The 138,460-nt window shown below is 41.6% G+C and overlaps 1 protein-coding gene across 1 annotated transcript; it reads left to right on the top strand.

Moving 5' to 3' along the window:
• The first annotated feature begins 66,855 nt into the window (after positions 1 to 66,855).
• Positions 66,856 to 136,905, top strand: SERPINB5 (serpin family B member 5). Its single transcript, XM_030207459.1, has 7 exons — positions 66,856 to 67,115; positions 108,644 to 108,821; positions 116,893 to 117,030; positions 120,063 to 120,180; positions 122,458 to 122,600; positions 132,878 to 133,045; positions 135,914 to 136,905. The coding sequence occupies exons 2-7, from the start codon at positions 108,654 to 108,656 to the stop codon at positions 136,304 to 136,306; spliced, it is 1,128 nt and encodes a 375-aa protein (XP_030063319.1). The 5' UTR covers positions 66,856 to 67,115; positions 108,644 to 108,653; the 3' UTR covers positions 136,307 to 136,905.
• Positions 136,906 to 138,460: the final 1,555 nt, after the last annotated feature.

The raw sequence follows: 138,460 nt of genomic DNA, 5'->3' as shown, positions 1-138,460 counted from the left end.
CAGCTCAAATCATACATCAGCTACCTTCAGACTTCACTTTCTCAGTTTTTTAAACAGAATTCCAGCACAACTAAACAGAGCACATAACTACAGGTCTGTTCAGTCTCATATCTTACCTCCCAACTGCCCAACAAGCCGTTTCCCAGACAACCAATTGCTCAGCTGAGTGATGTCTGAGAGTGATGTCACTGAATAGAACCCTTATTCAGCCCAGTTGAGATTATTTAACCCCTTGGGTTACATTCGGCCTAACCAAGTTAAAAAAAATGTATGAAATAACTTTTTTAAATCATTCCATCCACTTCATATCCCCCCACACTTCAATATATTCAAACATCTTTCATTTCACCAGGTAATTGTTCTTTCCCTGAGAGTTTTTATATTCTGGTATACCAAAGCAAATGTTTAAATTTTCTTATAATTTTTTTTTTTCTGCCCATGTGTTTGATGGCAGAAATAATGAGATTTCTCTTTCTGTCAATCAAGCTTCTTCCTCTTCTTATAATCGTAGTTTATTCCTTGAGCCCGTTTTTCTCCCAGTCTCTTTGAAATTCCAAATTTCTTCAACATTGCCTTTTCCGTCTTCTTTTCCCTCTTTTCACCCCCTGAGAATTCATATGAAGAGAAAAGAATCGGGTGTCTTCCATGGAACATTTCTATAAAAATAACTGCACCCAAGTAAATAAACAATAACAGCCTTTGAAAAACTCTGAGCACACGTGAGCATTTGTTTTTATTTCCACCTCTCCTATTACACCAGATGGGCTTGAACGGACTTCCCACTGGAACACTCCACGTTTCAAGTACTGAGCGTTGACTATTAATGATTCTCCTTTGTTTTAAAGATATTTCTTCTATTGCTTCTTTAATCACATAATTTCCCAGTGATTTACCCTGTTTCTTCCTTTTCCTTCTCTTCTCTTTAACAGTTAATGGAAACCTTAATTTTGTCAGAGTCTCCATCTGTTGTATTTCTTCCACTGTAGCTGGTTCCGTGGTAGTTTCTTCCACCTCTATCCCAGCCTCTGGAATCTCTAACTTCACTCTATCCCCCACTGCTGCAGCTGTTCCTGAACTGCCTTCCACATTCCCTTCTGAGTTTTCAGCCCCCTTTTCATCAGCTGTTTCTTCGTCTTCCTCCTCATCGCTGCTAAATTCACCTTCACTGCTCTCGCTGCTTGGCTCCTTCTCTTCTTCTTTCTCCTTTGCTTCTTTTTCTTGTATCCTGTTTTCTTCCTTTCGCCCTTCTATTACTTGCTCTTCCTCTTTTATTATTCTTACTTCCCTTCCTTCCATCTTTTTTTCCGAACTTATTAGTTGTTCATTCAAGTTAACTAATTGCTGTTGCCCCTCTTCCACCACTTGTTCTTGTTCTCCGCACCGTTCTTTGTTTTCCTCTACAGTTTGTACTGGGTAACAAACATAATAACACTTTCCAGAGTTCAGGCTTTTATCTCTCTCTTTTTCCGGGCTCCAGCTTCTTTGAGCAAGCTTTGCCGGACTCAAGGATCTCTCCATATTCTCAAAACTTAGGTCTTCTTGCATTTCCAGTTCAGCGCTACAATATCTGCTAATATGCCCAAGCTGTCCACAACGATAGCAAACAGGGATTCTCTTTCTCTGCTGAGCTCCCCAATAGGATCCCCTCTGATTATTTCCATCCTCTTCATGAAATCTTTCCCTTTTCCTGAACTGAATCACGGATGGTTCTCCGTATTTTTTGTTCTCCCATGTTCTCCTATTTTCTTCCCAACTTTCATTCCATCTATTCTTAGCTCTCCAAGATTTCTTTTGTTGGATTATTGGTGCTTTCTCTTCTGGTCTTTCCACTATATTTCTTAATTCCTCAATTTGTCTTAGTAGTTCTTCCATGTTCTTCTCCTGTCGCCTGATGTGTGGTCCCAACAAGGAAACAAAAATTCCCCTTCCCCCACACAGCAGTGGCTCCCCTTGCAATCAAAATATTGTGATAGTTCTCTCACCCGGGATGAACAATTACCTTTACACAAATTACTTCAGAAATAGCAAATATTTTTCACCATATATGCACACATATATTTCAGCTTTCCCAGTTTCACTTTATTTTTAAAGTGAAGGCCCTATCCTGCCGACTACGCCATTTTGTAACCCCGCCCCTCTCCTGAGCGAACTCCCAAAATCTAAATAACTTTCTAAAATTCTTTTCTTAAACAGTCAAGGCCGAGCCCCATAAATGTCTGACTCAGGAGAAAGGGAAGGATACAAAAAAAACTCAATAAAAATTTAATACATAAATTTTTATTTAAGACAATCAACAATCCCTACAATTAAACCCCTATGCATACCCCATACATCCTGATATAAAATATTAAATTACAGAACCTTACGATGTAATACAAACTTAATAATTATGTTTTTTTTTCCTCAGATTTCTTTTTACTGGACGGATAACCCACCAGCAACAGAAACTTTACTCCAGCATCAGATACGTACTTTCTTGGTTTAAAATTTAGTAATAAAACCTCTTCTTGTTAAAATAGAACAGAGTGCTTCTCTTTTCCAAAGAATTCAATTCTTTGTGCCCAATTTTTATTTTTCAGGTTCCAGTATGCGGAACTACAGACGTCCCTTTCTCGCTGGATCTCAGGTAAGTATTGTTAGTTTTTATTATATTTATTTATCTGGCCACTTAGCTCAGTCTTTTTGCCTTTGGACAAAAATTCCCTTTCTTGCGTGGGGGCCCAGTGTCTCTGCAGCGATAGATGCACTTCAACGCGCTCTCCTCTTCCTTCAGCTGCTGCGCAGGGGCTCCGTCCCCTAGTAGATGAGCTGACCTCAGATGGAACAGGAATCCGCACCTACTATTCTAATCTTTAAAAATCAATAAAAGAAACCCTAAACCCTAACTAGTACAGAATATTATGTCACATCTCTTAGAATGGCTATCTCACTTCCCTAACTAGCTTACCCTTTAAAATGAACATATAATTATTGAACCCTATTCTAAACCCTCCCAGTTCTTCATTAATTAAACTTAAAAAAATTGTGTGTAGCTCTCAGTTTCCTAACATCACTGAGAACCGAATTCTCAATAACCTGTGTAGGTTAACCCTATTATTAATAAGGTTCCAAGCTTTCCTTCCTAGCCAGCTCAGAGTTCCTGCTTGTTATATCCCATAATAAACAATTTAGGAACACTACTGTCAGCAGTTTCTTTTAAACTACTAAAAAAAAATGTTCCTCTATGAATCAGGCAACCCCTGGCTTACAAATACTACCGTTTTTTAAATGATCAAGCTTTTAGAATAACTCAGTCACAGCTGATCAGCAGCAGGCACTCTCTCCTAGCAAAGCCACAACATGCGGAAGGCTTTTAAGACAACTAATAAACACAGATTACATTACTCACACACACTTTCAACCTTCAATCACCTAAAATCCATTTTAACATGGATTTTAAGTCACCACTGTTCTCAGACACTCCTTTACACGTCTGGACAGTGTCCAACTCACCTCCCAACTGCCCAGCAAGCCGTTTCCCAGACAACCAATTGCTCAGCTGAGAGATGTCTGAGAGTGATGTCACTGAATAGAACCCTTATTCAGCCCAGTTGAGATTATTTAACCCCTTGGGTTACATTAGTCCCGGCTGTGGTGTGAGGGTATCAAAGTTGCATCGGGTAGCAGACTCCAAAGGGGGGGGGGGGACTATTTCTATGATGGTGGCACCAGCAGGAGCTCGTTAGCACAGCTCCCATTGTGGGAACTGGGGTGCAGCATAGGGCATTTGTTTCTACTGTTCCCGTGCAGGCCTGCCAACCGCTGTGCCACTGAATGCCACTGGGCAGCCTGAAACCAGGTAGCATAGGGTTCCCCTAGCCCATTCTGGCAGGTCTGGTGTTTCTTTGGTGCATGTGTCTGCAGGCGCTATCTTTTCCACCTTGAGGCACCGGTACTGGCACTCCATGAAGAGTCCAGTTTAACTGCATTGCTGGCAGTTTTGAGTGCCCCCATTTTTGCTCCAGATTTGGTACCTTTGCGGAGTACATCCTTTCTGATGTAAAGGCCTGAGGAACTCAGACCCCTTCCTGTCAGAAGACTCCAGTGGGAGTCCTCTGGTCTCCCGCAGCTTCCCATGCCAAGCGGTCGTAGCACTGGGGTTGGAGGTCAGGGACCGTGAGGCTGGTCTGTGGCTTCCCCAAGCTTAATGACTGCAGTCTGGCAGGTAATAATTATATTTCTATCTTGATTTACCTGTGCTTGGTACCCTCATTGAGATGGTTTATGTTTTTTGTGTACCCTCTTGCAGTTGGGCACTAAGAATATTTCTGTATTGATTTATCTCTCCTTGGCACCCTCCTCAAGGTGGTTTATGGTGTGTGTGCAACATAAAAGGAAGGGAGAAAGGGATCAGGATTAGGGAAGGTCCTCCTCTAGATTTTTCACTCTTACCCTTTCTCAGAGCATGGCTGTACAGATGATGTTTAGTTTAAGAGTCAGGCTTAGTGCTGTTTGTTCTGTCCCCCGACAGCCTTACACTAGTTTATAGCGTGGCCCTAAAATGTGTTTAATGCCTTTACAGTTGTTCTCACTTCTAAGGATTTTTACTGCTGCAGTCACTCACTGCAAAGATATATGAGCAATTCATTGTGTGTAATGTAGTCTCACATGTAATGCAGTGACTCCTGCTTGTTTGTATAAAGTCTGTTACTAGTTGTCTATTCTCCTGCTAGACCTCCTCCTTTTCTCAGCCAAGCTTGGCTCCTTTGTTTACTTACTGTTATTTCCTGGTCATTCCTACTGTCTCTGTCCTGAGAGGTTAGCAGGGTATGACCTTTCCCTCCATTCGAGGACTACCCTCTGGGACCACCCTTGCTGCCTGATGGCAGGTTCTGTCCCTATTGGTCCCTTTTCCTCCCCCTCCCTGGGCTTGTGTGGGCCCTTACTTGACCTCCTCTTCTTCATCAGACATTCTCCATCTTGCTTCAGACAGCACATGTCCTGCTACTTCCCCTTCAATGAACTCACTTTTTACCTCGTTCATTCTTTGTCATAAGATATTGCAGAAACCCAACATCCCATCTCTGGACTGCTTTCATCTATTTAATCACCTTCTCACCTCTGCAACAAGCTTCCTTTCTTCAGATTTCTACCTCCATGTCCCTTGGAGATCTCAGAACTAGAAAGCCTCTTGCCTTGGGGCATGAACTTCTGAACATCTATCTACAGTTATTCAATAAAAATAGGCTTCAGGTGTGTGCTGGTGTGCTGATGTTAAACTTCTTGGATATTAAAGCTTTAAAAGGCCTTGACTCCATGTTTCTGGGAGAAATGTTACATTTTGAGTTAATTTCTGAGGCTAGTGCATTCCTCCCAGATTTCTCTTGGTCTCCATGGTAATCCTACACCCTCTGTGCTGACATGGTGGCATTTTGTCCAGGTGCAGTGTTTACATCAAAATAGTTTTTTTTTTCCTGGAAGGTGGCTGGCTTTCAATCTGAAGGTCACAGGTTCAAGACTGGTTTGTCCATCATATTAGAAGCTGTGGACTCAGCTCTGTTTCCAATGGGGTATATTTTATTTCATTCTCTCTTTACTGCTTGCTTTGCCAAGCAGTTCATTGCATGACTGGAACAGTTATCACTACACTACTGTACTGAAGGTTAGCTCTCCTCTCTCATTTTGCACACTGATATTAGCCAAGCTATCGCATCCTAGCTCCAGCCACCATGGTATCCGCAGCGTCACCAGTAGCTCTAATCGCTTCTAGTGCATTTTTGTAATTTTTCATTGTATAGGACAGCTAGCGTTTATTATGGAGCTACTTCAGGGTAGAGGTAGCTTAATAGTTTAAGCAACCTGTTGGGAGTAAGCACAGAAATCTAGAGGTTGCTGGGTCACTTCCCACTGCAGTTTGTTATCTGTAGTGCACAATGGTGCAAACAGTCATATTCTGCTACACAATATAGCGCTGGTTTTCAGTCACACTTGTTGGCTCCAATGTGTAGCCAGTTCTAGTGCACAGCAGCACCAGCCAATTCTTGACCCTCTCTGCAAGAAGTTAACTCTGGCTTAGGCATCGGACAGCTGATGTGGCTTCCAAGTTACAGGGCCGGCGAGAGGGGGGCAAAATTCCCCGGGCCCGTGCCTCCAAGGGAGGCCCGGCATTGGGGTCCCTCTCCTGCTCCTGATGGGACCCGAGTGATCGTGTCCCAACAGGAGCAGGAGAGAGAAAACTCTGGCGCCACATCCGGGCCCCCCTTGGAGGCTGGGGAGGACCTGGAGGAGCATCTCCAGAGTTGCTCTTCTGTTTAGCTGAGTGGCAGAGGGAGTTCTCCTCTCTTGCAGAGTTTTTGTTGGAGTCTCCTTGTGGTTCAAAAGCCAAAAGGCAGGTGGTTTGAGACACCTTACAGGCCCTGGTGCACTTAGGCGCAGAGTTGCCTATATCACAGGAAGAAATGGGTCTGGAAAGATACTCCCAAGAAGTATGGTTCCATTTAGTTCACTTATAGCCTGCAATTTCCCATGAATATAGTTCATAGCTGATTTCAGCAAGATTCTAGAACACAATAGTCTAGGAAGTTACAAAATGTAAATACAAAATAATACTTAAACCGTAAAGCAGTATCACATAATAATAATAGTGGTAAAACATAAAAGTAACTATAATTAGATTATTCCTTTGTCACTTAAATCTGAAACAATAGCGTTTTCAGACCTTTCTTAAACATGGTATAGCTAGTAATATTTCTAAGATTATCTGGTAAGAATTTCCAAAATTTTACAGCTTGAAAATCAAACAATTAAAAGAGTGATCATATATAATGGAACTTGTCCAAATGTAATTTTCCATAGCAAACAGCCCAACTTAACAAATCTCCTTGCCTCAACTGTCACCCAATGAGTCCTAATAAGGTAAGGAGTAATTCTATCTGTTTTATGAAGAGAGAGACTATTAGGCATAAAACCACATTTTAAACTGTTTGAATTTTTCTTAATAGATATTTTGGTAAACCTAAGTAGATTATGTTACAATAGTTGAGTTTGCTAGGAATCATTGCCTGCACCATTAATTGAAACAAATCTACTGATATATATTTATGAGTTACTCTTAATTTTCTCATCGTGTAAAAAGCACTCCTTACTATGGAATTTATTTGATGCCCCATGGATAATTTATTATCCAGTATAACACCCAAACTTTTAATGGATTTATCAAGCGCAAAACAATTCCCATCAATCAACAGATTTGATCTTAGTTCTTTACTCTGTTGTGCCCCTACTAATAAGAATTTAGCTTTTTCTTTATTCAATTTCAGATGGTGAGATAGCATCCAATTGGTAATAGTAAGAAAGAAATGAGATAGTATCAATTAGGGTCTGGAAGGTGGTGGTAATGGGGAAGGGAAATGGGACTTGATATACTGCCTTTCTGAGATTTTTGCAACTATATTCAAAGTGGTTTACATATATTCAGATGCTTATTTTGTATCAGGAACAATGGAGGGTTAAGTGACTTGCCCAGAATCACAAGGAGCTGAAGTGGGAATTGAACTCAGTTCCACAGGATCAAAGTCCACTGCACTAACCACTAAGCTACTCCTCCATGCCTAGTAGGATGCTTTATTGTTGAGATACTGCTTTTATGCAAGTTGTGAATGATTTCTGGGGGTCACCACTTGTATGAATTTCTTGGCAGACTAATGAAGTGGTTTGCCATTGTCTTCCCCCATCCCTCCTGGTTAAAGCTAGGTACTAATTTATTGACTGAAAGTGAGTGGATATCTGAGTTGGCCAGTGGCAGGCTACTGAGAGGAATCCCAGTGCGAGATCTGAACTTAGGTCATGGACTTACTAGACAAGTGACCTACCAATTGCACCAAAGGCTGCTCAAAATAAAGATGTTAGAGATGGATGACTGTTTATTCTCTTTTTGATTATTACTGGGTAAATATAACTGGAAAGCAACAAAGATTTTGAATCAAATGTTATAGCCCCTACTGTCCTGAAAACGAGATGTATGGCTTTTCTAAGCACATATAAATAAAGAATATGCAGCTGTGGTTTGAACATTTGGTGAGTAATTTTATAAAGCATTTGTCCTCAAATTTCATATAGGTCGCTCAAAGTTAGGTGAGCAAATTTGGGTGCAGATTGCAGATTTGCGCAGAAAGGGGTCCTTTTACTAAGCCGCATAGGCGCCTATGTGCACCCAATGAGCGTCAATTCAGAGTTACCTCCTGGCTACCGTATGGCCCAGGCAGTAATTTTGATTTTTATGCACGTCCGCTACGTGTGCTGGAAAATAATTTTTATTTTCCGGTGTGGGGCGGAAACTGGGTGGTAATCACCATTCTACGCGTGTAGACTATTACCGCCCAGTTAACATGTGAGATCCTACCACTGTCAATGGGTGGCGATAAGGTCTCAGGCCCAAAATGGACATGCACCAATTTTTTATTTTGCTGCACGTCCATTTTTGGCCAAAAAAAGGCTTTTTTTGCAAGTGAGCTGAAAAATGGACCTGCACGCGTCCAATACATGCGTCTACATCAGCACAGGCCATTTTTCAGCATACCTTAGTAAAAGGACCCCAAAGTAATTGGCCAAATTTGTGATAATCAATAATTGGCCTAAACAAGCACTAATCGCCACTGATTACTGGTTACACGTGTACCTGCTCTGCATCTCTATTCTATAACCTGTGCCTAATTCATCTCACACACAACTCCAAAGAGTGGGTCAGGGGTGTTCCCAGGATTTAGGTGCAGAGTAATAGAATACTTCCATTTCTGCACCTAACTGACAGTTGTTTGGCGCGAGCATTTTCACCAACCTTAGTTGCCCTTTTACTAAGCTGTGTAAGCGCCTACGTGTGCCCAATGCATGCCAATTTGGAATTACTGCCCGGCTACCACGTGGCTCTTGCATTAATTTCATTTTTGGTGCGTGTCCACTCCGTGCATCAAGTGGCATTTGGCGTGCATAGGTCATTACAACCTGGTTAACACGTGAGACCTTACCGCTAAGTCAATGGCTGGTGGTAAGGTCTCAGACCCAAAATGGATGTGTGCCAATTTTTATTTTGCCGCACCTCCATTTTCGGCAAAAATATAAAAAGACCTTTTTTACAGGCACGCTGAAAAATGCATCTGTGCGTGCCCAAACCCACGCCTACACTACTGCAGGCCATTTTTCAGTGCACCTTAGTAAAAGGACTCCTTAAGAACTACAATGACTTAAGCTAGTATTCTATGACGATAGTTCCATGTGGAAATGGTTTTATAGAATTCGCTCTTAGCAACCATCATCCCGACATTTAACTTTGGGCATCCTATACAGAATTCCCCCTTTCTGTGTATAGAGCATGCTTTACATGGCAGTTAATTTATATAGGTTTACAGGTGTGTACTAGTATATGTACTGACAAGAGTATGCGTCCGTTTATGTGGAGCATGCACAGCGTTCCTGGAAGTGCAGCTGGAACAGAGTTGGTTAGATACATGTACACCTTTTAAAATACATGCTCAGATTGCTAATTTTCATTAACATATAAATCTTTTTAATCTTCTTCCTGTTTGACTTAAGCAGTAATTATAAATATATATAAAGGGTAAGAGATGCACTCATATTTCATGAAGCATCAGAGGGAACCACTATCCGACATAAATTTATATTTCGCCCATAGGCTGTATCAAGGAGGGAAAGACTGAATAATAAATCTCAACTACCATAATATTATAAAAATTATCAACAAAGGACATACAATAAAAGATGGTTTTAAATTGTATCCCAAACACACAGCAGCAGTGATGAGCCAGTAGCTGTTTATTGAAATCTTTTAACAATTCAGAAACAACCTTATTATGAGTGGGGATTTCAAGTCCAAAACACTTTTATATTAGTCCATCAGCCCTACCTGTTTCAGCACAAAGTACCTGCTTCAGGGACAGAATTTTAACGTGTAAATTGGACAGACATTCCACCTAAGCAGCTGCCTATAGCATTTACGTGGTTGCACTCGTAGAGGCCCCCAGCCTCTAACATGGAACTCAAATCAAGTCCCCGAGGGGTAATGAAACTATAATCAAGTTCATAAACTCTTGCCCTTTATATATGTTTACAACTACTGCCTAGGTCAAACTGGAAGAAGATTAAAAAGATTCACATGTTTATAAAAATTAGAAAACTGAAAAACTAAAAGATATTTTGGACTGATGATGACTTGAGTGCATTTAGTTTGATGTATGCACAGCATATCTTAAGGTCCGATATACATAGTAGATTTGATTAGAGCATTGATATTTGGTTGATATTACTGATTACTCCTCTATTGGAATCAATCTGTGCTAACTGATAGCCTGCATAAAATATGCTCCCTCTTATAAGCTTATCCTCTACATTTCAAAAAAATCTATAAAATTCCTACGACCATGGAGGTTGCAAAGAAATTGGACATAAAACCAGTGGGGTAGCCACAGGTGGGCCTGGGAGGGCTGGGACCCACCCATTTAGAGCTCAGGCCCACCCAACAGTAGCACACGTGTAGCGGTAGCTGGTGGGGATCCCAAGCTTGGCCAGCTGAAGACTTCCCCCTGATGGTAACAAAAGTGCTACTCTCCACGATACTGGCACCTAAGCATGCTCAGTTTTCAGCGCATGCCTGCTGCAGACTGCCAGGGTGGAAAGAAGCGTTTTCCTGTCAGTTGAGATATTATTTTGGTGGTGGTTGGGGAGGGGGGAGAACACTTGGTGCCCACCCACTTCTTGCCTAGGCCCACCCAAAATCTATTGTCTGGCTACGCCCCTGCATAAAACAGTTAAAGAAATGAAATCTAATTAGTCCCTTTTTATTTAACATTCTTGTACTTTATACCTGCAGGAGTGGTACGATCAGTGGGTTAACAAGGGCACAGAGAAAGCTGAGTTCATAAAGAAAACCTTTGCTCACAGTTTGAAGTACTCCCGATATGATAAGGAGGAGAAAGGGCTGATCGGTGGACCTGGATTTGTGTCCAGTGACTCCTATGCCATGGCAGCTGCCATAGATAATACTACAATCACATCATACATTGAATGCGCAGTGACAGTGGAAACCACCGGAAAGTTTACTCGAGGGATGATGGTGTTAGACATGACTGATAAGCTGAAGAAGAAAAACAAAGCCTTTGTCATAAACGGGTGTGACCTGGAGAAATTTAAAATGCTCATGGAAGCATCTGTGAAATAACTCACTGTCCTCTAGATTTTATTCAAAGAGGTGGAGGGGTATATTTCTATCATTAAATGCAGTTTAATAGAAATGCATCTAATCTCTCTATTTTGGCATTATTTGTGGAAAATTCTATGTGCATGTGCTGAAAGCTTTAATTACTCATTTCCATCAACATGTACTTGTTCGGAGGAAAGTCATTTCATACAGTCATACAACCAACAAAATTACATTCCTTAGAACACCGGTCAGCACATATTTTTCTTTTAGCAGTGTTTAAACTTATTTTGATGTAAAAAGTAAAGAACAAATGAAATGTTAAGATAGAATTTTTGCATTTATAGATAGAATACAATTTTGTCTATTGAGTTTCTGGGTGGTGGATGGTTGTTCCATAGTGCATTTTGTAAGGGACTAGAGCATGAAGAGCAATGTTTTCTCCAAGATTCTATAAAGGTTACCAAATGAATGAGTTAACAAGGTATCAACAATCAGTTATTGAATGCCTGCATGGTATTCTATTCTGCACAACCCAGGGGCTTGGATATAGGAGGGGCATGAGCAGGTCAGGGGTGTTCCCAAAATTTAAGGAAAAGTGTTATAGAATGCCAGGGTTCTGCGCCCAACTTCGGCACCAGGATTTACGCCAGGTTTCAGCAGGCATAAATCCTGATGCCAAGCACTGTTTTAGAAAGAATGCTCAGGCATTTGAGGGCTGTTTACTGAATCTGCCCCTTTTTCTGTTCAAGTAGGCTCATATAAATTTGTCTGGGGTACACATTTGCAGGGCTGCTGAGAGGGGGAGACAAGATTCCCCAGGGCTTGGCCTCCAATGGGGGCCCACCCAGCACTGGCATGACTGAGATTGGTCTCCTACTCCTGTGTGCCACAGGGCTGAGTTATCACATTAACTCTGCTCTGCCAGCCACAGGTCCTTCTTCCTGCCTTATCCCGCCTCCTGTGTGAAATACTTCCTGTTTCCGCAAACATGGGAGGGGACACAGCAGGAAGAAAGACCTGTTCAGCAGAGCAGAGTTAACATGGTGACAGCACACAAGAAAAGGAGACAAGAAAGTAAGCAGGCCTGCTTGGGGGGAGGGGGTGTTTGCCCTGGGTACGGCTTTGTTTCTCGGCAGTCCTGCACATTTGTGCAGGCTAAGGCTAATATTATAACAGTTAGGTTGGGAGCCAAATAGGTAACTGTATTGTGGCTAGAAAGACACAGTGGCCCTTATGTGTGTTTATAAAATAGTTTCACAAAACCTGTCAGAGTTTTATATATATATATATATATATATACACACACACCTCTAAGTGCAGCCAAGGATAGAACAATCTCCTCCAGCCACAGGCTCCTGGTACAGTCAAGAAATAGATGTTCACCCGCAACTTCAATCTTAAAGACTTTTATTCCATGCAGGTTTCTAGTAGACCTGATACACAGTTCCAACAGCAGCATTCACCTTCAATCTTAAGCACATATAAGCCACCTGAAAGTGTGTGGCAAATAGTCCCCTTTAAGCAGTAGGCTATCAGCACATATCAGGATTCAATACAGGCTCACAGTCAGCTCCAGTCTGGGCTCTTTATCCAGTGCACCAAAAGCAGTAGTTCAATTCCAAATAGAAGCAGTTCATTCAATTCATCATCTTATTTTCTTTTCCATGTTTTATTTTGTTTGATTTCTATCATCACAGTTAAATCACAAAGCAGCAGTTTCTACCTTCTACTCTCTTTACCTTCAGGAGAGTTCAATACTTTAGGGACTCCTCATACCCAAGGGATTTCACCCTGCATCAGCTTCACTGGTAAATTCAATACTTTAGGGACCTCCCTTACCCAAGGATTTTCAGCCTGCAAATTCTTTTGGGACTTCCTCACACCCAAGGGATTTCAGCCTGCTTCAGTACTTTAGGGACCTCTCTTACCCAAGGGTTTTCAGCCTGCAACTGCTTCTCTCCTCTCTGGGACTCCTTCCCACCTGCCTAATCAATCTCTGGCTTCTGCTCTCACAACCAATTGTTCTCCTTCCATTAGCTTCCCCCACACCCATACCAGCTGAGTTAAGCATTAGACTAATGATGAGCTCCTGCACACTGGGTTTCCTAACTCTCTTTCCCCCTAGTGGCTGCCAATCTACACATCCTGCCAGCTTACACCCATCTCTTCCCCTATTGCAGCTAGGAGTCCAGTCCGGGTTCTTCATCTCACCCCCTGGCTCCTTGCCTGCAATGCCTTCTGGGACTTGTATTTCAAACTGACACTACTACTACTACTATTTAGCATTTCTATAGCGTTACAAGGCGCACGCAGCGCTGCACAAACATAGAAGAAAGACAGTCCCTGCTCCAAGAGCTTACAATCTAATAGAAAAAAAAAAATAAAGTAAGCAAATCAAATCAATTAATGTGAACGGGAAGGAACAGAGGAGGGTAGGTGGAGGCGAGTGGTTACAAGTGGTTACGAGTCAAAAGCAATGTTAAAGAGGTGGGCTTTCAGTCTAGATTTAAAGGTGGCCAAGGATGGGGCAAGACATAGGGGCTCAGGAAGTTTATTCCAGGCGTAGGGTGCAGCGAGACAGAAGGCGTGAAGTCTGGAGTTGGCAGTAGTGGAGAAGGGAACAGATAAGAAGGATTTATCCATGGAGCGGAGTGCACGGGAAGGGGTGTAGGGAAGGACGAGTATGGAGAGATACTGGGGAGCAGCAGAGTGAGTACATTTATAGGTTAGTAGAAGAAGTTTGAACAGGATGCGAAAACGGATAGGGAGCCAGTGAAGGGACTTGAGGAGAGGGGTAGTATGAGTAAAGCGACCCTGGCGGAAGACGAGACGGGCAGCAGAGTTTTGAACCAACTGAAGAGGGGAGAGGTGACTAAGTGGGAGGCCAGCAAGAAGCAGATTGCAGTAGTTTAAACAAGAGGTGACAAGGGTGTGGATGAGGGTTTTGGTAGAGTGCTCGGAAAGAAAGGGGCGGATTTTACGGATGTTGTAAAGAAAGAAACGACAGATCTTGGCAATCTGCTGGATATGAGCAGAGAAGAAGAGTCAAAGATGACCCCAAGGTTTCCAGCTGAGGAGACAGGGAGAATGAGAGAGCCATCAACAGAATAGAAAACGGGGGGAGCGGGGAGGTGGGTTTGGGGGGGAAAATGAGAAGCTCGGTTTTGGTCATATTTAATTTCAGGTGGCGTTGAGACATCCAGACAGCAATGTCAGACAAGCACGCTGAAACTTTGGTTTGGATGCAAACACTGCCTTAACCCAACTATCCTGGATGTGACTATTATATATATATAATATGATTAACACTGTGCCTGATTCTTTCTATCACTGATGTTTGTTGAAATGTTTTGTTCTAAATTTTGTTTGTAACGTTGATAATGTTACCTTTTATAAACAAAAACATTTCAATAAAGAAATCTTTAAAAAAAAAACCCCAGGATTTACACAGAAAAAAATCCTTTACTCCTATATAAAGTAGGTGCTCAGAAAAATAGGAGTCGATATTCAAAGTTATTTACCCGGGCAGAAGCTCTTGGCCAGTTAACTCACCTATGCGAGGCTAGCTTGGGCTATTCTGCGACAGTTAACCGGATAGTGCTACTGAATATGTCCTCTAATTGCCTTAGCCAAAACCGGCTATGTTGTGGGTGGTCTGGGGCAGAGTTGGCACTTATGTGGTTAAGTGCCGATTTTCAGCACTTAATCACATAAGGTAACCAGACAAATCGGACCACATCTAACACAGTCCTGTCTTTTTCCAGTTTCACTTATCTGGTTAAGGGCCAAATCTGTCCACACATACCCAGATATTCATTGCCAGTGCCCAGATATGGTCCGGTATTGAATATCCAGACAAAGCTGGTGGTGGCTAAAAAATCACTCACTGCAGCCAGCTGAATATTTACCCCATATGGCCTACTTTTACATAATATGGAAACACCCATTTTATAAAAACACGATGCCTGTGTGTCTTTATAAAATAGGCACTGAAAGCTTTCCATAATAGTGCACAGATTTTCTCACACAAACTTACACCTGCTCCAAAGAAGGTGTAAATGAGTGTGTGAACTCATATCAGTCATTTTGATTTCTTTTTTTCTGTATGTAAAGTCTGTTACATGCAGAAAAGACGTTTTAGAAAATTGCGCAGCTGCACATGCACCGAAAGAATACACTTCCTTTTGTGGTGTGCACACATGTGTTTCCAGGCATAGTTTCGGGGAAGCAGAGGCAGAGTTGTGATGGATATGCACATTTTATAAAATATGTGGGAATCTAAATACAAGCACAGAAGTACAATTTTCCATGGATATAGTACAGCCAATGCACAATAGTGGAGGAGACCAAAGAAAGGGTCCTTACAACAATGGTATCAAAAAAATATTTTATTGAAATCTTCACAAAAGACCCAACATGATGTGTTTCGGCCAGAATGGCCTGCCTCAAGGGTCTAAATCATGAATTGTGTAGTGATAATGCCTTGCCCAGCACACATAGGAAAAGCCCGACAAAGCAGTGTCTATAGCAATATAGCTGCTCCGCCAACATTTCAGCATAAGAAGAAAAAATTCCACTCTTTGATGGCTTGTTCCGTTAAAGAGCAAATTTTTTTCTTCTTGTGCTGCAGTGTTGGTAGAGCAGCTATATTGCTATAGACACTGCTATTGAGACAGACAAAGGGAAGCAACTGCTTGCCCTGGGATTGGTAGCATGGAGCGTTGCAATGATTTCGGTTTCTGCCAGGTACTTGTGACCTGGTTTGGCAACTGTTGGAAACAGGATACTGAGCTAGATGGACCACTGGTCTGACCCAGTATGGCTACTTTTATGTTCTTATGTTATTTAACTGGCCAGACACAGCCACTGACCAGTTAAATAGCATTTCAACGCCTAACTGCTAATGTTCAGTAAGAGATAACCAGTTATCTCCACTGAATATTGCCGGTTAGCACCTTACACATAACTAGCTATATCAGACAGGTTATCTGGTTAGGCGCCGATATTCAGCACTTTCCCAGATAAGTTTAGAGGTCAAATAGGATCTCATAAATAGCTGTCCTATCTTTAACCGCTAAAAAGTTAGTTAGTGCTGAATATCAGCATAGATGGTTAACCTTTTAGCAGTTAAAAAAATTCCGGACATTCAATGTCAGCCGCCAGAAATGGTCTAGCATTGAATATCCAGGTTTAACATCAGTGGTGGACAGCAAAAGTGTTGCCTGCTGCCGGATGAATATTGAGCCCTTTAAAATTATCGAGATTATCTTCGTCCATCTCATGTTTATCACTGTTTCACCATACCCCCTTATCCCTTGGATTTCTATATCCCAAATGTATCACTTGCTATTGTACATTAAATCAATCTCCAAATGCTCCAATGTTTCTCAAGAATTCCTAGGTCATTTTTGACCTGTTGTTCTCTTCCTCTGATACAGATGTTTTCAAGGGTTAGGAGTTAAAAGCAGCATCAAAAAAGTGGTCTTTTAGCTTAGATTTGAAGACGGCCAGAGATGGAGCTTGACGTACCGGCTCAGGAAGTCTATTCCAGGCATATGGTGCAGCAAGATAAAAGGAACGGAGTCTGGAGTTAGCAGTGGAGGAGAAGGGTGCAGATAAGGGAGATTTACCCAGTGAACGGAGTTCCTGGGGAGGAATGTAGGGAGAGATGAGAGTGGAGAGTAGAGAGTTACACGGGGACAGAAATCTTACCCATCCCTCCTGTCCCTGCTGGAATCTTACCCGTCCCCACTGGAATCTTACCCATCCCCATCCATCCCCGCAAAAATGTAACCCATCCCAACCCGTCCCCACCCATCCCCGCAAGAATGTAACCCATCCTCACCCGTCCCTGCAAGAATTTAACCCATCCCCACCCATCACTGTAAGAATTTAATGGTACATAAAAGAAAATTCCAGTCAGCTCCCTCAGTCTCTCTCTGGATTTGAGCCACAGCACTGTAGGCATGGAAGGAATGGAAGCTGAAACTTGGAACACTCTGGTGTGCACATGTAAGATTTGTCTCTGATTTACTGGCACTGTGTGCTGAGAGGTCACCACATGCACGCGCCAGTAGGTCAGGTGACATCTGATGCTCATGCCTGTGTCAGAGCTGAGGTCTGCTCATCAGCCCGGGAGCAAAGAGGATTAATTGTAACATAGTAAGTGACAGCAAATAAAGACCTGAATGGTCCATCCAGCCTGCCCAATAGTCACACTCATTATCAATTCATGATTAAATCAATGAGTGTGATATTATATACTTGATTATGGTCTTTCTTTTGTGTTTCTGGAACATAGACCATAGAAGTCGATCTGGCCCTATCCTTATGTTCCAACTGCTGGAGTTGTCATTGAAGCCCACTCCAGTCTATGCGTCTTCTAATTTGTGGGACACAGATCGTAAAAATCTGTCCAGAACTGTCCTTATGTTCCAGCCACTGAAGTTGCTGTCTAAGCCCTTTCCAGCCCATCCTAAACCAGACTTCCATATATTGGACACAGATCATACAAGTCTGTCTGGTATTGGCCCTAGTTAATCACAGCTAGAGTTGCCATCTAAGCATTACTTCACACATCCACACACCCACACACATGCAGCCATTTAAGGTTAGGTTTTTTATAACTTCCATTTTCTAATTAGAGATCCTCTGTGTTCATCCCACACCTTTTTGAATTCCATCATCATTTGTGTCTCTACACCTCCTTAATGGAAAATTTTCCACATTTGTGCTGTTAAAGCAAGGAGGAAGAGGAGGAGGAGACAGCACTCAAAGAACTTGGTACTCGGTAGATGAGAGGCTGGTGCAGGTGTAGCTTATACTTCCATGGGAACCCCGCAGAACTGCTTCCATCCCCGCGGGAACCCCGCAGAACTGCTTCCGTCCCCGCGGGAACCCTACAGAACTGCTTCCATCCCTGAGGAAATCCAGCGGGGTCCGCTGGATTCCCGCAAACCCCGTTCCCGTGCAGCTCTCTAGTGGAGAGGTACTGAGGAGCTGCAGAATGAATGCACTTATAGGTCAATAAGAGGAGTTTGAACTGTATGCGGAAACGGATAGGAAGCCAGTGAAGTGACTTCCTCACTAGTTACTCCAATCTCTAGGTCATTTATAAATATGTTAAAAAGCAGCGGTCCCAGCACAGACCCCTGGGAACCCCACTAACTATCCCTTCTCCATTGAGAATACTGACCATTTAACCTTATTCTCTGTTTTCTTTTAACCAGTTTTTAATCCACAGTAGAACACTACCTCCTATCCCATTACTCTTCAATTTCCTCTGGAGTCTTTCATGAGTTAATTTGTCAAATGCCTTCTGAAAATCCAGATACACAATCCAACCAGCTCATCTTTATCCACATGTTTGTTCACCCCTTCAAAGAAATGTAGTAGATTGGTGAGGCAAGATTTCCCTTCACTAAATCCATGTTGACTTTGAGGGGCATTTTCGAAAAAAACGTCTAAGTTGGGATTTTGACGTCTTTGTAAGATGGGGGGATTTGGTAAGGAACACAAATGCGCATCCAGCTTCTCCCCCCTTACCATACAGCCCCACAGCACAGAGTTGTGTAAATAATAGGTAGGTTGTCTATCACTAGTGATCTGCCAAGTAGAAACTTGAAGATAACCATAGGTAGCGCACAGACGATGTTTGCTCTCTGATTACCAGACATCCTTACCCACAACCAAACCACATTGGTGAGGGCCAGGAAGGAGCTACAAACAGCTGGGTCATCTTTTCACAATGAAGGTATGAGCAATGGTATATAGTGCTGAGGAAAAAAAGGAAAACAACGGTAAAAGCGTTAGATGGATGTTTACTTCATCACAATTGCAAAATAAAACATCACGTACAGAAGGGCACAGGCTAGGGTAATTATATAAGGCACCAGGCTGTAGCCACCTGCGGGTAATTTTGAATAGGAACTGTAACCGGAACCCCTCTCCCTCACCGTGACTTAAGGGCTCAAGGCCGTGGTAGGCACACACCTGTGACCACCTTGAAAATAGTTTGCAGGATAGAATTTAGAAATGTTGTTTCATAACTATCGAGGATTGTAGGACTGTGTTGAATAATGTGGAAAAGACATTCAGTGCATATATGCTTCCCCACCTCCCTACCCAGAACCTTGAGAATGGGTGGGCACTTCATAAAAGGGGACTGGGGTTCACCATATAAAGAAGGATGGAACCTAGTGGGGAGACACATGAGGTGGAAAGCGGGAGAAAAACTACCAGTTGTGGATATCCGTGAACCTGGTGATAATAGAGGTAAGATTTGAATGCAGAGAACATACAAATGGGGAACCCTTGACCATGAGGGATGCACACATCCATTCTCAGGGCCTCTTCCTCTCCCCCCACCCCACAGGCAGCCACAACTGAGTGTGTCCAATAGAGAACAAGACATCTGTACAATGAATTGGGTAGAACCAATCATGGCTCTCAGAGTCCAGTGTATTACAGTCCACTGCTGTCTCTTGCAATCCTCTTGACCAGCTGTCCTGCAAGATGCAAGAAGTGTTTGTTTAGCACCTACATAGCAGAAAGGGAAGAGGTGGCTGAGAGGTATGTGCTTACCTTTTTGGCATTTTGTTGCATACGTCCAACCAAAACACACACGTACTCTTATTCTAAACATTTATGTGCATAATTGGTGGGTAAGTGTTAGCACCCACTTTAGAAAATTGCTCTCATAGAGTGGAAAGCACAACAACAAAAGGGAAAGCAGCAAATTTCCCTTGCCAATCAGATTGCAAAAGTGTAGCCATGCAGCCTGAACTCCCTAAAGGGATGGGCTTGAAATTCGCATGACTGGAGTCCACCAGGCATAGCGACTTCTTTCTATCCCCTCACATGGGGAACAATCTACCTCTTTTCCTTTGTGTTGACCTCTCTCTCAAAAGTTTCAAATCAAACCTGAAGACGTGGCTCTTAAAGCAGACTTTTGGAGAGGCAACTTGACTAGAAGTGCCAGCCAGAGATGACAGAATTTTATTGCTATATTGTCTCTTTCTACCATTGATTATTTTGCTTTGTGCTGTTCTCTTTGGAGTGAATGTGAGTCTTTCCCATCAGCAATTGGAGTTCCTTTCCCATTTCCTACTGCACTGTTTTTGTGTTTTAACCTGTATACACATATTCCTTAATCTACACTTCCCCAGGTGTAAAGGACTAAAATATACACTAATACATGCAACCAGCTTTTCCTATATGAGCACGCAGTTGTGGAATGCATTGCCACTTAACTTAAAAACAATCTACGAACTAACTAACTTTCGTAAATCTCTGAAGACTTATCTCTTCAACAAGGCATACCACAATGATCAATAGTTTAATTAAAATACATCACCACTTTACCTATATTCTGAATGTTTACTCTCTATATCTGCTTGCTTAATTCTATTTTGTCATCCATGTTCTCTATGTAAGACCGATTGTATCTTTTACTCTGGAATGGCGAATGCCATAACAGAACATTGTAAGCCACATTGAGCCTGCAAATAGGTGGGAAAATGTGGGATACAAATGCAATAAATAAATAAATATACGGCTCTGCTCTGCCCTGTCAGCTAGGGTGGTCTAGTAAGTTCTAATAAAGATAAATATTTGCTCTCTGACTAAGAATAAAAAAACATAAGAGTAGCCATACTGGGTCAGACCAATGGTCCATCTAGCTCAGTATCTTGTTTCCCAAACAGTGCCCAAGCCTGGTGATTCCACCCTCGGAGAATAAAATAAGTCTTGTCATCCCTTTGCTCTATCTTCTGACCTCACCAAGCATAAACTGAACTATGCAGAGTCCTCTGCTGTATAATTAAATCAACCCCAGCTTATATCATCTATTGTCAGGGGTTAGACTGACTGCTTAAGTTGCTGATGCATCAGAAGATTTATTCTTATGTGTCACCATAAAAGTGCTCAAGGAATGGATCAAAGCAAAAATACCCATGCAAAATAAATTAAACAATGAACTATACATTAGAATGTTCAACATAAATAAAATGAATTAATTTTCAAAAATGTACACTGAGTTCAATTACCATACGCACTCACTCATTTATCACCAGACACCTTGTGTGAAGTAGAACATAACCCTGCAAAGTCAGCCAGCAAGAATTCAAAATCCTCATATGAAATGGCAAATATTTCAGTGAACCCTATCAATCACCACCTATTGGGGAAATGGAATAAACCAGACTATACAGGATCTACATGCTAGCACAATACCTGACCTCAGAAAGTAAACCCTCACTAAATTCAGAGTATGCGACCACAGATTAGACATAGACTTGTGCAGACAAAGACTGCTGTATTTTCTCACATCCATAGGTACAAGCAACCCTGAACACGTTGCGTGATTCAGAGTGCATTGTCTCCCCTCTTCTGGAGATGAACACTTCTATTCCTGTCTTGTGGATATGCAGACTCTGTAACTCAAAGCCTGCCAAATGTGCCCTGCCTCACCTTCCCCTCCTTCCCAGCATCTCCTCTTTCTTGCTCCCTCTAACACCTTCTGCCAACATTTCTCTTTCTCTCTTCCACATATCCAGAATCAAGCTTCTGCTTTTCTCATTCCTCCCCAGTATCTCTTCCTCATCCCTTCCCTTCCCAGAATTTGTATCCCCCTTCTTGTTCACCCTTCCTAGTATCTCCATCTCTGTCTCCCTCTCCTTCAGCCAGCACTGCCCTCTTTTTTGTTGGAATGTAATTGTATTTTACATGCATTGCCTGTCACCTATTATTTCTCTGTGATTACTCTGTGACCTCTGATGTGAATTACTTAGAGAGGTCACACAGCTATGTAACTTCCTGTGGGGGTTTAGATGCAGCAGATGCAGCACATGCAGCACATGGAGCACATGGAGCTCATGATCTCTCCTAACCTGAGAGGATCTATGGTGGTGTGAGCATCCATTACCATCTAAGCATATGGAAGGAGCTGATAAGACAAATGTATAGTAATATGTAAATATAAGCCTGTCTGATTATAATCTAACTACAAACTGTGAGTAAACAGATGTTTTGTTACTTCAACTTTAAAGTGACTCAGCAGTGAATTATTCAGGGGTGAATGAGAGAGAGATGAAGAAAGAAATTAACATTTCTAAAGCTGAAGCTGTGTGTACTAAAATCTGCTAATTATTTACTACAAATAATCCAACAAAAGGGTTATGGGCCCAGGGGCCAGGAATTGAAAAAGAAGAGAAATATTACCAGGCAGAAAAAAAGGCCACATTTTTCTCTTAAGTTTTAAAGGAAAGATTCAGTCTGTCTCTCTCTCCCCCCACACAGCAGACAGAAGGCTAAGAAAATGGCTGAGGGAAGAAATTCACCATTGTTCTATTCTCTCAAGGTGCCTAAATTAACTGAGTTTAATTATCAGCAGTGGGAATTAAGATTCATATGTCTCCTTCGAGCAAAAGGATTAAATATATGCTTAGACCAAGACAGAACAGCTGAAAATATGGCTGAATGGGACAATGCAAACTATTATGTGAAGTGCATGCTTTTGGAAGCTCTCTCAGAAAAACAAGCCATATTAGTGGAGGGAAAAGATACACCAAAGGACATTTTATATAAACTGAGAACTATGTATGCAACTACATATGCAAAGCAGCAACCAATTTGGTTGGCAGAGTTGAATGAAACCAAATTAAGGGATAAAAGTAAATGTAATGATCACATTATGCATCTTATGTCTTCATTTCAAAAGTTAGAACTTTCTGGAATTCCCATGTGTGATGCATTGAAAAGAGCATTTCTTTTTACCTCACTATCAAAGAAGTTTGATGTTTTTAGGTCTGTAAATGAGGCCATTGAAGGGCAATCTTTTGAACAGGCAACATCAAAACTAAGGCAGGAATGCATAATAAATGATTCTGAGGAGATGTGTTCTCAAAGTCAGTCAGAGAGAAATGAAACAAATTTCTTGGCAAAGAACAGAGGAAGGCGGAGCTATGGGAAAACTCCACCCAAGGGCAAGCTGATTTGCTACTCATGTGGAAAGGAGGGACATGTATCTAAATGGTGTAAGGAAACACAAAACACTCCCTCTAGCTCACCTAAGCCAATGGAACTAAAGAATTTTCAAACCAGGAAATGTATGAAGGACAAAGATAAACACAAGGGTTTTCTAATGGCAGAAAAATCTTTGACTATGGTAAATAATAATTCAAATGAAAGTACTTGGATTTTGGATTCAGGGAGCACATGCCATTTAACAAATTGTAAGGATTTCTTTCAGGAAATGTGTCCAGAGGAAGGTATTCTTAAAACTGCAAACGCAGGGACTGCTCAGATCCAAGCAAAAGGAATTGGATTCTTAAAATGCAAAGTGTCTAATGAAGTTAAAGAAATTCCTGTAAGTGATGTCTTGTATATTCCCCAAGCAGTTTGCAATATGCTTAGTGTATCTACATTAGATAAGAAGGGATTTGCGATTCATTTTGAAAACAGTAAGTGCACAATCTCTAAAAATGATGAAGTGTATGCTGAAGCTTTTATGCATAATGATGTTTATAAGCTGAACATTTCAGGTGAAGCCTCACATATGGCGCAAGTAAGGAAGAATGATGGTAAATGTAGTCTGGAAATCTGGCACCGCCGCCTGGGACATCGTGATTCTAAGGTGATCCAGGATCTTTACAGTAAGCAACTTGCCACAGGCATTCAGATAAGTGCAGATGCTGGTAAAATGGAGAAATGCATAGACTGTGTTACTCAAAAAGGTGTGAGACCCTCATTTCCTGCATACACAGGAAATAGGAGTAATAAAGTGCTGGACTTAATACACAGTGACTTATGTGGACCGTTTAATATCCCATCATTGGGAAATAACAGATTTGTGCTAATATTCTTGGATGATTTCTCTAGATATTGTGTGGCCTATTTGCTGAAAGAGAAAAGTCAAGTCACAGACATGCTGAAGAAATACGTAGCCATGGTGAGCAATAAATTTGAAAGAAAACCAAAGGTTCTTCAGACCGACAATGGTGGTGAGTTCATTTCACAAAGCATGCACACATTTCTAGAAAAAGAAGGCATTCAACATATCACAACAGTAGCTTATACACCAGAGCAAAATTCTGTTGCAGAGAGAAAATTTAGGTCACTTGTGGAAATGACCAGATGTATGCTGTCAGATAGCAATCTCCCTAAAAGACTATGGGGGGAAGCCATTCTCACAGCAGTGTACCTACAAAACAGAATGCCAACTAAAGGCGCTGAGCGCACACCACATGAGACATGGCATGGTAGGAAGCCAAACCTGTCACACATAAGAACATTTGGAAGTACAGCATATGCTCATATACCAAAGCAAAGAAGGCATAAGCTGGATTCCACAACAGAAAGGGGCATTTTAGTTGGCTATGCTCCAGGACACAAAGGATATAGAATTTTGAATCTGAAAACTGGCATTGTTGGCATAAGACATGTTACATATTTTGATGAAAACAAAAGGGTTGATAAAGGCTGGATTATCCCAGATGAGCCTTATCATCCAGAATATGAAACTAGAACCATAATAGACATGCCAGTGTATATAAATGCCATACCAAGGCAGATGTCTGAAAGCAACTCATCTGTATCTAACGAGGAACAGGCAGAGGAAACAGACACAGAAAGGATCATTGAAGAAGACAGTACAGTTGGAGAAGGGGAATCAATTGGAGAAGGACTCTCAGATTTAGAGGATGCGGAAAGGTCAGACCAACCTGTTGTCAGACGCTCATCCAGGGAAAACAAAGGTGTTCCACCCCCAAGACTGTCTTACTTAACAAAGTCAGCAGAAGCTCAAGAGCCCTTAACATGGGATGAGATTGAGAAAATGCCAGCAGAAGAAGCTGCTGAATGGCATAAAGCTGCACAAGAAGAAATTGATGCATTGGATAAAAATAATACTTGGATTCTTACAAAATTACCTCCTGGCAAGAAAGCTATAGGATGCAAATGGGTATTCAAGTTAAAAAGGAATGCACAAGGAAAAGTGGAAAGGTATAAAGCCAGATTAGTCGCAAAGGGATATCTTCAAAAATATGGAGAAGATTTTGATGAAGTGTTTGCACCTGTAGTGAAACACACGACAATAAGAACACTTCTGAGCATTGCAGTCTCAAAAGGCATGCAAGTCAACCACATTGATGTGAAAACAGCGTTTCTTCATGAAGATATAACTGAAGACTTGTACATGGAACAACCAACAGGTTTCATAAATACAAAACAAAGACAGCTAGTGTGTAAATTAAACAAAGGTCTTTATGGATTAAAGCAAAGTGCAAAATGTTGGAATGAAAAATTGCATGAAATATTGACAAATTTAGGATTTAAGCAAGGTGAAGCAGATAAATGCTTGTACACTAGGTGCACAAATGGACAATATGCATACATTTTAGCTTTTGTTGATGATCTGCTCATTGCAAGCGAAAGTGAGCAAGAGTACAAGGACATTGTAAAGTGTTTAAACCAGAATGTTGAGATAAAAGAACTTGGTAATGTGTCATACTATCTTGGTATAGAAATTGAGAAACAAAATGATGGTTCTTATCTTCTAAGCCAGAAGCAGAAAATAAATGAGCTTATTGAAAGTTTAGGTATGCAAGATGCCCAAGTTGTAAGCACTCCCATGATCACTGATTTTCTGAAGGATGAAACAGTAAGAGAACCTTTACCAGATAACATCCAATATAGATCAGCCATAGGTAAGCTTTTATATCTAGCTACCACATACAGGGCTGATATAGCAAATGCAGTAGGAATTTTGAGCAGAAGGGTCAGCTCACCTACCAAATCAGATTGGACTGCAGTTAAAAGGATGGTAAGGTATTTAAAGGGTACCATTGATTGTAAATTAAAGATTTCAGCCAATAGTAATCCAAAACTAATATGTTACTGTGATTCAGATTGGGCAGGGGATCATTCTGATTATAAATCCACAAGTGGATATGTGTTTATGTATGGAAATGTACAAATTTCATGGGCCAGTCATAAACAAAGTATTGTGAGTCTGTCTTCTACAGAAGCTGAATATGTGGCCGTATCGGAAGCGTGCAGAGAACTGATGTGGATTGAAAAACTTATGCTGGATTTTGGAATAGCTGAAAAGAGACCAATCCAGATAATGGAAGATAATCAGAGCTGCATCCGACTGTCACAGAATGACAAGGTTCAGTCACGCACCAAGCACATCGCAACGAAATACCACAACGTGCGAGAGTTGGCAAAAGAAGGGGTCATCAGTCTACACTATTGTCACACCAGTGAGATGACAGCTGACATCATGACCAAACCGTTACCCAGAGAACATTTTGTGAATCTGCGTATAAAGCTTGGACTTTGTATGAATAAATAATTGCATGACAGTTATGCATGAGAAGGGGTTTGTTGGAATGTAATTGTATTTTACATGCATTGCCTGTCACCTATTATTTCTCTGTGATTACTCTGTGACCTCTGATGTGAATTACTTAGAGAGGTCACACAGCTATGTAACTTCCTGTGGGGGTTTAGATGCAGCAGATGCAGCACATGCAGCACATGGAGCACATGGAGCTCATGATCTCTCCTAACCTGAGAGGATCTATGGTGGTGTGAGCATCCATTACCATCTAAGCATATGGAAGGAGCTGATAAGACAAATGTATAGTAATATGTAAATATAAGCCTGTCTGATTATAATCTAACTACAAACTGTGAGTAAACAGATGTTTTGTTACTTCAACTTTAAAGTGACTCAGCAGTGAATTATTCAGGGGTGAATGAGAGAGAGATGAAGAAAGAAATTAACATTTCTAAAGCTGAAGCTGTGTGTACTAAAATCTGCTAATTATTTACTACAAATAATCCAACATTTATCACCCCCAGCATCAATATTCCCTCTGATATAGCCCTGCAGAGCATTTCTATCTATGGTTCTGCTTCTACACATAGCTATCATCAATATCCTCCTGCCAGCCACCATCAATGTCCTCTTCCTTTCCCTCTCCCATCTAGATCAACATCCCCATCTCTTGTCTTCCCTAATACTACCCCCTTCCCCAGGCCATCACTAATATCCTCCTCAAAAGAAGTTGCATACCAAACAGATTTTCTGAATGTGACTTTCTTAACTGAATTGTGCTCAGTTCACACCTGATCAAGATGTTGCAAAAAGTATGACCAAAAATATTCACTGCATTGGGCAACCAATATCTGAAAAAGGCTGCCAGGCACCAGCAAGAGGGTCTCTTTCACTTTTACAGGAAGACATATTCGACTTCCTGTAAGCCTCTGGGATCAAGTTGCAGAATTCAATACAAAATTTCAATAAAACACACCAGTAAAATCCATAGCTCCCTTATCTTACTAAAGACGTAACATGGCTGAGCCATGAGGTCCTGGTTAGCTTCCAGTGATGGCCTGCTCTCCTGCTGTCTAACTCTTAGGTACTCAATTTTCCTTAAAGGAAAAATAACTTCACTGAAACATCATTTTAAAAATACTCTGACTGTGGTATTTCAATATTGAGCCAATCATTTTTATAAAAGTGGTTTTATTAACTGTAATGCACATTTCATTTCAAGTTCCATGAAATAGTAGGCTTTATTCAATAAAGGGTTTGTCCACAGACACACACACAAAAATGTGATGTGTAAATAATACACCATGGGGGTACATCTATAAAGAGAGTGCCAACATTTAGGCACCATGCCAAAAGATGACCAGAATACTGGTATAGTGGAGCCCCATTTACCCACGGTTATTGGGGTCCAAAGGGTTAGAATTGCATGTGAAAGACGCTGCGTGTAAAAGAAACTCAAGCGGGAGACAGAAAGATATTTAATGTTTAAATCTTCTTTATTAAGCATGAAATACGCAATGAACATTGAAACAGTAATCAACTCAAAAGGCAATGCAGTAACTCTTGTCAGCTGCTCAAGTCACAATAGCATACACACAATTACAAAAATAATCCCCTCCCAATACCAACCTTCCCCTTACTCACCCACCCCTTCCTATACAATGCAGATCAATTATCATAAAGGAGCTCTTGGAGGCTGGGGCCTATTGGTTAATGATTCTACTAAGAGGGTTCGGACCAAAGCTCCAGAGGCAATCCACTCCTTAAAAATGGAGATAGGAAGAAGAAAGCACTAGCTCTTGTAGACTCCCAATAAGATCTTGATAGATGAGGGAGAACCAGTTGAGGATCATTAAGTGGGCCTTTTAGAAATGCATGCTAGTGTTTTTAGTGTGTGCTAAAAATAAGTATGAGCTAAATGCTAGAGTCGCCCATATGTTCCTATGGCATCTCTAGCATTTAGCGTGCACAAATCATTAGCGCATGCTAAAAACTTTAGCTTGACTTTGTAAAAAACCCCATAAAAGAATGTAATACCTGTGATGGAACATAAGTGATAGTATGATTAGAAAGGTAGTCCGGAACTCCTTCATGGAGTACTCTAAAGGTTAGAAGTAGAACTGTAAACTGGAGGAGTAGCCCAGTGGTTAGTGCAGCAGACTTTGATCCTAGGGAACTGGGTTCAATTCCCACTGCAGATCCTTGTGACTGTGGGCAAAGTCACTTAACCCTCCATTGCCCCTGGTACAAAATAAGTATATATGTAAACTGCTTTGAATGTAGTTGCAAAATACCACAGAAAGGCAGTATAGTAAGTTCCATTTCCCTTTCCCTATTTGAGATTCTACATGGAATGTTGCTACTATTGGAGATTCTAGATGGAATGTTGCTACTATTGAGATTCTGTTCCTACTATTTGAGATTCTACATGGAATGTTGCTATTCCACTAGCAACATTCCATGTAGAAGCCTGCCCTTGCAGATCAGCAATGCGGCCGCGCAGGCTTCTGTTTCTGTGAGTCTGACGTCCTGCACGTACGTGCAGGACGTCAGACTCACAGAAACAGAAGCCTGCATGGCCGCATTGCTGATCTGCAAGGGCAGGCTTCTACATAGACTGTTGCTGGTGGAGGAGTAGCCTAGTGGTTAGTGCAGTGGACTTTGATCCTGGGGAACTGAGTTCAATTCCCACTGCAGCTCCTCTTGACTCTTGGCAAGTCACCTAACCCTCCATTGCCCCAGGTACAAAATAAGTACCTGTATATATGTAAACTGCTTTGAATGTAGTTGCAAAATACCACAGAAAGGCAGTATAGCAAGTCCCATTTCCCTTACCCTAAAGGAGACTGGGATCCAGTATAAATTTTGGAAAAGAAGGGTAACATGATCACAACGTTTTGCATTACAGAAAAAGTGCACTGCAGTATTTTGGAGTGATTGTAATCTCTTGATGACTGATTGAAGTAACCCTGCATATACTACATTGCAATAATCACATGAGGTGACAAAGGCGTGATAGAGTGTGTAACATATCAGAAGTGAGGAAAGGCCGAACAGCATGAAGTTGGCATACTGTATAAAAGCCCAAACACAGGACTGAAGAAATCTATTCAGAAAATGTCAATCATGAATCGATAACCCCCAGATAATGAAAAGAGTCCACAGGTGGCTGGAGAACATTAAAAAGAATCAGAATAGCAGAAGGTGGAAATATGTGATATGAAATCCAGCAGGTAACACAATTTTCTGTGTTAAGAACCAGATGGTTATCTTTAAGCCACCCAGACACAGCCTACAGACAGGTTTGAAGAGGCTGAAGATTGTGAGCTACAGGATCAGTATGATTTACTAACAGAAAATCATCCACATAAATATAAACAGAAACGTTAGAATGAATAAGGGTGAATGTATTGCAGTAGCTTTCCAGTGATTGTGGTAGTAGAAGCAGAAACAGAATCAGAATTCAAGAAAACACACGATACTCACAAAGGACCTCCATTTGAGAGGAAATAATTCTATAACCAGAGACCAAGTAGATTCTGTAGCACTGCAGCAGGAAAGGATACTGAGCAGATCAGCTGGGCTAGTGATCCTTACCTGCCATCATGTTTTATATTTCTGTGTTACAATATTTTATTTTCTCTTGCTGGTTTAGTTGTAATATTCTCCTCACTGAGCCTGCAGGTGGCGCCATGTTTACAGTTTAGCATCATGGAATCTGCTCTGTATTCTGATATACTGTATCGTTCTTGCTTTAAAAGCTGTGTGCTACTTTCTTTGATTCTGAAAATTAGAAAAGTCGCTAAGCATTGCAAACTATAGTTTTCAAATTACTTTACTGAAAAGAAACTGCATACCAAACAGACTTTCTGAATGTGACTTTCTTAACAGAAGTGGGCTCAGTTCACACCTGATCAAGATGTTGCAAAAGGTATGACCTGAAATATTCACTGCATTGGACAAATAAAATATTTGCAACCTATATCTGAAGCTGCCAAGCACCAGCAAGAGGGTCTTTTTTACTTTTAATATGAGGCCATACTCGGCTTCCTGTAATGGGGTCAAGTTGCAGAATTCAATACAAAGGTTCAATGAAACACACCAGTCAAATCCATAGCTCCCTTGTCTTACTAGAGACTTAACAAGTCATGGGGTCCTGGTCAGCTTCCAGCCATGGCCTGCTCTCCTGATGTCTAAATCTTAGGTTCTCAAATTTCCTTAAAGGAAAAATAGCCTCACTGACTCATCATTTTAAAAATACTCTGTCTGTGGTATTTTAATAGTGACACAATTATGTTTTTATTTATTATTTATGAATTTTCAAATTATAATTCACAAGCCAGGAACGCAGATGTATACAAAATAAAAAAAATATAAGAAATAAGTCAATAATATAATACTTAAACATCTTTCTTAGACCACAAATTAAGAGGGCGTTTGGTAAAGTAGGGAGATACAAAAGAGGAAAAGAAAAAGAGAAAATAACATTTATAGCTATAGCATGAACCTCCCCTCATTTCTTCAAAATATCTCAACTAGGTTGTGTGGAACCTTGCATGATGTTTTACAAGTCTATGAAGGCTCATAGCTGCTCCTGATCAAAATATTTGATATTTAATAATACATTTGCAGGGATAAGCCAAAAGGAACGATGTACCCAGTTATAATGCTCCTTTCCTGAAAACCAAAAAAGCCTGAAGACTGTCTGTCTTGTCCGGTGGCGTTCCTAGGGGGGCTGACACCCGGGGCGGATCGCCGATGTGCCCCCCCGGGTGCAGCACGACCCCCCCTGGCGAAAGAACCCCCCCCCGGGTGCACACCACGGGGGGGGGGGGGGGGGGTGCTGTGCACCTGTCCGCTTCGTTCGTTTCCATGCTCCCTCTGCCCCGGAACAGGAAGTAACCTGTTCCAGGGCAGAGGGAGCACAGAATGAACGTAGTGGACAGGCGCGAGGCACCCCCCCAGCGGCGTGCATCCAGGGCGGACCGCACCCACCGCCCCCCCCCCTTGGTACGCCACTGGTCTTGTCACATCAGGATATATCCATATTCTTTCACCAAAGTTTCAGAGAATTACAAAAATAAAGTTTCAACACTAAATTTAAATCTTGCTCAAAGACAAATGAAACAAAAAGGGTACGTCACTCAGAATCCTCAGACAGAGAGGCCTCCAAGACTGCTGAAACATCCAAAGGTGCAGAATCTATATGATCAGATGGCTTTTTGGAAAAAATGTCGTAAACTTTATTTAAAGGGGGGAAAGCATCATGGGGAAACCCCCAAACATCCACCAAATATTTTTTGAAAGCCTCTATAGGAGAGTTCTTGAGAGATCTTGAAAAATTAAGAATACGCAAGTTCAACCTTTTGTTAAAGTTCTCAATAGCTTCAATTTTCTTATGTAGAACCATTTTATCTTTCACAACAGCTGTTGTAACCTTTTAAAGTCCCAGAACTTCCTCTTTAATAGTTGAAACTTGAATAGAAATTTTTTTCTTAGTAGAAACTTAAACTGTGGTCAAATTGTACATTTTACTCAAAAGAGCAGCAATGTCCCCCGCAGACTTCTCCACAGTTCTACTCAGCCTCTGGAGAACATCCCATATGCTCTCCAGACACCACCATGGGAGCTCATGCAGAGTCCGATGACATCAACCTGCTCTGAAGCAATTTACAATCCCTACTTCTGCTCTTGGCAGTTTCACCCCTTCCTGGAGTCGTTTCTCACATTACTTCCGCTTGAGGGGCTCACGAGCTTGCCCGTTCAGAGGTGGATTGTGGCAGAGGATTGAGAACCGGAGGGGAGAGTGAAACATCCGATCCTAGGGCAGAGAGCTCTCCCACTCCGTGCACAAGCGAGTTCACCACTCTGAAACTAACGGGGGTCTGAACGGCATAACGGCCCATTGTTTACTGCACCAGTGAGGAGGTCCTCATGGCAGGAGGTGCCATCCTGATGACCCCTTCCTCTTGGTATGAGGCATTTCTCTGAGGAAACCAAATAAACTTGTACTCACAATTTGGCGCTTAGCATGCAAAGTTGCCCACACAACTGAATATTAACTGCTCCTAGTTGGTATTCTACAAAATGAGCTTGCAAAATCCAAAGTTCAGAACTGCAAGGTAGAGTGGACTTGGGAGGGGCATGGGCAGGTCAGGGGCATGACTAGTACTTATGCGCACAGATTATAGAATACTATCAGTTATGTGCCTAACTGACAGCAGTTAGGCGCAAGCCTTCACACCAACCATTGAGCTAGTGTAAGTGTTTGCACCTAAAGTTAGGCATGTAACTGTGGACTTACAGTAGTATTCTATATTGGCTGTTAAGCATGTAATTTCCAATACAGAACATACAAACAGAAGAATAGCCATACTGGGTCAGATCATTGGTCTATCTAGCCCAGTATCTTGCTTCCAACAGTGGCCAATCCAGGTCACAAGTATCAGGCAGAAACCCAATTAGTAGCAAAATTCCATGCTACCAATCCCAGGGCAAGCAGTGGCTTCCCCAAGTCCATATAGAATTCACGTGTAGTGTGCATCATCCCAGCACCTATGGGAGTGGAATAAATATATTGTGCCATTCATGGAAGAGATTGTTTATTAACAACTGGACAAACTGAAAGTGGACAAAGCCGTTGGGCTGGATGAGATTTTGAAGAAGCTCAAAAAGGTACTAGTGGGCTCTGTTAAAGATTTGTATAATAGATCCTTGAAGACAGGGGAGGTTCCACAGGATTGGAGATGAGCAGATATGGTCCCTCTGCACAAAAATGGTGAAAGAGAAGCAGCAAACTACAGGCTCACTTCACTGGTAGCAAAAATAATACAGGCACTGCTGAAGAAAAGGATAGTAAAATTTCTGGAATCCAAAGGCTCACAAGATCTGAGGCAACATGGGTTTACCAATGGAAAATTATGTCAAACAAATCTGATTGGTGTATTTGAATGGATGACCAGAGAACTGGATCAAGGGCATGTGCTAGATGTAGTCTATTTGGATTTCAACAAAGCTTTTGACACAGTTCCTCGTAGGAAGCTCATAAACAAATTGAACAGGCTGAAATTAGGACCCAAAGTGGTGAACTGGATTAGAAACTGGTTGACTGACAGACAACAGACGGTGGTGGTGTATGGAATTCACTTGGAAAAAGAAAAGTAATTAGTGGAGTGCCTCAAGGATTGGTATTGGGAGAGGGGGGAGCTTGGCATCGCATCAGGATGGATGTGAAAGCCTGATGCTCTCTATTCCTGCATACTTTAAATCTCCCTAGATGTGCCTATTTCTGATATATTTTCTACACAAATTGCAGTAACTTGCAAGCAGAACTGAATTGAAGAGGAATTTGGGCCTGTAGGAGGAGGAAACAAACCTAAACAGGATCCACCTTTAAAATAAACTTGCCTCAAACTGAGATGACCAATCTTTCTCTCCAGCATACGCAGATGATACATTCTGTATCTCACTAACCCTGAAGACACTATACCTGTACTGCTAAACCTTGTAGAGATGTTTGGGAAGTTCTCAAGGTATAAAATAAATTGGACAAAATCTAACTTTTGCCTTTGAATGTACACTGTACCAAAGCCCTTTTGGACACATATCCTTTACAGTGGAGATCAAATAATCTTAAATATCTGGGAATTACACTCCTTCAGGATATACACTCTAGTGTCAAGTCTCATGAAACTCGAGTTCTGAATGGTTCAAGATCTGTGTGATAAATGGTCCCAACTTTTTATATCCTGGTGGGGGAATAATCAATTTAATCAAGATGATGATTGCTCCTGTACTGATGTACAACAGGAGCATTCTCTCTATCCTATTTAACCCTGATTTCTACAAATTGATCAATAATTTTCTATGGCATGGGAAGACTCTATGCATTGCATTGGTGAAGCTGAAGAAACATAAGTACATAAGTATTGCCATACTGGGAAAGACCAAAGGTCCATCAAGCCCAGCACCCTGTTTCCAACAGTGGCCAATCTAGGTCACAAATACCTGGCAAGATCCCAAAAAAGTACAAAACATTCTATACTGCTAATCCCAGAACTAGTGGATTTTCCCCAAGTCCATTTAATAATGGTCTATGGACTTCTCCTTTAGGAAGCCATCCAAACCTTTTTAAAACTCCGCTAAGCTAACCGCCTTTATCACATTCTCTGGCAACGAATTCCAGAGTTTAATTACACGTTGAGTGAAGAAAGATTTTCTCTGATTCATTTTAAATTTACTACATTGTAGCTTTATCGCATGCCCCCTAGTCCTAGTATTTCTGGAAAGCGTAAACAGATGCTTCACATCTACCCAAGGACATGGGTGGTATAAGCTTTCCTCAATTTCTAGATGATCATTATGCATACATTCTGAGACAAGGAATGTGCTGGTTGGTGCCAAAAGTGCCAAATATGTCACCAGCTTGGTTGTATCTGGAGCAGGATGTGGTTATGCCCTTGGAGTTGAGGTTTCAGGTGGGTATCTACCTACCTATATATCTTAGAGTGTGAAGGGGTGGAGCAGATGGAAGTGGAAGGGGAAGGAGTGAGGAGGCTCAAGAGCAAAAGGAGACAGAACAGAGCCTTGCCTTTATTACTTCCCCAGAGAGAGAGAAGAGAAAGGTTAGTGCCCCCTGAAAAATGGAGGGGAGAAAAAGACTACACTACCCAGCAGCCCCGGGGCAAGCCTTGGTACAGAGATTATCTTCCCCAGCAGGCCCCAGGTGAGAGCTCGGACAAGGCAAGGGCGGGGCCCCTGGAGGATAATCAAGTGCACAAGGAACAGCTGAAAAGGGGGTGGGACAGAGCCTATGGAGTGGCAGGTGACCGGAGAGAGAGAGATAGAGGAGAGCCTGGGTGAACCCATGGACCTTTCTGCCTGGGCTCATTCTGTAGGAAGAAAACTGAAAACCAAGGTGAACTCATGGTGTGACATCTGGACTGGACGGGGGAAGAGAAAGGGTCATGCGGGAGGAGGGTCAGTGCATTGATAGAGTGACCCAGAAAGGGTGGGATCCTTTCCTGTTCCCAGCAAGAGTTCAGTCGGTGTTTGAACTGTGTGTAATGGAGTGCTAGTGTGTTAAAGTGAGAAGGGAGGGGTATGTTCCTCCCCCGAAGTGACCTGCTCCCAGACGAAAGGAAACTGGGTGCGTTGAACTGAGTGCTAAGGCACGAAGAAGTATTTATTTGAACTGTTTTCAAAAGCCAGGAGGAAGCAAGTTGCAGAGGTTGTTTTTTTTTGTTGTGGACTGCAGCCTACCGCTCACCTCCCTCGAAAAGGGAAGGGAGGTGGTGAGCAGGGAGCCGAGCTGTTGGGACTGTTTAAGGTGGCTCCCCTTGGCTCTAAACACCGCAGGGATTGAGTTGATTCTTTTTACCCCTGTTGAGCTTGTGCCCTGAGAAGAAACAGGAGAAGACTGTTTTAAAGGGCTGCTGAATTTCTTTTGAACTTGCTGGACTGTGAATCCCTGAAATAAAAGGAACTTGTTGATTTTTACTTTTTTGAGTGGATTTCTTTAAGCATGCCCTGAGGACTCCTGTGGACTACAAGGTTGGGACAGGAATCTTGTGAGCGTCCCAGCCGGTCCCAGGCAGGGCAAGATCCTCCGGACCCCGAGAGGCCGGTGGGATCTTTCACAAGAGACAATCTTATACTTCATTGTACATTGAGGGTTCTGACTCTTTTCGATAATAAACTGCCAATACCATCTAAGAACTCTTTAAATTGGTCATTATGGAGTAACCCCAGCTTTGTGATGGATGGAGTTAGTATTTTGTGGGACTCTTGGATACACACAGGGATTGTGACTCTTGGAGACGTTGCACAAGCAAGAAAATTATGTACTTTTGCGGAGTTCCAGGAAACGTTTGGTCTGCCCTTTTTGCACTGTTTCAAGTGGCTCCAATTGTGCCATGCAAACCTACATTGGAGATTTACAAGAGCAACCTAATCTATCTACTCTGTGCTCTACTTTGAGGCAGGTAGGGCACGAAGCCTCTGGATGGTATAAAACCTTGAAACTTCTACAAGAAGAACAATGTTTGCATGGCCTGTGTTCTATATGGAGTAAAGAGGCTCATGCAGACCTGTCAGTACACCTCTCGCAAACCTTCTGAAACTTTCGTGTGCTGCATGGCCTCTGCTTCTTTGAGACAGTCTCTATACTTTGTGGCACATGGAATTCTGTGGATACTGATTAAGCTCCACAAGGTGGATATGTCATCCTCAAACAGGTGATGGAATTCTGCACTAGAGGTGGACTTGCTATATCACCTGTTTTCTACTGCTCTGTTGTGTATCCTTTTTGGCAGCAGATTTGGAACAAAATCCAGATGGCGTTGGACACTCAGATCCTTCTCTCATATGCTAGTGTCCTATTTGGAAATTGTGATGAACATATACTGATTGATGTACAAGATCACCTGCTGACAGTTTGACTGGAGTAGCTATATAGATGGTACTGTGGGATTAGAAGAAAGGTGAACAACTGAACAACCACTTTTGGTGGGAATCATTTTGCCTGGTCTACAGGTATAAAACAAATATGACAGAACAATTGGGAAAATTGGACACATTTTTCACCATTTGGGCTCCACTGAAAAGATATATTAGAAATGTTTGAACTGTTTGGTACCATTATGGATCATTATTCTCTTCTATCTAATTCTATGCTTAACTCTCAGCCTCTTTTTTTTTTTTCAAGAATCTTGTTAGAGGGAAAGGGATGGGTGGAATAGAGTTTTGGTAGTTCTTGTTGTTAATTGACCTTGCCACTGTTGACTTTATATGTATATTTTCGTACATATTTCCACCATTTATGATGTATTGTAAGCCACATTGAGCCTGCAAAGAGGTGGGAAAATGTGGGATACAAATGCAATAAATAAATAAATAAATAAAATATCTGGAAATATTGTTTGCCGGAGATATCTATTATTTTAAAACTATAATAAAGATAGAACATGAAAAAAGGATCAGTATTGGGACCGATTCTATTCAATATATATGTGAGTTTTGTTGCTGAAGGGTTAGAAGGAAAACTTTGGTTTTTTTTTCTCAGATGGTATGAAGGTTTGCAACAGAGTGTTCACTCTGGAAGGAGTGGACAACATGAGAAGTGATCTAAAAAAATATAGAGGAATGGTCTAATGTTTGGCAGTTAAAATTTAATGCAAAGAAGTGCAGAGTGATGCATATGTGGTGTAGAAACCAAAGAGAGCTAAATTTGCTAGGAGGTGAGAGGCTAATGAGCACATATGAAGAGAAGGACCTTGGGGTGATAGTGTCAGAGGATATTCAGGATGGGAATAACTAGTGAGATAATTACATTTGCTGATGACACAAAGTTATTCAAAGGTGTTAAATCACAAGAGGGTTGTGAAAAATTACAAGAGGACCTTACAAGACTGGGAGACGGCATTCAAATGGTAGATGACGTTTAATTTGAGCAAGTGCAAAGTGATGTATGTTGGAAAGAGGAACCCGAACTATAGCTACATGATGCAAGGTTCCATGTTAGGAGTCACCAACCAGGAAAAGGATCTAGGTGTCATCGTTGATGATACGTTGAAACCCTCTGTTCAGTGTGCAATGGCGGCTAAAAAAGCAAATAGAATGTTAGGTATTACTAGGAAAGGAATGGAAAACAAAAGTCAGGATGTTAAAATGCCTTTGTATCAATCCATGGTGCGACCACACCTTGAATACTGTGTGCAATTCTGGTCACCGCATCTCAAAAAAGATATAGTGCAATAAGAAAAGGTACAGAGAAGGTGATGGAAATGGTAAAGGGGATGTGATGGAAATGGTAAAGGGGATGGGATGACTTCCCCATGAGGAAAGGTCAAAGCGGCTAGGGTTCTTCAGCTTGGAGAAAAAACGGCGAAAGGGAGATATGATACAGGTCCATAAAATAATGAATGGAATGGAACAGGTAGACGTGAATTGCTTTTTTACTCTTTCAAAAAATACTAGGACTAGGGGGCACACAATGAAGCTACAAAGTAGTAAATTTAAAACAAACTGGAGAAAATATGTCTTCACTGAACGTGTAATTAAACTCTGGAATTCATTGCCAGAGAATGTGGTAATAGCAATTAGCTTAGCAGGGTTTAAAAAAGGTTTGGATAACTTTCTAAAAAAAAGTTCATAAGCCATTATTAAGATGGCATTGGGGAAAAACCACTGTTTATGTTTAGGATAGGCAGCATAAAATGTACTGTACTGTTCTGGGATCTTGCCAGGTACTTGTAACCTGGATTGGCCACTGTTGGAAACAGGATACTGGACTTGATGGACCTTCAGTCTGTCCCAGTATGGCAATGCTTACGCTTATGTTATGTTCTTAGGACAAGGTGGTGGCCATAGCCAGGATACAAAACTATATATAGAGAGGTAAATCTAGTAGTAGAAAGGAAGTATTAATGTCCCTGTACAAGTCATTGGTGAGGCTCCATTTGGAGTACTGTTTTCAGATTTGGAGACTGTTTCTCACTAAGGACATCAAAAGTCTTGAGGTGGTTCAGAGGAAGGCGACAAAAATAATATGGGGCTTGTGCCAAAAGACATATGAGAAGAGACTTGAAGACCTGAATATGTTTATCCTAGTGGAAAAAAGAATAGGGGGATATGATACAGATGTTTAAATACTTAAAAAGAATTAACATGCAAACTAACTTTGTCAGAGACAGGGAAGCAGTAGAAGTAGAGATCATGAGTTGAGGTTGCAGGGTGATAGACTTAGGAGCAACACCGGGAAATATGTTTTCACAATAAGGATGGTGGATGCCTGGAATGCCCCACCCTAAGGAGGTGGTGAAGATAAAAACAGTGACAGAATTGAAGAATGCATGAGATAAATTCAGAGGATCCCTATATAGAAAAAATTTGAAATCCAATTTAAGCAAAACTTAAATGACCTCATAGCCGGAGTGAGCTTTGATGGCAACTCCAGATGTTTGCAAGTGGGACCAATACTGGATACACTTTGTCAGCATGCACCTCTCCGTGCTGTCTGCTCTCGATCCGACACTTCTCCGTGCTGTCCGCTCTCCACTCATCACCTCTCCGTGCTGTCCGCCTTCACCCACACAATTGGGGCTAATCCATCTCCTGAGAGGAACTGCTTCTGCTCACTTGCAAAAAGTAATTATTCACAGTACTATATTTATTCTGCAGAGTACTTTATTCCACAGCGGTACCAGCGGGAAAACAGTATGCCCAATGTACTACAGCTGCTGGTCTCTGTGCACCTTGCTTCACTTCTCCAACACTCAACAATCAACAACAGTTCAGAACAGTTCAGTCTTAGAACTCGCTAACAACTTGGGATAAACTTGTGGATCAGTCTATTCCTCCTCTCCTTTCTTCTACTGCCTAGGAGTTGGAGGCATTTTCACCACCCTCGCTTGTCAGCCACCAGCACTCTGACAACCTCCCACAAAATGTTCAGATTGACCTTCTTCAGGTACTTAATCCCGCTAGTTCCATGAAGTCAGATCACCACTAGGCATTGTCTCTTAGCGGCCCCAAACCTCTGGCTTCTCTCTCTGCAGTCTCACCCCTTTCCACCTTCCTTTGTCTAGAGCAAAAGAACTCCATCTGGTCCTCCCCACTCTCCTTCATGACATTTTCACTTTCCTCCCCTAGTTCAATCTCCTCCCACTCCATGGAGTCTTCCCCCGCCCTCTCTCCCAGGTGCTGCTCCTCCCCCTGATTATCCTCCAACTCCCAATAACCCCCTGACTCTACTACCTGCTGGGAGTTGCGGTACTGTTTCTCTTGTTCCCTCCTCCCTTGCAAGTGTTGCTGGGCTCTGTAGTTCTCTTCCCTTTTCATCAGTCTCCTACTCCCTTTTCCCCTCTGAGGGTTTTTCTCCTTTCCTCGCTTACTGTCACTATCAGCTCTTCTCTGCCTTCCTTCTACCTCCTCCTTACAACTTCTACGGTCTGGACCCCATGAATGGCAAAGTCAGATCAAGATCATGGCTAGTATGGGCTTTGATGGCAACTCCAATAATTGGAAAGTAGAACCAAGGAGAGCAGACTTCTATGATCTGTGCACCAAAATTGGCAGGGAGAAATATATGATACACGCATACTTAATCTCTCACATTCAAAGCATATGCTATGATTATATGTGCTGTATATCTCTGTGGGGGGTGTGTGTGGGGGGGGGAGGGGAAGGTGTAGAATCATAAAGTTGATATTAGTGAATAAATGATGTTAGTTGGTGGTGGAGGGAAGACATTCTTATGGTTGAAAGTAACAGTATCATGGTATTGTGTTTCAAGGTTGCATCATATAACTGCTCATATGAGGTTGCCAACAGCCCTGTTTATGATGCCAGTGTTTAAGCATGAAGAAGTGGAACCTGAACTAAGTGCCAGATACAACTCTAGACATGTTGGAGAGACTGGATAGACTATGTGTGTATTTGTGTGCTGACATTTACTATGCTACTAACTTTAGACAACTTGTAGAGAATTATCCCCCATGTGTGTTAAATAGAATATGCAAATTTGGTACTGTGAGATCTCATGCATAGTAAAGAACTGTAGTTTGAGAATATGTTCACATTTTTAAAGCAATAAGTTAAAGAATCAGAGATGATCCCATTGTGCCTTTTGTTTTAATTTTTTTTCTGTAAAATATTTTTCATTTACAAAACTAGCATGAAATTAAATCTTTGGACAAATATAAGTATGATTCCAAATTGTGCAGACAACATGACGGAGAGATCTTTTGTATTTCTTTCACATTACTTTTGACTAAAACACAAATTTGTCTCTGTTGTGTTTAAACAAGTTATGAAAAGCATTGAGCGTGAACAGGGTGTGGTTCTTTTCTTCCTAAGGGAAAACATAAAATTGCTGAATATGTTCTCTTGCTTGAAGAACTGTCAAATATCTCTTATGGCTGTCTAGGCTATTTCATAAACATGGTACTCCACCCATTTTTTTAAAATCAAGATTCACCTGACCTGGAAAATAATATGCTTCACCATTTTGTTAGATTAGTTCAGTTACATTTGTTCCATTGTCCAGACCATCATTGTTCTAGAGCGTTCTATGTTTAGGTGTAGCTGGTGGGTCTCAAAACAAGTTGTGCAACAGGCTGGGGTCTCTCTCCATCTCCTTGCTATTTCATTTTCTATTTCCCTGCCTTCTGCCCTTTACCTTCTACTTCTCCCCTTTTTTCCCTCTCTTTCCTGCTCTTAATTTTGTATTGAATGGCAGATATCAGCTATTTTTCTGCCTAGGCTACAGTACAGGCTCTATGTTGACTCAAGTCTGCAGAGGGATTAACTCTTCTCAGCTGAAAATAGTCTCTGGTCGCTGCGTCTAATTGGACTCCCTTTCCTCAGTACTGTGGTTTAATTCTGCTTTCACAACAAACATGTTAGCATAGAATAAGTGAGCTAATTTTATTTTGTAAGTTTGGTTATTGTTGCGTTTGTGAGTTCTTGTGCCCAGATGGAGCACCTGGACGAAGACTCACACCTGCGCTCTGTAGGGCAGCCGAGCAACCCCGAGGCTTCACCTGTAAAGACCACCGTTCCACAAGGGTTGAGCCCTCAGGTGCAGGCAGCCGACAGGACTTCAGGATACGAACAGGGGTCAGATGGCAGCCGACAGCAGGCAGAGAGAAATCTGGGTTCAAGTAGCGAGCCACGGCAGTGGAGAGTAGCCCAGGATCAGGCAGTAGTCAGGTCAGGCAGCAAGCAGAGAGTTGTCCGGGCTCAGGCAATGTCAAGTCAGGCGGCAAGCAGAGAGTAGTCTGGATACAAGCAGAGGTCAGGTCAGGCAGCAAGCAGACAGCAACTGGAGAATAGATGCAGCGCAATCAATCACCTACCGAAGTAGAAGCCGAAGCGCTGAGAGAAAGAGTAGATGCTCCTAAATAGCCCCCACCATCGGAAGCAAAAGGAATCAGCTGGTGAGGGAGACTTTGGATTGGCTAGTAGCTGGAGGGGGCTGGATCCAGGATGTGAGAGTCCAATCCTAGGCAGCAGGAGATGGAGCAAAACTTCCCGCGCTCCAGGGTCCCGCACCCGGAAGGGAAGGAGTCAACGGAGCGCCAGCACTGCCAAGATGGTCTTAATTGTCTTGTCTGTCTGTATTTTTTAGATTGTAAGCTCTATCGAGCAGGGACTGTCTCTCTGTGTTAGGTGTTCAGCGCTGCGTATGTCTGGTAATGCTATACAAATAATAATAATAATAATGGTCGGCGCTCCAACTGTAGGAACAGCGGTAACCAGGACGCCACTCGGAGCGTGACCAGCGTTCCCAGGTGGAGAGGAGGCGCGCGGCTGCCGGATGGTCGGCCCAGCCACAAAGGTCGAAGCCTGACGCTCCCCTCCATGGAACTGGAGACGAGGAGCGGAGCAGGCGAGGAGCGCAACACGGAGCGGGGCAGGTGAAGAACGTGACAGTTATAATGTGGCTGCTATTAGACAAAGGATCTTCTCAACCATGGGAACCTCTTTTTGTTCCTTCCCTATTAGCTGTGCAACTCAGCGCTCATCAGTATTACTCTTGCAAAGGGAAATAAAGATACAGAGAGACCTTGGGCTGCTTTTCAAACAGCTAGTCCTTTCTCTTTAAGAGGCACTGGTGTTTTGCTAAATGTGATTATCTTGGCATGCCTTAATATTAGCTATCATAGGATCAGCTTGACTTCCAACTAACTGGTTGGGTCTATTTTCCAGAGTTTTCTTAAATGAATTGAGTGGAGGAGTAGCCTAATAATTAGAGCAGTAAACTGAAAACCAGTGAAATCTGGTCCAAGTCCCACCGCAGCTCCTTTCGACCTCGAGTAAATAAGTTAACCTATTGCTTCAAGTACAAACTTAGACTATGAGCTCTCAGGGGACAAAGAAATACCTCCTGTACCTGAATATAACTCACCTTGAACTGCTACTGAAAAAGGTGTGAGCTAAATCTAAAGCCTTTCTGAAAATAGGGCTAACACTGATAATTCCCTAGAAATTCCTGTTTCATAAATGGAAAACAGAAAATATACAGAATACCTTTCAAGGTAATTTTAAGTAGAGAGGTGTGGTAGCCGTGTTAGTCCACTCTTAAAGGTTATCAATAGAAATCAAACAAAATAAAACATGGAAAAGAAAATAAGATGATACCTTTTTTATTGGACATAACTTAATACATTTCTTGATTAGCTTTCGAAGGTTGCCCTTCTTCCAATCTGATGAAGAAGGGCAACCTTCGAAAGCTAATCAAGAAATGTATTATGTTATGTCCAATAAAAAAGGTACCAAGGTAATTTTAGAAGGCTTGAACATGTAAATGTCCTATATGGGCAAGGAGGTTTTTTTTTTGTGGAAAGTTGCTATTTATTGGGAGTGTGCAGGTCAACAATTTCCATGTTGTTTAGTTTCCTATGCAGCTTATTTTCGAAGGAGATCGCCAGCCATCTTCCGAAACAAATCGGGAGATGGCCAGCCATCTCCTGAAGCTGGCAAAATCAGTATAATGGAAAGCTGATTTTGGCTGGATCCAACTGCTTTCCGTCGCAGAGCCAGTCAAAGTTAAAGGGGGCATTTCGGAAGGGTATGGAAGGTGGGGTGGGGGCGTGGTTATGAGATGGGTGGCTTCGGCTGATAATGGAAAAAAGATGGCTGGCTCTGACGAGCATTTTGCCAGCTTGGTCGATTTATTTTTATGAGCAAGCCTCAAAAAAGTGTCCCAATTGACCAGATGACCACCGGAGGGAATCAGGGATCACCTCCCCTTCCTCCCCCAGTGGTCACCAACCCCCTCCCACCCAAAAAAAATTTAAAAAACAATTTTTTGCCAGCCTCTATGCCAGCCTGAAATGTGATACTTTATCATGCAACAAGAGTGGAGGATTTTCAACACAAAGCCTGACTTGGCTGTTTTGCCAAATGGTTGCTTCAGGGGCTAAAATAACTAATACGAATATAATTAAAAAAAACACAATGTTACAAACAACATAAATAGATAAAAGAAAGTGTAGCAACATTACAAAAAAATCTAAACATATATATAATGAAATAATTTCTAAAGTGTAGCAGCAAAATCTTTACCAGCTAAAAAACCCAAATATCAACATAATATCAAATTAGAACATGCATTAGAGAATCTATAAGAACTTTAATAATATCCTGTCAGCTGGTCCCTCTTCCACAAATGGGCGGAGGCTGATACCGCTTAGCTTTTCCAGATTCACTGTTGGCCAGGAGGCTTCAACCACCGTCTTGTCCTCACTCAGTTCTCTCGGGCTCCAGCCCTCTTCTCCAATGATCATTACCCTCTGCTCTCCTCACAAAAGGTTTCACTCACAAACGCATAGCCACTCCAATGCTTCTTATAAGTTAAGAATTTGTTTGGTTTAATCTTTGATCACACAATTCATAACCTTTATTGTTCTCCTTTTCCTTTAACATAGTCCAGCATACCTCTCTAGGAGGCCCTAATGTGTGTCCAGTTTCTTCTGACACTACTTTAACTTCTCAGCAGTTTGTCAGTTTCATTAGCTCTGTAACATCAGTGCATGTCATTTATTTATTTATTTATTGCATTTGTATCCCACATTTTCCCACCTCTTTGCAGGCTCAATGTGGCTCTTACAATACATCATGGATAGTGGAAATATAATAGAAAAATAGGCATTTAGTGTTACAGAAAATTTTTGGCAACATGATAATGATAAGACATGATAATAGTATGACAAGCAGATATTATAAGACATTTCTAACTACGTGTGGTGATTTATGTATATTCACATTGGTTGATCTTTGTGGTAAGATGGGTCTTCAGTAGTTTGCAGAAGTTTGTTAGTTCGTAGGTCATTTTTAAGTTGCGATGCTTTAATTCTTCAGCACTTTGCTAGCTTCGTTAACTTTGTAACATCCATGCATTTCATCACACTATCCCTGGTACGTTCAACAAAACAGTTCCATTTCATTTCTTTCCCATATCCCCATTCCTTTAAACACACTTTTCCGCCCTCAGAGGCAATTCACCCGGCCAACCTGTTCCACAGGCTCTTTCCCCAGTGCATAAACCTTCTTTCCCCGGTCTTCAACAATTTTGGTATCACAGCAGATAGAAATCCTTTTACTTTACCCCCTTGAGTCCGGGCCAGAGCTGATATCTCCATACACTCCTCCCCCAGCTCCTCAACTGCCTCCCTTTTATCATACTCCATAGCTTCCTCCCCTCAAGGTTCCCCCAGCTATTCCTCATCACTCTGATCAGAGACCATTTCCCAATCATCTTCCCCGCGCTCCAACTCCTGTGAGTCTTGCCTAGAGAATGATGGATCCTGGGGATGGTAGTTCCTTTCCCTATTCAATATCCTAACTGGTCTCTTGGCCACTAGGGGGCAAATTCCCCGTGTACTAGGAACCCGAGAGTAAAACTTTCTCTTCTTTAAGAATACTTCTTCCTCGAGCCCCTGTCTCCACCCTCTCTCAGTTTGACTTCTCCCCAACCTCTTACAATACATAATAACAATCTATAAAAATGTACTTGGGCAACAGGAAAAATACATACCCAGATCAGTGTATAAATAGGCATGCACCAGATCTGGCTCAATTCTGATAGGTGAGCCAACATAAAGATAAAGATGGGACATTGCTTTGAGGACTATAAATTCTGTGTTTTGCTACAGCCTAAATTTACATGGAGAGGTGAACCACTTGTGTATTTAAGAGAAGTTTTAGAACATAAAAAGATAATACAAGATCAATGGCCCCAGTATTTTAAATAGTACGAGTAATGTTTAAAATGTGTTAAAGCACATGTTCTATCAGATTGGAAAAATGCAATGGAGAAAAAGGTTGATGAAGTTAAAGGTGAAATGGAAAAGAAATTGGCTGAGGTTAAAATAAAACTGATTATTTTGAAAAAAATAATAATTTGTTGTATTTGGTTCTTTCTCCTACTGCCCTGCCTCCTGATTATCATGCAGAGGAAGGTATAGTAGATCTTTCTTTGTCATGTAGAAGGGGGATCAGTGGCAGAAATCCTGATGTATTTCCAAAATTGAAAACATCTGATTCAGGGACAACACAGAGACAAAAATAATTTGCTTTCCCAGAAACGGGACAAACCAGAAGGGTGACAAGGGAAAACAAGATGCAACATTTAATACAGTGGGATGAGCCTAAATCTATAGAGGATGGAGCAGAGTTAGAAAGGATGTTTAATGATTTATCTTTTAATGAGTTGCTAGAAATATATAGAACAACCAAAGATACTCATGACACAGAAATATAAGGTGTGCTTAAATATTTGATGACATATAGGCTGATTGTAAAAGTATTGACACTTATGAGAGTTTAGAAAAAGAGTATAAAAATGGTCTTACCCTGAGTTATGTGCATTGCATTGAAATAAGTCCAAGCTTAGGCACACTAGTGCTGGTAAGCAAGTCTCAGAGTCTGAGACAGAGAGGGTTGTAGCTTATCCATTATGATTGCTGCCTGGAGAACAAGTTAATGAGAGTCCTCGTACCTTGGAATGTCTCTGAGATTAGAGCCATAGCCAAAGATTTTCCTGATATTGAGGAAGATCCAGTAAAGTGGATCAAAGAACTGTGTAGTATATTTTAGGGTTGTAATCCCACTTACACTGATGCAAATCATCTCTTGAGAGCTCTTCTTCCTTATACCAAATTGAGTAAACTATGGTACACAGAGGATCTAAATATTGATTACACTGAGGATGACAGCCTAGATGAATTTAAGACTAAATATAATGATGTAGTAACTAAAGTTACAGAAATATATGTATAAAAAAGGCTGACTAGAGTAGAATTAATGCATGCCAACAGAAACCTGGAGAAGAAGATCCCTCTAAATATTGGGACCAACTGGTAAATGAATTAAAGAAATATTCTAGAATTGACAATGCTTTAGAGAATGTTGTTCCAGGTGTCAGCTCAGCATTTGTTAATGGGCTTCTGCCTCCTGTACAGTTATTGATAAAAACCATTCATGTTCGATGGAGTACAGAAACACGTCAGACTCTTGTTGAAGTAGCTAAACATTGTCATTGTAAATTACTTGATCAGGAAGCAAAGAAGGGCTCCAAGCTAGCAAAGAAACAAGAACAACTGTTGAACCTGTAATTGTAGTCTTTCCAGAGTTCAAATAACTAAGGAAGGGAAAGAAGCAAGAAACAAAGGTAGAGGACAAGGGCCTGGAAACAACAATGGCTTACCAAGAGGCCCATGTTTTGTATGTGGCCAAATGAAACATTGGAAAGCTTTTTGTCCAGAAAAACCTCCACAAGGACCCCTTGTTTCTGGAGCTGAACAATCCTTACATATCCATGATTTGGATATTTGCATCTGTAGCTGATTGTTTGTGCTCTAAAGTCTCAATGTGAGCATGAAATTCAGTAAGATTGGTCCTCAAAGCAGTGGCGTAGCTACGTGGGGCCTGGGGGGCCTGGGTCCCCATAGATTTGGGCCTGGACCCCCCTGACAACGACCCACCCGACCCCCCTCCCGCCGTCAACCCGCCATTGCCGTCGCCTGCCTTTGCTGGTGGGGGACCCCAACCCCAGCCAGCCAAGGTCCTCTTCTTCTCGCAAAAGGCTTCCTTCTGTTTCTGATGCAGGATATCAGACTCACAGAATGAAGCCTTGCAGATCAGCTAATCTGCAAGGCTTCATTCTGTGAGTCTGATATCCTGCATCAGAAACAGAAGGAAGCCTTTTGCGAGAAGAAGAGGACCTCGGCTGGCGGGGGTTGGGATCCCCCGCCAGCAAATGTAGGTGACGGCGGGTTGGTGGTGGGAGGGGGGGTCGAGAGGGTCGGCAGCGGGGGGGGGGGGGGGGTCGGTGGCAGAGGGAGGGCAAAGTTGGCAATGGGGGGGGGGGGGGGGGGGGGTCGGCGGTGCTGGGGGGGCTAAAATGTGCCTCCTCACCTTGGGCTCTGGACCCCCCCTCCCACCGAAGTCTGGCTACACCCCTGCCTCAAAGAGGAAACATCCTCCTTCAGATCTATAATACCTTCTTTGGTATCAGACATGAGGTCATGAAGTGTTCTAATTTCTTTGAGTATGGTGTGCGATGAAGCATCATCACTCTTACCTCTGCTTTGCTTCGACAGAGAGTTCAGGTCAGTTCTAGGATGTTTATTTCCCTTATCCGTCGCCATTGTAAGTAGCAACAACTATAAGAGAGGATTCTGAAATTGATAAAACAGTGCAATTTTGATTTTTTTGTGCGATCGCTGGAGCTGCCCTCCTGTGCTGCCGTCTTGCTGATGCTCATTAGCGCCCCCCCCTTTAAATGCCTATATAACCTTGTACGCTCATTTAGTCAGACAAGAAGGTCATGAGAGGAAAACTGGCATGATTGTTGGTAGTCAGTCTCATAAACCTTCTTGCTAGCAAATTGTTTCTCTGAATAAAGGAAAATTAAATGACCACTCTGCTTTGAAATATTAATTAAGCAGCCTGATTCCACACTTATCAAAAGTGATTGTTTTGTATTGAAAAGGCAAAATCTCATTCTTTCTTGAGGGCCTTAGGGTATGGAAAGGCAGCAACTTACAATAACTAACATAGACTATTGTAACTCAGTTTTGGCAAATTGCTAAAAGACATGAAAACCATGAGCAACCACCTAAATTTTCAAAAAAAACCCTAAAGACACCTTTTCAGAAAGGCATATCCCATATAACCAACACAACCACCGAACTATGTAACAAGTCATACAGAACTTCAACAACTACAACTTTTACAAAATATTATAAAAAGACATAAAAAGAGCAAAGAAGTAGGACCATGTAACTCCATTATTCCTAGAACAACACTGGCCGTTGCTTATTGGGAAGGCGTGGAGGTCCTCGAAAGATGCCACCGACTTTCACAGTCCCAGATGCATAATAGTGCACTGAGGCCTGCCTCATTGCCTTCAAGTCACCAGCACCTGTCACAAAGGTGCTCCTGAGATGCTCATAGAGGCTGTTCCTGAGACACTCACCCTGAGATGCCACCTGAATCTGTTCCTGAGATGCTGCCTGAGCCTGAGACAGTAACAGACCTGAGATGCTGCCTGACTCTGTTCCTGAGATGCTACCTGCATCTGTTCCTGAGATGCTCAGAGACCTTAGACGCTGCCTGAGTCTGTTCCTGAGATGCTGCCAGTCTATTCCTGAGACACTGTCTGAGTCTGTTCCTGAGACGCTCACAGACCTGAGGTGCTGCCTGAGTCTGTTCCTAAGGCACTTGCAGACCTGGTTCCTGAGACACTTCCTGAGTCTGATCCTGAGATGCTGATCGGTTTTATTCCTGAGATGCTTACTAAGAGCATTCCTGTTCCTGAGAAGTTCCTGTATCTGAGATTGTTCCTGTGCCTTAGAGCCAGATGCACAAAGGTCCCGTTAAGGATCCATCTGCATTTCCAAATAGGTAAAAATTTACTGATTTAGTAACACAGATGGATTCACTAAGAAAATCGCAAGCAGATGAGCTGCTCGTTGCTTTTGCGACCCAGCTCATTTGCATGTGATATGGGGGAAGCAAGTCGGTGAGCTGAGCATGCGCAGAAGAGTTAATCGCTATGCGTGGCTGCTCTGCGCATGCTACAGACGGCTCTCATATATGCAGACAAGCTGCGTCTACTGATTTACCCTTTTTTTTTTGCAGACACAAAAGCGCTTTTTTTGGGGGGATGGGCATACCTGTATTGCAGCTCCCTGCCTCCGGCTGCTGGGAAAAAGTTAGAAAAACCTCGCTCTGCTGCTCTCCGCTCTTCTGTGAGGAATCAGCAGCATCAGGGCTTGGCTCCACCCCAAGCTGTTCCTTCTATTGGCTGGCTGACATCCTAGAACGCCCATCTCCCTGAAGATGGACTCTCATTGGCTAGCTGCTGTCCCAACTTCGCCTCCCTGTAGCACTTCCCTGATGACATCACTTTAGAGCTGTGAACTGATTGGATTCGAACTTCCTGGTGTCTGCCTTCAGTAATGAGTGGGCGGGACATCCCAGGTTGATGCTGTCCAATTGGTTTAGCCCCTCTCTGTGGAGGGGACACCAGGAAGTTTGGATCCAATCAGTTCACAGCTCTAAAGTGATGTCATCAGGGAAGCCTGCAGGGAGGAGGCGTTGGGACAGCAGCCAGCCAATGAGAGTCCATCTTCAGGTAGATGGGCGTTCTAGGATGTCTGCCGGCCAATAAAAAGAAGCTGCAGGAACAGCTGAGGGTGGAACCAAGCCCGTGTCCCACAGATGCTATTTCTTTGATGGACCCTTAACTTCCTTGCATTTTTGGTGTCACCATTACTTTTATGCTTTACATTTTAGTACTCCCCCCCCCCCCCCCAATTTCTTGCCAGTAAATGTAATTTGAAAAAGAAACATATGTGGCATGGCTTTCATACATGCAAAGAAGCTGCGTGTAAGCTGTTATACTATTTTTTTTGTGCTTCATCTTCCCTGCCTTGTTTCTCTCCTTCTCCTACTTGCAATTATGAAGAACCAGTAGATCCACACCTCACGTTAAAATTTCCATGGTAAATGTAGGGACTGCTTTTGTGCATGGGGTTGGAAACGGTAGTGCATCGCATCGCATTCACATTATAATAAAAATTAGCTCATTTGCAGTCCGTTTTTGTTAACTGCTACCGTGACAGGAAAATGGCTCAGAGAAACCTTTTGTGCATGTCCCAGTTTACTACTTGTGCGCTAAACTGGCTAGAACCAGTTTAAAAACCACGTTGCTGGCTCATTACGTTTAGTGCATCTGGCCCTTAGTGTGCTCCTGTGACTCTTTTGCTGCTGTTCCTGTAGGACTTCTTCCGTTAGGCTCCCTGTCCAGGCGGCAACTCGTCAGCCAAGCTTATTTTCCCACTGTGTTCCAGTCAAAATAGCAGCCGCACCAGGCAGTTTCATCTATTAATCCCTAAGATTTAAGAACTTCTGAGGCTTGAATTGGACAAACTGATTCATGCTTTAAGCACACTTAGGTCTTCTTAAGCACCTAGACATTTATTGCTAAATTAGGCCCTGAGTCACTAAGTGAAATGGGAGAAATAGTACCTTGTCTGAAAGCAGATCAGACACAATTATGCTATGGGTTTTAAAAATGTCTTTATCCACTCTCTATACATGTAGACATTGAAAAATTCTTTCTGTCACTGCTCATTCCATTCAGTTGCATTCCATTTTTTATTTCATTATGAATATTGAGCCTCTGAAGCTGGTTTGCTTGGTAACCTAGAAATCTTTGGGAGTACATTCAGTGATTTTCCATTTCATTTCTTACAGCAAAGTGAAAAATTAGTCCAAAAGCATGTTGGAGCAAAGCACCAATTGCTAAGATAAGGGAGTGTCAGGTGTGTCTAAACATCTCCGAGCAAGAAAAGTCGGCAGACGCTGAACAGAAGCAAACAAATGCTGAGAACACGAGTCCATTTTTTTTAAAGGACTAGATGTAAGTAGTGTGACAATGACTAGTGGATCCATGAGAGTTAGCATTTTGACTCATGTCTTGTGTTTCTTCATTTGAATCCTGAATGCAAAATGCCTGAAGTCAGAAAACCATCTGAGTCTTAACACTGTAGTGTTGATAAAAATATACAGATAGGACTAGATTCTAAAAATGGCGTCAAAAAAATCAGCCCTGAAAAAGTGCTGTTCTATAAGCCATGCTTAGAGTTTGGCACAGTTTATAGAATAGCATGTATGCCTGGGAATTGCACCTAAATTTAGGCATGGCCATTTGTACCAACTAAAATGTGGTGCAAATGTATGTGCCTAAATTAGGTGCATATCTCCATTATTCTATAACAATGAGCATTAATTTTAGGAATGCCCCCATTATGCCCATGACCTTCTCATTCCTGCACCCCCTTTTTCAGATCTCACATACATTATAAGCGCAGATTCTGTGCCTAAATTTACATGTGCAAATGCTAATTAAATCTAATTAGTGCCAATAATTGCTTCTTAAAAAGCCAATAGCTCATTATTCGATTAAATTGTGCAGGCAAATTGGGCAGGTGCCCAAATTTGTGTGCACAATTTTTAGTAACTTTTATAGAATTAGGGGGATAATGGGCCAAGTTCAGTAAATGGCGCTCAAAGTTAGGAACCATTAAAATGAGCAGAGCACCCTTAACAGAACATGAGCTTAGTCCAACTTTGGGCACGAGCACTTCCACCTGCTAAAAGTTGGTGTAAATGATTGCACCCAACTGGTGGTTAGGTGTGCAAATGCTGGTATTCCATAACATTGCACCTAATTTCTGGGAACGCCCCTAACCTGCCTATGCCTCTCCCATGGCCATGCCCTCTTTGGAGTTGCGCACTATGGGGCCCTTTTACTTATTCCCTTGGTAGAAATTATTTTATTCTCTACCGCACACAGTGTTTCTGGCAGTAATGAGCAGTTGGCGCACTCTGAATGGTTATCACATGTGTAGCGTGTGAGCCCTTACCGCTAGATCAATGGGTGGCATTAAGGGCTCATGCCGCAAATAGGCGCGCACTAGTTTTAATTTTAGTGCACGCCCATTTTCCAGCCCATTAAAAATGCCCTTTTTCCCAGAGGTGGTAAAAAATGGCCTGGCGCATGTCGTAAACACGTGCCCACACTCATAGGAGCCAACTTTTCAGAATGATTGGGGGTGCTAAGCCCAGTGGAAATAACCCTTCCCTGGCCACATACAAGGAATTTTCTGAATATTGGGGGTGCTCAAGCACCCACAGCACCCACAGAGTCGGCTCCTATGCCCACACTACCGCGGCTTAGTAAAAGGATCCCTATGAAATTTAGACGTGCATGTTATAAAATAGGGCATAGAGGGGGTCTATGCATAATTCCAAATGAGTGCCAATTAACACCAATTATTGATTGTTAACATCTCATTAACTAATTAGTTTACATGCAGAGCTGTAGTTTATGCGTAGTGCTTAAACTGTGTCCCCTGTTTTTTAAAAAATCTTACATGTATTGGTCAGCCATTATCCCCCCATTATCCATACGCCAGTATTTACGCAATTTTTTCCTTGATGTAAATGGATGCGTGTAGTTCTAGGTGCTGCGATGTCAACTAAGTGTATTCTACACATTGTGCCTAAATCAAGGCACCGCTTACAGAATACGCTTAGGCGGAAATTTGTTCCATATGGATTTTTCAGGTGCCATATATAGAATCTGACCCTATATGGCCTTTCTTATTCATCTGTCTGTTAGGCATTCCAATTTTGACTCTAGGGATTTTTTATTGCTTCATTTCCCTAATCCCAAAGAATTAAATATGAGTTATCATGTTAGCACTTTCACATATCAGGCTGCTAGTCATTGGAACAGTCTTCCCTGCAAAAATTAGGGGTCAGGCTAATTATGCCAAATTTAGGAAGCTGTTAATTTTTTTATTTATTTAGAAACTATTTTTTTCTTAGTAATTGTTGTGCATTATTCCTGGCAGCTCGTTTCTTTAATTTGTTTGTCTTAACATGGTATGATCTCAGTGGTGTAATTTATTCCTGAGAATGCCCAGTCTCTTTACTATGGAAGCCACACTGAACTCATGAGGCATGTGTGGGGTATACGTGTCCTGTAATGTAATGTAATCCATGCCCAAATTTGTGCACCTGACTTTAGGCAACCTATATAGAACTGGGGGGAAAGGGGCTGTATTTTAAAATTTGGATATCTGTATCAAGTTATCTCTGCTACTTCTGTAGTCCAATTTGGACAGATTAGTTATAGGAGAGCAACTGAATATTCCGCTGTCAGCCCTGGCACCTGACACCAGATCCTCCTCTGGATATTGATGGTCGATATTCAAAGTGGTTTAACCGGCCGACTAGCTCCTACCTGGTTAAGGGGTCCTTTTACTAAGCTGAGGTAATGTTTTTAGCTGACAGTAAAAATCAGCTGGTGTTAAATGCTGAGACGCTCATAGGAAGATAATGGGTGTCTCAGCATTTATCACCAGCTGATTTCTGCCATGAGCTAAAAATGCTACCGTGGCTTAGTAAAAGAATCCTTAAGTTGTTTGTTCGAGGCTAACCGATCATTTTCAGTGGCACTCAACCGGTTATTTTGGGGGCAAAGTCAGCACTTGGCTGGTTAAGTGCTGATGTTCAGCACTTAACTGGCCAAGATCAATGCATAAATAGGGTTGCATAAAAGTCAGTCTTTGTTTGTAAGGGATGTATAATGTGACATCATCTGCAAATATGAAGGATAAATGAATAGATGTATTACAGTTAGAGGTTGTGTTATGTATTGTTGTTCCAGGATGATTAGTGTATATTTTACTCAGGGGTCCTTTTACTAAGGTGCGCTGAAAAATGGCGTGCGCTAGTGTAGGCACGTGTTCTGGATACGCACAGTTCCATTTTTCAGAGTGCCTATAAAAAAGACCTTTTTTTTTGGGGGGGGGGGGGGTTGAAAATGGACGTGTAGCAAAATGAAAATTGGCACACATCCTTTTTGGGCCCCAGATCTTACCACCACCCATGGTGGTAAGGTCTCATGTGTTAACCGGGTGGTAATTGTCAGCGCACGCACATTGTCGATTACTGCCTGGTTAGCGCTGCGCAACAGAAAATAAAAGATATTGTCTGGCACGCGTAGTGAATGTGCATAAAAAAAATGGAATTACTGCCCAGGCCATGAAGTAGCCTGGCAGGCCATGCAGTAGCCTGGCAGTAGCTCTGAATTGGCACACATTGGGCGCACATAGGCTCTTATGCGGCTTAGTAAAAGGGCCCCTCATAGAATTTTCTGTAGGTCTTTTCTGAACTGGAGATAGATTGTGATGATTCTTATGACTATGGGAATTAAGTTCCACCATTTTGAGCCCAGGTAGCTAAATCCTGCCATGTAGGTGGACTTGTATAGCACATTTTTGCAGTTGGGCAGGTGAAGTAGTAGGTAACCTCTGGTTCCTGGGTTTGCATTTCTTGGTGATAGTTTGATCATGTAGTCTGGTGACATGCCAAACAGTATTTTGAAGATGATTGTGCTGGTTTTAAAAAATAGTCTGGCCTTGATCAGGAACCAATGTAGCACTATGAGTAGTGGGGTTGCTCTATCATATTTCAACTTTTTGGATATGAATCTTGCTGCTGTGTTTTGGATGGTCTGCAATAATCATAGTAGGTTTTCCTTGCAGCCTAAATATGCTGCATTACAGTAGTCTAGTTGGGACAATATCAGCATCTGTACTATAAGACGGAATGACTGTCTGGGAAATAGTCTCTGATTCTTCTCAGTTTCTATAGTGTATTTTTCTTTTTCCAAAATGAGAATTTTTAAGGGAGTAATTTGATGCTTTAATGATGGCAGCCATCTTTGGAATGACATTTTTATCACAATTTTTAAACGTGTTTAAGTTATCTTTTTAGGGGTCTTTTTGAATTTATGTTCCTCTGCCAAGCTTATTTCTTTTATTTTTAGAACAAGAAGCAGTTTTCTTTAAGTTTAACAGTTTTGTTTGGCTGATCCAAACAACAGTTTGCAATATTTTAAACCCTGGTTTTTTTTTACATTACATTGATTTTTATAGGTAAAAGGTTTTTTGTTTTTTTTAAAGGATCCTTAAAGTATTTTTGTATTGTGCTAGGAGCAGGTCATGTAACCCAGCAGCTTTTAAAAGGAGTTGCTCTTCACATACATTCATTGATGTTGGAGCAGAGACCTCTTGGTGATATGTGGACCTGATATGTGCACTGCTTTTATCATTTGCTGCCTGATTGGACTTCCTAACTTCTACTGAGTGGTGTTTTAGGGTCCTCTTTACTAAGGCGCGTTAGAATTTTTAACACGCCTACAATTACTGCGCACGCTAACCGTGTAGGCACCTATAGGGATATTGTAGGCGCGTACATGGTTAACGCACATTTAAAAAGTTAATGCTCCTATAACGTGGCTTAGTAAACAGGGCCCTTAGTTTTAAGTTTATTCATAGCTCAGATATGTTCTTTTTTTTCTTTTTTCATTATTACAGTAATAACTTGGGTGAAATGAATGTCTAACACCACAAGTGTATCACATGTTTGTTTGCTTATCAATCTGCTACTTTTTGGCCTGCTTTGTAATCTATTTTAAGCTGCTTGCCCATCCTAGATTCCATCTTGTGTAATCTTGATCTTTGTTGTAACCTGCTGTGGTATTAGCGGGCTGTAAATGAGCTACCTGTAACTGTAGGTAATGTGCCTTGCCTATACATATCTGGATGTTTTTAAAGTGTAGTACTTTTATGTTCTTACTATATGTGATTTTGTAGTTTTATGTATTTATGAGTTCTCATTTGGGTACCATACATTTGATATGAGTATAGTTTTTCTGTTCACTCAAATGATTTGCATTTTGTGATTTAGTATGTTATGTATGATTTATATTTTATGATTAATATTTATTATGCTAATACATATTTGATTTGAGTACGCATTTATGTTTATTCATGTGTGTCACATTTTCTCATCTATCTTGTGTCATTTATGGTTTAGATTTTATGATTATTATTTATTATACTAACCAATATTTATTTGTTTTGCCCCTGAAGCAGCCCCTGGTGGGTGAAATATAAATTAGATCCCATATATATCTGAATATCCCAACTAATCGCCTTTGCACTATCCAGATAATGCCAAGGTGGAGAATGGGGGGAGCCAGGGCAGTCCTGGAAGTTATCCAGACAGTGGCAATGTTCAGCCCACTATCCAGATAACTTAATCTTCAAACTGAACAGATGCATTAGTATTTCACCTTACCTCACAAAACTACACTGGTTACCAACAACTGAGAGAACTAAGTTTAAAATTGCCTGCCTACTCTTTCAGATTCTTCATGGTACTACCTCTGCACTCCCAATTCATATCTCAGCTATTTGCATAGCGCACTAAGAGCAATCGATCCTAGCCACACCGTTTCACAATGGAATCCGATATCAGAAGATTTTTAACTCGCTCTTCTCAGTAGCAGGAATTGCATTATGGAACTCACTCCCTCTGGCTGTCAGAGTAGAATATAAATACCTTAGCTTCCGGAAGAAGCTAAAAACCTACTTCTTCCCATAGACTTACATAATACTCACCGATCCCCTAACGGACAATAGCAATACCAAATTTAACACAGACTATAACCATACCGTATAACATCTTATAGCATTATATTTAACCAACAAGAAAGTATTCACCCAGGCGGTCTATTACTAAAGATTAGCTCGAGTAATCTGCAGCGGGGCCCATAGGAATAAAATGGGACCTGCTGCAGCTAACTTGAGCTAACCTTTTGTAAAAGAACCTCCCCACCATCAATGTCTTATTTATAAAACTGTAACTGTTATGCTAATGTTGTAAACCGCAACAAACCCTAAACAGGAGATATTAGCAGTGTATAAGACCTAAATTGAATTGAATTATCTGGATAACTTAGGCAAGCAAAAAAGCTGTCTTAATTTGTCTGGATAAGTTATTTGGATAGGGGACTGCAGGCCTTTTTTTTTTGGCCGAATTGGACGTGCAGCAAAATAAAAATTGGCGCGTGTCCATTTTGGGTCGGAGACCTTACCGCCAGCCATTGACTTAGAGGTAAGGTCTCACGTCAACCAGGTGCTAATCGTCTACGCACGTAGAATGATGATTACCTTTTCTGGCGCGCATAGTGGACACACGTCAAAAATGAAATTACCATAAGGGCTACGTGGTAGCTGGGCAGTAACTCCAAATTGATGTGAATTGGGCATGCATAGGCGCCTACGTGGCTTAGTAAAAGGTCTCCTGAATTGCGGTATTTGTCACATATTTTGGAAACACGTGTATTTTAATTAAAGAGATTTATAAGCATACGAAAGCAAGTTCACAGTCTAAATTTGTATAGAGCCTCTAGATTAGAAATGGATGTTTGAATCTGTGTACACCGCTTTTATAAAATGTGTATTTGGCTCCACACACAGCAAGATCAACCATTTTAGAAAAAGGAAACCACTTAAAAACAGTGATATCACTAGAAACTTTATGTGTGAAAATAACACTACTTACATGTATAAAGAGGGCTTTTTCCATTTATACATATAAGGGAGGAAGTTATCAAAGTGGGCTACTGTTAAGATGCATTATTTGGGAGTAGATATTCTGTCAGGCATTGACACTAAATATCCGGGTTTATGCAAGTGGCTATCTCTTATGTGGTTAAGTGCAATATTCAGCTCTTAACCAACTACGTAACACTGTATAAAGGTAGGACTTGGTTTTATGTGGTCCGATTTAGCCGATAAACTTAGGTGATTAAGTGCTGAATATCGGCACTTAACTGCATAAGTACCATTCCACCCCCCCTCGGACCACCCACAAAATAACTGGCTTTCAGTTTAGTGGTCAGTGCTGATATTCAGAGTCACTAACCACTGGATTCTAGATAAAGTGAAGTGAACAGCGCATGTTTAAGTTTAATTGAAACATGATATACCGCCTTTACTTTACAGGTCAAAGTGGTGTTAAATGTATAGTAATTCAAAGAGCCAGAAAGGAAATCCATAGAAGACAGAAAAGAACTCAAATCACAAAGAACACATTCATCCAACCCCCCCCCCCCAAAAAAAAAAACATAGAACATGTTCATTTATTTAAAAAAATAATTAACGCATGCTACTTGAGTAACGAGCCAATCAGTGATGATATTTGACTGATAACCAATTATCATCACTAATTGGCAACAATTGGAATTTACATGCGCTTCTTTTTAGGTACATTCTAAAGCGTGTAGTTGAAAAGGGGGCACGACCATGGGAGGAGTGTGGGCATGTCAGAGGTGTTGCTTAAATTAATGAGCACTGTTATAGAATTTGGGGGAATGCGCCTACATTTAGGCACAGGTATTTACACCAGCTTTTCAGTGGCATGAATGGCCGTGCGGCCGTGCCTAAATGTAGGCATATTCCCCTGCACTCTGCGCTGTTCTATACACCGTGCCTAATTTTAGGTGCATTATATAGAATAGCGCTAAGATCTTTTTTTAAACCCCATTTACAGAATCTGGTCCGAACTGGTTAAGTTCACTGAATATCAGCTGACAGCTCTGCATAGGTAATTTAAGCTGCCAGGAGTCTCTCCTGATTCTTCAAATTGCTTTGAGTATTGACGCCTTTATTTTTAACCCCGATTATTAGTAACTAGTTCTCACTGCATAAAATGGAACCTATGCTAAAATAGCAGGAGTTAATGGTAAAGCAACAGGTCCACATTGATTACTACACCCCTAAGTGAAAAATTGCATATACATGAGTAGCCAATTTAGAAGCTAAGCTCTGGTTGTCAAACCTTTCTCATTTTGAAGTGGTTTTGCACACCTGAGGGCTAAGCATAATTCCTTCAGCTGCTTCTCCTGAGCCCAGACCCAGACACAGGGGAACAAAGGTCTCTGTATAGACAGGGAGAGGATGTGTTCACATTGAGCTCCTACAATCCAGGTTAAATAATACACTATTATTCGCTTATTTAGTACCCAAATTTATATACTTTTGCTCTGTCTACATCAGGGAACCTGTCCTGAGTGCTATTTTTATTTAGAGTTTCCTTCCTTCACTTAGTTAATTTCATTTGCTTTGTTTGGACAAATGCAACTTTTTGCCTCTTTGCACTTTTCAAGCAAGCACCCTTTCTCTTTGCTTTTGAAATGAGCTGGATCTACAACTAGAAAAGCATCCAGAGATCTGCATCAATGGGAACAAAGGGCATCAGGATCAGAAACTACAAACTGAAACCATCACTACAACTTGTTCATATCTATAACGTATATTATCTCTAAATTTCTGATATCCTGCTGAAGCTTCTTCAGCATTAAAACTTCTAAACAATTTCACAGGAGTGAAATACAACCATTTGATGTAAGTCTCTAGTGACAGATGTGCCTGTTAAATATTAGATACTGGAATTTAAAAAACAAATTACCTTGTTTCAAGTTTTAAAAGTACAAAATATAGGTAGAGTTAGCTGACTTCATATCTCATTCTAAATAAAAAGTCTTTATTGGAGGATCCAAGATGGCGCCTAGTGAAGCGTGTATGTGCTGAGCTCCCGAGAAACCCGAAGAGCTCAAACACAAAGGAGTTTTCCCCGTCTGTCAGATGGAGAAATGAAAAGGGAAAACCAGGGCACTTACACCCTCAACCCCGGCAAAGACCCCTCCTATGCGCCAGGCTACTTTGGAGGACGTCGGGATGCGAGCGTTTGGGGAACAGAGGCATGCTGCGATGGGTTCCATGCCATCTGATGCAGACCATAGCATGGAGGGTGCGTCGCTGAGCCCCCCTTCGTGCACAGCTCCCCCGCGACCCTGAAGAATATCGGCGTTGAAGGAGTCACAGACAATGGAAGCGAATGAAGGGCCGAAGTTGCCTGAGGGAGGAGGTCCTCAAGTCGCCTTGACCCTGAATGAATCGATAGAGGAGGAGATACAGGGAATGCTGTCCTCCCCTTTTCTTCTGAGCCAGTCCTCCAGTGGGAACGGTGGTTTGTCGAGACCAGCTGTGGTGACAATGGAGTCACTGTGGGATGCTATACAAGGTTTGAACTCTACTTTCATTTGTATTTCAAACTTATTTAAAGGAGAAGTTAAAAGTTTGAAGCAGATAACTCAAACTCTGTCTGAACATATTCAAGATCAAGTGGATCAAATATCAGTATTGAAGAGAGAAGTCACTCAACTCCAGAATGTCACAACGACGCTCATAAAAGAGAAGGAAATTCAAGTTCATAAACTTGAATTCCTGGAAAATCAAGGTTGTAGGAATAATATAAGATTTATAAATTTTCCTAAATCTCCATTAATATCTCCTCTGAATATGTTGAGAAAATACTTTGGTAGAAATTTTAGGCATACCTAATGAAGCTTTTCCACCTATACTAAAGGAGTGGAGGAGTGGCCTAGTGGTTAGGGTGGTGGACTTTGGTCCTGAGGAACTGAGTTTAATTCCCACTTCAGGCCCAGGCAGCTCCTTGTGACTCTGGGCAAGTCACTTAACCCTCCATTGCCGCATTGAGCCTGCCATGAGTGGGAAAGCACAGGGTACAAATGTAACAAAACCCCCCCCCAATATATAACAGGTTCTTCAGGACCCTCAAATGGGCAAATTCAACTTGTTCCTGAATTAAATTTGACTGAGTTTTTGGAGAGTTCATTAGAGGTGGTGACTGAAAGAACCACACTTCTAGTGGTGTTTGCTTTGGAACCGGACAGAAATAATATTTTCCATGCATATTTTTGTCATATTAACGCACTCTTTTTGGGAAATAAAATTCAAGTTTTTCCTGACTTGGCTAGCGACACACAAAAAAGAAGAGAATTTCTGGTGCTTAAACAAAGAGTCCTTAATTTAGGAGCTTTGTATAAATTTAAATTTCCTTGTAGATGTTTAGGGTCTGTAGAAACTAGTAACTATATATTTTTTGGTCCCCCCCAAATTGTTGCAATTTATTATTTCTAAAGAAAGTGTTAGGGAACCTTTGTTTACTCCCACAGTTTAACGCTATAGGTCGTTTGCAAGTACTTGTGTTCCTCCTTGCTTTAAAGATATTATTCTTTTTCTTATTTAATTATTTTGCCTAGTATCTGGATTCAATTTATGTTGTGGACAAATATTTTTAATAAGGAAATTGTTAAATTTATATTGCCACTGTTTGTACGAACGGAAATTTCTTTGACATTTATATGAGAATGTAAATGTGAAAAATTAATAAATATATATAAAATAAAAAGTCTTTATTGAAGCACCAACAGAGCTCCTCTTCCTAGGAAGCTGACACTTCAAAGGGACTCAGACTCTCAGCAAGCATTGTCTGCATAATTAACACACCATTGATAACTGCTGTCAAAGACAAAATGTCTTTTGCTATTCTCTGAACCTCTATATGTCTGCATACAGTAAACTCTTAACCAAGAAAAGCAATATTTCTGACTTAAATAAAACTGTTTAAGTGAATTTAGAAAAAGAGCTAAATAATGAAGCAACATTTTAAACCAAATAAAGATATCTAAGAATAATTATCAAGTTTTGTGGAGATCTAAAAACAGTACTGCCTTAGCATTGCTCTTAGCTGCATTCCAGGGAGTGCTTAAAGTCAATTACTCCCCTTTGTCTTTCAATTACCTGAACTGCTCAGCTCCCCTCCTCTTCCCCACTCTGTTGCCTAAAGTAATTCCAAGACTGGAACTTGAATTATCTGAATTTGTAACCATGAGAGCTACTATGGCTCATCACCCACCCTTAACCCTCCTTTCACAGCTGTACAACTGGCTATGGAAGAATGGCAGCTTGAAAGAGGAACCCAAGGAGTGCTTAAGGTCAACTACTCTCCTCTGTCATACAAATACCTGTCCTGCTCAGGTCTGTTCTTGTAACCATAATTCAAACAGCAAAGAAAGGAAATTGACAATTCTATAACATGAAAACTACACTGTGGCCTCTCGCACGCTCTAAACTTTCCCCTACTGCTGCATGACTGACTATGGAAGAATGGCAGCTTCAAAAAGGAACCCTACCTAATAATAACAGCAAGTCATAGCATCATTTTGGAGTCTGTCACAATGGCACATCCACACCTCCCCACCTTATGAGCTCCTGAGACACCATGACTTCTCCTCACTCTTGGTGGCTTCTACCCTCAGGGAGGACTCTGTTCTGAAGTCTTTAACAGCACATATTTAGGACTGACAAAGAGCACTAACCCTGACTGACTTAAATGAGCTCCAAAAGCTATCATCATGAAGTAGCTCACATGGATTTGCTTAGCCCTTTTGAACACGTCAGGCGGCAACCTACCAGATAACTTAGTGCTTAATCCTATCCCCGTAATTTACAATCCATCTAGAAAACACTGTACTAAGAAACACCCTAACTGTAATGTCAGATACCTGCTAGACAATGCCAATATATACCACAGAACACTACTATGGTTTCAGACCAGAACCAAATGGCTAATATTGGTGGCCTAAAAAAACTCACTACCTTTTGAAATTACCCCAACAAGTCTCCCCTTTGGAACACAAGTCTCAAATCACTCCTATCCCCACTATTTATATCAATGCCAGGTCTGTGGGAAACAAGGCTCTCTTACTCAGGGATCTGCTAGAATCTTCAGAGCTGGGCTTTCTGTTTATCTCAGAAACATAGCTCACAGAAGCTGATATTGCCTCACATCTATCCACCTGGTTATGATATTCTTCACTCTCCAAGACAGGGTAAAAAAGGCAGCGGACTTGTTCTTATATTTAAGAGTTTTTTCCACGTGTCTTTAGTTAGTTCTGGGGTTTACCCTAAACAAGAATATATGTTGTGCAAATTTTGCAATGATTCAAAACAGGCAAATCAAATTGCCCTACTCCTCATTTACCTTCCTCCGGGAACTTGGTCCAAGGCAGAACCTTGACTTCACAAGATTACTTCCTCTGCCATGTCCCAAGTTTCTAAGATTATCTTCCTGGGAGACTTAAACCTACACTTGGAAAATGATGCAGACGCCAATGTCAACAACTTCAAGTCATTTTTGAAGGACTAGCTACATTCTCCGAGGGCGCTACTCATGAAAAAGGCCATAGGTGAGACTTCATGACTTCCTATTCTAATAGCTTGATCAGTTCATTCAAATGGAAGCCAGTGCCATGGTCTGATCACTTCTAACTGGATTTCATCATTGATATGACATGTCAAGCTCAAGCAGGCACAAAATCAACGAGGTCACTTTCTGCCCTGAGCTAACAGATTCCCTCACTACCTCATCTCCTATACATGGTTCAATCAAATCCCACTGGGATACCAAGATGAAAGCCATACTAGACAAAATTGTTCCATTTACCACTAAAAAGGTCAAGACATAAGAAGATTTCACCATGGTTTACAGAGGAACTATCCATAAAAAAAAAGGGTAATGTTGACACCTTGACAAACAACAGAGAAAAAACAAAGATACTACTGATAAATCAAAATGGAAGTCAGCCTTCCGACGTTACAAAAAGAAGGTAGCTGATTCAAAATGTCAGTACTATAGCAGCCTAATAGGTCAAGATGACCTTGACAACAAAAAACTTTTCTCCTTAGTTAAAAAACTAAATTCCATTAATGATGAGAAACATTCACAGAAAACATGTCCCACTGCCCAAGACCTAGCTGATCATTTTGCCAATAAGATCCTCCAAATTAGTTCTGAACTACCTAAATCTATTCCAACAGAGGAAAATAGTCCAACCCATAGTTCAGCCTCTATCGCCGGAGATCCTACAATCCAAAGACTCACAACTGACCAAAACTGGGAATCTTTTCAACCACTACAAGTTGAGGATGTAAGATCACTGCTGTTGACATGCTCTCAAACCAACTGCTCCCTGGATCAATGCCCAAAATGCCTAATCAAATCCATCCCTATAGAAGCAGTAAACTGGTTACTCGATGATCTCTATGAACTGTTGACAACTGGCTCTCTTCTTCCTGATATGGGCAAAATTGTTCTCACTCTGCTGTTGAAGGGATCTAGGCTAGATGTAACATCGCCTGCAAACTACCGTCCAGTGGCAAGCATACCTGTTTTTACTAAACTATTAGAAACCTACATCAGTAAACAACTCTCTTCATATCTGGAAAAATTTTCTATATTACACTGGTCAAAATTTGGCTTCAAATCATCACATAGTATGGAAATATTGCTGCTAGTTCTAACTACATATGTCAAACAACACCTATGCAAAGGTGACCAAGTAATTCTTCTCAAATTCAATATATCGGCGGTGTTCGATGCAGTTGATTCCACATTGCTATTCAAATGCCTGGACCAGATAGGAATAACAAGCACTGTGATCAAATGGTTCAGTGAATTCCTTTCAAATCAAACTATTCTGTCAAGCAAAACAACCAGCTTTACAACTGCTGGTCTCCTAACTGTGGAGTCCCGCAAGGATCTCCTCTCTCACCTATCCTGTTCAATCTCTTTATGCCATCCCTTGCCTCAATACACCTGGGTCTTAATGAACTACTAATATCCTATGTGGATGACATCCTGCTTCTCTTACCAGTGACAGCATCAAACAAAGATACAACTCATTCTGAAGTGAATGGCATGACTGCTGTTAGCACCCAGGCTCTGACTAATAAATTGAAATTGAATGCAAAAAAAACAAGGTCCTGTGGTTCCGAAATCAGGGCGTTGAGGTCCCATCATCAATATCTTTGTCCAATGGTCAAAGCTTTACAGTTGAGTCTGAAACCAGAGTACTAGGGGTCTTGCTTGATTCTTCACTCACCTTCTCTTCCCATATTAACCAAAAATGGAAGAAAACACTATTAAAAATGAGACAGCTATGTCTAGTTAGATCATTCTTCGACCAAAAAGCCTTTGCACTTCTAGTCCAAATGTTAATACTACCTTACTTGGATTACTGTAATGTTCTATTTCTTGGTATTGTCAATATCAGAAAAAAACTGCAGATCATACAGAATACAGCTGCAAGACTAATGCACAGATTAAATAGATATACTAGTGTTTCAACTCATCTTAACAAACTGCACTGGCTTCCCATAGCAGAAAGACTCAGGTTCAAAGCTGTGTCTTTAGTTTCTCAAATCTTACAGGGTTTCACCTCTGAACTGCTGACAAAGACCATTTTGCTACGTTTGGTCCAGTTAACAGACTGAAAGAACAACTGATGCTAGTGTCACCATTTGAAAAGACAATTTGACATCAGAAGATTTTCAGCTGTCTAATCCCCGTACTTGGAGTTAAAATATGGAACTCTCTACCTATTGCCACCAGAACAGAAAACAGCTACCTTAGCTTCAGGAAGAGACTAAAAACCTCTCTCTTCCCAAAGACTGTTTCATAACAATCTATTGACTTCTACCTCTTAGTATCATCCATTATCCTTTCCCATAATGTTTTTGGACTCATGCATTACACCAATGGTCTCTAATTGTTCTCATACTTCACACTACCATTATCGGCTTTTGTCTCACCTAGAATATAAAGTGCAATGAACTCTGGAAAGGGGATACTAGCGGTAGACAAGAATTTGATTTGAAGGACAGCCCAAACCATGCCCAGAACATACTCCCTTAAAATGTTTGCACACTGCTGCTTTTCTTAAAATCACTATACACATATGCTGCTTTACACATGTAAATGACCTGTAACACTTCTAAAAGCGCAGTCTCAGCCTCTAGAGTTTGTCTTATAAATTTCAGCTGGATACTCCCATTCATTTCCTCTGACTATCTCTCCACCTCTCCTTCCAGCCCTTTCTACTTACTCTCCCTTTCATTTGAAACAGCGGGGAAATTCTGCTGCTTCCTGTATGAACTTGTTACTGTTCCAGAAAGCTGCATTCACGGCAGCTTTGGTCTGAATCACATTTCTTTTGTCTAGGAGCTGCCAAGAAGCTTGAAATATTTTTTTTTGACGTGAGAGATGAGTGTAAGAATGAATAAGCGCTTCCAAAATGGGAGTGGTAATCCTGGGTAGGTGAGCAAGCAGGTTCTTTCTGCACCTCAGGGTACTGCTGTAAAGACATACTTCTTTTTGCTCTGCTGTTTGAGTCTCTTTTCCTGCATCTCTTCATTTTCCCAGCACCAAATCAAGGTAAGTGTGGAATACCATCCCTTACCTTTCCTTTTATCACCTGACAGTGCACAGAACATTATGGCATTTTGAAAGCATTGTGGGTGAGCTTTATTAGAGACAAAGAAACTCAGGAAACACAAGGCATAACTTTGTTCAAATCTGAAATCAGTAACTTTTAGAGTGGAGCATTTGTAAGCCAACTACTATACTCAAGGCACCTCTGTATCAAATAAATGATTATTAATAGGCTGAAGAAAATATTTTACTATATTAGAAATTTGTCAACACCCAAGGACAATTTTATAGTGCTTAAATGCCCTCAATGGAAAGGACTATGTTATTTGCATACAGCAACATCTGGAACACACTTATTCTATGAAACAAGGACTTTGCATGGTTCTGTGTACACAGTAGCTGTTCTATGATGCGTGTACAATTTATTTACTGTTCATCTTTGCCAGTCTGCATCTAACATGTTGTTCCTAGAACTGTGTATATGCAAGGAAAGTTTCTTGTTCTGAGAAACATAAAGAAAACCATTAGTATATGTACTTTTAACATATAAATATTGCATATATGTATATAGGGCTAGATTCTATAAATCATGCCTCGATTTCCTTATGGAAATCAAAGCATAGTCTATAAAATACATTTTAATTAAGACATATATTGTAGAATATGCTGAGTGCTGCTCCATGTGACTAAATTTATTCAGGGTTAATTATGCCAATTAAAACCTGGTTTAAATTCTGACGCCTAAATTAGGTGTGGAGCTGTTGTATTCTATAACGATGCACATAGGGGTCCTTTTACTAATCTGTGGGAAAAAGGGCCCTGAAGTAGCAGGTAGCAAGTACTACAGTGGGTAAAAAGCACCCTACAAAAATGGTCATGCGGCAATAAAACTCTTACCGCATGGCCATGTGGTAGGGAGCACTTACCGCCACCCATTAAGGTGGCAGTAAGGGCTCCTGCGGTAACTGGGCAGCACACTGCAATGGCCGATTACTGATGGGTTAGTGCTGCAGTTGAAAAAAATGTTTCTGGTGCATGGGAAATTTCACATGCTCGAGTTGGAACTACCGCCGGCGGACAGGTTGGGCCGGCGGTTGTTCCAATTTAGCATGCGGTAAGGCCGCATTGGGCTAGCCGATGCTTTGTAAAAGAGTCCCATAGATTTTAGAAATGCTCATGACCAGCCCATTCCACTCCCATAACCACGCCTACTTTTCAACTATGCGACTTAGAATTTACACACACCACGTTACAGAATACACATTAATTAGAATTTGTGCTTACTATTTGCTAATACACTTAGCAAGGAGTAAGCATAAATTCTAATTAATGCCAATTAGTGCTGATAATTGCTTATTAACATTCAGTTATCAGCCCTGATTAACTAGTTAACTAATTAAGTTATGCGCATTGTTATGGACTATGTTTCGATTTCCATGCAGAAATCAAGGCATGATATGTAGAATCCCAGGGTTAGCAGTTTATTTTACAATTGCCCACACAGATGAAATATACATACAATGATTTCACTCCACAGACTTTGCTGAATTTTCAAAGCGGAAATATATGAATGCCTTCACTTTGAAAATGATCACAGAAAATGCTGGCACACACTCACATCTGCAAACTTGTGTGGATATTTTCTGCGAGTTAAAATATATGCATATTTTTATCAAAATGTAAAAGTATGTGTTGTATTTCCAAACCCTGTCCACACCCTGCCCACACCCTGCCCACAGAAATCCATCTTCTTACAGCAGGTAAATATGCTTTCAGAGCAGCACTGCTTGTGTACTTTCATTGGAAAGTTCTAAAAAATCCCATTTCTATGGGCAAAACACATGCATTTTATTTGTCATTGTTAGCTTTGTGGCTTAGATCTTTTGTAAACAACACTGAATCCTGAAAAGGGGAGTTTAGCGGTTAACAAGAATAGATTTGATATTCATATTACCAGTGGAAATGCCTTTTAAAATTGACCTCATAAGGAGTAATTATATAACTGAGTGCATGTGTAAAAAGTATGCATATAGTTTTCCTGTCTGAGCTTTGGAGAATTTTGAGGATGAAAATATTTGTGTATTTCCACTTTGAAAATTATCCTTGGGAATATAAGTGCTTATATTTAGGGGAATAATTATTAATGTTGGAATGTAATTGTATTTTACATGCATTGCCTGTCACCTATTATTTCTCTGTGATTACTCTGTGACCTCTGATGTGAATTACTTAGAGAGGTCACACAGCTATGCAACTTCCTGTGGGGGTTAGATGCAGCAGATGCAGCAGATGCAGCACATGGAGCACATGGAGCTCATGATCTCTCCTAACCTGAGAGGATCTATGGTGGTGTGAGCATCCATTACCATCTAAGCACATGGAAGGAGCTGATAATACAAATGTATAGTAATATGTATATATAAGCCTGTCTGATTATAATCTAACTACAAACTGTGAGTAAACAGATGTTTTGTTACTTCAACTTTAAAGTGACTCAGCAGTGAATTATTCAGGGGTGTATGAGAGAGAGATGAAGAAAGAAATTAACATTTCTAAAGCTGAAGCTGTGTGTACTAAAATCTGCTAATTATTTACTACAAATAATCCAACAAAAGGGTTATGGGCCCAGGGTTCAGGAATTGAAAAAGAAGAGAAATATTACCAGGCAGAAAAAAAGGCCACATTTTTTCTCTTAAGTTTTAAAGGAAAGATTCAGTCTGTCTCTCTCTCCCCCCACACAGCAGACAGAAGGCTAAGAAAATGGCTGAGGGAAGAAATTCACCATTTTTCTATTCTCTCAAGGTGCCTAAATTAACTGAGTTTAATTATCAGCAGTGGGAATTAAGATTCATATGTCTCCTTCGAGCAAAAAGATTAGATATATGCTTAGACCAAGACAGAACAGCTGAAAATATGGCTGAATGGGACAATGCAAACTATTATGTGAAGTGCATGCTTTTGGAAGCTCTCTCAGAGAAACAAGCCATATTAGTGGAGGGAAAAGATACACCAAAGGACATTTTATATAAACTGAGAACTATGTATGCAACTACATATGCAAAGCAGCAACCAATTTGGCTGGCAGAGTTGAATGAAACCAAATTGAGGGATAAAAGTAAATATAATGATCACATTATGCATCTTATGTCTTCATTTCAAAAGCTAGAACTTTCTGGAATTACCATGTGTGATGCATTGAAAAGAGCATTTCTTTTTACCTCACTATCAAAGAAGTTTGATGTTTTTAGGTCTGTAAATGAGGCCATTGAAGGGCAATCTTTTGAACAGGCAACATCAAAACTAAGGCAGGAATGCATAATAAATGATTCTGAGGAGATGTGTTCTCAAAGTCAGTCAGAGAGAAATGAAACAAATTTCTTGGCAAAGAACAGAGGAAGGCGGAGCTATGGGAAAACTCCACCCAAGGGCAAGCTGATTTGCTACTCATGTGGAAAGGAGGGACATGTATCTAAATGGTGTAAGGAAACACAAAACACTCCCTCTAGCTCACCTAAGCCAATGGAACTAAAGAATTTTCAAACCAGGAAATGTATGAAGGACAAAGATAAACACAAGGGCTTTCTAATGGCAGAAAAATCTTTGACTATGGTAAATAATAATTCAAATGAAAGTTCTTGGATTTTGGATTCAGGGAGCACATGCCATTTAACCAATTGTAAAGATTTCTTTCAGGAAATGTGTCCAGAGGAAGGTATTCTTAAAACTGCAAACGCAGGGACTGCTAAGATCCAAGCAAAAGGTATTGGATTCTTAAAATGCAAAGTGTCTAATGAAGTTAAAGAAATTCCTGTAAGTGATGTCTTGTATATTCCCCAAGCAGTTTGCAATATGCTTAGTGTATCTACATTAGATAAGAAGGGATTTGTGATTCATTTTGAAAACAGTAAGTGCACAATCTCTAAAAATGATGAAGTGTATGCTGAAGCTTTTATGCATAATGATGTTTATAAACTGAGCATTTCAGGTGAAGCCTCACATATGGCGCAAGTAAGGAAGAATGATGGTAAATGTAGTCCGGAAATCTGGCACCGCCGCCTGGGACATCGTGATTTTAAGGTGATCCAGGATCTTTACAGTAAGCAACTGGCCACCGGCATTCAGATAAGTGCAGATGCTGGTAAAATGGAGAAATGCATAGACTGTGTTACTCAAAAAGGTGTGAGACCCTCATTTCCTCCATACACAGGAAATAGGAGTAATAAAGTGCTGGACTTAATACACAGTGACTTATGTGGACCGTTTAATATCCCATCATTGGGAAATAACAGATTTGTGCTAATATTCTTGGATGATTTCTCTAGATATTGTGTGGCCTATTTGCTGAAAGAGAAAAGTCAAGTCACAGACATGCTGAAGAAATACGTAGCCATGGTGAGCAATAAATTTGAAAGAAAACCAAAGGTTCTTCAGACCGACAATGGTGGTGAGTTCACTTCGCAAAGCATGCGCACATTTCTAGAACAAGAAGGCATTCAACATATCACAACAGTAGCTTATACACCAGAGCAAAATTCTGTTGCAGAGAGAAAATTTAGGTCACTTGTGGAAATGACCAGATGTATGCTGTCAGATAGCAATCTCCCTAAAAGACTATGGGGGGAAGCCATTCTCACAGCAGTGTACCTACAAAACAGAATGCCAACTAAAGGCGCTGAGCGCACACCACATGAGACATGGCATGGTAGGAAGCCAAACCTTTCACACATAAGAACATTTGGAAGTACAGCATATGCTCATGTACCAAAGCAAAGAAGGCATAAGCTGGATTCCACAACAGAAAGGGGCATTTTAGTTGGCTATGCTCCAGGACACAAAGGATATAGAATTTTGAATCTGAAAACTGGCATTGTTGGCATAAGACATGTTACATATTTTGATGAAAACAAGAGGGTTGATAAAGGCTGGATTATCCCAGATGAGCCTTATCATCCAGAATATGAAACTAGAACCATAATAGACATGCCAGTGTATATAAATGCCATACCAAGGCAGATGTCTGAAAGCAACTCATCTGTATCTAATGAGGAACAGACAGAGGAAGCAGACACAGAAAGGATCATTGAAGAAGACAGTACAGTTGGAGAAGGGGAATCAATTGGAGAAGGACTCTCAGATTTAGAGGATGCAGAAAGGTCAGACCAACCTGTTGTCAGACGCTCATCCAGGAAAAACAAAGGTGTTCCACCCCCAAGACTGTCTTACCTAACAAAGTCAGCAGAAGCTCAAGAGCCCTTAACATGGGATGAGATTGAGAAAATGCCAGCAGAAGAAGCTGCTGAATGGCATAAAGCTGCACAAGAAGAAATCGATGCATTGGATAAAAATAATACTTGGATTCTTACAAAATTACCTCCTGGCAAGAAAGCTATAGGATGCAAATGGGTATTCAAGTTAAAAAGGAATGCACAAGGAAAAGTGGAAAGGTATAAAGCCAGATTAGTGGCAAAGGGATATCTTCAAAAATATGGAGAAGATTTTGATGAAGTGTTTGCACCTGTAGTGAAACACACGACAATAAGAACACTTCTGAGCATTGCAGTCTCAAAAGGCATGCAAGTCAACCACATTGATGTGAAAACAGCATTTCTTCACGGAGATATAACTGAAGACTTGTACATGGAACAGCCAACAGGTTTCATAAATACAAAACAAAGACAGCTAGTGTGTAAATTAAACAAAGGTCTTTATGGATTAAAGCAAAGTGCAAAATGTTGGAATGAAAAATTGCATGAAATATTGACAAATTTAGGATTTAAGCAAGGTGAAGCAGATAAATGCTTGTACACTAGGTGCACAAATGGACAATATGCATACATTTTAGCTTTTGTTGATGATCTGCTCATTGCAAGCAAAAGTGAGCAAGAGTACAAGGACATTGTAAAGTGTTTAAACCAGAATGTTGAGATAAAAGAACTTGGTAATGTGTCATACTATCTTGGTATAGAAATTGAGAAACAAAATGATGGTTCTTATCTTCTAAGCCAGAAGCAGAAAATAAATGAGCTTATTGAAAGTTTAGGTATGCAAGATGCCCAAGTTGTAAGCACTCCCATGATCACTGATTTTCTGAAGGATGAAACAGTAAGAGAACCTTTACCAGATAACATCCAATATAGATCAGCCATAGGTAAGCTTTTATATCTGGCTACCACATACAGGGCTGATATAGCAAATGCAGTAGGAATTTTGAGCAGAAGGGTCAGCTCACCTACCAAATCAGATTGGACTGCAGTTAAAAGGATGGTAAGGTATTTAAAGGGTACCATTGATTGTAAATTAAAGATTTCAGCCAATAGTAATCCAAAACTAATATGTTACTGTGATTCAGATTGGGCAGGGGATCATTCTGATTATAAATCCACAAGTGGATATGTGTTTATGTATGGAAATGTACAAATTTCATGGGCCAGTCATAAACAAAGTATTGTGAGTTTGTCTTCTACAGAAGCTGAATATGTGGCTGTATCGGAAGCGTGCAGAGAACTGATGTGGATTGAAAAACTTTTGCTGGATTTCGGAATAGCTGAAAAGAGACCAATCCAGATAATGGAAGATAATCAGAGCTGCATCCGACTGTCACAGAATGACAAGGTTCAGTCACGCACCAAGCACATCGCAACGAAATACCACAACGTGCGAGAGTTGGCAAAAGAAGGGGTCATCAGTCTACACTATTGTCACACCAGTGAGATGACAGCTGACATCATGACCAAACCGTTACCCAGAGAACATTTTGTGAATCTGCGTATAAAGCTTGGACTTTGTATGAATAAATAATTGCATGACAGTTATGCATGAGAAGGGGTTTGTTGGAATGTAATTGTATTTTACATGCATTGCCTGTCACCTATTATTTCTCTGTGATTACTCTGTGACCTCTGATGTGAATTACTTAGAGAGGTCACACAGCTATGCAACTTCCTGTGGGGGTTAGATGCAGCAGATGCAGCAGATGCAGCACATGGAGCACATGGAGCTCATGATCTCTCCTAACCTGAGAGGATCTATGGTGGTGTGAGCATCCATTACCATCTAAGCACATGGAAGGAGCTGATAATACAAATGTATAGTAATATGTATATATAAGCCTGTCTGATTATAATCTAACTACAAACTGTGAGTAAACAGATGTTTTGTTACTTCAACTTTAAAGTGACTCAGCAGTGAATTATTCAGGGGTGTATGAGAGAGAGATGAAGAAAGAAATTAACATTTCTAAAGCTGAAGCTGTGTGTACTAAAATCTGCTAATTATTTACTACAAATAATCCAACAATTAAGGCATGGGCTTTTATCATGCCTTAATTTTCCATGTGAACGGTAAGCTGCACTATCTTAGTAAAGCAGGTTAGTCACTCTCATGGTACAAGAATAATGCTGCTATGATCAGTTTCATCAGCAGCGTTATTTTTCTGGCCCAGGAGCATTGGGCCAATGCCCCCCTCAACTCTGATTCTCCCCAAATCCCCCCCCCCCCAGACATCTAAGCCCACTCAATGGCCCCCTTTTCCACTAAATCTCCTGCACATTCCCAGAGGCTCATTGGGCCTACCTGGCAAATTTAGGGGGAGGGGGGAGGGTACAGTGGGCTGCAGGGTCCAAAATTGCACAAGTGACCCCTAACAGTTGTCTTGTCTACTGTCACGTCTGTGGCCGTGACCCCTCTGAGACTCACCTTATTTCCGGCGGTCAGCTTCTGAGCTGGCTCCTGTCTGTTCTTCCTGAGTTAGTTCTGTCTCTGTCTCTGTGTGCTTGCTGCATTGGATTGTCTGTGTGCTGTTTCCCGTTCCAGACTTCAGCCCAGTCCAGTCCGGATCTTCCGGCCTGCCAGACATGCTTGGCTTGTTTAAGCCTGCATAGCATCCCTAGCTGCCTGGTGATTGCTGCACCTGAATCTCAGCTGCTGCTGGGCTTATTAGCCATTTGGAAACTCTCTGCTTTGCCTTTGCATTGCCTAAGGCCCTGGTATGTTGGGGTGCTTGTGCACTTCTGCCTAGTCCAGTTTATAGTCTATAATTCTTGCCTGATTCTAGTTTATTCTTTGTGTAGCTTGTTGTTCTGTATTGCTTGTTTCCCAGTCTTGTTTCTTGTTTGTATGTCTTTGTCTAGTCCTTGGTTGCCTGTATTTCTTATTCAGTGGCTGCCTGGCAGCTTTCAGTTCTGTCTCTTATCTATCAGTGTTTGTTCCCTGTTTCAGTGGCTGCTTGCAGCTTTCAGGTCTGTCCTTTGTCTGTCTGAGAGTCCTAGTGTAGTATTCTGCCTAGCCTCCCTGTGTGTTCTAGTCCCTGTGTGTATCCTGCTGGTGTCCAGTTCTGGCCCTGTCCGGCAAGTCCTACCGGCCACCTGCACCCAGGGGCTCAACTCCTGGGGAAGGGTGGCTAAGTGCAGGTGAAGTCTAGCTGTTCCTGTCTGAGTTCTGTCTTGTTCCTGGTGTTGGGTGGTTTTGCCAGCCACTGCCGCTCCTTGGCAGTGGCCCAAGGGCTCACGAACCTAGTTCCTGCTTTTGAAAACGTGACATCTACTGATAGAGGTTAAGCTGCTTTTAAGGGCATTTTGCCTTCATAAGGCAGCTTCATTCTAGCAGTAGTACTGTGATACTACAATTAGTGGATGCCATTGCCATTTTGAACCCTGCGCCAGAATAGGCATGAGCAATTGAGATCATTCCTACATCCCCTGTGATTTGCCTGGTGGGCTTGGGTGGCCTATGGGGGAAAGGACTGGGGAGATTTGGGGGGGGGGGGGGGGGGGGGGGGGAAGGGGCTATTGGAGGAGCCATTCATGGAGAAATCAGAGTTGGGGGGCTTGTAGCAAGGGGGGAGGAAATACTTCACCCAACCCCTCTGTGGCCCAATGCTCTCAGGATAGAAAAAATAACTTTCCAGGAATAACATGACTTTGAGTGTTCACCAAAAGCAGCATTATTCGATTTACACAGTATTGTGCTCTTTTGCATGGATTCGTAGTGTGTGCATCTCATTGCTATGAATCCCATAGTACCTAATATGAATGTGAGTTATGGTAATGTAACATACCTTATTGCCCTTTAACACAAACTAAGTGGCAAATAATGCAAATTAGGGCTGTAAAACATATCTTAAGAATTACCCCCTTAACTTGCTGTTTCATGGGCACAACATTTTGGGGTTAATTTATAGGCATGTGTTTAGATTTTCAAAGCATGCCTAGAAATGCAAATTCCTCCCTAACCCTATCATTAAGAACACCGCTGCTAAGTCTAGACAAAGTTATGTGTATAGGCATAACCTTAAGCACATTTTTCACGGAGAGAGTGGTAGATACTTGGAATGCCCTCCCATGGGAGGTGGTGGAGATGAAAATGGTAGCAGAATTCAAGCACGCATGGGATAAACATAAAGGAATCCTGTTCAGAAGGAATGGATCCTCAGAAGCTTAGCCGAGATTGGGAGGCGGGGCTAGTGCTGGGCAAGACTTCTACGGTCTGTGCAGTGGCGTTCCTAGGGGGGCTGACTCCCGGGGTGGATCGCCGATGCGCCTCCCCCGGGTGCAGCGCCCCCGGGTGCAACGCGACACCCCCCCCGGCGAGGCTGCTTCAACTCTCGGCGGCCATTTTGAAACGCCGAGAGCCGGACTCACCAGGACAGGAGGATGCAGGGCAGCTAGCAGCTCCGGGCAGGAAAGAGGGGGCTCTTTCCTGCCACAAAGAGGTATCTCTAGACCACCAGGGATTGGGATAGCAGAGTAAGGGGAGGAGAGGGGGAGGAGAGATGACAGGGGGCAGGTGAGGGCGTGGAAGGGGCGGGACAGGGGACGAGAAAGGGGCAGCTCCCCACAGCGAAACGACACCCCCGGTGCATCTTTACCTGCTGGGGGGGGGGGGGCTGGCGGCGCGCATCTGTCCACAACGCTCGTTCCTTGCTCCCTCTGCCCCCTTACAGGAAATAACCCGTTCCGGGGCCAGAGGGAGCAGAGAACGAGAGTTGCTGACAGATGCGCGGCACCCCCCCAGCGGCGTGCACCCGGGGTGGATCGCTCCCACCGCCCCCCCTTAGTACGCCACGGGTCTGTGCCCTGAAAATGGCAGATACAAATCAAGGTAAGGTATACAAAAGAAGTAGCACATATGAGTTTATCTTGTTGGGCAGACTAGATGGACCATGCAGGTCTTTTTCTGCCGTCATCTACTATGTTACTATCAAGCAGAACTTTTGTAAAACCATTTCCTCATATAAAGCAAAGCTTTACCCATAGAAAAGTTTTTCGAATGTACCCTTATAGGAGTAAATTTTAGAAATCTTGGGTGCCATTTGCACCTGTAAAAAGCAGATTTACGTAGGTATAAGTAGCAATTTAAGGGGTCCTTTTACAAAGGTGCACTGAAAAGTGGCTTGCGGTAGTGTAGGTGCGGGTTTTGGGCGCACGCAGAATAATTTTTCAGCGCGCCTGTAAAAAAGGCCTCTTTTTTTCCCCCGAAAATGGATGTGCGGCAAAATCAAAATTGCCGTGCGTCCATTTTGGGTCCCTGACCTTACCGCCAGCCATAGACCTAACGGTAAAGACTTTGGGCGGTAAGGACCTGCACGCATCAGATGTAATGACGCGTGTCCGCAATGTGTGTACGAAAATAAAAATTATTTTTCAGACGCACGTAACAGACATACGCCAAAAATGAAATTACTGCAAGAGTCATGCGGTAGTTGGGCAGTATGTCCATTTTGGCGCACATTGGGCGCATTGAGGTGCCTAAGTGGCTCAGTAAAAGGGGCCCTAAATGAGGTATGTTTTTGATGTGGTTTGGGCTGTCCTTCAAAGTATATGTTAAAGTGGAGCTTGAGGATGTATTCACCTTTCTGATGTTTGAAACCACCTCTCTCTGCAAAAAAAATTGGTTTTTGATGTGGTTTGGGCTGTCCTTCAAAGTATATGTTAAAGTGGAGCTTGAGGATGTATTCACCTTTCTGATGTTTGAAACCACCTCTCTCTGCAAAAAAAATTGGATTTCAGAGGATGACTCCCTCAGGGTTGGATTTCATTTTGGTTCCCACATGCATGAGCAGATGGTAGGGGCAAGGATCCTACCATGGAGCTTGGAGAGCTAAGGGGGGTGGGGGCTAGAAATTGAAATTCAGGGGTGGAGATATTGGGCCAGACTGCTATGGTGGTTCCTCTTTAAAATGGCACCAATGGATGGCCTTAAAGTAAGTGGGAGAAGGTTTCTTTTGGGCTGTGTATTTGGTGCTCTTAAGATCTGGCACCCTAGTTGCCTATGCTTAAATCCAGGCCTGGGCTACTTAATCGGCTCCCTGTAGATGAACAGTTTTACAAAATGAGCCATTTATATAGGTAACACTACTTATATTTATAAATCCCCTAGTGATGGTGCTCTTCTCTTGAATGTGTTCACCTATACGATAATTGTGCTTGGTGCCAAATATATGATTAAGGTTTATTACTTTTATTCTGCCCTTGCCAAGGCGGAGTAAAAAAGAAAACATACATAATCATAAAAATATTATATTAGTCACAATAGACCACCAGGGGTACGCAACCCAGTCCTAAGAAAACATCTAGCCAGTCAGGTTTTCAGTTTATCCACAATGAATACGTATGAGATAAATTTGGAAGCACTATCTCCAGTGTATGCAAATCTATCTGATGCATATTCATTGTGGTTATCCTGAAAATCTGACTGGATAGGTGTATCCCGAGGACTAGGTTGAGAATTCTTGCAATAGACACATAAAACATACAACAGCATGACTAAATATGACAGAGGGTGTAAATGTATGTGTGTACTGCATGTAGATTACAACTCCATTGCTACTCTATGTAGAACAAAACCCCTACCTTCAGGAATGCCTGTAAGCAGATTATGGGGGTCTGTTACTAAAGGTTAGCTTGAGTTATCTGCAACAGGTCCCATTTTATTCCTATGGGCCCTGCTGCAGATAACTCGAGCTAATCTTTAGTAACCCCCCCCCCCCCTTTATATGCTATTCTAAAGATATAAGTAATTTATAAAAGGCTCCATGTTTGCTCAGTTTTCAATTTAATTTAATATAGGCTTTTATAGCCCCCAGTTTTTGACCTAACAGCTGTACAGAATGGGTTATATGATTTTAGTGTTAAAATTCTAAAACCAAAAACCAAATATACAATCCTAAATTGTCACCAGGTATCAACCCTGATTCAAGAGCACATCTAGGTCTGGAAAGCCTATTTGCCTTTGTAAAATATGCATTGTAAAATTATTTTTAGGCACTTTGTTATAAAATTACCCTGTCATATTTTATTTGATCTAACAGGTGCAAGCATGACTGTTAATTATTTCAGGATAAATATTTTGGGCCTGTTCTGATAAGTCCCCCCTCCCGTAGAAATAGATAGAAGAAAAGCCTTAATGAATCACGTCCTTTGTAATGAATGGGTATTGTACAGACTGTGTTGAACTGATTTTAGATTTTAAATCTCATAGAAATGTTATTCTGCAGGGTTTTAGATATTAGATTGCATTTTTCACTTCCATTCTTCTTTAGCATGGCAAGAATCTTTTTGATTATTCACAGGGTGTGTTCACTTACAACAATGACAGAGCACTGTCTTACGTTCTCTGACCTAAACCTATGATATTATTAATTGAATGACTAATCCTTACAAGCATAAGGTAAACGGGCTTGGGTTGTGTTACGGCTAGGGCTAGTGCTACGGCTTTTGTAAGCTGGTTTACTTTAGCACTATACAGCTATGATAAAGCGTGTTCATCTTTCTACTCTTAGAGGTCTTCTTACTAAGGTGTGCTAACAGATTTAGTGCATGCTAACAATTCATGCACACTACAGGCTAGATTCTATATATGGTAGCTAAAAAATCAGTGCAGAAAAAAATAATGCTAAGCACTATTGCCTAACTTTAGGTGCATCCATTTGTATCGACTGAAATATGGTGCAAATCCTTGTGCTTAAATTAGGCGTGTACCTACCTTATTCTATAATTATGTGTGTAAATTCTTGGAATACCCTTAATCCACCCGTGAACCTCCCATTTCTGCTCCCCTTTCGGACTCAAGTGTAAAATTTAGGCGCGGATCCAATGGTTAAATTTATGTGAATAACTGCTAATTAAATCCAATTAGTGCTAATTATTGCTTGTTAGGATGATTATCAGTGCTAATTGGCTCGTTATTCAATTAAGTTGCATGCTCAAATTTGCGCACAAAACTTAAAGCGCCATATATCGAACCTGGGGCTAAATGCTAAGAATCCCATTTTATACTTATAGGCTTCTTAGCATTTAGTGTATGCTAAAAATTAGTGCATACTAAATCCTTTAGCATACCTTAGTAAAAGAACCCCTTAAATCATTATTTCATTTTCTGTCTTCTATTTATTTATTTATTGCATTTATACCCCGCTCTTTCCCGCTCGATGGCAGGTTCAGTGCGGCTTACAATATATGGGTACAAAGTATCACAGAGGTAACATAATGTATGGGTAAAAATATCATAGAGATAACACAATTGTATTAGAGAAGGACAAGAGGAAGAGATGTGTGGGGAAGGATTGAGGTATGGTTAATGTTAATGTTGTGGATTAGGTTCGTAAATTAAGTTGGGTTGTTTGGTTAGGCTTGTTTGAAGAGGTATGTTTTCAGCAGCTTTCGGAAGGGTAGATGTTTGTTGGTTGTTCTGATGTATCTTGGTATGGCGTTCCAGAGTTGGCTGCCTATAACAGAGAAGTTGGATGAGTAATAGGTTTTGTATTTGAGACCTTTGCAATTGGGAAGGTGAAGATTGAGATATGTTCGAGAAGATTTGGACCCGTTTCTGGCTGGGAGGTCGATCAGATTGGTCATGTAACTTGGAGATTCTCTGTGGAGGATCTTGTGGATTAGTGTGTGGGCTTTGAAGTTTATTCGTTCTTTGATAGGGAGCCAGTGGAGTTTTTCAAGGAGTGATGTTGCGCTTTCAAATCATGATTTACCAAAAATGAGTCTGGCTGCTGTGTTTTGGGCGGTCTGGAGTTTTTCCAGGATTTGGGCTTTGCAACCAATGAAGATGCTGTTGCAGTAGTCAGCGTGGGTGAGTACTGTGGATTGTACCAGATTACAGAAAGTTTTTTTGGGGAGAAATGGTTTTACTCTTTTCAGTACCCACATCATGTTGAACATCTTCCTCGTCATGGCTTTTGCGTGAGTTTCAAGAGTTAGGTGGTTGTCTAACGTTACTCCTAGGATTTTTAGGTTGTCGGATATTGGGATTGTAATGTCGGGGGTGATCAGGGTGGTTGGGAGTAGATTGGAGTGTCTTGATGAGAGGATTAAGCATTGAGTTTTTTCTTTATTCAATTTCATTTTGAAGGCATTGGCCCAGGTGGCTAAGATGTTCATGCCAGTGATTATTTTTTCAGAGATTTCTGCAAGGTTGGATTGGAAAGGGATGAATATGGTGACATCATCTGCATAGATGAAGGGGTTTAGACCAGCTTTGGATAGGGATTTAGCCAGAGGAATCATCATAAGATTGAAGATTGAAGATTTAATTGCTGAAACCAGAAAATTAATGACATAAAAATTTTAAGCTCACAGTGATCAGTGTTTTCTAAAATGTCTGTGGGTACAAATATTCAGTGCCAATATTTGAATACTGGACTTGCACAGAATATCTGGAAATTAAGCACTGACTGGTGGTGTTATCTGGTTAGCAGTCTGAATATCACCGCTAACCCCCAGATTCTATATAGAACGCCTACAGATCTGCACTAAAATTTAAGCATATTCTATAACAATGCGCATAACTTAATTGGTTTAACATGCTAATCAGTGTTGATAGCAGCTCTTAACAAGCAATAATGAGCACTAATTGGCAACAATTAGAATTTACAGCCACAACTCGCTAAGCGTATTCTATAATGCAGTGCGCCTAACTTCTAACATGTACAGGCAAAAGGTAGCAAGGTGAGGAAATGAGTGTTTCATGGGCATTCCAAAATCTTCATCATGAAAGGGGCAACCTTGCAGACTCAAGAAACATAAACAGACAAAAAAAAAAGGAAATACCTATTTCAAACTATAGCATTCTGTTGTAACCCTATTTAACATCCCCAAATCCAGGCCAGCATCCATTTAAAGAAGAAATTGTCTAAAAGAAGGAATTCTAAATGTAGTGCATCTTCAAAAGTGTAACTGTTCTCTTGATACATAATTATACATTTACAGGGAAACTTCAAAAAGAAGATGATTGAGGTCTACAAAATCCAGAGTGGTGTAGAACGAGTTGAAGTAAATTGATTTTTTACTCGTTCCAAAAGTACAAAGACTAGGGGACACTCAAGGAAGTTATGTGGAAATACTTTTAAAATAAATAGGAGGAAATATTTTTTCACTCAATGAATAGTTAAGCTCTGGAACAGCGGTTAGCACATCTGGGTTTAAAAACGGTTTGGACAAGCTCCTGGAGTAAAAGTCCATAGTCTGCTATTGAGACAGACATGGGGAAGCAACTGATTGCCATGGGATTGGTAGCACGGAGTGTTGCTACTATTTGGGTTGCTGAAGGGAACTTGTGAGCTGGATTGGTCACTGTTGGAAACAGGATACTGGACTAAACAGACCATTGGTCTGACCCAGTATAGATATTCTTATGTTCTAAGATAGCCCGTGTACCAAGCACAAGAGTTTTCAAAAGGAGAAAAGCCTTCCTCTGAACTTGAGTGGCTCTTTCCACATCCGGGACCACACATTAGTCACTCTTTGCCCATAAAAAAGCAATCTCCCCAATATTCAGCTGATGGCAAGCAGTGAGGTTAGCTTCTGCCAGCAGCACTGACTCTGGATATTCAATACTGCGCAGTATTTGGTAACTCGCATTGAATTTCCGGGTTTATTTTTGGCCGCCTGAACTTATCCCGTAAACCAATATTCAACACTAACCAATTCAGTTCCTAGAGGTTAAAGATAGGACTGCTATTTATGTGGTCCTATTTAACTGCTAGAGCTAAATGGCTATATTGCAAAACCAAACTCTCTATACCTGACTGCTTCATTTACTTTGTCACTAATGAATTTTAACGCAATACCACTTTAGTTCTCATTCCAGAAATGAACTCTCTATACTTGACTGCTTAATTTACTCTGTCACTTATGAACTTTAATGCAATACCATTTTGCATTTCTCATTCCGGAAATGGTGGTCGCCATTACGGCATAATGTAAGCCACATTGAGCCTGCAAATAGGTGGGGAAATGTGAGATACAAATACAACAAATAAATAAATAAATAAATAAATAAATATAGCTGGTTAGCTGCTGGGGGGACGGGGACGGACAATTCTATATATAGCGCCTAAAAGAATCGGCGCTGAAATCAGTGCCGACTAAGTCTATTCTATAATCAGTGCCTAGATTTATTCACCAATTATAGAATACGCTTAGTTGATACTTCAGTGCCCAAATCTATGTGCATCCATTTACACCAACAAAAACATGGCATTTATCCCAGCGCATTGATTTAGGTGCACTGGGCTATAATCTATAAGTAGGCATGGAAATCTCAGAACGCCCATAAAATGTCTATTTCCCCACCCATAACCATGCCCCTTTTTGCCTGCGTGCCTTAGATGTGCATTGTTACAGAATACACTCAGCAAGTTGTGTGCCTAAATTCTAATCAATGCAAATTAGTGCTCATTATTGCTTGTCAAGTGCTGTTATCAGCGCTCATTAGCTTATTAAGCCAATTAAGTTGTGCATATTGTTATAGAATCCGCGCCGATTTCAATGCGGATCTCTAGGCGCTCTATATAGAATCCGAGGGTATGCGCTAAGTGCTAATATTCAGCAGGGATAACTGGCTGTCTCGCACTGAATGTTAGTGGTTAGCTGGCTAAGCTTTATTTAACCAGCTAGGAGCAGTTCCTGGCCAGTTAAACAGTGCTGAATATCAGGCCCAATGTCATTATATTTAAAATAGCTCTTGAAAATAATAACAATATCAGCCTCAGATGTTATCAATTAAAGTGGCCCTAGAGGAGAGATTCTCATTAGATGACTCCAGAAAAGCTGAAATATTGACACTGTCAGCAGACACCGAGGAGTCCATCGCCCTTCTTCCTTAATTCTTCCTTATTTTCCACTTTCTTCGCTAAGAGTGAATAGAAGATCTTCACCTCAGTGATAGCCTCATGTTTAGGGGTCTGTAAATTATCCTTCAAGTACATCTTCCACAATTCAGCTGGAGCCAGAAGTCTAGGTCTAGCAAAATTTGGAGATTGATTCTCTAATATTTCCATTGTGAAGTGCAAAGCCAAGCTGCCATTATCTAATGCTACACCTGAAGCTTGATCCTTGTACACCTGAGGCCCTAGACGAGCCACATGCTGCTCTAGCTCACTCAGTCTGCTTTTCTGCTCCCCCACTTTCTGAGGCTTGCACAGCAAAATCACATAAGGTAGCTTCAGTTCTCATAACTGCCTTCCAAATGCCCTCCAGTGCCATCTTCTTAGCACTAGATAACCCACATGCACCAGCACAGGGGCTGGGAGAACAGTAGCCATGGGAACCAGAGCAGTTGAAGAAACATCACCAACCTACGGCACCAACACTTCCTACGTAGTGTTGGTGAAATTGATAAAACAGGAATTTCAACAAATGTAAACCCTGGAACAAACTCAATAGATTGGTGGATCTCCAGAAGCTCTAAGGAAGCATCTGAGGGCCTCCTCTCCCACGTTGCCCTCTATCTGTGTCAGGAGATGTGGTGGAGAAGATTAGACAATTGAGGTGTGAGAAGCATTCAGCTCTTTTGGAAGGTGCTTCCTTCATGGCACTCATTGGAAGCATCATGATGAGAACCAAATGCTAGTCCATTGGGCCCTGAAGAACCACAGGGAGTGAGCATGCTTTTGCCTTCCTCTTGCCCACCCCATTGGATAAATGTGGAAACAACCAAAGAAACAAGGTCAATTTACAGCACTGCGGGAGCAAGCACTATATTGTCCAGTTATGGTGCCCCCCCCCCCCCCGGCATGGCTTTCTAATTAAGCTTTCTCAGGAATGGTGTAGTGATACATGCCTTCTGTCTGTATTTACCTTAGGCTTAATTAGTACAGTTGATTTGTTGAGGGTCAGGCTGCCAGGCAGATTGTCACCTCTTTTATTTATTTATTTATTATTAACATTCCATAGTCCTTTACTTTTCTTCCCTTTTGTTTTCATCTCGGTTGTTTGTTACTGTTTATGGTTACTTTATGTTGTTCTATGCATTCTTTTTCTTCCCTTCCCCTATTTCCTCTTGGGCTGTATTTTGTTTCTTCTCTGTTTTATCAATGGTGGTGTTGTAAACTGCTATGATGATTTGATTTGAAAGGCAGAACATAGTTTTAGTTGAGTACGTCAAGATGACTGACTTGTTGGTTGATTGTGTTGAAATGTGAGGGTTAATCAGAGCTGGGTGGATCCAAGTGAATTCTACTTTGAACTTGACAGATGCACATGAAACGCGGTGTTATGAGTGCTAAGCATTCCTTTTCTAGGCAAAGAGTGTGGGAGAGAAATGTTAAGGATTTTATCAGTTGAATTGCATTTTCTCAGCCCTCCAGGGAGTGAAAATAGTCAGGGCTTGATTAGTAGTCCATTGGGTCCTAGGCAAACATATTTGTGGGTCCCAATAGACCCCATTCACTCCTTTTTCTCTCCCCTTACAGTGCTGCAAACCTCCTTTCTTTGCCTTCCTCCAGCTCAGGGATCTCTACTACTACTACTACTACTACTATTTATCATTTCTATAGCTCTACTAGACGTACGCAGTGCTGTGCACTTGAACATGAAGAGACAGTCCCTGCTCAACAGAACTTACAATCTAATTAGGACAGAAAAACAGGACAAATAAGAGATAAGGGAATTACTAAACAGGGAATGATAAAATATGGGTACTGAACATGTGAGTAAGGGTTAGGAGTTAAAAGTAGCATCAAAAAGGTGGGCTTTTAGCCTAGATTTGAAGATGGCCAGAGATGAAGTTTGACGTACCAGATCAGGAAGTCTATTCCAGGCATATGGTGCAGCAAGATAAAAGGAACAGAGTCTGGAGTTAGTGGTGGAGGAGAAGGGTGCAGATAAGAGAAATTTACCCAGTGAATGGAGTTCTGGGGAGGATTGTAGGGAGAGATAAGAGTGGAGAGATACTGAGGAGCTGCAGAGTGAATGCACTTGTAAGTCAATAAGAAGAGTTTGAATTGTATGTGGAAATGGATAGGGAGCAAGTGAAGTGACTTGAGGAGAGAGCTAATATGAGTATAGCGACACTGGCGGAATATAAATCGTGCAGCAGAATTTTGAACAGATTGCAGAGGAGAGAGAGATGGCTAAGTGGCTAAGATAGCTCTATTCATGTACTTTCTACCCTGGCTCCCCTTTCCTCTAGCTCATGAGTAAAAGAGTAGCCAGATAGAGCAATGAACTGAGAACCAGGGAAGCTCAGGACTGAAATCCATATCGGCCACTGAGGCTTCTTGTAATCTTAAACAAATTATTTTCACCCTCCTTTGCCTCAGGAAGAAACTTAAGGCCTCACTTATTACAGCATCCTAATTTGCTTAATTAGTAAATAGGCCTGATTGTGACATGTCTTATTAATGTGCATTAACATACATTAACACATCAAAGCACATTAGTATATGAGACCCTTAAACTGTAAGCCTTCTGGGACATGTCATTATATTAAACATCAATGTGACTGTTAGAACCTGCCGGCCATCTCACAAACCCGGCGAAATCGGTATAATCGAAAGTCGAGTTTGGCCGGCTCCAACTGCTTTCCGTTGCGGAGCCGGCCAACTTAAAGGGGGCGTTTTGGCTGGGTACGGAAGGCGGGACGGAGGTGTGGTTACCAGATGGCTGGCTTCGGCTGATAATGGAAAAAAGAAGGCCGACTCTCACGAGCATTTGGCCGGCTTCACTTGGTCCATTTGTTTTTAGGACCAAGCCTCAAAAAGGTGCCCCACCTGACCAGATGACCACCAGAGGGAATCGGGGATCACCTCCCCTTACTCCCCCAGTGGTCACCAACCCCCTCCCACCCAAAAAAAAAAAAAAAAAAAAAAAAAAATATATATATATATATATATATTTTTTTTTTTTTTTTTTTGCCAGCCTGAAATGTCATACCCAGCTCCATGACAGCAGTATGCAGGTCTCTGGAGCAGTTTTTAGTTGGTGCAGTGCACTTCAGGCAGGTGGACCCAGGCCCATCCCCACCCTACCTGTTAAACTTGTGGTGGTAAATGTTGAGCCCTCCAAACCCCCCCAAACCCACTGTACCCACATGTAGGTGCCCCCTTCATCCCTAAGAGCTATGGTAGTGGTGTAGAGTTGTGGGGAGTGGGGTTTGGGGGGATTTGGGGGGATTTGGGGGGCTCAGCACCCAAGGTAAGGGAGCTATGCACCTGGGAGCAATTTTTGAAGTCCACTGCAGTGCCCCCTAGGGTGCCCGGTTGGTGTCCTGGCATGTGAGGGGGACCAGTGCACTATGAATGCTGGCTCCTCCCACGACCAAAGGGCTTGCATTTGGCCAGGTTTGAGATGGCCGGGCCCGGTTTCCATTATGGCCGGAAACCGAAGCTGGCCATCTCTAAATCCAGCGATCTCTGAATCCGGCAATCTCAACATTTGACCTAAATGTTAACATTTGGCTGGCCCCGACCGTATTATCGAAACAAAAGATGGCCGCTCATCTTTTTCGATAATACGGTTGGCGCTGCCCCTTTATGGAGCCAGCCCTGAAGATGGCCGGCGCCATTCGATTATGCCCTGCCACGACACTCAGTTTCAAAACAGAAAAACATCTCAAAAGCAGCACAAAACCCCAGATAGATGTTTTTCTCGCCACATGAATTTTGAAAAGGCAGAATTGGGATGTATTTCAATGAGTTCATCCAAGTAGCAAGAGGGTATGTTGGAGGTGTGTTTTGGGCACGACTTGTGTAGGCTTACTACTACTACTACTTATCATTTCTAAAGCGCTACTAGATGTACGCAGTGCTGTACACTTGAACATGAAGAGACAGTCCCTGCTCGACAGAGCTTACAATCTAATTAGGACAGACAAACAGGACAAACAAGAGATAAGGGAATATTAAAGTGAGGATGATAAAATAAGGGTTCTGAACATAGTTCTGAACATGTTCTTGTCTGAATTTCGATTACGCTATTTTCTATGACATCTCCACCTTACCTATCAGTAATATTTTTATACTTATATTAACTTGTCTGAATCTCGATCATGCTACTTTCCATGTAACACTAACTGTTATCTCGTAATCTACTATCTACTAATAACAACACATTGTAAGCCACATTGAGCATGCAAAGAGGTGGGAAAATGTGGGCTACAAATGCCATAAATAAATAAATAAATAACGGCAGAAAAAGACCTGCATTGTCCATCCAGTGTGCCCAACAAGATAAACTCATATGTGCTAACTTTTGTGTATACCTGACCTTGATTAGTATCTGCCATCCTCACAGCACAGACCGTAGAAGTCTGCCCAGCACTAGCCCCGCCTCCCAACCACCAGCCCCCCCTCCCCCCCACTGGCTCTGCCACCCAATCTCCGCTAAACTTCTGAGGATCCCTTCCTTCTGAATAGGATTCCTTTATGTTTATCCCAGTTACCGTTTTAATCTCCACCACCTCTTGCGGGAGGGCATTCCAAGCATCCACTACTCTCTCCGTGAAAAAGTACTTCCTGACATTTTTCTTGAGTCTGCCCCCCTTCGATCTCATTTCATGTCCTCTAGTTCTACCACCTTCTCATCTCCAGAAAAGGTTCATTTGCGGATTAATACCTTTCAAATATTTGAACGTCTGTATCATATCACTCCTGTTTCTCCTTTCCTCTATGGTACATAAGTACATAAGCACCGCCATACTGGGAAAAGACCAAGGGTCCATCAAGCCCAGCATCCTGTCTCCGACAGCGGCCAATCCAGGTTTCAAGAACCCGGCAACCCCCCCCCCCCCAAAAAAAAAAAAAAAAAATTAATAATCTTCAATGGACTTTTCCCTCAGGAATCTGTCCGAACCCCCTTTAAATTCCGTAAGGCCAGCTGCTGTCACTACATTTTCCGGTAACGAGTTCCAGAGTCTAACTACATGCTGAGTAAAGAAAATCTTTTTCCTATTTGTTTTAAATATACCATATTCTAGCTTCATCTTGTGTCCCCTGGTTTTGTTGTTGTTTGAAAGTGTAAACAAACGCTTCACATCTGTCCGCTCTACTCCGCTCATTATCTTGTAGATTTCTATCATATCACCCCTCAGCCGCCTTTTCTCCAAGCTGAAGAGCCCTAACCTTCTCAGCCTTTCCTCATAGGGAAGTCGTATACATGGTATACATGTTCAGGTCAGCAAGTCTCTCCTCATACGTCTTGTAACCAGGGGCGTAGCTAGACCTTGCCGGGAGGGGGGGACTCCGAACTGGATTCAATCAACAGCGTTACTTACAGCATGGCCACGGAGGAGTCGGACGAAGAAGAAATATGAAGACTTCGGGTCGGTTGGCGGGGGTTGGGGTCCCCCGCCAGCGGAAGAAATATTTTTAAAGGCAGGAGGAAGCGGACCTCGGCTGGCGGGGGTTGGGGCCCCCCGCCAGCAAAGGTAAGCAGCGGGGGAGGGTTGACGGTGGGAGGGGGGACCAGGGTGAAATCTGTGGGGGCCCAGGCCCCTGTGGCCCCACGCAGATACGCCCCTGGTCCCAGGACAGATCCCTGAGGTACACCAACTGACAGTGGAATAGAAGTAGAGGAGGATCCACTACACTATAGGTACACTGGGAGAGATAAGAAGAAAACCAGGAAAGAACAGAGCCCTGAAATCCAAGTGAGGACAGCGTATCAAGGAGTAGGCTGTGATCAACAGTTTCAAAAGCAGCAGATAGATCGAGAAGGATGAAGATAGAATAGAGACCTTTGGATCTGGCCAGGAACAGATCATTGGAGACTTTAGCAAGCGCTGTTTCAGTTGAATGAAGGGGGCGAAAGCCAGATTGAAGTGGATCAAGAATAGCTTGAGATGAAAGAAAGTCAAGGTAACGGCGGTGAACAGCACGTTCAAGTATCTTGGATAGGAAAGGGAGTAGGGATATGGGGTGATAGTTGGAAGGACAGGTAGGTTCCAATGAAGGTTTTTTAAGGAGTGGTGTGACTACGGCATGTTTGAAGGCATCAGGAACAGTCGCAGTGGACAGTGAAAGATTGAGGATATGACAGATAAAAGGGATGACAGTAGGAGAGATAGTGTTAAGTAGATGGGTGGGAATAGGATCAGAGGAACAGGTAGTTAGTTTCGAGGAGGAAATAAGATGTGACGTTTCCTCTTCAGTGATTTCAGAAAAGGAAGAAAAGGAGGCAGTGGTTGGAGGGTTGAGAGAATGGACTAAGGGAAGGAGAGGTGCATTTTATAATAATTTGTAGTTGTGGGACTGGCGATGTGTGCGCGCCTAGCTGCTCTTAACTTATGCTTCATGTCCACAATTACTTGTGCCAAGCGCTTTTTACAGGTGCTCATATATGCAATGATAACCCCCTGCATCACCGCTTTTTCTGTTGTCCAGAACAACTGTGGCGTGTTTATGTGAGATTTGTTATGATTGACAAATTCCTCCCACTGTGCCTGCAGGTATGAAAGGAATTCAGGGGAATGGTATAGGTAATTTGGTAATCTCCACCCTGATTTTTGGGAAAAGTAAGGGCTCCCCTCTAGGTCCAGCCATATCAATGAGTGGCCTGAGATTTCCTCCGTCCCTATTACCTCTGAACCCACCTGTGAAAATAATCGCTCGCTCAGCAGAATATAGTCATTTCTGAATAACATGTGGTGGGCTCTGGAATCATGTGTAAAATCATGTTCCTCTGGGTGAAGGAGCCTCCAAGCGACCAATAACCCCAATTTCTGACAGAAAGATTGAAGATCTTTTGTCCCCACCCACCACCAGAGGAAATTCCTGTTGACCTATAACACAGTGGGTCTAGTACTGAATTGAAATCACCCACAAATACCAGTGGAAGATGTGTGTAGCCCTGGAAAGCCCATAGTAACTGTTTGTAGAATGCATTGTTTCTAGGGATGGGGCTGTATACTCCAATTAACACCAGTTCATGTCCTTTCAGGTTTAAATGAACCCCTATATAATGTCCCTGTTTGTCCTGGAAAATCTGCTTCGCTGTACAACAGACCATCTTTCTAATTAATATGGACACTCCCCCCCGATGGTCCACTGAGGGGGAGAAGTACACTTCTCCCACCCACTGCCTTTTCAGCTTTTGGTGTTCCTCCATAGATAATCTAGTTTCCTGTAGGCAGATTATATCAGCTTTGTGCCTAATGAGTGCTCCCAAAATTTTGGCACGTTTTATAGGGGAAGTTATACCACAGACATTCCAAGAAGTGACTCGAATCGCCCCAAGCAATTTCTTACTCATCCCTAGTCACAAAGGAAACAAATAGCAGCATACTCCATTATAATGGATGTCCTCCGAGTGCCCAGCCTCGCCCGAGGGAAGAATAACCTTTCCTATTGCGTTGCCCCATGGTTGCCCTCTAGGTTTCTTTGATGTCGCTCTATTAACACACCCTCCCCCATATCCATCACCCTCCCTTATCTGCTTCCCCCCCCTTGCTGCCCTCCCAGTATCCCATCCAATCCCGTTCCCCAACTGAATTCCAACTGTATTCCCACTACCTACGTGGATGAGAATATGGAGATGGCACTAATGAAGTTGGAGGCCCCCCGCTCTAATTTCATTTTCTCCAAGAAGCGCCGCTATCGTTAAGGTACATCCAATCTGAATCATTTCTGGAAAGCCTGATTAAGCAGATCTCAATTATGTAAAGTTACAAGATTTTCATATACATTACTGCATCAGCTCCGCTTAGTTTCTCAGTTCCATTAGATATTCTTGTGCATCCTGTGGAGAATCAAAGCTGTGCCACTGTCCTTTTTCTTGCTGGATAAAGAAAAAGAAATCTAGTTTGTCATTCCTGCAGAGCTGTGCATATGGGAGAAAAACAATGTCTTCGTTCTTGTAATGCAGCAGAATAGTCCTGATATATTTGTATCGGAACCCCCTCATATTTTAAGATGCCTTTCTTTTGATGAAATCCTTTGAGAATTTCCACTTTGTGAATGTGATTGTGGACTCTGATCAGTACCGCACAAAGCTGATTGCTTCCATCTTGTAAGTGGCCTACTCTATGGGCCCATGCTGTCTGACAGTACAAATTCTGTGCTCAGCCATTTTTCCAGTAGTATTCCAAGCAAGTGGTCTGGCAACATTTCTGGCAATCCCACTATGCGCAAATTATAGCGTCTTGAACGATTCTTGCACTGGCCAATGCCCTCTTGTTCTCTACCACCGACAAGCACTCCTAATTCTGTGGTGCGTCGCGTGGTTTCAGTGAGCAGTGCCTCTAAGCTGGAGAGCTGCTCTGACAGTTTATTAAGTCGTGGCTCCATGGATATTGTAAGCCCACAGGGGTGCTCTCAGGTGTGCAGTGGCCCTCTAGTGGCTCCTGCCTGGCCTCACCAGCCCTTTGCTTCAGTGAACAACCTTGAAGCTAGACTTCTCTGTGATGCCGGTGACTCGGGCTCCATGTTTGGGCCTCCTCTTTCCCTCAGGGTGACCTCTTCATTAACCCCCAGTCATGGACCCACCTCCCCGCTGTATCTCCTGGTAACCGACTCCCTTACCAGTGCTTCTGGTGGGGCCCCTGGTCACCCTTCTCTGGAATATAGCCAGGATTCCTCTGATTTCAGAAATATGCAAATTAGCTGAGTAGATGCAAATTCCATTTATTAGAGCTATGCTTCAGTCTCGTGGGAACCTTTCTTTCCAACTATTATTCGTTTACTGCAAATTCACTACCTGGGTCTCAAGGTATAACAGCCACCACCCCTGGATAGGACCTTCTTTACTCTCATTAACCTTACGGTCCTATCCTCCACCCCATGGCTGTTTGTTCATTTTAAACCTTTCATAGTTCCAACTTCAATATTTTGGGGACTTCTAACCCCAGGCTTTGCAGCCAGCTTCACTCAGTACCCGGGACACACAGGCCTCCCCCGCCCCCCCAAACACCCAGTTCCTGCCCGTACCTGGGACACACAGTCCTGGACACACAGTCCTTCCTCCTCCGTACTTGGGACACACGGTCCTCGGACACACAGTCCACCCTCCTTTGAACACTTGGGACACCCAGTCCTGGACACACAGTCCTTCCTCCTCAGCACCTGGGACATTCAGTCCTGGACACACAGTCCTTCCTCCTCAGGTCTCCGGGTTCCTATCTCTTCTCCTTCGGGCAAAACCCCCCTCTACTGAGAGGAAGCTATTTATGAGGTGTCCAATAAACCTCCCCACCTCTTGAGACCTCGCCCATCTGGTTCCAGAAAGATCTGGGTCTAGAAGTCTCTTCTCACTCCCCCAGCTATCTCCCTGGAGTTCCCTCTACTGGCCCATGCAAGTCAATACTCAGCTAGATCCCTGGAGCTCCCTCTAGTGACCAGAATGGGCATTTTCTCGGTTTTCAGTGGTAGAGCGCCCTCTGGCGGCCTCCTCAAGTAAGGGCAGACACTGTGTTTATCACAATATGCAGGCTGCTTCCGTGAGTTGTTGCATTTGCAATGGGGAAAAGAGCGGTACCTCAGCGGACTCCACCACTGCCATCTTTGTTTCGCTTATTCTCAGCTTGTCCTTCTTTATTTTCTGTGGTTTCCCAGGCATTTTACTCCCTTCAGGATTAAGAATCTTTCATAAGTACATATGTATTGCCATACAGGGAAAGACCAAAGGTCCATCAAGCCCAGCATCCTGTTTCCAACAATGGCCAATCCAAGTCAAATACCTGGCAAGATCCCCAAAATGTACAAAACATTTTATACTGCTTATCCCAGAAATAGTGGATTTTCCCCAAGTCCATTTAATAATGGTCTATGGACTTTTCCTTTAGGAAGCCGTCCAAACCTTTTTTAAACTCCACTAAGCTAACCACCTTTACCACATTCTCTGGGAACGAATTCCAGAGTTTAATTACACATTGAGTGAAGAAATATTATCTCTGATTCGTTTTAAATTTACTACATTGTAGCTTCATCGCATGCCCCCTAGTCCTAGTATTTTTGGCAAGCGTGAACAGACGCTTCACATCCACCTGTTCCACTCCATTCATTATTTTATATACCTCTATCATATCTCCCCTCAGCCGCCTTTTCTCCAAGCTGAAGAGCCCTAGCTGCTTTAGCCTTTCCTCATAGGGAAGTCGTCCCATTCCCTTTATCATTTTCGTCGTCCTTCTCCGCACCTTTTCTAATTCCACTATATCTTTTTTGAGATACGACGACCAGAATTGAACACAATATTCGAGGTGCGGTCGCACCATGGAGCGATACAAAGGCATTATAATATTTTTGTTTTCCATTCCTTTCCTAATAATACCTAACATTCTATTTGCTTTCTTAGCCGCAGCAGCACACTGAGCAGAAGGTTTCAACGTATCATCAACGACGACACCTAGATCCGTTTCTTGGTCCGTGACTCCTAACGTGAACCTTGCATGACATAGCTATAATTCAGGTTCCTCTTTCCCACCTGCATCACTTTGCACTTGCTCACATTAAATGCCATCTGCCATTTAGATGCTTAGTCTCCCAGTCTCGTAAGGTCCTCTTGTAATTTTTCACAATCCTCTCGTGATTTAACGACTTTTCATGTACCGAGTGCTAAGATGGTAATAGAATTCTATCCAAATAATCATTTTTGGCTCTGATTTTGATGGCAATAGAGCGCGTGGCCTCAGAAAGAGTCAGACAAATGTCTGCCCCTCTCAGCACATCACATGATCTCCCCGGTTAAATAAGTTTAAAAAATATATCTTGTGGGGCTTGAGGTGGGAATGTGGATATTTCATGGGGAGTGTTGGGCAGAGGAGCTGGAGAAGCCAGAGTGTTGAGTCTGTCAGCGGTGGTTGGAGGTGCTGGGGTAGCTCTCAAAGTACCTGGTGCTGGCTGAGGTACTTTGTCAGCGGTGGCTAAAGGCAGTGTCGCGGTGGTGCCAGTTCTCAGAAGCAGCGTGTCCTGCAGCTGAAGTTGTGCTGGTTCAGCGACTACGAGCTTCACGTGCTGGTGAATTATGTCACTGTATGTGCACTAGTGGTGATGTCAGATACGCATGTGCGGGTAAAGCATTGAGGGCCTGAGGCCTTAACATGACCACTGCAGAGGTGCCAGACTGCTTTGGAGCCCGGAAAAGAGAGGGGGCTGCCCGGGGCAGTATTGGAAGAGGCCAGGATCCCTGAAAATAAAAGTTTTGGGGGTTCCGGAAGGTGGGCAAGAGACTCACAGTGCGCACAGGTGCACTGGAAGAGTGGGATCTGACATGAGGAGTGTACACACGCTGGGAAGCTGGCTTATGGCAGAGCCATGAAGCGGTCATGTGCTGACTTAAAATTGAAGAATTTACTTCAGTTTTTTTTTTTAAAAGGTATGTGCAAGGGAAAAAAGTAAAATGGATTTTAATTTATTTCAATGTTGGAAAGTTTTACTGTGACAAGGGAGTGCTGTGAACATTTAATGCTATGAAGGTCTCGCAACCAGTGGTCTCGAGACAGCTGTGGTGAGCTACTTTAAAAATTCTAACCTGCGTGATGGTGAGAAGACATATGTGAGTATGTGTGAAGTATTTTATGAGGAGCACAGTTTATTTATGGAGTCTGAGTTCAGGGAGCAGAGGTTTAGGAAACACATTTGTGGAGAGTTAAGCGAAATGGGTTTTGACAGTGGGAAATTTCAAAGATCTGTAAAGGTAGCATTCCGAGGAATGACGTGACTGTGAGGGAAGAATGTAATGGGCTAATGCTGTGGGCTGGGATATTTAAGGTTCTATGCTTATTTGTTTATTTTGAAAATAGTAAATGCAGGCAGTAACATGTTAAGGTAAAACACATTTAAAAGGGAGCACACACCCAGGGAAAGAGTTTTTTGTTATTGAGATTTTAAAGTAAGGACAGTAGGGTGAAAAGGACCTGATGTCCAGAAGTTGAAGCCAGCTACTGCAGGAAAGAGAAGACTTCAAGGAAATTGGACTGTGGACCAAGATAAGTGACTCCTACATTAGAGACTGAAACAGAGAGAAACACAATGTACAAAGATAGGGAAAATAAGTTAAATTTACCTGATTCCAGGCTTGTTCTTGAAGGTGGTCCTGGAAAACAAAAGTGTAACACAAAGAATCATTTTCAGGGAAAGAAAAGTTAACTTTTGAAGATTACTTATTTTGCTGCTCTGCTAGACATAAGAAAAAAGGGTTAATTATTGGCCGAAGGTCCAGAAAATGCTGAAAGTGGTTTTAAAATGTTATTGAATGATATGTTATTGGTATGTTCTGAGAGCCCTGTAAAAGGAAAATGAGTAAATACTAACGTTAATGTGTATAAATGTTTAAAATTTAAACTTATTTTCATTGTTATACTCCTTGGTTTGACGTAGAGTTTATTTGGAGAAACATCATGACAAAGATTAACATCATTCTGTTTGTAGTGAATTACCTTGCTCCACCACCAGGGGGCTTACATTGCATGCATAAAGGAGGAGATTCTATATATGGCACATAAAAAATCAGCACTGAAATCAGTGCAGAGTAAGTGTATTCTATAATCGACACCTAGGTTTAGATGCCGATTATAGAATATGCTTAGTTGATATTTCAGTGCCGATATCTGCAGGCATCCATTTATACCAACGAAAACCTGGTGTAAATCTCAGCACATAGATTTAGGTGCACCGGGTCATATTCTATAACTAGGTGCCTAAATTTTGGAATGCCCATGAAACGCCCATTTCCCCATCTATAACCACACCCCTTTTTGCCTCAGCGTTTTAGAAATTCAGTGCATATTGTTACAGAAAATGCTTAGCAAGTTGTGCATCTAAATTCTAATCAGTGCCAATTAGTGCTCATTATTGCTGGTTAAGTGCTGTTATCTGCGCTCATTACCTTGTTAAACCAATTAAGTTACGTGCAGCGTTATAGAATCCACGCCAATTTTGGCACCTAAATCTAAGCGTACTATATATTTATTTATTTATTTATTGCATTTGTACCCCACATTTTCCCACCTATTTGCAGGCTCAATGTGGCCGTTTTGAAGAGGTTGGTTTTTATAGAATCCGGGGGAAAATGTTCAGTGTGTATAAGTTAGGCTGTCACAGCAAGTTGTTCTATCCTTTGTACAAAAGCACCCAGGAGAAAAGCATGGAAGTATACATCTTTTATTGTTAACTTTTAACTCTTAAATGCAATCCAGTGTCTTCTACATTTTTATCTGTTGGACCAGTCATGGTGAAGTCTATGGTTTTACACCAGCTGGGTAAGCCATTCTCCCCCTGTTTAAAAAAACTGACATTTTTTTTATTCATGTGTAGTTTCTAGTTACCTTTATTTATGTGTTCATTTATTGATATGGATGTAGAGAATTTTTGGTAAAGTTTTACATTACATTTAGATGTGACTCAGTTATGAATCTTTGTTTTAAATATATTTGTATGTGTTTGATCTTCCAGTAACTCTGCCCCTGACGCAGCCATTTTTCAGGTGAAACATGGCCATGTTGGGCACAGATGTTTGAATCCCTGGGAGCCTTTGAACATCAATAAAGATTTTTGTTTCTTATAAGGTCTGCCTTTATTTTTCTTATATCCAATCTGTCCACAGTACAATAAGAAAACATCCCCTCATAGGGATAGCGTGCCAAAAATGCATAAGTCAAACAAGGCTGGCACTTATCTTGAAATCACATAGCGGGAAGCTGCTTGACAGAGTCTGCATTTCTACTGCTTCTTCTTCAGGAACAGTCTCTCAAATTATAAATTTTGTAGCAGCACCATAAGCCTTGGCGTCCATCGTTTCCAAATTCAAAAGCAATTATCTCTACCAATGTATATGCCATCATGTATTTGCATACTATAAGTTATATGTGTCATTGTAAAATAGCACTTAGGTACCCTTAGGCATGTAAACACTGGTGTTCTGAACACTGACGTGTAGAAGAGACATGCAAATGCTGGAGCCTAGATTATGGAATATCCCTTCACGTGGTTTTTCCACAGGCTAGTTATGCATTGATATGAAGATAAATGATGCAGTATGACTCTCCTTTAAATTTCTCTATTCATATCAGTTTCATATCAGTTTAAGAGAGTAATTTTCAGAGCCCTTTCTACGGTTAAAGCAGTGTGCTTGTGCTGCCATTTTGCTTGTACTTATATCTGCTATATGGGGAAGTGCTTGTAAGTGCTGAGTTTAGTACGGAATTTGGAAATACGCACTTACTTTTGAATTTTCAAAAATACGCAACTGTGTTTACTTAGAAATGTATCCGCACAAAGTAGCCTGTGTAAATGTGTACTTCTGGGATAATTTTCAAAGTGAAAGTATGCACATAACTTTCACTTTCAGAATCCTGCAGAGGGAAAAGCCTGCATGTGCTGTTCACCAATGCAGGCAGTTATAAAATTACCCACAATAGATGTTTTAAAATAATGAATGTGGTTACTTTTCCAGTGTAATCTGCTTCATAAGAACATAAGCATTGCTATACAGGGACAGATCAAAGGTCCATCAAGCCAAGTATCCAGTGATTAATCCAGGTCACAAGTACCTGGCAAGATCTCAGACAAGCAAAACAGATTTTATGCTGCTTATCCTAGAATATGCAGTGCATTTTCCCATGTCCATCTTAATAATGGCTTATGGACTTTTCTTTTAGAAATTATCCAAACCTTTTTTAAACCCTGCTAAGCTAACTGCTTTATCCACATTCAATGGCAACAAGTTCCAGAGTTTAATTACTGGTTGAGTGAAAAAATATTTTTTTTTGATTTGTTTTAAATGTACTACTTAGTAGCTTCTTTGTGTGCCCCCTAGTCCTAGTATTTTTGGAAAGAGTAAACAAGCGATTCACATCTATCTGTTCCACTCCACTCATTATTTTTTAAACCTCTATCATATCTCCCCCTCAGCTATCTCTTCTCCAAGCTGAAGAGCCATAGCCACTTTAGCCTTTCCTCATAGGGAAGTCATCCCATTCCCTTTATTATTTTTGTCACCCTTCTCTGTACCATTTCTAATTCCACTATATCTTTTTTGAGATGCAGTGACCAGAACTGCACACAGTATTCGAGGTGTGATACAATGGCATGTCATCAGCAAATTTAATTACCTCACTAGTTATTTCCATATCTAGATCATTTGTAAATATGTTAAAAAGCAGCGGTCCCAGCACAGACCCCTGGGGAGCCCCACTATCTATCTTGCTCCATTGAGAATACTGATCATTTAACCATATTCTCTGTTTTCTATCTCTTAACCAGTTTTTAATCCATAATAGGACATAGATTCCTATCCCATGCCTTTCTAATTTCCTCAGGAGTCTTTCTTGAGGTGCTTTGTCAAATGCCTTTTGAAAACCCAGATACACAATATGGACCGGCTCACCTTTAGCCACATGCTTATTCACCCTTTCAAAGAAAAGTAGTAGATTGGTGAGGCAAGATTTCCCTTGACTAAAACCATGTTGGCTTTGTATCATTAATCCATGCTTATGTGTATGCTCTCTAATTTTGATCTTTATAATAGTCTCTACCATTTTACCTGGCACTGATGTCAGGCTTACAGGTCTATAATTTCCCATATCACCTCTGGAACCCTATTTAAAAATCGGCGTTACATTAGCCACCCTCCAATCTTCCAGTACCATGCTTGATTTTAAGGATAAATTATATATTACTAACAATAATTCTGCAAGTTCATTTTTCAATTCTATCAGTACTCTGGTATGCGTACCATCCAGTCTAGGTGATTTGCTAGTTTTTAATTTGTCAAACTGCTCCATTACATCTTCCATGTTTACAAAGATTTATTTTTTTCTGACTCGTCAGTACTGAATACCATTTCTGGCACCGGTATCTCTCCTACATCTTTCTCGGTGAAGACTGAGGCAAATAATTCATTTAGTCTCTCTACTATAGGCTTGTCTTCCCTGATTGTCCCTTTTAGTGGTCCAACTTTTGTTGGCTTCTTGTTTCTAATATATCTAAAAAAAAGTCAAAGAAAACAATTTTCAACTCATTCAGTGAATGAAATAACCTCTGTAATGTAGAGTTAATCATGTACAGTATGGGTTAAAGGGAAGACCCAGTTCTCTGTAGGAGAAATGGCACTCAGAAAAGTTATGTTCTGTGGGATGAGTCTCTCAATATCACACTTTTTTTTGCAAGAAATATTTACAGCTTTGTGTGAGGAGTACTGACACCTATAGAAGGTAATTTTTATCAGAATTTTTTGTACCTCTGAAAGTGTAATTAACTCTAAATTGTAGATAGAGAAAAATTCTTTAGCTGTGTGCCTACAATTAGGCAACCAGAAGGCAACTGGTAGAAGCCTATTCTATAACCAAACACAAGTACCTACATTCCTTAAAAGAATACTATTGTAACAGGGTATATACATGCATAAGTGCTGTGACCCAGCATCTCCAACCCTCTCTCCTCTCCTGTCCTCCTTTCAATCCAGTGCTTCCACCTCTCTCTTTTATCCCCTTCTGCTCCACCATCTCCACCTCTCACTCCACTCCCTTTTCAGTCCAGCCTCTCCACTTCACCTCTCCCCTTCCAGTTCAGCATCTCCATGTCTTTCTGAACTCCCGCCCCAATTCAATCATCGCCATCTTTTTCCATCCTCTCCTTTCCAGTCATCTCCACCTTTCTCTCTCCTCCCCCTTCCAGTCCAGCCATCTCCATTCCACTCTCCTCCTTTCTTTCTTTCAGTTCAGCTAGCAGCATCTCACTCTCAGCCCCATTCCCAGTCTAGCAGTCTCTCTTTTCCCTCTGACCTAGTCCAGAACTTGACCTTTCTCTCCTCTCTTCTCTTGGTTTCCAGTCCACCCTCATTATTTCTTTCTCCTCTCTGCCATATTGTTTCTGCCCTGAAACCTCCTTTTGCGGTTCCTTCATATTTGCTCTTTTGTCAGCATAAAAAAGAACAGGGGCATGAAGTGGAGCCTTCATTCATGCACACTGTGAGTTTCTGCTGGGCCTTACACCCTGTGATGCACATTTCTTGTTGTCATGTGGGCAGGATCTGGCATTGACTTGCAGCACACTTGAGCGGGGGCTCTGCAGCACGGCACTGTTCTTTTCTATGCTGACAACAGAGCAAATACCAAGGAGACATGAAGATAGGTTTGAGGGGATGAGGGGGAGCAAGAGGGGACAAGAATAAATACAGAACATATGAATAGCCATACTGATTCAGACCAATGGTCCATCTAGCCCAATATCCTGTTTCCAACTGTGGCCAATCCAGGTCACAAGTACTTGGCGGAAACCCAAATAGTAGCAACATTCAATTCTACCAATCCCAGTGGCTTCCCCATGTCTAATTGAATAGCAGACTTTGGACTTTTCCTCCAGGAACTTGTCCAAACCTTTTTTAAACCCAGATATGCTAACTGCTGTTACCACATCCTCTGACAATGAGTTCCAGAGCTTAACTATTCATTGAGTAAAAAAATATTTCCTATTTGTGTTGAAAAGTATTTCTATATAATTTTTTGCTTGTCCTCTGGTCTTTGTACTTTTTGAAAGAGTAAAAAATTGATTCACTTCTACTTGTTCTACACTACTCAGGATTTTGTAGACCTCATTCATATCTCCCCTCAGCCGTCTCTTTTCCAAGCTGAAGCGTCCTAATCTCTTTAGCTTTTCCTCATATGAGTGGAGTTCCATCCCCTTTACCATTTTGGTTGCTCTTCTTTGAACCCTTTTAATTTTGCATTATCTTTTTTGAGATACAGTGACCAGAACTAAACACTGCATAGACTCTAAAACTGGGGACAGAAGGTAGCCAGATAAGGAGTCGGGGACACAGGTCTAAAAATCAGGGACAATCCGTGAAAATCAAGGATGTCTTATAACCTTAGCTTAAGTGTGGGCACTTTTGCTATCCATTGAGCCGGTGTAAGTATGTGCACCTAAATTCTGTTGAAGTGCAGATAACTTACAGTATTCTATAAGATATGTGTGCAAATGTGTGCCCCTGCCCATGCTCCACTCATACCTCGCTGTGTGTACACCCATCTGCAAACCATCCACTATTGAAGATATGTAGTGGAGGAGTGGCCTAGTGGTCTTGCAATCCAGAGGTGGCTGGCTCAAATCCCACTGCTGCTCCTTGTGATCTTGGGCAAGTCACTTAACCCTCCAGTGCCTCAGGTACAAACTTAGATTGTGAGCCCTCCTGGGACAGAGAAATATCCAATGTACCTGAATGTAACTCACCTTGAGCTACTACTGAAAAAGGTGTGAGCAAAATGTAAATAAATAAATAAATAAATGTATGTACATTGTAGTTACAGAATACAGCTTAGGCAAGATATTGGCATGTATACATGTATGAGCACATGTATGTACACATATGCTAATGTAAGCTAGTAGGGTTAAAGTTAAAAAAAATAGTACCTGGGTCCTGCAATGAGATGGGGGTTCAGGGCCAAGGCCAGGGTGTGTGCAGTTGTTGCAGGTGCTTGAGCACTGCAGTGTTGGGCAGCATTGTGCTGACTACGATGTTTTCAGAGGCAGCACTGAGCTGGAAACAGCTGATGTGACCTGGGTGCAGAGGCTGTGCTCCATGTGTGAATGGGTGGACTGGGGCGCACAAGGGGCAGTAAAGGTAGGTTGCACTGGGCCTGCTGTGTGTGACCGTTCTCACATATGAGGAGACAGGATTGGGCCTGCATTGGAACTGGCACAATTTGGAGTGCTGCACCAGTTCCAGTGGCATGGCACTGCTGCGGGGGTGTTCAAGGCAAGATGGGGAGAGCTCTGGTAAGCCTCCTAAAGATTTTTTTTTCTTTTGACTGGACTTGTTGTGTCCTGAGATGGTTGGGCGCGCAGAGGCACAAAGCAGCATTGGGTGCCTTGGAGACAGCGTCAGGAGCTGCAGGCTCGTGGGCAGAGCCATGCAGCAGAATGTGCTTCACTGCATATAGAAACGAGAACATTGCTGACCAGAAAGACCCTGTTCAGCTAAGGGAGTCAGAGGAAATGTATTTTTTTTCCAATGATATTTTTATTAAATGACAAAACACAAATACAATCAATCTACTATAATAAAAAGCACCTCCAATGTTCTGAAGCTGACTCCGTGGCACTGTGGCAGCGTAGGGTTTGTAAGTCTGTAGTTCAGCGTTTCACTGGCTCTCACTGTCCCGCAACGTCACAAGACCAAGGAACCAATCAATGGTCTGAAACAAACGCCCAACCAGCCTGCCCGGACCGCCATTGCCACACAATTCTCCTCTGTCCCCTGCCCCCCCTGTAGCCACCTAGATTCCTTTCTTGGTCCGTGACTCCTAATGTGGAACCTGGTGTTAGTGAGGGAAAACAGGATACTGTAAAACATGTTAAAATGGTTTTTGGTATTTTGCCAGTTTTTTTTTTTTTGTTACATTTGTACCCCGCACTTTCCAAATCATGGCAGGCTCAATGTGGCTTACATGGGGCAATGGAGGGTTAAGTGACTTGCCCAGAGTCACAAGGAGCTGCCTGTGCCTGAAGTGGGAATCAAACTCAGTTCCTCAGGACCAAAGTCCACCACCCTAACCACTAGGCCACTCCTCCACTGTTGCTACTATTTGAGATTCTACATGGAATGTTGCTATTCCACTAGCAACATTCCATGTAGAAGTCGGCCCTTGCAGATCACCAATGTGGCCACGCAAGCTTCTGCTTCTGTGAGTCTGACGTCCTGCACATACGTGCAGGACGTCAGACTCACAGAAACAGAAGCCTGCGCAGCCTTCTACATGGAATGTTGCTAGTGGAATAGCAACATTCCATGTAGAATCTCCAATACTAGCAACATTCCATGTAGAATCTCCAATAGTATCTATTTTATTTTTGTTACATTTGTACCCTGCGCTTTCCCACTCATGGCAGGCTCAATGCGGCTTACATGGGGCAATGGAGGGTTAAGTGACTTGCCCAGAGTCACAAGGAGCTGCCTGTGCCTGAAGTGGGAATCGAACTCAGTTCCTCAGTTCCCCAGGACCAAAGTCCACCACCCTAACCACTAGGCCCCCAAATTCTATAAATGGCGCCGAAAACTGCATGTGCAATCCTTGCGCCCAAAACTGGGCATGAATCCCAGCGTTATTATTTTATAAATGGTACCCAACTCTGAGTGCCGTTTATAGAACAGTGATCAGAACTCATTTTTTTGGAATCCAAATATGGGCGCCATTTCCTAATCTGGTCTTCAGTGTGTGTTAACTATATTACAAAATATATTTTTTTATAGATGGGGGTGTATCATGGGCAGATTGGACATTCCTGTATTATCTGGCTAGTGTGTTATGATTAGCATATGCTAACCGGATAACACAAAGTAAACATGGGAGCACATAGTGCCTCTTAAATAGGAGGCGATAACTGCTCCCACGTTAAATATTTGTGAGTCACATGCACAAACGCATGACCTGGAAATAAACCCTTCCTCCATACGCCCTTAAAAGTGCCACACTAAATCTGGGCTTAACATGCAAGAAAATCCTGCATTAGAACGTGTTAAGCCCAGATTTCAGTACACTTTTAATAAAAGAGTCAGAGCTCCTTTTACAAAGCCACACTTGCAACTCCCGTGCAGCAAATGCGAGGAAGCCCATAGGAGTTGAATGGACTTTGTCACATTTGCTGTGTCAGAATCGTTAGCGCGGCTTTGTAAAAGGAGCCCTTAGTGCTCCAATGATTCTATGCAAAAAGCCCTTTCTCATCAATGGATTAGATGTAGAGTATTATCTGGCAGTGCTTTTGGAGATTAAGTCATCTCTCTCCTCTCCAATCTGTCCAAAATTCTGCAGCATGGCTTATTTTCCGCCAAAATCGTTATACCCACACTAGCCCACTCCTCAAGTCGCTTCACTGGCTCCCTGTCCACTTCCATATACAGTTCAAACTTCTCTTACTGACCTTTAAATGCATCCATTCTGCAGCCCCCCACTACCTCTCCACTCTCATCTCTCCCTACATTCCTCCCCATGATCTCCGCTCGCTGGACAAGTCTCTCTTGTCGTCCCCCTTCTCCTCCACTGCTAACTCCAGGCTTTGTTCCTTTTCTCTCACGGCACCTTATGCCTGGAATAAACTTCCTGAGCCTGTACGACTTGCTCCATCTCTACCTATTTTCAAATCAATGCTGAAAACCCACCTTTTCATTGCTGCTTTTGGCTCCTAGCCACTACCCATTTGCCTCCCCTTGTTCCTTCTCACCCAGTACTTGCCCTTATTGTCCTGTCTATCTGTATTACTTTAGATTGTAAGCTCTATTGAGCAGGGACTGTCTCTCTGTGTCAGGTGTTCAGCGCTGCGTGTGTCTGGTAGCGCTATACAAATGCTAATAATAATAATAAGTATATTCCACATGTAAACCATATTTTACATGTGGAAAATTACTATAAAATTGTTCATGGATATACACGTGTAAAATGAAAGTACACTGAAAAATTGTGTCTACTTTTACATGATCTACGTGTAAGCATTCCCAGATGACTAGTTTCGGCAGAGCCGGGCCATTTCCAGTGACTGGCATTGAGTATCCAGGTTTTTCAATGCCAACTAGCACATGACCAGTTAAGTCGATATTCAGACTTAACCGGCCATGGTTTAGCAGGCAAAGATAGGCCTGCTTTTTATGCAGCCTTATTTGACTGCTAAGCCTGACCAGGTAAGTTCTGAATATTGGGACATAACTGGTCATGTCCCCGGAAAGCCCTCAGAACACCTCAACATTGCCAGCTTTATTTTTGACGCTATCCAGGCATTTTCAGTGGTGATAACCGGTTAAATGCCACTGAAAATGACTGGTTATCCACTGAGACACGGGTTAACCAGTCAGCAGCCGTTCCCAGCCAGTTAACTCGCACTGAATATTGGGCCCACAGAGTACATGGACGCATTTCCATTTGCCTCTGAGCAGGTATGAATTTGTGTGAAAGTATTTGTATGTTTTTTGGACATTCAAAGCGATTTAACCGGTCAGAAACGGCCGCTGACTGGTTGAATTGCCTGTTCGGGGCTAATTTTCAGTGAAAATTAGCAGTTAGCACCTAAGTGAAAACCAACTATTTTGGAGCTGTACTGGGGGCGGAGTCGGTATTCAGCATTTAACTGGCCAGGTTAACCACATAAATAGGACTGCATAAAAATCAGTTCTGTCTTTATGTGCTAACCCATATTGACTTAGCTGGCTCCGCAAAAATCGGATATTCAATGCTGAAGCCCGGGCATGGTCTGGCAGTGAATATCCAGGAATAAAGCCGGTGGCAGTCAGCCAAATGCTCATCACCACCAGCTAAATGTTTACCCCTAAATTTATTAGCGGAGTTATAGTACTTGAACATTGTACAGTAAGCTAATACCTCAGCTGAATTTATAAAATAGGTATAAAGGGGGCAAGAATGCAGGGGAATGATTGTATTCCAGTCATTTACACATGCAAGTGACCACCTATGCGAATACATAATCTCTTATAGATTACCAACTAGTGGCAAGTATGCAACATGATTTGAAGGCCTTTGCTAGGGGGTGTACACATGGGCCGAACTTTGGCAAAGTATGGGCGGAGTATGCAAATTATAAAATACTGCCAGTGCTCTGTGTAACATTTAGGTGCAAACATTTACACCAGATGTAGGATTGGTGTAAATGATCATACTTAAATGTAAGCGTATTATCTGCCACTGTACTATAAAAAATGTAGGTACTTATCTTATAGAATCAGCTTAAACAGTGCCTTTAGTTGCTCCCTGATTCTTTACAAACTACTACATTTGAGGGTCTATGTACTCATGGGCATTAAATACCAGATTATGTTCAAACTGTTAACCCTTTCTGTTTTAGAATTACCCTCCACATGGGCACTTTTCTGAGAATATCTATACGTGCCATGTTATGAAATTACCTCCATTATGTCTATGTAAAGAACAAGTTTAATATCCAAAAAGTATGATACACAATTATTTTATTTATTTGGATCTTGTTCACACCTTTTTCACTGGTAGCTCAAGGTGAGTTACATTCAGGTATAGTGGGTATTTCTCTGTCCCTGGATGACTCACAATCTAGATTTGTTGATGAGGCAATGGAGGGTTAAGTGACTTGCTCAAGATCACAAGGAGCAGCAGTGGGATTTGAACCGGCCACCTGCAGGTGTTAAGCCTGGTGCTCTAACCATTAGGTTACTTCTCCATAGATTTTTCTGTGATGGTTGATTTTGGGGTAAGGATAATTGGTGAGTTTAATTATCACGTGTAAGGGAGTCCTCTAGGGCCCTAAAAGATAACTGAGTGGGACTTAAGGTTGAGGGATCAGTTAGGGCACAGAACACCTTTGCACTGGCCCTGAAGGTTGTCTTTCATTAACAGTAGTAGAAGTTGTAGAAAATATAAACGTACATGGTAAGAGGACAAATAATAAAGAGGTGGAGTCAGTAATGTCTCAGGTAGACTAGCTAGAATAAACTGGAAGATAGAGAGAGAGAGAAAGACGGCACTCCGAATGTACGAAGGGAGCTTATGGCACAGGATGGGACAAGTAGAGAGAAAGTCTGAAATGTAATGTGGCTTGCATAGTGCAGCAATTGCAGAGAAGAGCAGATGATTTAGAATGAAAAGGCATAAGAAGACAAAAAGATGTGGGCATGAATAAGCAGGTCTAGATTTAGGCTTATGTAACTGGCAAATGCCTGGGGCATCAGAGTTTGAAGGCATCAAATATCCAAGCTAAAGAGAAGCCTGCTCCTGCTTATTTTAAGCTCATGCCCTGCTTAAAGGGGTGCCACTATGACACAATGGCCTTCCTCTCTTGGCTCTCCAATCTTTGAGATCTCTTGCACTCTGAGATCTGCTCTCTGGTCATGTTTGTATGTGCCAAAATCTTAAAACCAGCCCTGGGAGCAAATGCATTTGCAGGAAAAGGTTAGCAGTTTGAATATCATCTGGGATTTTGATGCCTATGAATAAATGTCTGAATTAACTTTCTTTGGGAAGTAATTTTGAAAGAAATAGGGAGCAACTCAGCAGTATAATTCATTGTTGCATCTTGGTAGCCCCTGTTGATTATAGAAGCACACGCTGGTGTTAATGAGATAATTGTCTTCTCACATCATTACTAGAAAACATTGGTAGCTGCTAATGGAATTACAGAATTTTCCATTGCCACAAAATTTCTCTTGTCCTGCTAGACTTTCTGTAGCAAACCACTATATATCTTAATGTTACATTCATGGGACCTTCCTCATTATTATTATTATTATTATTTTTTTCTCTATAGGATCCTTTCTGAATAAGACCCAAGAGTTGAAATGGTTTGAAAAAAATAATGTTCTGGACATAATACTTTTAGTTCAATCTTTGCTTTCGTTTTCTAGGTTTTAAAAAATGGATGCTTTACGCTTGGGGAACACTGCACTGGCAATTGACATCTACAAAAAGCTTGCTGAGCAACATAAAACAGATAATATAATTTTTTCTCCACTGTGCATTTCCACTTCCCTGGCACTGGCACGTAAAGGTTCAAAAGGCAATACAACAACCCAGCTGGATCAGGTGAGCCTAATTCAATTATCCTCAAAATGTTTTATATTCTCATCACTTATAGAATTGCCCCCTTTCCCCAGGATTCTATATATGGTGCATGGAGACACACTATGTAGGCACTTCAATTGGTTAGCGCACCACTTAGTCTTGATAATTGGCTGCTAATGACCAATTATCAACATTAATTGACCATAATTGGAATTTACGCATGTGCTTTGCTAGGCATATGCTCTAAGGAAGTGCATATAAATGTCTAGGATAAAAGACTAAATGGGCATGTATACCCCAAAATGTTTCCACCTAGGCACCTAGGGGTCAATATTCAAACAATGTAACTGTCCAGAAACAGCTCCTGGCCAGTTGAATCACTTGTTTGATCACTGAATATGATTGGATATCCCCAGTTAGTGCTGCTCAAGTCAAAACTGCCTATTCTGGGGGCAGAGTCAGCACTTGGTGGGTTAAGTGCCAATAGACAGCACTTACCCAGCCAAGGTAACTGCAAGAACAGGACCACAAAAAAGTCAGACCTATCTATGTGATTCGCCATAGCTGATTAAGTTCTGAGTACTGCACTTAACTGGCTATGGTTTTGCTAGCTCAGTAAACCTGGAAATTCAATGCTGAAGCCTGGACATGGACTGGCATTGAAATTTTGGGTATTACACCAGTGGCGGTCAGCAAAATGCTGAGCACTGCAGGCTGAATATTGACACTTACTTTTTTTTTATAGAATACTAGCAGAAGTGGCAAAAAGACGCAATCACTTATAGCAGCCCTATAGCTGGTGTAAATGCTCACTCCTCAATGTTAGCAGTACCTATGTAAATGATGGAATGCTATAATTTGTGTAAATACTTGTGTGTTCTGCCCATGCTCCACCAATGTGGGAAACCCACCAGCAAAGTATGCGCCATCTAAAAGTAGCACGTATTTTTCCACTAGTCGGAGAAACTAAACAAATTCTCTGTAACCTTGGAGGATGTAATGGGTCAGTTCAGCAAGCTGAAGAGTAGTAAATCACCGGGACCTGATGGTATTCATCCCAGAGTATTAATAGAACTAAAAAATGAACTTGCGGAGCTACTGTTAGAAATATGCAATCTGTCCCTAAAATCGAGTGTAATACCGGAAGACTGGAGGGTAGCCAATGTTACTCCGATTTTTAAGAAGGGTTCCAGAGGAGATCCGGGAATTATAGACCGGTGAGTCTGACGTCGGTGCCGGGCAAGATGGTGGAGGCTATTATTAAGAATAAAATTGCAGAGCATATACAAAAACATGGACTGATGAGACAAAGTCAGCACGGATTTAGTGAAGGGAAGTCTTGCCTCACCAATCTAATGCATTTTTTTGAGGGGGTAAGCAAACATGTGGACAATGGGGAGCCGGTTGATATTGTATATCTGGATTTTCAGAAGGCGTTTGACAAAGTGCCGCACGAAAGACTCCTGAAGAAATTGCAGAGTCATGGAATCGGAGGTAGGGTATTATTATGGATTAAGAACTGGTTGAAAGATAGGAAGCAGAGAGTAGGATTGCGTGGCCAGTATTCTCAGTGGAGGAGGGTAGTTAGTGGGGTCCCGCAGGGGTCTGTGCTGGGTCCGTTGCTTTTTAATGTATTTATAAATGACCTAGAGATGGGAATAACTAGTGAGGTAATTAAATTCGCCGATGACACAAAATTATTCAGGGTCGTCAAGTCGCAGGAGGAATGTGAACGATTACAGGAGGACCTTGCGAGACTGGGAGAATGGGCGTGCAAGTGGCAGATGAAGTTCAATGTTGACAAGTGCAAAGTGATGCATGTGGGTAAGAGGAACCCGAATTATAGCTACGTCTTGCAAGGTTCCGCGTTAGGAGTTACGGATCAAGAAAGGGATCTGGGTGTCGTCGTCGATGATACGCTGAAACCTTCTGCTCAGTGTGCTGCTGCGGCTAGGAAAGCGAATAGAATGTTGGGTGTTATTAAGAAGGGTATGGAGTCCAGGTGTGCGGATGTTATAATGCCGTTGTATCGCTCCATGGTGCGACCGCACCTGGAGTATTGTGTTCAGTACTGGTCTCCGTATCTCAAAAAAGATATAGTAGAATTGGAAAAGGTACAGCGAAGGGCGACGAAAATGATAGTGGGGATGGGACGACTTTCCTATGAAGAGAGGCTGAGAAGGCTAGGGCTTTTCAGCTTGGAGAAGAGACGGCTGAGGGGAGATATGATAGAAGTGTATAAAATAATGAGTGGAATGGATCGGGTGGATGTGAAGCGACTGTTCACGCTATCCAAAAATACTAGGACTAGAGGGCATGAGTTGAAGCTACAGTGTGGTAAATTTAAAACGAATCGGAGAAAATTTTTCTTCACCCAACGTGTAATTAGACTCTGGAATTCATTGCCGGAGAACGTGGTACGGGCGGTTAGCTTGACGGAGTTTAAAAAGGGGTTAGATAGATTCCTAAAGGACAAGTCCATAGACCGCTATTAAATGGACTGGAAAAATTCCTCATTTTTAGGTACAACTTGTCTGGAATGTTTTTACGTTTGGGGAGCGTGCCAGGTGCCCTTGACCTGGATTGGCCACTGTCGGTGACAGGATGCTGGGCTAGATGGACCTTTGGTCTTTCCCAGTATGGCACTACTTATGTACTTATGTACTTATGGTATTCTGAAGAGGTCACTTACATGTGTGACTAGAATACTGCCAATTCCTCAAGTTTTTGCTAATAAAACTAGATGACTCCATACAGAACTACCTCCTTTATGCCTTCAAGTAGGTACTAATACAGTTGCCCAGTAGTATATACACATAAAAGTAGCCAATCAGAAAACGTAGCATCCACTTTTATATTATATACCCATAGGCATTCCTGGTTGCAAAGCAGGGTTGGAATCCACATCCATGTGTATATTTTATAAACTAGATGAAAAAGCACCAATTCTTTCTGGCATATGTGGAGGGGCATTTTCGAAAGGGACATCCAAGTTTTGATTTGGACGTCCTTGCAAAACGTCCCGATCCAGGGGCAGGGAAACCCGTATTTTTGAAACAAGATGGACATCCATCTTTTGTTTTGAAAATACCATCAGGGATGTCCAAATCCTTAAATTTGGTCATCCTTACAGATGGACCTCCCTAGACATGGACGTTTCTGATTTTCAGCGATTTTCGAAACCAAAGACGTCCATGTCAGAAATGACCAAATGCAAGCCATTTGGTCGTGGGAGGAGTCAGCATTTCTAGTGCACTGGTCCCCCTGACATGCCAGGACACCAACTGGGCACCCTAGGGGGCACTGCAGTGGTCTTCATAAATTGCTCCCAGGTACATAGCCTTTACCTTGTGTGCTGAGCCCCCCAAACCCCAACTGTATACCACTACCATAGTCATCTGGTCAGTTCGGGCACCTTTTTGTGCCTTAGTCATAATAAAAACAGGTTTGGGTGAAAACGTCCAAGTGTTCATCAGGGACGTCCTTCTTTTTTTTCCATTATGGGGCAATGACGTCCAAGTGTTAGGCACGCCCAAGTTCCACCTTCGCTACACCTCCGACAAGCCCCCTTGAACTTTGGCCGTCCCTGCGACGGAGTGCAGTTGGGGACATCCAAAATAGGCTTTCACTTATACTGATTTGGACGTTTCTTAAAGAAGGACGTCCATCTTCTTATTTATGTCAAAAAATGGGCGTACTTCTCTTTTGAAAATGAGCCCAATAGTCTCCTGGATTCTATAAATGGTGCAGAAATTTCTGGGTGCACAATTGCGTACGATCCTGAGATGTGAACACAACTAAATTGGCTAATGAGCCAACTGGCACTAATAATTGGGAGCTATCAATTATTGACTTTAATTGGCAACATTTTGGATTTTTGTGCGCATCTTGCTGCACACTATTTTCTGAGGATCTGCATGCACAATTAAAAAGGGGACGTGGCCATGGCCGGCTCAGGGGCATTCACTAAAGATGTGCAGAGAAAACCGGAAATCTACACCTAACATAAGCACAGGGATTTATACCTGGTTTTAGTTGGCATAAATCCTCGTGCCCAAAGTTGGGCACAGATCCCAGTGCTATGTGCTAATCTTTACAGGGCACCCAACCCAGAGTACCCTTTATAAAACACCATTCAGCGCCGATTTTCTTTTGGTGCCAATGTAGTCCAATGCGACTCCTCTCTTAGAGAAGCTGTAACTTTGTGTGGGAGCTTTCAGGTAAGCTATTTTATAAAGGCAGATAGGCGTACATGTTATGTTTATAAAATTGATATAGAATATACAGCTATGCGTCTTTCATGTCTAGTTGCCTTGTAATACAATTACCCTCAAAGAAGGCAACTTTCAAACAAACTGCATGTGTAAAGTCTGCAGGAGCTCTTTACCTCAATTTTTAAAGGGTTTAATTTCTCTCTGAATATTGGCTTGGGAAAGTATACACATAGATGTGCACCTGCTACTTGTGTGGGTCCTTTTTCCATGAAACATTTGGGTACACTTTTGGAAATTCATGCAAGTGTTACCTCCACTCCAACTCCTAACCAATTATCTTGCCCAAAAGATGGGTATGTGCTGATGTGTTGGAAGAAATTTGCAAAAGCCTCATTTCAACACGTAAAACTTAGTTTTATGCATAGAAATACCTTTGAAACTTGGCCTGAAATAATTTAGACTGATTTTCAAAGGATTTAGGAGCCTAACTTTGGGGGTTAGGGGACTAATATTCACACTTCAAGCTGCCACCTACACAAAAATGGATGATTGATCTGCTTTTTGTTATGCACCCTATTCAGCTGGATATGCAGTTCTGTATTTAAATGGATAACTTATCTGTTTACTTTAGGATAGCTTTTTTTGAGGTTCTACTGGTTCTACTAAATGGATAAGGTTATTGGATAGTGGCTGAATGTTATCATTATTTGGATAACTTTGATCCTTGTCCCTGGAATCCCCCCTCACAGTTTCCTTTTCCTAATGTGACAAAGTTTGGCTAGAGTTGTTTGAGTAAAATGTATCTGTTAGTAAACGTAACATTTTTAAACAAACATAAGAATTGCCCTACTAGGTCTGACCAAGGGATCATCTAGCCCAGTATCCAACAGTGGCCAGTCCAGATTACAAGTAGTTAGCATCCAATGCTAAGAATATATATCTATTTCTATATTTATCTATATATATCTTTTTCAGTATCAATCCTATAAGCCCAAATTGATACGTGCTGAGTACATTTGCACAAACAGGGAAGGCAGCACATTGGCACTTCCCTTCCTTTTCACACATTATACCCAAACAGCACATGACAAATCATTTAAGAAGAAGAGTGGATTTATTATGGCCGCAGCATTGAACTCTTAACATACAAATGCAGCTTACAGTGCAATGCAATTATACACATGAGCTCATGACAGTATTCTATCTAATGGACTCAAAGCAGAAAATTGCACCACAATATTTTGCTGAATTGCTTAATCACACTATGTTATCTTGAGATACACAATTAATCTTTATGCATATCACTTTAATTCAGCCATACAACTGTGTGGAACATGAACCTCAGTCATACCGCACTGCATCTATCAGTTCATATGGAGAGACTTATGTAACACAATCGTCATCAGGCAATTAAACTGGAGTTTGTAAAGGAAAGAGCTAATAACAAAAGACTGGGAAGAAAAGAAGTTATTTTGATCCCTCTATGTTCCTGTTATATATATAAAGCAGAACACATGGCTCTGCTCTGGCTCACTCTCTTTCTCTCTCTTTCTGCACACACACATCTTCAGCCACCACAGCCCCTGGCTCTGGCCCCCCTTTCTCCTTCAGCCCTACCCCAAAGCATTCTCTCTCAGAGCATGTGGCTCTGCTTTCTTAGGCTCTTTCTCTGCACACCCACATCTTCAGCCCTACCCCAAGGCTTCTCTCTTTCTCTGCATCCCCTCATTCTTACTTTTCTCTCATTGATTCTCATCTAAACACACACCCCGATACAGCATTGCAATATTTATCTGTACTAAGTGCTGTGAGCCTATATATATATATATATGCAAATATAATATACTTTCTATCCAAACCCATTTGGATTGTGCATTGTTGAAAACCCACTGCCTCTACGGACTGGACCTGGGACCATACCTAGACAACGAATGCTGACATATACTCCAGTTTAATTTCCTGATGCAAGAAAGGTGAGCATTTTCACAGTTTTTACTCTTTGAAGTCACTAGTTTTGGAGCCTATCTGTGTGGCTTTCTTTGTTCTCAGAGTGCCCTGCTCCCAGATGCCCACAGAGGACAAAGATATATTAATTAGGGGTAATTGAGAAACAAAAGGGCTAGCAGGCAGCTGGGCAACATTTGGTCCATTTGCCATCCTCTGAGCTTCCTGAGGCGGGGGGGGGGGGGGGGGGGAGTTATCAGAAGCTGGTTTCATAATCCTGACATCCAGCAATCCTGACACCAGGTACTTGTGACCTTGATTGGCCATTGTTGGAAACAGGATACTGGGCTTGATTTTCCACTATGGAAATGCTTATGTTCTTATTTTAGGCACTAATCCCCCTGCTTACTAAGCTGCAATGCAGCTATCGTTGTGCTAATGCTGACACAGCCCTTCACTCTGAATGGGCTGTATTGGCATTGCCGCGTGGCTTAGTACACAGGGGGGTAAATATAGTTAAATGATATCATTCCAAATTTAGCTGAAATTTAGGTGAATTTTCAGCTGAAAATTTAGGACTGTAAGTTTGTCTACAAAGTCACCTAACATGGCTTCTTAAATTTCGGAGCTCAGCTTTTTTGCATATCTGTCTTTTTATTCCCCATATAACTCAGGGGCCCTTTTACTACAGGGAATTAAGCCCTTAACGTGTGGCTAATGCAGAGATCAGGAAACCAAACAACCATGTTAAGGGGTTTTATGATAATTTTCCTGTTTCCACATATTAAACCAGACATTTCTGCATTTTCCAGATTTTTTAAAAACTTTATTTTTAGCATATTTTGTAACAATAAACACAAGCATAAACGTGTTAAAGGAAAACAGAGATAGGAATATAATCACTGAAAAATTAGTACACAGACAAAACAAAATCACTTATATCACTCTTCCTCAGACCACCATGAAGGGATTGGAGGGAGTGGAAAAAGAAGACAAGGAGATCATAAAGAAGGAGAAACACAAAATTTTTAGAGTAGTCATCATGTGATTATATCCCACCGATTATATTATCACCTTAATAATCCTTATGATAAATTTTTCAAGTCCAGAAAAGTTCAAAGTTCTTCCGGAACAAATAAGATATACTTAATCTCAGTGTCTCGCACCAAACATTTAAATAAATAGCTTAAGAAAAACGTTGCTTCATGATCTTTAGTTTCCCTCATAGCAAGAAAAACTTTCCTACGTTCTTGTGTAATTTTGATAATGTCTGGATAAATCCAGACTCTCTGACCATAAAACATAGACTGAGTGCAATGAAAATATAGTCTTAATACTGCATTCATTAAGATCTTGTTCAAAAACAAAGGCGAAAGTAAAGTAGACCTTTCTACTATTTCGGATGTAGATTTTTCTAACAAAGCTGTAAAATCATTTAAGTCCATTTTCTACCCTTGAACATTCTCTCCTGAATATTCAGCTGGTGATTTCTTTGAGGAAATATAATAGATTTGATTCAATGGAGGAATGGCTTCAGGGATAAATTTCAAATTTTCAACCAAATACTTTTTAAACATATTGCCAGGGGACCCATTTACCACCTCCTAAATAAGAGGTGGTAAATGGTCCCAGATTAACTCTTAAAAGGTACCATGTGCTAATGGGCACATCAGTGCATGACCTGCAATAAATATTAACGAGAACACCCCCAAAATTCAATTTACTGTGTGGTAAAGTCCTGCGTAAAGCTTAAGTGCATTTTAGGCAAAGGGTCCCTTAATGCTTTCTTATAGAAGATGCTTAAAGTATCTTTTTAAGTTTTGCCTGTTATTTATTATTGAATATGTACAGGACATTATTGTTATTATTTGTGGTACATATGTATGTGCTTGTTAAATTGTTAATTCTTACCAGTTTTACATTTCTGTAACCAGGTTCTTCACGTGGAAAAAGTCAAAGATGTTGATTTTGGATTCCAAACAATTACCTCCGACCTATCAAAAATTAGCTCATTTTATTCACTGAAACTGGTTGAACGACTCTATGTTGAAAAGACTCTGAACCCTCTCACAGTAAGTGCTTAACTTCCCTCACCCAGTGAGAAGAAAATAATTCAAATGATTGCTTGTATGATATTTTTATGCCACCTGTTAATTTTACAATTATCTGCATGAGGTTAAGTTATATATATTAAGTTCCATTTTGCATAGGATGCTGAGGTAGGAATTGGACATCCAGCTCAGAATGTTCACAGTTCTTCAGGTATTTTACAAAAGGCTCTGCTGAACACAGATCCCTTGATATTCAGAACAATTTAAATGGGCAAAAGAGGTTTTGGTTTACTTAAATTGCTCCTGGCTGCCCACCCACTGATATTCAGCAGGAATTAACTGGGCAGTGTTGCTGAATATTGGGTCTGACCACCTATAAAAAATGGGCAGGTCAAGCGCAGTACAGGGACAGCATTGGAGGGGGCGAGCTGGCAATTATATGGCTACCGGGACCCACATAACTGTTTGAGATGCTTATGCCCTCCAATTTCCTCCCCCAAAGCAATTCCCCCTCTTACCTATCTACCCACCTGTAGCAGCTCCCCTCCTCCAGATTCTCCCTTCTACAATAACCCTCCTCTGGCACAGGTCACAACCCCCCTTCCACACCATGGTCCCAATAGGCCTCCCTAGACCTACCTGGGATCCCTGGTGGTCCAGTGGTGGTGGGGGCAGAAGTGAACCTTACTCACTCTTGTCCTAGCAAAATGGCTGCCATGGTACTGTTTTGGGAGGAGATGCATATAGGAACATAGTAACATAGTAGATGACAGCAGAGAAAGATGTGTACGGTCCATCCAATCTGCCCAAAAAGATAAGCTCATGTGTGCTACTTTATATGTATACCTGACCTTGATTTGGATCTGCCATTTCCAGGGCACAGACTGTAGAAGTCTGCCCAGCGCTAGCCCTGCTTCCTAACCACTAGGCCCGCCTCCCAACCACCGGTGCTGCCACCTAATCTCTGCTAAGCTTCTGAGGATCCATTTCTTCTGAACAGGATTCCTTTATGCTTATCCCACATATTTTTGAATTCCGTTACCATTTTCATCTCCACTACCTCCTGCAGGAGGGCATTCCAAGTATCCACCACTCTGCCCGTGATAAAATACTTCCTGACATTTTTCTTGAGTCTGCCCCACTTCAACCTCATTTCATGTCCTCTAGTTCTACCGCCTTCCCGTATCCGGACAAGGTTTGTTTGCGGATTAGTACCAGATGCAGAAAGACTATCCACCTTATAATTGAAAGAGAAAAACGCCCTCCCACCACAAACAATGATGTTTCACAACTTTTTATTTTCACCCTCAAATGTCATACCCACCTCCCTGGCAGCAGTATGCAGGTCCCTGGAGCAGTTGTTAGGGGGTGCAGTGGACTTCAGGCAGGTGGACCCAGGCCCATCCCCCCCTACCTGTTACAATTGTGCTGCTTAATGCTTAGTCGTCCAACCCTCCCAAACCCACTATACCCACATGTAGATGCCCCCCTTCACCCCTTAGGGCTATAGTAATGGTGTAGACTTGTGGGCAGTGGGTTTTGAGGGGGATTTGGGGGGCTCAACACACAAGAGAAGGGTGCTATGCACCTGCGAGCTCTTTTACCTTTTTTTTTGTTTTTGTAAAAGTGCCCCCTAGGGTGTCCGGTTGGTGTCCTGGCATGTGAGGGGGACCAGTGCACTACGAATCCTGGCCCCTCCCACGAACAAATGCCTTGGATTTATTCGTTTTTGAGCTGGGCGCTTTCATTTTCCATTATCACTGAAAAACAAAAACGCCCAGCTCACAAATTGTCGAATAAAACATGGACGTCTATTTTTTTTGAAAATACGGTTCGGTCCGCCCCTTCACGGACCCGTTCTCGGAGATAAACGCCCATGGAGATAGACGTTTTCGTTCAATTATGCCCCTCCACGCCAATCAGTCAGGCTAGGGCGGAGCCCTAGAAGCCTGGTGGGAGCCATGCCTGACTTATAAAAATAACCCTTCCTTAGTGGAGAAAGGCAGTAGAAGGAATGGACGGCTAACATCTAGGGCTGGAGAATCCTATTCCCTGCAGGTGAAAGCCTCCCCTCTTTTACTAAAACTACACTGGCTTCCTATAAATGATAGGATCACCTATAAAATCTACATATTTGTCCATCAAATCTTATAATGCAACACTTAATTAAATTGTCATCAAGCAATCAATAACCTCAAGAGAATATCTCACACTCCACTACCCTAGTTACAAGAAATTGCTATACATATCAATCCATGCTGCGGGCTTTAGATACCAGAGAACTAAGTTATGGAATTCATTACCTAAACAATTGAGGTATATAAATTATTATTTAAGGTTTTGCAAATTATTAAAAGCCTTCCTGTTAAGCACATCTCTTATTAAGAAACAAACTGACATTTCTATATTTGTCAGCCTGTTTTTCCATTCCTCAATAACTAAGTTTGTATTTGCTTCATTGTAACATTCTTATATACAAAGAGTCATGCAACTTATCTGATTGTAGTCTATATTGATGTTTTCTTATATGTAAGCCACATTGAACTCAATCTTGTTTGGGATAATGTGGTATTCAAATGTTACAAATAAATTAAATAAATATACTCAGGAAAGGTGAATGTCATAACCTGGGTATCCCATTTCCCACATTTAGGCCCTACGCAAATTTGGGGCATTTATTTAGTACTGAGTAGGTTTAATTTCTCATTTTAGATATTTACTTTTGACTTGTGGTTCATTTTATGTATGAATGCCATTCTCTATGTATTTCATCTTGCAAAAATATATGCACTTATCCAGTTAGTGCTGGATCTAAGATAACTGCTTCTGTTATAGTTCTTAAATTGAGTAAGTCTGCTTAGGCTTTCCTGTGTTTTAAATGCAAACAATAATAACAGAACTTATTAATGCATTAAAACTAATTATAGTAATTTGTTGTACTTTTGTTCCTTTTTAAGTCAAACATCTGCCATATGACAACTGATGAATAAGAATTATTTATATTATTAATAATTAATAATGTGGTCATTCTTATATGTTGATCTCACCTTCAGGATTTTGTGAATTCCTCCAAGAAACCTTATCCATCCATACTGGAGACAGTAGACTTTAGCTGTCAACCAGAAGAAACCAGACAGCAGATTAACAATTCTGTTAAAGAGCTAACTGATGGCAAGTACTGTGTAACTTATCCACCCTTCTTTGTCCTTATACTAAGGGTGTCTTCCAGCTAGGGTTACCATATGGCTCCAGAAAAAGGAGGACGGATTGAGCCAGCCGGGTTTTACTTCCATTGCTTTCCATTGAAAGCAATGGGCAATTACTTCGATTGAAAGCAATTACTTCCATTGAAAGCAATTGCTTTCCATTGAAAGCAATGGAAGTAAAACCCGGCTGGCTCAATCCGTCCTCCTTTTTCTGGAGCCATATGGTAACCCTACTTCCAGCTATAGACTATTCATGTTTGACCACCTGTCAGAGCCCATTCTTTATTCTTTATGGTTTTAATTGGGAAGTGTGGTTGAAAAATCAAGCTGCCACTGGTGTGTATTTTATCTCCTCTGTTTGGGAACTTGACACAGTTACACTGCTACTGTTTACAAATCTGCTTAGTCATAGTGTGAGTTTGAAGCCCTCTACCATTCTGGGCCAATGATTTTATGCTTAGATTAATATACAAGTTTGCCACAAACAGGGCAGGTGGCACCTTGGCATTCTCCCTTCATCCTTCCACACAGCCCATAAACCCACACATGACAAACTGTCCATGAAGAAGAGAGGAATTTATTATGGCTTCAGCATTCTATTACTTTATATAACAATATATAGCAATCAAATATATGGATAGATAAAATATAGGAATGAATATTCTATGTTGAGCATTTTTGTGCAGGGTGTCTAGCCTTCTGACTCACACAACGCTACCAAGTTCTGCCCTACTCATGATGTACCTTTCCTGCTCTGCCTGAGGCATATACCATTGATATCCCAAGGTGCTACCATCACATCCTTGATGAGGAGTTGCCGTAAAAGCACATCCCCTTTTAAACATTGACTCTCTTTCTTGATGCCTTCAGCCTCCCCATCCCGTCCGAGTCTGAGGTAGGCACCACCAACTTTCTGTTATGCTGGCACTGGTCCCCTTCCATACGAGAGAGGGATCGCCCATGGTTTTAACATCACCTATGCCACTGCTAGCATGTCACAACACAACTTACATTTGACTACTGTTACAGCTTGAATTGGTCAATTGTGCTCAATTAGGCTAGGACCCATCGCCACTGCCCAAGACAGTGACACTTCTCTTGTTGCGGTCTCCCCATCCCCCCTACTCCTAGCTGCAGCCATTCCTTTTCTCATGGACTCGCAAAGTCCAGAGATAAAGATCTGTAGCCCCATTTAAGGGTCAACTGCACTGTACTATATGGTTCAGTATACATGTGCCTCCCTCCCATATATCAAAGTATCACTAAGTAGGCATCTGAAGAACACTTGAGCACTCTTGCTTATAGCTGCAACCCAGTTATTTCACAGCTATATATGTGTATATGTTTATACTGCACCTTGTCCCAGATGGCAACAATTTGGCTGGAGTTTAGAGTTTGTGAGCCACCTGAGAAAGCAATAGGACATGGAATAAAATGAGTATTGGAAGGCTTTAATACATAGGATAAACATAAGAACATAAGCACTGCCATACTGGGAAAAGACCAATGGTCCATCAAGCCCAGCATCCTGTCTCCAACAGCGGCTAATCCAGGCTTCAAGAACCCGGCAACCCCCCGCCCCCCCCCAAAATTAATAATGTTCAATGGACTTTTCCCTCAGGAATCTGTCCAAACCCCCTTTAAACTCCGTAAGGCCAGCTGCTGTCACTACATTCTCCGGCAACGAGTTCCAGATTCCAACTACACGCTGAGTAAAGAAAAACTTTCTCCTGTTTGTTTTAAATCTACCATATTCTAGCTTTATCTTGTGTCCCCTGGTTCTATTGTTTGAAAGTGTAAACAAACACTTCACATCTGTCCGCTCTACTCCACTCATTATCTTGTAGACTTCTATCATATCACCCCTCAGCTGCTTTTTCTCCAAGCTGAAGAGTCCTAACTTTCTCAGCCTTTCCTCTTAGGGAAGTCGTTCCATCCCCTTTTGTTAATCCAAGATGATTAGTTTTATGTGCATTGTTTGTTACATGTCTTCATATGGTCTACAAGTTTCATAACTGGTTTAGAAATGTAACAATTATGTTTGTTGAAAAGTTGATTAATTGCCAAATCTGGAACATACCAAGTCTAGATGATGTACAATATAAAATCATCAAAAGAAAGAAAAGAATTTAAACAAAAAACAGGCAGATAGACATGCAACCACCCAGAGAAATAGAAATCAGCATACAAACAATTAGGTCTTAAACCATCAGTGACAAATCGTACTGATTGCTTTTTGTAGGCAAAATTGAGAACATGCTGGAAGAAGGAAGTGTGAATGCAGAAACTAAGCTTTTTCTACTGAATGCTGCCTACTTTACGGGAAACTGGATGACAAAATTCACTGAAAGTGAAACAAAAGAAACACCATTCCGAATTAGTAAGGTATGTGAAAATGTCCGCAAACATCTGATCTTAGTAACAGCCTGCTGAAGTAATAAGTATTTAAGATGGGAGATTCTCAAGATGGCTGAGGTTTCAAAAATCACACACAGAGAGGGTATGAAGTACAAGACAAAGTCCAAAACAGCAAAAAAAGAAAGCACCAACAGCCTTCAAAACAGGGACCCAAATCCCTGGTTGTAAGGATCCCATTCCTCATAATCCAGAAACAAATCCAGATTATGAGGGACTATTTCGCATTTGACTGTGAGGTATAGAGGATTAAACGCAGTGTACATCGTGCGGGATCCTTACAACTAGGATTGCTCAAGAAAAACCCTTTGACCCCTGATGCAGGCGTTGTGCACCGAAACATGGCCCATGTCGGGTCACCAATACAAGATTGTTGTTCAGGCTACATTATTAAAAGGATCTGTGTCCCTATTTTGAAGGCTCTTGGTGCTTTCTTTTTGCTGTTTTGAGGTTTCAAAAATGCCTTAGTAAAGGCCAACTAGAAGGTTATAGTTCATATCTTACTGGACCAAATTAAAAATATTGCTGATCAGCTGCCAAGAGATATACTCCATCAGGTCAAAGCAAAATGAGCAAGTTAATGCAGAGGATGATTCAACCGAAATATACAAGTAAATCACAGGATTAGGATAAAATTGTGTGTGTGGTGGTGGTTGTGTGTGTGTGTGGGGGGGGGGGGGGGGGGGAGTATGTGTCAAGTGTAGCAATGTAGTAAAAAGACTGGCAGAAGGACAAAAGGGGAAATATTCAGCTGCCTCGGCAATGTTTGATTTATCTGATTATTTATATGCCTGATGTACTATAGTCCCATCTGCTTAAGTTAGGATTCCTATTTGTGCAGTCTTGCTAATTGGATAAAGTTATCCAGGTAGTGGCTGCACATCTCCCCATCTGGATATAACTATTTGGCATGCCCCTGGTCTGTCTTTTGCCTCTCCCTTTCCTATACAGATACTTTTTGATTGGATAACAAGTTGTCTAAACAAGTTATCCATGAGCCAGCCTGAAATTTTTTATAAAAGGACTTAATGGAGTGGCCTAGTGGTTAGGGTGGTGGACTTTGGTCCTGAGGAACTGAGTTCAATTCCCACTTCAAGCATAGGCAGCTCCTTGTGACTCTGGGCAAGTCACTTAACCATCCATTGCCCAATGTAAGCTGCATTGAGCCTGCCATGAGTGGGAAAGTGTGGGGTACAAATGTAAAAAAAAAAAAAAAACTCCAACAAGATTAAGGAGGGAATTCCAAGGCACCAGCAAAATTCAGCACTAAGCATGTTCCTTATATAGAATAGCATTTAGAGTGGATCCCACACCTAACTTTTGGGTGCCGTACTTATGCCTGCTAAAACTTGGTGTAATCACCCACATGCATACTTGATAAAACAGGTGCATATGCATGTAGGACTTATGCGGGATAATTTTCAAAGGGAAAATATGCTCATATTTTTCTTTTAAAAATTTGTGTAATGTATGTGTATTTCTGTTGCATGTGTTAGGTGGCCTGTTGGAAAATTGCCTTCTCTGTGTCTCCATACAGCACTGTTTACATCTGGTATGCACTAATTAATAACAATTCTACTAGTAATACACTGTAGACACCATGAAACACTGAGGGGGTTCAAACAGTTCATTGTCATAAGTGAATCTGCATTATATTGGGTCTTCAATGTAGTATGTAATAGCAAAATAAAAATAAAAAAAGTTCAATCCTTGACCATATTATACTTGATCATTTGTTATATTGAGCTGCATTATGTGAGTCTATTGTGTAATAATAATCATCAAAATTTTATGAGAATCTTTGGGTTTGAGGTCCATTTGTGGATGCTCCATTGGTCCCTTAAGTGTGTATGGCACCTGGTACCTTCACCTGGGGCAGAAAGGGGTTAGCAGGTGAGATTTCCCTTCCTTCTCCCCAGGAAAATCCAAATACCATTGTGAGTTTAGCTCTCTTAGGATTTATGTCATCTATGATTTACACTGACATGGTTTTTTCAGTTCAGAGGAATCATTCTATATTAATTCCTTTAGAACGTCAGCCCTTTTTTTGTCAAACCTGCAACTGCAGCCTTTCCAGCACTGCAAAATCCCTCTAGCAGCTCCTTCAGGATCTGAGTCCTCTTTTGTCCAAGATCTGTTATCAATAGAAATCAAACAAAATAAAACATGGAAAAGAAAATAAGATGATACCTTTTTTATTGGACATAACTTAATACATTTCTTGATTAGCTTATTAAGTTATGTCCAATAAAAAAGGTATCATCTTATTTTCTTTTCCATGTTTTATTTTGTTTGATTTCTATTGATAACCTTAAGAGTGGACTAACACGGCTACCACACTCCTCTACTGTCCAAGATCTGTAACTGCACTTTTTTTTTCCCCAGCACTGAGGAAACCACCTCCCTTTTCAGGCAAAGTGAAAGAGACAGAGAATTTCCCTCTATTGTAACTCCTATTAAATATCAACCTTCTGTAGGCTATAACCCTTAATTACAGCGTTTCAATTAAACCCTGCTCCTATTTCCCTTCTTTTCTTTCCAACCAAAATCTTCTCTTGTAATAGTCCAATCCAATCTCACTCTTTCCCCCTTTACTCCTTTCACCGACCCATCACCCCAAAAACACACAGATCCCCCAGGGCCACCTCAGCTGCCTTCTTTATCTGTCAGGGTGGGTGGGTGGGGCATTTGTTTTATCACCAAATACAGGCTTATTTTCGAAAGAGACACAAATCGGGAGATGGGCGTCCTTCTCTCAGGGTCGCCCAAATCGGCATAATTGAAAGCCGATTTTGGGCGCCCTCAACTGCTTCCCGTCGCGGGGGACGACCAAAGTTCCTGGTGGTGTGTTGGAAGTGTAGCAAAGGAAGTGTAGAGTATGGATGAAGGATGTCCTTTGCTATTTCTCTGTGACAGCAGTTGAGGACGTCCAAAATGTGGATGTTTCTGTGAGAAGGATATTCATGCCTTTGCAATGCCTCCAACACCCCCTTTATTTATTTGGATTTTGGATCACAATTAACAGCAGTGAGATTTGAATCGGCCACCTCAGGATTGCAAGACCAGTGCTTTAACCACTAGGCCACTCTGCCACTCTACTTCACTCCCTTGAAATTTGGCTGTCCCTGTGAGGGGGGCAGTATGCAGGTCCCTGGGGGGGGGGGGAGGTATGTGTGTGTCAGCGGAGGCATAACGAAGGCGTGGACGTCCTTCTTTCAAACATTTTGGATGTTCTCAACTGCCCCCCCCCCACAGGGACAGCCAAATTTCAAGGGAGTGGAGGCGTAGCCTAGTGGTTAGAGCACTGGTCTTGTAATCCAGAGATGGCCAGTTCAAATCCCACTGCTGCTACTTGTGACCCAAAATCCAAATAAATAAAGGGGGTGTTGGAGGCATAGCAAGGGTACAGACATCCTTCTCACAGAAACACCCACATTTTGGACATCCTCAACTGCCGTCACAGTGACTGAGGCATAGCGAAGGACATCCTTCACTCGTACTCTTAAAAAAAAAAGTCCCTGACAAGCACTTGGACTTTTCACCTGGACTTGTGTTTTTGTAAGGTTGTAGACAGCTATTATACACGCAGCTTGTCTGCATGTATGAAGCCATCTTTGGCATGCACAGAGCAGCCACGCATAACGTTTGGCTGCTCTGCACTGGCTTCCCCTCCTTAGGAAGGAAATCGTGTGCAAATGAGCTAACAGCGAGCAGCTCATTTGCATGTGATTTCCTTCATGCATGCCCATTCCTTTCTGAATCGCTAAGGGATTGGTAAGGGAAGGGCTTTTTCTGATCAGTTAGTGGGACCAGTGCACTACAAATGCTGGCTCCTCCCATGACCAAATGCCTTGGATTTGGTCATTTCTGAGATGGGCGTCCTTGCTTTCCATTATCGCCAAAAATCAGAAATGACCAAGTCCTGGGGACGACCATCTCTAAGGTCGACCTAATTTTGCTGATTTGGGTGTCCCCGACCGTATTATCGAAAGGAAAGATGGCTGCCCATCTTGTTTCGATAATACAGGTTTCCCCGCCCCTTCGTGGAGCCATCCTGCGAGGATGGCCCCAGGAAAACTTGGGCGCCCCGTTCGATTATGCCCCTCCACGTGTCTCTCTTTAAACTCTGGCACTTTCCCTTTAGCAATTATCATTTTTTCACATGTACAAATGATAAAAGTGTAGTGATCCTGTTTTCCATAGTAAGTTTAATAGTTTGCATATAGCTGTGTCCCTTCTCCCAGCTGCACACTGAAGGATAATATAATGTAACCTTTTCCTGCCTACTCAGCTGCCATTTATCCTCACCAACACAAATCCTGTCTCATTCAAATCTTTCTTCAGAGGGGGTTTCCTAATTATCATCATGGGTGCAGAAGCCCGTATTTTCATTAACCCCTTCCACATTTTGAAGCATCTGATCATTTAAATTTTGAATATTTTACATTCTTGGATAGTTCTGATCAGAATGCCTTTTGATTCAATAACCTTTTGTAAGCTTTGAAAGATTTTGGGAAAATTTAGCATATAAGAAACATGCATTTACATATGAATTACTTTGTGCCTTCCAGTTCCAGCATAATCACACTGCAGTTTGCGTATTAATAAAGTAACATAGTAGATGATGACAGATAAAAGGCAAGTAAGATTACTGCCACACAGAAAAGGTTATTTTCCTCAAGCCTTTTTTTTTTTTTTGGGGGGGGGGGGGATTGTACCTGCTACACAGAACAGGTTACTTTCCCCATGATTTCTTGAAACTGAAAAAGTAATTTCACAGCTGTTTTGAGTTGAGCTGCACCGTTCTTGGTTTCCATCCTTGCCCTTTAGGGATTCACTGTGCATATCTCATTCGTTTTTTAAATTCCAGAGTTTATTTTTGCATTCTTCACCTCTTCTGAGAGGGCATTTCCATGGAAAAATATTGAGGTCAATATTCAAAGTGATTTAACCAGCCAGAACAGCTCCTGGTTGGTTAAATCACTTGTTTGGGGTAACTGCTCATATTCAGTGACATCTAACTGGGTAGTGCCCAACAATGCCAAACTGGCTATTTTGGAGGTGTTCTGGGGATAGAGTCAGCACACAGCCAGTTAAGCGTTAATATTCAGCACTTATCTGTCTATGGTAAATGCATAATTGGACCTTCATAAAAGTCAGATTTATATTTATGCCGCTCGCCATAGTTGGTTAAGTGCTGAATACCACACTTAACTGGCTATGTTTTCGCTAGCTCCCTAAACCCAGAAATTCAATGCCAGAGCCCAGACATGGCCCGGCATTGAATTTCCAGGTATAGCTCTGGTGGCGAGCAGCTGAGCGCCACCGGCTGAATATCTACTCCCTTGCTTTTGATTCTACTTCCCTGCAGTTTCATATCATGTCATCTATTTCTAAAGCTTGTCTTACTGGAAAAAGGCTTGTTTGTTCAATAACACCTCTGAAGTATTTAGAGGTCTGTATCTTATCTTTTCTGTCCCTCTTCTTCTCTAGGATATATGTATATTTAGAACTTCCAGTTTCTGTTCATATATCTTTAGATGGAGACCTCTTACCATTTTGGTCATTTTCCTCTGGATCAAGTCCAGCCTACTTTTAGGATGAAAGTAGGCACCCATTAAGCACAATTTTGTAGACACATACCCTCTCATTCTTTAACCTCTTGCACAAATTTATTTATTTCAATTTATATACCGTATCTTAGTGCAACTGCAAAACAGAATGGTTTACATATGTAAAAAATACAACTCATATATACAAATAAATAGAACTCCAATCATGACAGGAAAGCACGGCAAGCCAGAAATGACAACAAAGGACAAATGTAATACAATCTATAATTTAAAATACAGTTAAACCTAACCTTCTATACCTTCTCTATCATTATAAATTCTGTTCAATATAATTTATAAAGAAAAATGTTTTCAGGAGTTTTCGAAAATGCATATAGGACTTCTCTAATCTAATCTCTTTTGGAAGTCCAATCCAGAGGGAAGGAGACAGGAAGAAAAAAGTCGATTTCCGTGTAGATTCCCATCGAGCCTTAGCGAATGAAGGGATGATTAATCTATTGTCTGTTAACAATCTAAGTGTCCACATAGCAGTGTAGGGAATCATCAGGTTTGATAGGTAGCTAGGAGTAAATGCATGAAAAGCCTTATGAGTCAGAATGAGTACTTTAAATTTTACTCTTGCTTCCACTGGAAGCCAATGTAGTTGATGTAATAGAGGTGTTATTCTGTCATCCCTCCGAGCCCTGTAAATCATGCGAGCCGCTATATTTTGTATTCTTTGTATTCTTTTTAGATTGGCTTGAGTAATCCCTGCATAAATAACATTACAGTAATCTAAGCGTGAGATAATATATGCAGATGTCAATATTTTAAGAGAGTCTTTACTTATTATTCACCTGGTGTGCAATTTTGCACACATAGGTTACAGAATGCAAGCAGTTACATGTGTAACTGATAGAAACATAGAAAAATGTAGGCAGATAAAGACCACAGGGCCTATCCAATAATTGCAGTTGATTAGCACTAATTTAGACTTACATGTGTAGCTGCCCTTAGTCATTATTCTGTAATTAAAGCGCATAATTTCTATCCATGCATTTGCAAAGAGGGAGGGGCATGGGTAGGGTAGAGGTGTGTCTAGTATTTATGTGCTAACTTCAAGAATGTCATTTAGGGGTGCAACTGTGTCATTTAGGCATGAGAATTTATGCCTACTATTGACAAGGTATAAATGCTCATGCCTAAATGGTAAATAAATGCTTACTTAAGATAATGTTCTATAACAGCAATTACATTGTAATAGACGTTATAGAATTCATGTTTAGCACAAGATATTTTGATGCCTAACTTTAGGCCACCTTTCTTGAATTACCCCATAGGAACCTATTTCTTTATAAAATATTAGTGTAACTGGTGTAGATGGTATCAGCATAGCAGGTACAGACATTTGCACCAGCCCTGGAGCTGGTGAAATACAGTGGCATTGCCAGTCAGTTTTGGGTGGGCCTGAGCTCAAAGCAGGTGGGCACAAACTTTTCTCTTTGCCTTCTCCCTCCCCCATTTTCTACTCCTCCCCCAGCACTTTCCAGCTCAAAATATCAATACTTTAGCTAATGATGGTCCCCAAAGTTTATCAGCTGAAGATTTCCCCCAAAAGTGACCAGAACACCCTTTTACCAAGTTAGCAGGCAGACATCCCTGAGCCATCGATGCCACTATGCCAGCACCCCATGCAGGCTTAGTTGTCTGTGACTCAAGTATGCTGTTGCCGACTGCAGAACTTGGTAAAAAGGAGTTCTGGCCATCTTTGGAGGAGGTCCATAGCTGGGGATACTTGGGGATCCCCACAAGCAATATTGAAAGCAATGGAAGTAAAATCTGGACTTGGTCAATCTATCCTCTTTTTTTCTGGAGCCATAGGGTAACCCTAGCTATATAAGAGTCAGGAAAAAAAGGAGGGCCCCCTCCCAATTCCATTTCTTCTCTGCATCCCCTCCAATTTCATCACCTAACAGTACTATCACACCAATAGACCTCACCAAATATAGAACAAGGGATTCAAAATTAAAAATAAAATTATTTACACAACAATTGAATTGGGAACCCCAAGAAGTTAAACTTAGCGTTATTACAACACTGGAGATATAAAACAGAAATACATTTCTTTTTCTACAGAATACAACACAGACATTTGCTATACACATTTCCAAAAGCTAACATGTTCCATTTAAAACATTCAACATAAAATGCTTTTTTTCTACCTTTGTTGTCTGGGCATTTTATTTTTCCATCTTGTTAGTTCCAGTTTCTCTTTTCTGCTTTCCTGTCATTTAATTCTCCTTCAAGCAGCTGCTGTCCATTTGTCTTTTCACCTCTTTGTCTTGTCTATTCCCTCACTACACCTGCTTCTGACTTGTTGATCATTACTTTTTAGCTGTTTTCTGCCTCTTTCTCATCCTTCATCTCTTCCTTTTTACTTTTCAACTAGCTATCAGATTTCCATCTTCTTTTTTCAGCCACTAACTCTCCCATTCCCCATCTCACTGTTTCCCCAGCCATACATTCCCTTTCATCTTTAATCTACTCCCTATTACTATATTTCTAACCTCTGTAATCACTATCCTCTCATTTATTTCCTTGTCAACCCCCTCCTCCCCCTCCTGGCCTCTCCCACATGGTTCCACCATTCCTATTGTTTTCCTCCCTTCACCCTTCTGGTGAGTGCTAACACCTTAACACCTTAAGCAGTAGGGGGATAAACACCCACCCAGGGTCTAATAACCTATTCAATAAGTACCCAGGGCATACAAAACAGCAATGGAGAGCTATATCAAGAACCAATAAACATAAACATAGGATGAATAACAAAGGGATAAGAACAGATAACCCCTTTTTGTGACCCAAAGAGAGAGAGATTGAGAGAGAGGGGTGAGAACACGTCTTAATCTTTGCCCCAAAGATTTATATACCAACTGATAAAGGAGGTAAAGGCTGCCGAGTAGCAGTGAGAAGGATGTTTAATTATCCGATCTGTGGAAAAGGGTGTGAATGATGTTGAGTTTGAAGTGAATAATGCTATTCAGATGAGACCAAAATCTGTTTGAATTTTTCAGTAATTGTTTCCTTGTTTTTATGGACTGTTTTTCTTTTAGTTTTCATCATTCTTCTTTGGTATATACTTATACATTACTAGAAAGCCCATTAAAAGGAGCTTTTATTTTTAAAGCCATAATGGTCTCCATTTTTTTTGGCCTTTTCTAATTTACTGTGCCTTATTACAATTTCCTCTAATTTACTAGGTTCACTAGAAGAGGACCCTTTAATTGTCTGTGTGCCATGAGAAAGAAAGTGGGAGTGCTCGAGTACATTTATGATCATAGATACCATTTTTTTTAGACCCACTTTTGAGGGAGTGAATGGCTTAGTGACGAGCATTCCCTCACTGATGGTGCAGTTCAGCCTCCTTACAGCAGGTGGTGGTAGTCTGCCAAAGCTGAGGCTGAGTCAGAGGGGTGGGGCTTAGACCAGGCTGGAGTTAAATGCCATGAGGCTGAATAGATCGAGGAGGCCCTGAGTGCAGAGGACTCCAAGGGTGTGGTAAGCAGGACTGCAGTACCTGGGAAGAGCCTGGGGAAGAAGAGTGGCCTTACCAGGGAGTGCTACCCTGTAAGTGACAGAGCAGAAGAGGATTGAGGTAGGATAAGTTTGCCTTACAATCTGGTAGACAGTGTGACTTGGAAATTCAGTGAAAGTGGGATGGCAGGGATTCCAGGAAGAGTCAAAGTAGTTTGGTTGCCTGGTGGAGGGGCGATTAAGCATGTGCGGTGGGGCCACAGGGGCAGACCACAGAAGAGAGAGACATTGTATATTTCTTTCTCTATGGCCTGTGGAGAGAACAGGTCACTTTTAACCCCTGTATAGTTGTATTTATCCACTAGTCACATTACCACACCACCTCTGGGGTAGCTCTCAGCCCTGACATCTTGAAGCCTGAAGCCACTTTGCTATGTTGCTTCCATCTAGGCAGTGTCTTCCTAATTCTATCCATTAGCAAGCAGTGCAGCTAAAGTTATTTTTCTTCCTTCTAGTCCAATGACTGTTTTCCTCTTCAGTTTTTTTTATTCCTGCTACCTTCAGGTTTGCCAGCAAGATGTCCAGTTCTTCCAACACTGATTAAAACAATTTATTTCTCCAGTGTGTATTGAACTTTGACCTTTTGTACTCAAACAGGATTTTCAAATGTTTAGGGAATTAGGACACTCTCAGAAGCATAGATACCCTCTGGATGTGGGTTGGAGATATAGCAGATGCCTGCCCTCAAATGTCTGGGTGATGCCAAGATTCCCTTTAATCTAAAAAAAGCCTCTTAGAAACATAATTTTCTTCTCTATTTGGCCTATCTGTTTGTGATAATTTTATCAGTAGGCCAACATTCAAATAAGTTAACATGTAAGACATGGTGTTTGGGTATTCAAGAGCCTTTTTCATAATGGCTTCAGTAAATAGTGCTGACCCATCCTTTTGTATAGTTCGATATTTTGATTTCCTGAAAATTTCTGTAATGTGACTCTTTATTCTAATTCAGATACATATTAGCATTAGACTAGACGCTAATGGAAGGCGTAGGAATAAAGTCTTGCCTTTGTCTTCAGCTTGAAATTGATTTTATTTGGTTCTGAATATATTGAAGTTTGAAGAAATGAATATAGTTGCAGTGCACCATATGTTTTTTAGACTGAAAGCAAACCTGTACAGATGATGAACCTGGAAGCTCGGCTTTGTTTGGGCTACATCAATGAACTGAAAACATTGATCCTGGAATTTCCTTACTGTGGCAAACACCTGAGCATGATTTTCCTTCTGCCCAAGGACATCATGGATGATTCCACTGGCCTAGAACAGGTAAATCAATGGCTATGTGACCGCTTTCTCGTTATTTGGCCGGGTTTCAGGAAAAGATTAATCGTTTGTGTTCAGTACTGTTTTCGCAAGGGAATAAAGGCAGTGGGTTTCAAGCATAGGCGTAGTTTGACTGTTTCATTTGGGGGGGAGGGGCAAAGAATGGGCGGAGCATATTAGCATATCATTTGCATATATACATATGCAAATGAATATGCTAATATGGAGGAAGGAATTGAAATTTACAGGCAAAATATCACAGATGCACATTTCAAAAAGCTGACACATTTCAATTAATAAATTATGAATAAAATACTTTTATCTACCTTTGTTGTCTGATCATTTAGTTTTTCTATTCGCTTTGGTCCCAGTGTCTTCTGTTTTATGCAGTGTCTTCTTTCCAGTAGGCTTCCCTCTGCTCACCATCCCTCCGTCCCATCCATCTTCTGCTCCTTCCCTCTGCTGTGCCTGACCTCTCCCAATCCCATCCATCTCCTGGTCCATCCCTCTGCTCCCCACCCCTCCCAGTCCCATCCATCTCTTGCTCCTTCCCTCTGCTCCCCACCCCTCCCAGTTCCATCCATCTTCCTTCTACTGCCCCCCCCCACGAGGTCCAAGATCGTGACTCCGTTTACCCCCTCTCTTCCTCCCTCCGGCACAGGCAACAGTCTTCAGCTTTTTCAGCGTTCCTGGCAGCGGTAGCAATGTACACTCTGCCTTCGGTCTGCCCCGGAAGCCTTCTCTTCAAGTTCCTGTTCCCACCTATGCGGGAACAGGAACTTGAAGAGAAGGCTTTGGGGCAGAGCCGAAGGCAGCGTGTACATCGCTACCGCTGCCAGGAATGCTGAAAAAGACTGCTGCCTGCGCCGGAGGGAGGGAGGAAGAGAGAGGGGTAGACGGACACGCTCCTCTCCGTCCGCTTGGCTTCCCTGCCCTCTCTGTCTGCGTCCCGCCTTCCTCTGACGTCAGAGGAAGGCGGGACGCAGACAGAGAGGGCAGGGAAGCCAAGCGGACGGAGAGGAGCGCGTGCCTGCATGTGTTTGGTTTTTTTTTTAACTAATGGCACGGCGGTGCCTCATCGTCGTTTGGGGGGGCATTGCCCCCCCCTCGCCCCTCCAGTCTACGCCTATGGTTTCAAGTAGCCCTGAAGTGAGCTAAGGCCCATCGTCTTTTGTGAAAGCAGTAATTGATTCGTTTGGCCTCTGACAATTTTTTTTTCTCGGAAACTAGGTGGAATGATTTATACAGAAATAATCATCTCAACTTTATTTATTTTTATTTTGTTTACAGCATTTCTATCCCACATTTTCCAATTAGTATTGTTTCAATGTGCCTTACATGCAACTAAGAAATACAATAAGATAGGGGATCTGCATCACATAGAATCAAAGTGGCACGAAGAGGGATGGGGGAGAAGTGAGGCAGGAGGAAATATGAGGGAAGGGCGGAAGGGTGGAGAGGTGGACCTATTAGCAGAAGCTAATGCAGGCTCATGACCAAGCAAGGGATGGAGGGGACGTTGCTGAGTAAGAGTGATTATTCATAGCAGAGTCACAGTGGAGCTTCATGGAGGGATGTTTTGAAGAAGCAGGCCTTGAGTCATTTACAAAAGATCAGGTAAGTATCTAGGCTCCTCAATGCTTTAGGGAGTGCATTCTAGCTCTTAATGTATGAATGTTTATGGCCTGTAATCATCCTTAAACCAGTGGATCCCAAACCTGGTCCTGGAGGCACCCCAGCCAGTCAGGTTTTCAGGTTATCCACAATGAATATTCATGAGAGAGATTTGCAACCAGTGGTGGCAATTCATTCAAATCTCTCTCATGAATATTCATTGTGGATAACCTGAAAACCTGACTGGTGGGGTGCCTCCAGGACCAGGTTTGTGAACCACTGCATTAAACAGTTGTATCACTAGGATTGTACTGGGGAGGGGGGATTATAGGAATCTACCTCAAGCTATATCGAATAAATTTCTTGTACAAATACTTTGTACAAAAAATTTATTCAATATACCTTGAGGTAGATTTTCAGCATTGCACTCGCTGTATAACTTCAAGTGGATATGATATGTGTATAAAGAAATGCAAATTTTCAGTGAAGTTATCCATCTGACTAGGATTGCTCCAAATTCATATTCAAATTTAAATGGAGGTCTTCTTTATTTATAGTTATTATATATGCTATTTGGCAGGCCCAACTTGGATAGATAAATTATCAGAACATCCCTAAATCCACCTCTGTCTAAACAGATACATTTTGAGAGGCATTTTCAATATGGTGTTCAAATGGAGAAATAAATGTTTCCTGGAAAACGTTTAAAAACGCAAGTTCATAACGGAAGAAATAAATGTGTTCCAATATTTAAAAATATACAAAAAAAATTGGAAAGAGTACATACTGCACGTGTCATAGACATTCTGAGATAAACATCTCCACAAATGAAAATACACTTTGCAAAACATGGAACTGCGGTACTGGTCCCTATGTTAGGGGAGAGGCAAACAGGGCAGCTGTCCTGGGTCCCACAGCTCCACAGGGCACCTGTGGGATGGCATGTCTTCCCCTTCTTTCCACCTCCCTCCAACATCTCCTTCACCTTCCCCAGTCCACTTTTAAACTGCATTGCTCTTTGCAGGGGGTCACTAGCCCCGTAGCAATTCTGATGTGTTGCCTGCAGCCCCCTTGACACTTCCTCTGCTGCGATCTGCCCAGGTGGAAACAGGAAGTTATATCATAGGGGTAAATTAAGGTGTGATAAAAGCCTGACTTTTATTGCACCTTAATAACCCCCCCCCCCCCCCGTTAATTCTGCTTTGTTTATGTCTTTTGGCTATTTACTTAATTTGCCTCTCTGCTTTATTTCATCAGCTTGAAAAGGAGCTCTCCCCTGAGAAATTTGTGCACTGGACCAATCCGAGTATGATGGCTAACACCAAAGTGAAAGTATCCATTCCTAAATTTGAGCTGAAAGGGTGCTATGACCTGAAACCCATACTAACAAGCCTAGGAATATCAGATGCCTTTAATGAGGAAGCAGCTGATTTCTCGGGGCTGTCGGAGAGCAAAGGCATTGCTCTGTCACAGGCTGTACATAAAGCAGCTATGGAAGTAAAAGAAGATGGCGCCGAGGAAGCTGACCAAACAAGATCACGGGTTCTGATGCACAAAGACGAGTTTATAGCTGAACATCCTTTTATCTTTGTGATCAGGCACAACAAGAGTCGTAATATTATCATGTTTGGCAAATTCTGTTCTCCTTAATTCCTCATGCACATAGTGAAAATCATAACTTTGCTTTCCTGCCTTCCAATCCTTTTGTACAAAGCACAGATTAAGAAATTATACAATACAGATTAGATTGAATGTATATGCAGTATTTTATGAATGCAGAAGGTGCATTAGGTTTAACACTCTACGCTTTACTAACTGTAGTTCTATCTTTCCATGCCTATGAAAAAAGATCAAACACTATGCTTTAGCAGATAATGGTGATTCCTAACAGTAATAAACACAATGTTTCGGTGAAATATTCTATTTTATTTTTATATGCAAATTTATAAGAAAAACAATACTTGAAACAAAATTACCCTTGTTTACAAAGCCGCGCTAGCGGTTGGCAGTGTGGTAATGCCGACATAGCCCATTCACTTTGAATGGGCAGTATCTGTATTGCTGCGTGGCATTGCAACAGGGCTGGTGCAAGGGTTTATGGCGCCCCCCTGTGAACTTATAAATTGGCACCCTCATTAATATTAATTGTAGGCCACACACACCCCTTTTCTCAAGGTACTTTCATCAACTCTATTTTTTAATGAATTAGCAGCATCGCATAACATAGAGGGTTTACAAAAGGTTACAACCAGTTTGCTTTTCATGCTTCCCATATCTAAATATAAATATCATGAACTAAAAAATGAATATCACTAAAACAGCTTAAAAAAATTATTGTGGCTGGTAGCTCATTTTTCTACACTGTTCTATACAATAAGGATGGCCAAATTTCAGTGAGAATATCCTATTCCTGATGGGTTCATCTTAACTGTTGTTGTAGTCTGCCTTGAAAGCCTGGTGTTATAAAGATGGAATATATTGGAATTAAATGGACGAATTAAACTCTCCTTTCATTGGGGCACATGGAATCACATCTTCATCTATTTTGTAGAAGTTTACCTTTTAGATACACAAATGGATTATTCTGTTTTCAACATGTTTCAGGGGCAAGTGCTTTTATAAGTCAAAATAAAAATAAATATTTTGTTTAATACAAATCTCTTTTATTTAAACATAACTAAATGGGCTATAAGCCCCCAATGCAGTCCATTGGTTTTATTATATTTTGTTCCTGTGATGACTTATACTGTGCCAAAACTGAAAACTCTTTTCTCTATATGGTCAATAATAAAAGGAGCTCATTATGAACAATATCCATTCTAAAAGGTTGTTTTGTGGCTGCACGTGAGGAATTGTGATATTGAATAAATATGAGTATGTTTGTGTTCCTAGTCATGCGTCCAAAGGTTATGTAATCTTTTTAAGAAATCTAGTTCATCATTTAACTTATTATGGAAAATAACCACAGAGGCATGGTATGGTCGCATTTTCAATATGGTAATACTAGGGCCCAGCTAAGGAACAGGTTATTTTGAGTTAGCCTTCACTGGACCAAACTTGATTTCCTTGCGCTATCACCATCCAGCTAGATAGGCAGTGTATTAAAAGGTGGAAGATAAAGGATTTTTTTTTTTTTTTTTTACATTACATCACACATTATCCCAAGCAAAGTCGGACTCAATGTGGCTTACATTTGAAAATACAGTAAGATGGAATAATATAATTCAGTTGTATTATGGAAGCAAATAGATGGATGTGTCTGAAACGTTTAACAAAGTTGAGATTGGCATATATACCCAACTGGGCATTTAAAATTCTGTCCTTTAATGCCTCATATTCAGAAATCATAAGCATAAGTATAGACAGTTATTCAAATATTATCACATGCATACACCAGAGCAGGCATCCATACACACATTGCAAAAGTAAACAACTTCTACAGAGTATAGCCAAAACTTAATTTTTATTTTCTCATTTCCAAATTCCAGACAGCAGATATACAGATCAGCAGGACCCAAAGCAGTCGAAAACAAGTAAAGTCAGAAACAATACAGTTTATACCTAATTGTTCTACCACCCTTAGGATTCACCTTTGTTTTTAAAAAGCAAAACCATGCGCATGTAAGGACTGGATAAATGAATTAAAACAAAGTTTAAAGCAAATGCCCTTAATATGTAATACTTGGTAGCAATAATGAAACAGTGATGGAATATTCACATAGCAAGCAGCTTGAACCAACAGATTTATTTTCCATTGAGCATAATTAACTTTGTATGAACTTGGCGGCTAATCGTGTGCTGAAC

Source organism: Microcaecilia unicolor, chromosome 1 (genome assembly GCF_901765095.1).
Source record: "Microcaecilia unicolor chromosome 1, aMicUni1.1, whole genome shotgun sequence".
Classification (NCBI taxonomy): Eukaryota; Metazoa; Chordata; class Amphibia; order Gymnophiona; family Siphonopidae; genus Microcaecilia; species Microcaecilia unicolor.
This window is presented reverse-complemented; position numbering and strand designations above follow the sequence as displayed.

Excerpts from the sequence above, each read along its gene's own strand:
- SERPINB5 (XM_030207459.1), top strand. The coding sequence starts at position 108,654 with ATGGATGCTTTACGCTTGGGGAACACTGCACTGGCAATTGACATCTAC. Across the intron at positions 117,031-120,062 it reads AGACTCTGAACCCTCTCACA|GATTTTGTGAATTCCTCCAA; the intron begins GTAAGTGCTTAA and ends TCTCACCTTCAG. Across the intron at positions 133,046-135,913 it reads ATTCCACTGGCCTAGAACAG|CTTGAAAAGGAGCTCTCCCC; the intron begins GTAAATCAATGG and ends TTATTTCATCAG.